Source organism: Saccostrea echinata, unplaced genomic scaffold (assembly GCF_033153115.1).
Source record: "Saccostrea echinata isolate AGI-Se365-2 ecotype Australia unplaced genomic scaffold, CSIRO_AGI_Sech_v1 ptg000015l, whole genome shotgun sequence".
NCBI classification, from domain to species: Eukaryota; Metazoa; Mollusca; class Bivalvia; order Ostreida; family Ostreidae; genus Saccostrea; species Saccostrea echinata.
Window position 1 is genome coordinate 7,313,500 of NW_026889764.1, and position 111,587 is coordinate 7,425,086.

Consider the following 111,587-nt stretch of genomic DNA (forward strand, 5'->3'; position numbering starts at 1 on the left):
AATGGCCATCCCTGAATTATCATCCATGCTAGTTTAGTTCAAATAGGGCTAATATTCACTCTAAATGTAGGTAAAATCCAGCATCCGAAGCAAGCCGGGTTGTGTTCATTTCTAGATGCATTATCAGGTAAGTTGTTATATTTCCATTCATCTGGAAAATGTAGGTCGGATTCAGTGTCTAAACTACGTTAAGAAATGTTCATCCCTAAATGCAGCATCAATGCAAGTTTGACTTATAGAAAATTGTGAAGGGGACTTGCTCCAAAAACTGAAATCCAGTCATTTATCCGGAAAATGTAGGTAAGATCCAGCATACGAAGCAATTCTGGTATATCATCCCTAGTTGCATAATCCATGCAAGTTAGGTTGAGGTAGGGATTTAAGTTATTAGGACTTGCTCCAACAACTTTAATCTAGAGTCATTCATCTAAAAATTGTTGGTAAGAACCAACATCCGAAGCAAGTATTGTAGTGTCCGTTCCTAGATGCATCATCCTGCAAATTTGGTCTAGATGGGGCTTATAATTACGTACGAATTGACTAGCTCCTAATACTTTAACTTGTTACTCATCAGGAAAATGTACGTTATACATAAATAATGTAATGTTATTTTCTGATAGAGATTCTTCTCAATCTGCACAGAAAATAAAGTCATATTAAAGAATTACAGCATTTTTACAGCCAAAATTTCTCAAAATTAATTCAAACTTGACTACAATATAATAGTACATGTAAATACATCCAACGCTAAGGCTAACTCCACGTAACCCAAGTTTTCCCCATTTACGTCACAAAACATGGGATACCAAAATGAAATATTTTTGTTCCACATTCAATGAATAACACTCTTATATTAGCTGCTGCTTTTAAAGCAGTAAAAATTGTATTTTACAGTAAAATTTTATTTTCAACGCATATAATTATACTTTACATTATATTTCAGGGTTCTCCTTGGGTTGTTTAACGTGAAGGCCCCGCCACTGTTAAATTCCTTAGTGCCACAGTTAAAAAAATCAGCGCTATGTATAAATTTATTAATCTCTAATGAACCTTCAAATTGTGTACCGTTTTCAGTAGCTAAAGTTCTAAGTTTAAACCCTTAATGTACTCTAACTAGTGCCCATTGTTTGGCTTACACAATCAATTATCTTCTAGACGTCGCTGGACTGTACGCATGAACGAAAAGAGACGAGCCATTTTTTCACACTTCCTGGTAACTGCAGATGAAAATTTTTAATACCAATTAATTGCTTAGTTAATACTATAGATAACCACGTCTCTATAATTCCATTGGCACTTCGAGTCAAACTTCGTATGTGTACCGTAATCATGTATTGATCACTTTTGATGTAATGTTGAAAAATTTAACATAGATCCATTGAAATAGTATTATATGACTCTAAACTGCTAAAGCCTTTTTTTCAATTCACAAGTTACTTCAGTCAATTGAGACAAATAATTGCAAATACATGTAGATGAAAGCGTGATTTTGTGGCTTATCTGAACTTCATCTGCCCTTAAATGAACACTGTACGTAGGTGTATAATTTATGTTTTGTAAACAAAATTATTATTATTTTTTTAAATATCAGGGTTAAACACTTAAAATGTGTTATTATCAGTGCTATTTTTTTCAGATACTATAGCTAATGTTTTTTGTATTTATAAGTATATATATGTTGGTCAGTGTGTGAGGGGGCTTCTTTCACATACACATAATTATACATGGGGTACAATTTTTGTTTACCACGATGTTTTTTTTTTATCGATATCCATTTTAATTTTTTAAATTAATTTTGTTCAGTTAGCCAAATAATTCATGACATTAATTTTTTTGTTATTTTGTGAGATTAAACTAGCAATTCAGAAAAGTTGAGAGATTTTCAATTTATTTCGATTGATTTATTTATTTCAAATGACCGCAAATATTATCACTTCGCGCAAGTCTTGCGCCACAATTAAATTTGAAATGATTGAGAACTCTGATAATTCATAATTCTTATTAAAGAATCGTACTTAAGATTAATTATTGAATAATTAATAAAGAAGAAAAAGCAATAATTTCAAAATTATATTCAATATGTTAGGTCCTTTCTTACGCTAATAAAGCCATTTCCCTACAATATGTGTTTCCGTTTTCGAGAAAAATGCACGATTTAGCAATTAGTGCAAATCCACTGTTTGCAGAAAAGAAATGAACAATCACGTTACTTCTTAAAACACTCTTTTCTCTACAGGCGCACTTGAAATATGATTTCCTTCCACATCTAGTAGTTTTTGCCCCTTTTGGTAGGAATTTCTCATATTGTATGAGCTATGAATCGGACAATCGAGCAATATTCTCTTGATAAAAATATAGGAAGTGCTCTTCTTTCTTGGACATTGATTGTAAATTGCGAGAAAGACATGCTATTTCGACGGACATGCTGCGTTTACGCAGTTTTTTGTCGATATTCACAGAATGTTGTCGGTTTTCATTCAGGATGATCTTTTCTCCTGCAGCTATGTCTTTTCCTTGTTTTAGAGAGTTCCTCTGATAAGTTAATTCTTTCTCATCCGTAAGGCTTTTAGTTTTCTTCACAAGTTGTTTGTTTTCACCAGCATTAATTTTTTTCAATTTTGATTTTTCGACAATTTTCCTCAAAGTAGACATTACAATGTTGTGGCACTTTCTCAAACCATAGAGAAATCAATGCAGGTCCATGTATTTTCAATTCATCTGAAATGGAAATAACACTTTTCTGTCTAGATAGTACCTTGTTTTTAAATGGTATGTTTGCTACTGTTCTCATCTATGATGTTCAAAAAGCGTTTTATAGACTAAGGTATCTGACCTTGATATGGAACAAACAGAAGATTACACAACACTGACCAGTTTTCTTGCACAAATTACCCACTAAATACTTTATGTGAACGTGTTTGAAAGGCATTATCATGGTATGGTAGTCAAAAACAAACAAAGAACATTTGTTTTGAATTTGTTACTTGCAATATTTATCATTTAGCATAATATTTCAGAAATGATTGTCAAATTCAGATTCAATAATATTTTGAAATACAGTTTGGAAAAACATATTTTAGAATAACTGGCATATTTCTCATTTATTCATGATAGTTTTAAATAAGAGGCACGTTTTCAAACTTTCAAGATTAAATATTTGTTAAAAGAAGTTCAGAAAATAGTATGTTTTTTCAATGTTGCAATCAACACTAATTTTGAAAATTTTATGTACATATGTACAGAAATTTGAACTCAACCCATTGTTAATTGTAGAAGTCATATTATGACGATAATGTAAAAAAAAATGAAATAAATTACAATCGTTGTAGTTTACTGGAATGTTAGATCGAGGGAAAATTCTCATTCAAACACAAATATGAAGAAAGGTCAATGACTATAAAACACATTCAATACGAGATGTACAGTGTACATGTACTTTCCTATTACCGAAGTTTAGCCTTTATGGTAACATCCACATAATTTATTTTTATATGTGATTTTTTATTCTGCTTGAGCACCTCATATCTATTTTTCCTTTCCAAAAAATATATAATTTTGTTTATTTCATTTTCTCCTCTTATTATTTACTACCCCTCCCCCATTCAAACACAATGACAGGAATTAGTACCAGAGCATATTTATTGTTTAAATATTCAATGGTCGAGTACTGACTACCTTATATCCTCGAATCCATTACTTCATGGACATTAAAAAATTGCCTATCACAGACTGGCATTGTTTAATATTTTACTGACTGTAGACTACAAAAGCCAACTAACAACTCCGTTTTATGATAAACGAGATATCTACAACTTTTCCATCGTCACTTTTCCTTATTTAAGGAAGAGTATTCTGCTTGTCCCTGCATATGGTGTTTATGTCTCCCAACTTATTCGATACTCAAGAGAACGATCAATTTTTAAAACGAGAATGACTTGTGACAAATAAGTTGATGTTACAGTTAAGTTAAGTTAATGTTCATTTAAGTTCAGCATTTTGTGTAATCTATGTCGTTATAATGAACTTGTTAGCAAATACAATCTGTCATTTTTTGATTGACATATTTCATACCAATTGTTAGGCCTCTGTTTTGTTTTTTAAATTCTCAATCTAAAAATTTAAAAAGATGTTCCGTCTACCTGATCAATGCGTAGGGCTCATGGCGGGTGTGACTGGTCGACAGGAGATGCTTTCTCCTTCTAGGCACCTCTGGAATTTCCAGGGGGGGGGGGGGGGTTATGCCCTTTTTACAGATTTGTATTGTTTATAAGGTTTTCATTTTTAGATTGACCAATGTTTGTTATCTACACCTTTTTATTGTAATAACATGATTTATCCTCATTGATTGATTGATTGATTGTATGATGTTTTACGTCCCATTCGAGAATATTTAACTCATATAGAGACGTCACCATATACCGGTGAAGATTTTCAAACTTAGACCTTTACTTGGCACTCAGGGCCATGGAGCAGTGAGGGATCTTTGTTGTGCCAACGCCTGCCGTGACACGGGACATCGGGTTTTAAGGTTTCATCCAAAGGACCCGCAACTTTCACTTCAAAGTGCCGAGCGCCTGGCGAAGGAACATTTGCTACCTATTTTTTTTATTGACTTAGGTCAGTCACGGCCTTCCGATCTACCGTCGGAGCTACCGTGACGGCTTTATCCTCATTTAAGCCAAACTAAAGTTAAATCAATATATATATATATATATATATATATATATATATATATATATATATATATATATATATATATATATATATATATATATATATATATATATATATTAGGGATGTCAAATAGGTCAATTTTTGATAATCGGTTACTCGGAAAAAGTACCCGGGTACTCGGTACATGTAAAAATGTAAACACGTGTGTTAATTTTCTTGAGCCACGTTAACCTCTGTCAAACCTCAAAGGCTGGTTTTTTTTTTTCACGTTTATAAATGTATACATATAAACACCGAGTCCAATGGGATTGATTTTTTTGGTACTAAATTTATTTATCAAATAAACACAAAAGACACAATGCATCAAAAATTACAAAATGGTTTTAATTACAGTTCTTGTTTAGGATCTATTTCATCAACGTAAGAGGAGAACAATCTTTTACGCAGGTTTGTGATGAATAAACTAGCAAAAGGGACGGGACGGACGTTGTTGGAATCGCTAGTATAAGCTGGTTGTTTCCCTCGTATAAACTTACTTCACAAACTGACTTTCAACATTTTTTTTGAATCCTCAATTATTTCTAAACATTTCTTCGCTTTTGAAGTGGGTAGCGGCATTTCTATGCATGTCAGATTTCGCTGCCAAATATTAAATAAATAATTTAAAAATGATTTGAAGATAATAGACCATACTTAATCGATGTTCACTGAAAGCAGTCATTGAAGCCATCCAAAAATTAAAGACCATAATAGGTCACTAATTACTGTATATACACAGCCACAGGCGATAAAGGGTGAATTACAGGTGTACATGACGACACGCTAATAACCGTATGCAGTTTTAAGGGAGTTTTTTTTGATAATTTTTTTTACAAAAATATGTACTTTGAAATAAGAAAAAATACACTTCCGAGTAACCGAATACCATTTTTAGTATTCGATACTCGGACGTTCGATCGAGTACCCGGTTAACCGGGTACTCGTTGACATCCCTAATATATATATATATATATATATATATATATATATATATATATATATATATATATATATATATATATATATATATATATATATATATATATATATATATATATAATGGGTTACTCGGACGATTTTCCGATCGAGTACCCGGGTACTCGGTAAGAATGTAAATAACAAATATGTTAAATTTTCTGGAGCCTAGTTAAACTCCATCGCTGTTTTTTATCACTTTTATAATGCATGTATATAAACGTCGAGTCCAACGAAAATGATTTTTGTACCAGATTTATTTCATCAAATGATCACCAAAGACATCCATAATACACCAGTAATTACAATTTGTTTACAGTTCTTGTTTAGGTAGACGATTTGATCAGTGCAAGAGGACAAACTATTACGGAAGCTTTGTAATGACAAGACTAGCAAAAAAGAAGGAACAGCTGTTGTTGGGATCGCTAGTCGTATATTATTTCATATGTTGGTTGTTTACCGGTATACGTTAAATTTATTCCGCACAACTGACTTTTAACAATTTTTAAATCTTCAGTAATTTTTAAATAATTCTTCACTTTTGAAGTAGGAAGCTGCATTTCTTTGCATTCCAATTTGCTACTGTATACTATCTAAAAATTTCAAAATGATTTAAAGATTATAGACCATATTCACGATGTTCATTGCAAAAACAAATCATTGAAGGCATAAACCAAATAGGACTAATTGTTGAAAGCTTTGTCAACGGAATCATCACATTCCTGCTAATTGACATGTGCTCAATATTTGTTTCGCTCTCTTTCTAATTCCTTTATTTTTTCTATTTTATTGAATACAAGAGTATTTTTTATTCATACATGCAAACAAGAATTATATAAATAAAGAAAATGATTTGGATTTTTACACAGAGTGGATTTTTTATTATTTTTTCTATAACAAATACCGGTATTACAGTTTTCCTTTCTGAAAGCATTTTGGGATCTGCGCCCCCTAAAAAGTAAACAATACATTATTTAAGGTAAATATTATGTTAACTGCTATTTTGGCCCAATCAAATTTTTAATTGATTTCCCTTATTTTTAAATTCGTTTAAGATAGACTGAAGAGAATGTATATATTCATATTCATATTTTCCAAACACTGATTAACTTGAGCTTGGGGTGGGGGCGAAAAAACCCTATTTTACAGTACCAAACTCGGCTCCTCTTTTATTCTCTTTTATGAATACCACTGTTGTGGGAGTGGAATTAAACAATGAAAGACCCTATTCTTTCTTAACATCGTTCTTACAATGCCACATATCACATTTAATTTAAAGAAAGGTCCATTGATAGGCATTTTGAACAAGTAATTAGGAAGTTATTGATATGGCTTCTTAATCTCGTCGCGCACATGGAAATAAGCATTTCAGGTGTATTAAATCAAAGATTTCAATAATATGTAACTGGTGTTTGAAAAATCTTTCTGTAATAACAAGTTTTTTGTCTAGTAAAAACTTCTTTATCGCATACCTAAATTGTTTTTTCTAATTGGTGTTGCCATCTTCCTCACATTTATTATTTGTTTGCATTTTGTCTAGGACTTAACGAAATCTCCAAACTGAATTTGAATTGACGTAATTGTCCATTTATTTTTATCAAGACCTGAAGATTTAGGGTTTGCAATTTTATTTCAAAATCAGTCCTTTCTTTAAAATTAAAAATATTGAGAAAACGAACAGTACTTAAGCTAAAAGTCCATTTTAACTTAACATATCGGGAGCAGAGCAAACATTGTCCTCCAAAACATCAGAGATGGGATCAGGTGCAGTATACCTATATCTCCCATTTTATATCGCTATCGAAATATGTTATGGTAAATGAAAGCAGTGCGTATATCATCCTTTAAAGAGGAAATATAGCACAGTTTTGAATAAGACAATTATTTTTGGCACAAATTTCTCCTTCTATATAAAGTTTTATAATTTAGCAAGCAGAAAAAATATTAAAATTAATTTCTGCAGGCACCTTTCCCAACAAAGACTGCAACTTTTTCAACGAGGAACAAAATCTATTTTATACCTCCATTTGAATTCAAATTTCCAGTCGTTTTCTTCTATATCATTATTTCTGTAGAGGGTTTATTTGACGTTTAAATCTGTTTTGAAAAGTAATATTATTTATAATATACAAATATATACAATATTTCTCCTATTTGAAAGCAATATACATGTAATTAAATGTTGGTCTTAATGTATTTTCCAGTCTATGTACATTTTTTTCTTCAATTTATTTTTAATTTTCACAACTTTGAAAAGCGTTCTTATTAAACAATGTTTTCAAGGATACAAAAACTACAGGTAATATGTAGATACTAACAATAACCTCAGTAATATACACATGCATAACAACCATTTTACTACTCTAAGACATTAACAATTACGATAAATGCATGGTTATTCCTTTCACTGTTAACAATATATTTGCACTTTTGCTGTTCCTTATGGTTCAGTATATTTGCTTTTCACATTCAAACAGCAATCCCTCAGTTTGCTAACACATTTCAAAAAGAATCTCATAAGCAGTTACATCATTCAGCATTACAGAGCATATTTGAAGTACAAAAACATGCCTTAAATGAATATACTGTTTGAAAAAAAAAAAAACATCACTTTTGGTCATTGCATTGAAAACGAGCGAGCAACATTAACTTGATAAAACTGAAGAAAATGTCCTACAGGCTTGGATTCTGAATCATTAGGGAAACATGCGACGTCGATTGACATGCTCCTTTTCTCATGTCTTCTTCTTATAGCTTCTATTTGTGCTCTGTTTCCATTTAGAAGTTCTATCAGTTCTCCATTATCAACGTCAATGCTTTCTTTCGGAAACCTTTTTTGACTTTGTTCGTCCTTCTCTTGCATGAAGCATTTTGTTTTCTCAGTTTGAAAATTCTTTTCATCTTTCCGAAGTTGTTTCAACTTTGCATTTTCAAAAATTTTCTGTACATTTGAACTTGTCAGATCCCCGTCTGGCGGCTGCAACACAAGGCAAGAAAACATCAAGTTTCTGTAAATATAATTAAAAAAACACTCCTCACAGCAGATTAGACTTGGTGTTCCAAAGCGTGTATGTGATGCAGATATGAGGGATTCCTTAAATAAGTCGAGGCTTCTGGCCTAGATTTCTGGAGACAATTGATTTCTACTTGATATGTCCTCCAGATTTGATCTAGATTAACCGCTAAATACTCACAGTTTTATGTCTGATTCATCAACAAAAAAATTGAATGTCTAGTTATATCATAAAATAATGTGGTGTTCCACTAACCCGTAACAGAGGTTACATGTAGCTTTACTGCCTCAGATCAATACGTTTCACTTGCGAAGTACTGAAATAAATCAAAGAATATAATTTACACTAGATTGCGAATAAAATGTATTTAAGGTATTGCACTCCTGACATGACTTATATCAAAGACTTATTGAGAGGTATATTTTAGATAATAATAATCATTATAAAAAAAATCCTGCAAATTAATGCGCGTTAATTGTTGTGTGACCTTTTTGTTTAAAAAAAAAAAAACATATTTTGGGTGCTTAAAATCCAAATAGACACAAAAAATATGTTCTTGTATCAAGCTTTTTATGACTTTAGTGCTGATCGGTTTGAAATATCGTGTAGTTTAGAATTATGAAAGAAAAAGTTAGGGCCACTGATAGAAAGTTTGAGATACTGGTCCAAATATGCAATTTTTAAGCAAAATACTATGGTATCTTGACTTCTTCAATATATCATTACTTCTTTGCAAAGTCTGTTGAGTGAATGTATTAAATTTGTTCCAAAAATATTAATTGAAACCTATATTAAATATTCCTAGCATATAATAACGAAAAAAATTCTTTGAGTAAAAATATGTAGGGCTCAAGTATCAAGATGCTAAATTTAACAAATGTGTAGAACTTAAATATCCCTCCATTACAAGAAATATCGTACCATAAATCTTTTTAATTAATGATTTTGTGAGCAGTTTTTTTTTAAATTGAATATTGTATATTTTGCATTGTTTAATTCAAATATGCTATAAAAATTAAATTCTAATAAATAGTTTTGAAGTTAAAGGTTTTATCCAAACTTTTTTGCAAAACCTGACGGGTGACATACCTTAATTTACTTGTAAGAGAGTAAATCATTTTATAGTAATTAAATATACAACACTAGTTAACCTCAAAAACATATCGTTTTGTTTGAGAAAACATGACGGATGTTTGAGAAAACATGACGGATTTTTAAAAAGCATAGTACACGTCATGTATTTAAAGTCCTTGTCTTTATTTATTGAAGCCCGCATATCGTAATCTTTAAACAAATAATACCATTTTGTACTTTAAGAATGTGTTTGGTCCAGGAATTATATACATAAGATATAAGGGGTCATATAATATATACTAACGAGACACCTGATTCCAACCAAATAACCTGTTAAGTACCTGATAATGAGACAATAACATAATGAGACTGACATTAACAACACTATCTCTATGAACGCAAAATCCATTTCATCCCTATTTGTAGAATTTCATGACTTTATAGTGATAAAATTTGATATGCAGTTGAAAATTAAGTGCTACAATTTAAAAATGCCATGTGTTCTGTTTCATTAAAAATATGCCTTGAATACATTTAAGAAGGTATAAACGATTTCACTAAGCTTTATTGTGCACTAAAAATTTCAAAAGGTTTCTAATTTGCTTAAGTATGAGTTGAATATGAGAAAGTGATAAATAAGGAAAGAATATGGCATAAAAGAGGACCTTTCTTGAAATATGACGTCATTTATGTTACATTTCTATGTTTTAACAGAAAAAGCCTCAAATTGACTTATATAAGGGGATGAAGGACACATGGTCACATGACTGGTTAACTGCGTCATATTCTCCGTTTTTATAAGTGCAAAGCGTGTAAAGCATCAGTTCTTGTATAAAGTTTTGACATTTTTTTACTTTAGTTAACCATCTATACTTATAAATTAATAAATTTTGCAAATAAACTCCGAAGCAGGTGCACTAGAGTTCTTACTTACACTTCTAAGGATACACTAGATACAAGATGTCCGTAAACTATATTTAGATTTCACTCGCATAGTAAGTATCGTACATTAAATTAAAAGTCTACTTTCATTTTCTATAAACAGCCATGAAATAGTGAAAACGTGAGTACGGTGGCGTTTCCGGTTGGCGGATCTAAGTTACTGGCAATTTTTAAGGAAACTGACAACAAGAAAACGTTTATTTATTTCATAAAACGTCATCACTGAATTATTCAATCAAAACTTGAATTAAATGATATAAATAAAATAAGCTGTGATAACCGATTAAAAGGGGAAATGTCCAAATTATTTTCGTCATTCACCGATCTTGATATTGACGGAAGCTTCTAGAACATCATATAGCATCGAGCCCGATGTTAAAAAGAAAAACGAGACGATTATAGCTGCATGAACATAAAACAAGCTTTTGTGTGAATGGTCATTGAAATAATGGTAAATCGTTGATAACACTATAAGTTGTGAATATATTTATATATCGAAAGACTGTTACATATATGTAGTAGGTTTTCCTAATAAATTTATCGGTTAAATTTGTATATATTTCTATATTTCTCACCGAGAGAATCATCGCAACTAACCCGAAGTACAAATTGTACTTCGTAATAAACTTGCTTTAAGTTGTTTACATGAAAAGAGAAAATTAATGAATAAGATTATTCAAATACAATTAAAGATGTAAAATTTTGTGCTTTAATCAATACATGTTTCATTAAAATATGCCTTGAATACATTTAAGAAGGGTTTTTTTCCTGAATACAGTCTTTTGTTTCAAATACTCGGCCTATTCATAGGGCGTTAAAAGCTAATTTTTAAACAGGTACTTGGGTCTTTATTTATATCAATATATGTATGTACCTTATTGATACGTAAAAAAAAGTAAAATACATTTTTACATATCAATAAGGTACAGTCATACATATTTATAATCCAAGACACAAGTACATGTGAATTTTTACCCCCCCCCCAAAAAAAAAAAAAAAAACAATTAGCTATTAGTAAATTGTGTATAATCGCTGCTTTTGTCCTTGTCGGAAATGAAATAAGAGCATCTGAAGTACAATATCCATAACATAGTATAACATGTTTCACAATAAACGTCAATTAATGAAATTGTTATTTTTCAAATTTTTACAAGGGGGGGTTGGGGGTTGGGGGGTTGGAGACGTACATCTACTTTATGCGGGATTTTGAACAAAGTATTTCTTCCTGCTATAAGCCTGTAGGTTGTCAGTAGAAACTACAATATATTTTCTGTCGGTAGTGGTATAAATTCAATTCCCCGCGCTTGAGCAGGATTTCATCTTGTGTTATATAAAAGAAATGAATAAAAAAATTAACATTCTTGTAAACATTAACAAATTATGAAATAGATTGTTCCACTCCTCTGTTTCCCTAAACTGCATGTCCAACAAGTCGATGACGTCACACATGATCTGTTAGTACAACAAGATCATACTCGCTGAATACAGGGGCGGTATTATTTTTTTAAAACAGGTCATAATTAGTATATGATGAAATTTTTTGAGAAACGGGGAACATAAAATTATTTTTGCGTGGCTATTGACGGAAATCCTAGGTAAATATATCTTATTTCGCTTATGTGTGACGTCATAGTTGGTTTTTCTCGTACTCGAGAAATGTAAACATGACACGTTTGTGTCATGCTTATGTCTTCTTTAACGATTTCCTGTGCAATATTGAGGTCAGCTTCACCATTCGAAATTTTTACAGTTAATCAATAATATGAAGGACTTGCATTTCAACGTAAATTTAAAAATATTGAATGATAGAATTTTTTGCAAATTAAAGTTTTTTGTTGTTTAAGTTGTCTTAAAAAGTACGTAATTTTCCCTATCTAGATGCAGTGTGATAGAAGAAACTTGCTTTTTCGAATTTTAAACCCTATTCATACTCTGAAATATTTTAAAAAATACATATCCATTTACATACTTTTTATCTATGCTTAAAAAATCCCATTATGGACAGAGTAATGGGCCCGAAAACATGGAGAATTAAAACTCCACTTAGATACTGTAGAACATAGTATTTGTCGATTAATATCTCTAAAATAAGGCAAGAAACCTAATGATATAACTGCTTTAATATATGTGTGACATGCTTAATTAGAAATATACAAAATATGAAAAAAATTGAATGACAAGTATTTTTTTCAGCTCAAGGTCCTTCTTCCCCTTAAGGGGTTGGTTCCCCTAAGAAAATAGTGTCCTCATCCGTCGCCACTTCAATTTTCAGATAAGTTGTGTTAAATTGTTTGAGAAATTACATGCCTTCAAGTCTTAGTTGGCAATTCATATAATCTATATTGTTTGAAAAACAGTTGGTGTCTTTTGCAGCCTTTTAAGAAAATACGGAAAATTGTACAAATTTATGACGTCACAATTGGTACTTAGTTGGCCATATAAGACAAAAAGATTTGTTTCATCTTATTGCATGGAATTTGAACAATTCAGAAAGTTTTAATTATAAAATCAGGAATAGATGTGTATTGAAACGATACCTTTTTCTTAAAAATTCTAAAATAAAAAATCCATTCTCATTGTCCAAAAATATTTCCTTTTTAGTTGAAACAAAGGATTATATTCGGTAATGACCTATATTTGTCCCCAAAATCAAACTTTGATGTAGAAAAAAATCTAGTATATTATGTACCTATTTTCATCCGTTATGACGTCAAGAAGTTGATTGCAAGATTGCGCTCAGTAAATTCTACACTCAAAATTAAACAAATTTTGCCCATTTAGTCCTTTATCTTGAAAATAAAGGAAAATTCAAATAGCTTGGGGCATCACAGAAACAAGCATTGACGATAATCTATAGCTACTTCTGGACTATAATAATTTTTTTCAAATAAAGTTTTCATACAATATATAAAATTGTGTATATTTTTAGAGATTTTCAAAATTTACGTTTTATGGAGAAAAATATTCTTTTTATTGTTCTTTATTGTGAATCGTGGTCTGTTTGCATTGATATTTAAAACTTTTGTTACATAAACGTTGATTTTTACGGAACAATTTTTTGACGATTGCAGAAATATCTAATAATTAAAAAAAACAACAACATCATGTTATTATTATGCCTTTGTAATTACTTGTATCATTAAAAAGCAGGTTTAAAAAGACCTTGTGATAAAATATGGATAAAATCTTTCATGATTATCCATGAAATAAACAGAAAAGGGAGATTGAGCAGAATTTGCAGTAGCAACTACATCACGCTTAAGGATAACGCTTATTTTGGATTTTACTTGGCATAAAAGGATTGCTATTATAAGTATCTGTCGTTATTAAGGAGGAGAAGGACCTTGAGCTGAAAAAGTACTTGTCATTCAATTTTTTTCATATGTTGTACATTTCTAATTAAGTATGTCCCACGTATCTTAAAGCAGTTATATCATTAGGTTTCTTACCTTATTTTGGCGATATTGATTGACAAATACTATGCTCTACAGTATCTAAGTGCAGTTTTAATTCTCCATGTTTCCGGGCTCATTACTTTGTCCATAATGGGATTTTTTAAGCATATATAAAAAATATTAAAGTGGACATGTATCTTTTAAAATATTTCAGAGTATAACTAGGGTTTAAAATTCGAAAAAGCAAGTTTTTCTATCACACTGCATCTGGATAGGGAAAATTACGCACTTTTTAAGACAACTTAAACAATAAAAAACGTAATTTACAAAAAATTCTATCATTCAATATTTTAATTTACGTTGAAATGCAAATCCCTCAAATTATTGATTAACCGTAAAAATTTCGAATGATGAAGCTGACCTCATTATTTCACAGGACATCGTTAAAGAGGACATAAGCATGACAAAAACGTGTCATGTTACTTTGGAAAAACCAACTATGACGTCACACGTAAGCTAAATAAGCGAAATAAGATATACCTACATAAGATTTCCGTCATCAGCCATGCAAAAATAATTTTTGTGTTCCCGTTTCTCTAAACATTTCATCATATACTGATTATGACCTGTTTTTACAAAATAATACCGCCCCTGTGTTTACCGAGTATGATTTGCTGTACTGACAGATCGTGTATGACGTCACCGACTTGTTGGACGCGCAGTTTAGGGAAACAGAGGAGTGGATCAATCTTTTTCATAATTTGTTAATGTTTACAAGAATGTTAACACTTTTTATTTTTCTTTTTATAAGATGGTAATTAAAGTTAAAAATTGTCAAAAAAATTATACAATAACTGATGCTTTACACGTTTTGCACTTATATAAACGGAGACTATGACGTAGTTAAACAAAGTCACGTGACCATGTGTCCTTCATCCCCTTAAATCAAAGATTGGCTTTCATGGACAAAATAACCATGTTATAAATTAGTATTACTATCAAAATTAAATTAAATTTTATTTGCTATTTGAAGAGAATATGCAAGAACAAAGGTGAAGTTAGGGCTAAATTAGAATTTTTCATTATTTTGCGAAATAGTTTTTCTTGCAGTATAAGTTTCAAAGATAAGATTCTATATGTTTGTTTTGTTTTGTGTGTGTGTGTGTGTGTGGGTGTGTGTGTGTGAGTGTGTGTGTGTGTGGATATCATTAGGCAAATATTGCGTGTTAAAGGTCATATATTAATTCGATATTTTGATAATTCGATAATTTGATAATAAACCAATGTGGCGAAAAGTATTGAAAGAATCAGTTGAAGTACAAGGTAATTATAATAGACATATCAATATCAGCCTCCCTCCCTTACCATGTTCTCCCTATGTTAAGGAGGTTGGATCCTGCCATCAAAAGTAATGAGAATTTTTTATCAAGTATATTTTTAGAATTTAGACACATAACTTAATTAAAAATCAAAACAAAAAATAGGGGTCAATGCGCTCCTTTTGGCGCTACAGAGGATTTAGTTTGAGCTTTTTGCACTGTAAATACGTCTTACACATAAATCAATTTTTAAAGTTTTTCCTCCAATATTTTTTATTCAAATAAATTATGGGAACAAACACAGCCTTAATTAATCTTGAAAAGACACATTAAAATTTGTGACAACGAAGAAATTTTCAAATTACTCCGCATGTTCAATTATTTGACCTTTTTGCAATCAAAAAATTTCATTTTTCTGGCATTAAAAATCTAACAAGCAAAAAAATAATTTGAAAGTAATGACATCTTACTGAATTTAAGAAGAATGGTTAAAAGTATCTTATACATTCAGAAAAGAAAATAAAAAGTGGGGGTATGTGATGTTAATTTTTAGATATTACTAAAATAGTGCTAATTTTAAGCTTAAAATAGGGATATATTTTTTTCTTGATTTTTACAATATATTTACTATATTTATGAAATATGATGATAGAATTCATGACAGTTTATTTGAAATATAATTTAGGATCAGTATAAAACAGTTCACTGTACAAAATAACTGTGTGCAGGCTGCATGGAAAAATAGGAATCCAAACTTAACATACTTTAAATACTTCGAAAGAGAAAAAATGATAATTTTCTTCTAAAAAAAATTCCGCCACAAAATATAGTTCCTCCCTTAATGCTTTTGGAATGGAATTTAATCATGGAGTTTTAACTGAATATAGTTTAATTGGCATAGTGAAATCCAAATTTATTGTAAGAATTAAAACTTTATGCAGAATTTTTAAAATATAGGTTAAGATATAAATCTGCTCAAAAGCTCAGGAGCGAACCTCGTTAAGATCAAAAATTTGTTTTTATTATGCAATTCAGATAAATAATCATCATTATTACATATTTTGATATATTTCTCAATAAATTATATAGAGAGAATCCGGACATTTAAAGAGTCGTATCAGCCTACGCATGCGCTGCTGCGCAAAGACTTCGACCGGGCATATAAATATAGAGGTATTTACTCAATAATCATCATTTTCCTTATTTATTTTTTTTATCGACAAGTACCAGTTCTATGGTTGTCCTAAAATTCCCTTCACTGAGCTCATATCTTTTGAAGAAATTAATATATATCTATATATATTTTTGAGTGGATTAAGTGTTTTGGCTAAGAAATTACAAAGCTTCAACAGGATCACTTGAGAGTAATCCGAGTAATAAGAACTGTAGTATACCGTTCCATTCCACCTAATCTCCGACGTAAGAAAATAAAGATAAACGTCAGCGCTTTACATATTTTTGGGAAAAATACAGTCATTACCACTATCAAATTTTTTAATTCATCATAAAGATCATGGAAATGAATGTGAAACATCTTAATTGTTATATACATGAAATATATGGCATAGTACATTGGGATACATATACCCAACAAAATAATTGTTAAAAAACTATATTTTTTATTGTTATAGCACTTTCACAGGTACATGTATAGATGATAAATTTCATCTTTTTATAAAAGTTAACATCCGATTACACATACTCCGTCTTCATCATATCTACACACAAAAAATATGTTTTGTACTCTGTGAAAGTTGTTTTGAAAAAAAAAACAACAACAAAGAAACAAAAAAAGGGGGAGGGTCAGCAAAAGAAAACAATTGTTCTATTACAATTAATACAAAACGACAATTGATCAATCCAATTTTTTCCTCTGACTCAAATATGTAATAGGAAGTATATGTAACTGTATAATTACAGAGCATCACAAACATTTTGCCAATGCCTTTCATATTCCAAGGCCTTGACAGTTTACTTTTAGGTTGTTGTCCTTATTATGATCCATAAATATTTTAAAAGTATTGATGAAAATATTGCTGACCCCATACAAGACAGAAACAAAAAGAAAAATAAAAGACAACAAAAGTGTATATACAAAGTATGTGGATTGTCTGAGAAAAACATGCCTTTTTTTTTTTTTTTTTTTTTTTTTTTTTTTTTTTTTTTTTTTTTTTAAAGAGTAAAAAGTTTATACGAAAAACAATTATAATTGATATTACTAAAAAGTTGAAACTAAATATATTTAAAAAGAATGAAAATGGGCTTACTTATGTAGGAAGTACAGTATACAGAGTCTATTCTATTTGTAGAAAAATATGTGAATCCACCAAAGAAGTTGTGAATTAAAATTTGTTAACATTTTTTTTATTCTCTTTCTAGGGAATCCACTGGTGGTGTATTGTAAATCACAACCTGCCTATCTTTTTCGTTAATTAGGTTATTTATCTATATGAAACATACAGATCCCTCCATGTTATGTGACATGTTGAGAAAAAAAAACTTGCATATTGCGTACAGTTTGAGCCAATAAAAAGAATGCAACATACCATGTTAGGAAAAGCGAGCAGCAAGAATAGGAAAAAGTATGTTTCAAAAATTCCGGAAAATTATTGGTTGGTAAAAAGAAATTCGGGATACTTGAAAATCGATAAACATATATTGTACCTTTTAACCTTAGTTGACAGGTCAAAAAAATTTAGATCAAGACAAGAATTCGCTATTGAGCAGTAACTGCTCGAAAATCATAGATAACACTGGGTTTATTTTTCATGGTGTCAAACTGAAGTTAGTAAATTTAATTTACCACACTGAGATCTGCTTCTTTAATATGGAAGAATCGACGAGGTCCAATGTTGTTTCCATGCCGTCGAGACACAACCACAAGTGCGTTGTTAACTTCATTTTCAGCTATCAATTTTAGTAGTATCCTTCCCGCCCATTGTTCAGCGTCATCATTTGAACGTTTTTATGGATTATCCCATCACTGCTTGTGAAACGATAAGCATATACGTTATGACTCGCACTTGGTATGTTTTCGATACGCATGATTTCCACCAGTGATCGTTTGATATGTTTATAGGAATCGATTTTGGTGGTATGTGCCATAAACCGGTCTCCGTTGTCCTCAATTGATTTTCCTGGGTTAACGGTAATCTTTTCTGCGTCGCTGGTAATCACCTCGTCTGTCGTGGGGAGTGATCCTACTATCTCTCTATAGATTGAATTACTCTGAGTGAAAATAAGTTTGTCCACCTTCATTTTCGTCTCGATATTTCGCTCTTTGAACTTCATAAACTGTTTTCTTCATTCCCGTATCTCTTTTGGTTGTTGTTGGGCAATTCTAACGTCCGATTGCTTTTCTTTTTAACTTTAAATTTATGATCTTCATTACAAGATCCTTTTCAGCCTTAGCACATTGCACACAAATCGGTCTTGGAAACTTTCGTTGAGCAACATATTCTCCCATTCGTATTTGTAATTCATCTACTACTGTCTCCTTCATTTCCATCTCCGATACGAATATATTTCTCAGAATTTTTGCAAGGTTTTCTGGTGACTTCTCTGGCTTTTTTTCCCCTTTAGTCCACTAACAATAATGTTCCATTGATCTTGACTTGAGATCAACTACCAGGGTATTTTGCTACTTTGCGAATTTACACGGTATTCAAGACGACCTACATAATCTTTGAGTCTGTTTTTCTGATTATCCTGCAGTTCTGTCACAAGGTATATTGTGTCGATGGCTTGCTCTTGAACAGTTTCTAGTCTCTCTTGAATACCATTTTTTCCAAGATTTCTTTTGTAATTTCATCTAGGTGTCGACCTTGTCCATCGAGCCGTAACATGAAATTCACCAAATTGTCTGAATACTTGCAATGCCGTGCATAATATCCCTTAGCTGAAAAATCTTCCGTTTTCTGATTACTTTGATCAGCTTGTTCCATACACAATTCGTCTGTACTGTCCATTTTATCTAATCCTAATTTTTTGGAGATATCCGTCATTGTTAAGACAGGCAGTTTACACGTACGTTCATAAACTGAATGGGTATCACTCACCTGGTAAACGTCATTGACCTACCGAAAATACACAGCACATTTTCCGATGTTTGGTGTTATATTTCTTTCAAAAGTTGTCACATAATACGTAAAAGGTTATTATTATTAAAGTCGCTATAATTAAGGCTTTCGAGTTAAGATAGTTTCGATTTTTTATATAAAAAAAACTTTCCTCTGCTAAAAATTTTGTTCGTCCACATGTTGGGCATGCGTACCGCCTTAAAAAAACTACATTTCTTAGGATTTTCCTTCTCCAATGAGTTGCACAGCGTCAATTTGATCACGTTTTTTGTCAAATTCTTCGCAAGGTTCCCTTTTTAGTTTCGCTTTTCATACTTAGAAAAACCGCTAATGTAATTTTTATACACTAAGAACAGGGGGGGGGGGGGATTCCATGTGATCCAGAAATAAGAAATATATGACTTAAAGTCGTATCTGTAGAGTAAATAATCTGAAAGGAGTCTAGAGCGCCGCTTGTGTCAACACAGTCGCCATTTTTGACTAGTCAGATTCAAACTAGTGAATATAAAGCGTGTTAAAAATTATATACTAAGGAAAACAAATTATTTACAGATCAAATTTTTTGGAAATGTAGATTACAGTAACTATACAATATTAAACATTTCTATATCTATTCCTAAAATTCTGAGTAGCATATATAAATGTGCGAGAGTTGTTGCAAAATTCTGTTGACAAGCATAGTTTGATAAGAACCCAGTGTCATAAAGATTTTTTATTTATTTGATTAAACCAATTATATCTAAGGAATTTATCGGCATTTACTAATTTCAAAGATAAACTCTTTAAATGAAGCATTTAATTATCTGGCGCAGTACCAAAAAATTGCACTAATTTCAAAATTGTATTACTACTCAGAATTTTTAGAATATAAATAATAATGTAAAAATATTAAAAAGTTATATTAGAAGTTGATGAAAAAATTCATTCAATATGAAATTATCAAACGAAATACCACCAATACAAATATTTGATGATCGCGGGGCAAGACAAATTGCTCATCCCAACTTTGACAAGATTAAAACATTAAATTCGTATTTTTCTTCTATTTCCTCTATTGAATATCCAAATGAAACACCGCCAAACATATATTGTATGTATAATGATTCACTATCATCAAGATTATGCAATATTGTCATTGATGAACAAGAATTTTTAGATATTATTTCAGTGCTACCCGTGAACAAAGCTATTGGTCCAAATTGCATTAGTCATAAAAAGATTTTAAAAAAAAGATATACTATTTTTACTGCTGTTAAACCACTTACTATGCTTTTATGTAGGTCTTTTTCAGAAAAAAAATTTTCTCCAACTTTTTTTGAAATTAGCTCATGTTACTCATCTTTTTGAAAAGGATGATCCTTCGGTGGTTTCCGATGATAGACCTGTATCGTCATTTTCTTGTATTAGTAAAATTATGTAGAGAATAATATTTTAACATATGTTTAACTATTTTTTCTGATGACAATTCACTTTAACGATCATCATACAATGTATCAGATATTGAATCCAAATTAAGTCATGATTTACATATTTTGGAACTATGGTCAAACAAATGGCTTCTTAAATTTAATCCCTCAAAAACAATAATCGTGTTTTTCAGTAAGAAGGATATTTCTATTACATGTATTTCAAAGTTATTTTTAAAGGTGACAGACTGGAGTGTGGGGTTGATTCGATACGCAAGAGCATGCTCTACGTTGATTAATTGTATGTCGTTTAACGTCCCATTAGAGAATTTTTCACTCATATAGAAAAGTTATCGTATGCCGGTGAAGGGCTTCAAATTTAGACCACTCCTGCATGGCACCTGATCCTACCTCTGATGTCTTAGAGGTCCGTGTTTGCTCTGCTCCTATTTTGTAATGTTTAACGGAGTTTTGAGCTTGAATACTGTTCGTTATCTCCACATATTTCATACAAATTATTTGACAATTATTTGAAGTGTCTATGGATTTTTCCCGTTTACCCGTTCATGACAAAGAGCACACTGAGTGTGTAACTGGTCGACAAGGGTTGATTACTCCTCTATGGCACCTGATCCTTTTAGATTGAGGTGTTTGCTCTGTTCCCATTTTACATTCTTCCTATGGATTTTTGAGCATGAATACTGTTCGTTATCTTCATAGTACATTCCAGTCCATCGTTATTTGGATCTTTTATATCTCATAGGGCACATATCCTTAGTTGGCTAGAAATTGATGGTGTTGTAAGCAGTGCTTATAAACTCCGAAGTTTAAAATTGTTATGAAACACATCAAAATTGTATACTACATTTATCAGACCTTTGCTTGAATATACTTCATTTTTTGGGATGGTTACTATAAACAAGATGCTTAAAAGTTTTAATAAATATAACTGCCGCTAGATTTTTGTAGGACTTCCTATATTTGTGTCTAGAGAAGCAAATTATTCTGGAACTGGTTCTGAAATTCTCCAAAAAAAAAAATAAATAAATAAACGGTATATTGCAAGTATGACTACTACATGTATGTTCAAAATTCATACGGGAAGAGTATCTGACTATCTGCAAAATATTTTCCCCAATAAGCGTGAACATATTTCGACATACATTGTGTACAATACATGTAATAAACAAGTTGATATCGTTCCAAGATGCAGATTTTAATTATTTTGAAGTTCCTTCGTACCTGATGCTGCAAAAAATTATTCTAATACCAGAAGTAATCTTTTCAATCTCTTGATTATGATTGAATTAGTCACTATTGATATAAATCTGATATCATACTGTTCATAAATTTATTGACGAAACATGAAAATTCTCTCAATTGATATGCTATTTAATCACTTTACCTTTGTATCAATTATATTGATGTTTTTTTTTTTTAATTTGCATGACATTTTTTAATATATAAAAAGAGGAACAAGTAACTAATCAGAAATAAATTCTAATCTGTTTTATGTAGTCAATAAAAAATGTTCAAAACAAAACATGTTTATTCTTCTTATTTCCACAAAAAAGTGTGGCACGTGTGTTTCAGAATTGTTTGTATGTCACAAGGAAATTTGTGAGAATATTTGATTAGGTGGTATAGTTTACGTGTTAGAAAAAACGTGTTCTAATAGTTTTGTTGTGATGTAAAAGGTAAAAAGTACGGACAGTGATCGATAAACAAAAGACTAGTAAACAGGGCAAAAACACGAACCCCTGGAAACACCAGATATAAGATCAGGTGTCTAGCAGGAGTAAGTAACCCCTGTAGACCGGTCACACCCGCCATAAGCCCTATGTATTGTGACATTTTTATGTTCAATATTACTGGCAAAATCTTCTTCTTAGTAGCATTGGCAAATTTTCAGCGCATTTGCCGAGCAATGCGATTGTGATATCTAATATAATTATTAGCATTTAATCATAACTCATGCAATATATAAATGTTAGTTTGAGCTTGCTCTGCACATCTGCACAAATTGATAAAGACTTTAACAATTCTGCTTATTTCACATACGTTCTGTTTTCAAAACATTTCAAATGAATCCGATTTACCTAAGTAACAGGATGCTGATTAATTTAGTTCCTTCTAATGTTCTAAGATTGTTTGTGTCTTCAGTACGACATCTAGTATATGTTGGAGTAATACAAAGGTATGAACGTTTAAGGATATCAATAGTACCTTAATTTTTCTTATAAATAAAGATAAGGAATTCACATTGTTATTTTATTTTGATCAATCATTTTGCAAAGCATGGACTTTCAAGGAACTTTAAGAAAATTTGAAATCAGAAAATTTTACCAATATCAATAAAATCAAAACCTACAACTTTTCAACACTTTATACAATCATTCTCCATGATAAATGAAAATCTAGGCTTTTTGACATCATAGCTGTTTTTTTTTTAGTAAAAACTGAACTTTCAAATTTACTTATCTTGTCATTGGTAATTTGCAAAATCATTCTAATTGAACACTCACCGTTCACGGTAGCTCAGTCGGTAGAGCGCTCGCTTCGTGATCGGGAGGTCGTGAGTTCGAATCTCGGCCGCGACTGACCTAAGACGATAAAAAATGGGTAGCAACAGTTCCTTTGCCACCCGCTCAGCACTTTGAGGTGAAAGTTGCGGATTTTCGGATGACACCTTAAAACCCGAGGCCCCGTGTCACGGCAGGTGTTGGCATGATAAAGATCCCTCACTGCTAAATGGCATTAAAAGATGCTTGAGCTTCTGATTGAAAATATCTATGTAGTTTTTTTTAGATCTGATCTTCCAACACTCTGTCGGAATTCCCATTAGTACTGAATCCCTTAATTATTCTTATAAATAAAGAATCCGTACTGTTATTTCAGTTTGACCAATCATTCTGCAAAGCATTGGCTTTCAAAGAACTTTTAGAAAATTTGAAATCATAAAATTTTACCAATATCAATATATAACATCAAAACTACGACTTTTCTACATTTTATACAAACATTTCCAACGATAAATAAAGGGGGCTTTCTACGTCGTCACAACATGGCGTACTTCTGTTCGAAACGCCATTTTGGTCCGAAATGATCAGATTCTGTCCTGAACAAATTCACTAAATACCAATAAATTTCAAGGTATACCAAATCATGCGAGACATATGCTCGAATTGTGAAATGAAAGCGACAACGATGAACAAGATATCATTTTTTACTGGTCAGAGATCAGAGGAGCTTATGAGATAATAATGCGTCCGAAGTTCGTTTTTCTGTTTGTCTGTCTGTCAACAATTTTTTAAAATTTTACTCTTCCTAATAAATGTTTTTGTATGATTTCAAAATAACTTGGCCGGCAAGAATACAGTTATGAAATGGGTATGAGAGAAATGGTAAATCTATGATTCCTAGAGGGAAATAGTTCCTGCCGAGGGGAACCCAAAAATAGAGGAATTCAAATAAACAAGAACATGTAACTAAAATTTTGGTAAATATTTTATGCACCAAATCCGAGAAAAAATAACGTAGTTATCTAAAAAATGAATTTTTTGTAAAATTTCACAGATATTTTTTTAAAAAAAGTATTGTTTTCATTTTGCTATAATTCGATTATGATTTTGACATCGCATGTCGAAATGTTTTGACGTCATAAATACATTACTAGTAACATAACGTCAGACTCAAGATTACTTGAATGCTCCGCTCTAAGCATTTTGAATGGTTAAAAATATCAATGAATACATGTATTAATGAGGTAGTAACTCTGATTTTCCAGGGAGTAGTCCTCAGATGGGGGAAGTGGTGCCTTCTCAGGGAAATAGACTATTTTATGGTATTCATTTTATAAAAAAAAAATAGGTAAAATAAACTACACACATAATTCTTTGATTTCGATGAACGGTGTTGGCATGGTTACTAAAAAAAGAAATTTATGTGAAATTCTTTCTAAACGCTACTCCTCCAACAGTTTTGATCTGATTACAATTCAAGATGGCACACAAGTAGACGACACTACGTTTCATAATTCTGTATATGGGTTTTGATTTCGATGAACGGTATTGACATGGTTACTAGAAAAAGAAATTTCTGTGAAATACTTCCAAAATGCTTTTCCTCCCAGTTTTGGACTGATTTATTATAACTTGGCATGTATTTAGGCTACACTAAGATTCTGTATATTAGTTTTTGATTTCGATGAACGGTGTTGCCATTGTTACTAAAAATAGAGCTTTCTGTGAAATTCTCTCAAAATGCTACTCCTACAGTTTTGGTATGATTTCTGTATAACTTGTACACAATTTTAGTAGACTACACTTAGAAACATCATAATGAACGATATCAAATAATGAACGATATTGCCATGATTACTAAAAACAGAAATTTTTGTGAAATACACTAAGAAGAGTGTAGACAAGTGTATAATAATAGAAATTTCTGCGAAATACTTTCAAAATTTTAAAAACCCTACTTCTCCTTGAACTTAGTTTGATTTTTTATATAACTTGGCATGCAAGTAGACTTCACTAAGATACATAATTGTCTTTATTATTTTTTGAGTTTGATGAATGATATTGTCATGGTAACTAAGATCGAATTTCTGTAAATCGTTTGAAAGGCTACTTCCCCATAGTTTTAGTCTGATTGCAATAAATCATGCCAGAAATAGAAACAAAATCATGGATCATTATTCTATTTATTGCTGTTGCAAAGTGTTAAGTACACAAATACAATCCAGTTAAGCTACAATTCCGTCAGAGATTCTGGTTTTGTCAATAAATTCGAATGATATTATTCACAGACAACCCGCGTTGGGCAGTGGTTAGAGCGTCTGCTCTAGAGTCGCGGAGTAAGGAGTTGATCCTTACGTCGCGGGTTCGAATCCCACTGCGGGACATGAAGATCGTTCCTTCGGATGAGACCGTCGGTGAAAATGAAACTCTTCTTCTTGAAATCACCAAACCGTTAAGATAATATGTGGAATTGTGTTAACTCGAACGTTTGATCAACATTGATTATCAGTTGTTTTTGTATGGACAATGTAAAGATTGGAACAAAGTATGAATTTTGTAATACGAACTCCTTTTAAATCCGCTTTTAACCATTTACTTGTCATGATATCTGTAGCAGAGGATTATACACCCACGTTGGATGAAAACGGCGCGCAAAGCTTCCTCTATCAATACCGTGAACTCACATATATCTTTGGCTAGAAACGTTTGTGTTTGATCATCAATTCATTTGAAAAACAGTACAATATGAACTTCTTTCCATGCACTTATATGGTATGTCCTTATTAATTCTTTCTTCAATGCTTGTGCATGTTTATAAGATAATACTTTAAATATATATAAAAATCATTTCAAAGATTTTTGAGTTTACTATTTGAACGGATCTTTCCTACCAGGTTTTTTGTGATGTTTAAATTTGTTGATAGTTTTTTTTTTAATTTCATTCAATTTCTTTATTTTTGCATCATTTTAAGCCTTTGATATTATTTTCATTTTCAGATTTGGAGGAAATCCACCCAGTTCTTCTTATGAAAGTACTGTTTTAGTATTTCTTTTGTCTTTTTTTGTATATTCAAATAAAAATTATTTAGATTTCAATTACGACGTTGTTGGTTTCCATTTCAAGATTTTATAACTTTGAACTTTAAAAGAATTTTTAACCATAAGGTTTTTTTTTTTTTTTTTTTTTTTTTTTTTTTTTTTTTTTTTTTTTTTTTTTAAATAGATTTCTACATAATGAATTCAATATGTTTTTAATTTTTTTTAAAAATTAAGCTGAATACTTTGAAGCTTCATATGATTGGATATTGAGCCCATTATTAGAAGCAAAGGCATGCAACAAAAATCACTTACACTCCATGAATGAAGAGATCCGCCTTAAAATCTAGGCTTTTTGTCATCATAGCTGCTTTTTCAATAAAAATTGAATTCATACATTTACAGACCTTGTCATTGCAATTGATCATTTGTAGAATTATATTGTTAAAAAAACACTCTGCTGAACACACAAGTAGCTCTGAAGTTGATATTAAAAAGATGCTTGGGTGTATGATTGACGATATCTATGTAGTTTTTGGATTGATTGATTGTTTGTTTTTCGTCCCGTTCGAGAATTTTTCACTCATATAGAGATGTCAGCATATACCGGTGAAGGGCTTCAAATTTAGACCTTTACTCAGCACTCGGGGCCATTGAGCAGTGAGGGTTCTTTATCGTGCCAACGCCTACCATGACATGGGGACTCGGTTTTTATGGTCTCATCCGAAGGACCCGCAACTTTCATTTTAAAATGCCGAGAGCTTGGTGAAGGAACAGTTGCTACCTATTTTGTATCGACTTAGGTCAATCGCAACCATGATTCGAACACACATACTCGACCTTCCGACCACGGAGCGAGCGCTCTACCGACTGAGCTACCCTGACGGCATGTAGTTTTTGGAGATCAGGTCTTCAAACAATCTGTTGGAATTCCCATTGAGTACCAGTTTCATCCCGTTATAAGCAGACCTTTTTTGTACTCATATAAAGCAGAATTTATTCAAAAAATTCTATTTGATAAGAAGAAAACATTTGCTATGGCCTTCAACTTGCCATTTAGATATATCGACGATATATTATCAATTAACAATTATTATATGTCCTTTCATTTATATGCCTTCTCGATATATCCTATTGAACTTTAAATAAAAGATACCACAGAGTTTGACATATCTGTAAAATATTTGGATATTTTACAAGTAAAACACATTAAAGTTAACCTAGCTTACAACAAACTTAATGATAAATATGATGACTTCAACTTCTCCATTTCCCTTACTTATGTAGCAATATACCCTTATTTCCCGCATATGGGGTTTACATCTCTCAGTTGATTCGATACGCAAAGAGCATGCCCTGCATACGAACAATTTCTAAAACGAGGCAAGCTATTTACAAACAAGTTGATGAAACAAGAATATCAACAGTCTCGTTTAAAGTCATCATTTCGCAATTTCTTTGGTCGATACAATGGCCTTGTCAGCAAACACAATCCATATTAAGTCAAATGCTGAATGGCTTTTTTCACACAAATTGTTTGACCATTATTTACACACTGAACAGTCTACGAATTTTTCCGTTTTCTGATCATGACAAGGAGTAAACGGCGGCTAAGACCAGTCGACAGGGGATGCTTACTCCTCCATGGCATCTGATCCCACTTCTGACGATTTTAGAGACCCGCGTTTGCTCTGCTCCTGATTTGTATTGTATCAATGGACTTTTGAGATTGATAACTGTTCGTTATCTCCATATAAGCCCCCTCTTTTCACTTCCTTTGAACAGATTGATTGATTGTGTGTTGTTTTACGTCCCATTTGAGAATTTTTCACTCATACAGAGACGTCACTATATACCGGTGAATGGCTTTAAATTTAGACCCGTACTCGGCACTCATGTTCATTGACCAGAGAGGGTTCTTTATCGTGCCAACGCCTATCCTGACACTGGGCCTCGGTTTTTAAGGTCTCATCTGAAGGACCTGCAACTTTCAATTAAAAGTGCCTAGCGCTTGGCGAAGGAACAGTCGCTACCTATTTTTTATCGATCAGTCGAACACACGACCTTCCGATCACGGAGTGAGCTCTCTATTGACTGAGCTATCCTCTTCTAAACAGAAATAAAGAACATTGAAGCAAACGAAAGAAAATAGAGAAAATATTTTGAAAATTCAGACATAAATACGTTATTTTTTTCTTTTAAGTGTCAAAAGACAATTTTGACAATTTTTAGCAAGGGGTTAAAACATTTCTGTATGTCATGTGTATACATTTTTTCATCCTCTTTAATAAATCGAAACACTTGTTCTGTTTTCATCTAATAATTAAGTTACCTGCAAGTTCAACTTACACTGTATTGGATAGTTGCAGATTATGTTTGATTGCATGCTATATATGCAGATAAATATACAACACTGAAAAGATTTTAATTACTCATACAAGACAACATAATATGATTACATGTTAAGAAATGTAAATAACTATTTACATATGTACAATTTAACAAAAATACATCAATTGAAATTGGCATATATGAAAAATACACCAAATGAAATTAGCATATATCACATGCATTGTATAATGTGAATCATTGACACCAATCTTGAATTTTATAAATTCACCGTTAATTATTTTTAACCTTCGCATTAATTGATACACTTGATCCATGAATAAAGCCTTTAGCTTCAGATGTTAAAAAATCATATTCTTTTTTGCGATTTTAGCATTTAGAATAAAATTTCCAGTATTGAGATTTATAAAATTATGACAAACAAAAATTTTCTGCGTAAAAATTTACGGGGCAAAAATTATTCTGTAAATAAATTAAAAATGATATATGCTCTTCTTGGAACCCAAGCAATAAAAATTCCTGAGTATCATTTTTCTTTGAAACTAACACTTTAAGCATTACGCTACACAACTTTTGACATACGTAGTGGCAATAAAATCATGTTTGTGATATGACCCTTGACCGAATGTTGTGTCATGAAAGTTTATTTTTTAGGTAAAGGGGTTCTTTGCTCCATGTTATTATTAACAAAAAATGTATATTTCTACGGATACTTTGGGAATAAACTTAAACAAATGGAGTGAAGATCATGTCATAAGAAATTTGTATTTCTTCGATTCCGGAAGTCGACATGGTGGCGATGGCCGTATAATTTCTCGGCTCCGCCGACTAAGTGGATTAACAGTCGATAAATTCTGCTTTCTGACTAGAAAAAGTTGCACAACTTTCTCTTTGTGAACTGGACCATCTTTCTTGCAACTTTATTCTTGAAGGAAAGGACAAGTTTGTGATTTTTGGGTGAGTTTCCATAAAACTTTGAAATCTGAATAGTTTAACATCGCTCACGAAAATCACAACCCGTGACGCCTCAGTGAATTTCTGTGTAGATCAATGTGTTAACCATATGTAATAATACGGGCTAGTTGGTGTACTGTTATTTGTGTTTTTATGTATGAAAATTATATATACATAACAATCATGAAAATTTATGAGTAACTTAAATACGTTGGATCGCTATCTAATGAAAATGCCAGGACCTGGGCCCACCACAAGAAATTCTGCGGCGACTTTGTCCCAATCTACAGGCATGAAAACATCTAAAACACGTAAAACGACACAAAAACCATCCGATGTTGGACTAAATTCTCCAGGAGTAACACCAGGAGGAACTCCCACTAAATTCACACAAAGTGACATTTCACTACAACATCAATTAACAGAAATACAGAACGAACTTAAGCGGACGATAAAATCAGATGAACTGAACAATTTGATGAGACAATGTAACGGAACTCTTTGACAAAAATCAAGAAAAACTCGAAAAAAATTCAATGAAAAACTAGTAAAAGTAAAAGAAGAAAATCAAAGCCTTAAGTGCGATATTGATAAGCTTGTAAAAGAGAACAGGGAACTCAAGAGTGAATGCAAGGACCTCAGTGCGGCATTGAACGATATGTACAAGCAAGTGGAATCAAATGAAAACATAGGTTTTTTTTGTTTGTATGTTGTTTAACGTCCCTCTCGAGAATTTTTCACTCATATGGAGACGCCACCACTTGCCGGTGGAGAGCTGCAAATTTTGTCCTATACTCGGCACTTACGGCCATTGAGCAGTGAGGGATCTTTTTCGTGCCAGCACCTACTGCGACACGGGACCTCGGTTTATACGGTCTCATCCGAAGGACCGGTCTCCACGTCCCGCAGTGGGATTCGAACCCGCGACGTGAAAACATAGTAAAACATACATTAATGGTTGGAAACCATAATGAGCAGTATTCCAGGAAGTACAACATCAAATTCTATGGTTTATATGAAGAACAGGGAGAGAATGTCCTGGACGTCGTTAACAACGCCTTGGGTCAGAAAACTGATGTACATATTGACCCGACGGAAGTAGTTGCCATACATCGAATACCCGGTCAGGAAAAACAACCGAAACCGATCTTGATAAAAATGAGTACAGCCGAGGCAAAATCCAAAATCATGCGAAAGCGATCCGAAGTGAAAGACGAAGAAAAGGGGTGGCGGATCGCGGATGATGTAACCAGAGAAAATACAGCACTGATTGTTAAGCTGAATGAGCACCACAAAATTTCCGCCGCGTGGTATCTAATGGCTTCGTTTATGGGCAGTGCGGAAAGAAAAGAATAAAATTTGACATATTTGATGATGTTGATGAAAAAATCCGGAGAAAATAGTTTTGCGCGGACTCGGTTTCACAGTTGGTGACATGATGAACTTTCCGGTTGTGAGCGACACAGCTCAGGTGAGGAAAACAACTACCTGCAATTGTTTATTGAAATAAAGCGTTAAAACCACTTAGTGGTGGGCTAGCAGTGGACAAGGAATTTATCAAAGTTGTCTTTTTTTTTCTTTTTTGTGTGTGGATATGTGTTTTGTGTGTGTGTTGATATGTGTCGTTTTCTTTTTGTTTGCATGTATTTGTTGCGGCTGGAAGGTTATATTTGTACTCATGTATCATCCCTTTCTCACTAAATTTTTTTTTCTCTCTTCTGCATTAAACAATGAGCATTAAGATGATGTCCCTCAATTGCAGAGGGTTAGGTTTTATAGAGAAAAGAAGAGATGTATTGAACTTCCTTAAACAAAAGCAATATATTCTATTTATGTCTTACAAGATACACATTTTACTGTAAAAGATTATGAACAAATTAGAGCTTTTTGGGGATTTAACGTTTATTTTTCTCCTGGAAAATCTGATGCCAGAGGCACAGCAATACTCCTAAATAATAATTTTGAACATAATGTTAAAAGTGAATTGAGAGAAGAGGAGGGAAACTATATTATACTTGAAGTTAATGTGTGTAACAAATATGATTTTTTTTTTATTGCCTCATCACATGTCCAAGTATATAATAGTGCCAGGGTTGGGGCCCTGGGTTTACTAGGTAACATACATAATAACATATATAGTACACAATCATAATGTGACAGGACATTTTTTTCACATATACAAATATGATTTTTTACTTATTAACATATATGGTCCAAACAGGGACTGTCCAGATTTTTTTCAATCTATTTCTGACATCATTTCAAATTTTGATGGTGAATTTGTTATCACTGCTGGTGACTTTAATCTTGTTCAGGATCCAAATCTAGACTATTACAATTATAATCAAGTTAACAATAAAAAATCTAGAGATGTTGTTTTAAACATAAAGGAAGCAAACAATCTTACAGATCCCTGGAGGGTGAAATACGAGACACTACGAAGGTATACATGGTTCAAAAATAATCCAATAAAAAAAGCTAGACTAGATTTTTTCTTAATATCAAATGGATTAATGCCTTTTGTAGAAAAAGTTAATATAAGTCCCGGCTACAGATCTGACTATTCTGTTGTTGAGCTGTTCATATCTTTTTCAAATTTTGTAAAAGGGAAAGGATTTTGGAAATTTAACAATTCCTTGCTTACAGATAAGAAATATGTTGAGCTTGTAAAGGACATAATTATTATACTTAAAAAACAATATATGGCTTCTCCTTACAATCCTATTGCTATTAATGATATAGAAAATGAAATTATTTCTTTCCAAATTGATGACCAACAATTTTTTGAGCAATTACTTTTAAGCATAAGAGGGGCTACAATTAGTTACTGTTTAAGAAAGAAAAAAGAAAAGGAAAATAAAGTCAAAAAATTAGAAGAAGAAATACCTCAATTAGAAAGTAATAGAAATACTGATAATTCACCTGAAATTATAGAAAAGTTGGAACATTCAAAAAGAAAATTGGAAGATATACGAAAAGAATACATAAAAGGTCTGTTTGTGAGAACAAAAGTTAAGTGGATAGAGGAAGGGGAAAAGCCGACAAAGTATTTTTTAAGTTTGGAAAAAAGAAATTTTATAAACAAAACAGTAACCAAACTAGTTCAAAATAGTGGTAATATAATAACAGAACAATCTGAAATTTTAACAGAAATTAAACCTTTTATAAAAATCTATATGCATGTTGTGATGATAAACTAAATGATATTGACTTGAAAAGCATTTTAAATATGGAATATGTTAAAACATTAAATAAAAAATCATGGTATCAGTTAGAAGGTGTAATAACCAAAGCCGAAGCTTTAACAGCATTGAAAAACATGAAAAATGATAAAAGCCCAGGAAGTGATGGATTTACAGCTGAGTTTTACAAATATTTTTGGAAAGATATTGGACAGTTCCTTATTAGATCAATTAACTATGGATTTCAAAAGGGAGAATTATCTACCACTCAGAAACAAGGAATTATATCAATTTTACCAAAAGGAGAAAAATCGAGAGAATATTTAAAAAAATTGGCGACCAATATCATTGCTTAATGTTTCATACAAAATTGCTTCTGCATGCATTGCAAATAGAATAAAAGGTGTATTAGATTATCTTATACATGACAATCAAAAAGGTTTTCTTAAGAATAGATTTATTGGTGAAAATACACGCATAATTTATGACATACTTCACAGTGCAAAGACAAGAAATATACCAGGAATTATTTTACTTATTGATTTTGAGAAGGCTTTTGACACAGTGTCATGGAAATTTATGTACAAAACACTGAAGTTTTTTAACTTTGGACCTGATTTTATTAGATGGATACATGTATTATTTAATCAAACTCAACTATGTGTAATCCAAAATGGTATATTTTCATCATTTTTCAAAATAGGGAGGGGTTGTCGCCAAGGAGATCCTGTCTCTCCATATATATTTAACCTGTGTGTAGAGATTATGGGATACATGATTAGACAAAATGAAAATATAAAGGGAATAAAAATAGGTGAGGAAAAAATATGTTTACTTCAATATGCAGATGACACAGTAATGTTTTTAGATGGTTCAGAAAAAAGCCTAAAAAGTGCTTTAGATCTTCTTTTTCAATTTTCAAAATTTTCAGGACTTAAACCAAATATTACTAAAACAAAAGCTATATGGATAGGTTCTGAAATAAATTCCAGAAACACATTATGTAATGAAATAGGACTTCAGTGGACAGTGGAACCATTTACAGTCCTCGGCATTACATACACTGCTGATCTAAAAAATATGGAACAGCTAAATTTTGAGAAATGTTTTCAGAACATTAAAAGGGAAACAATATCATGGTCAAAAAGAAATATATCTCCATTAGGGAAAGTTACAGTAATAAAGAGTTTATTTTTATCAAAACTTAAACATTTGTTTGCTGTTCTCCCAAAGACAAACAAAAAGTGAATTAAAGATTTGGAAAAACATTTTTATAAATTTATATGGAACAATAAAACAGAAAAAATCTCAAGAAAAACAATGCAACATTCCAAAGAGAATGGTGGACTTAAAATGACCAATATTGACTGTTTTATTAAATCTTTAAAATTAATTTGGATCAGAAGATTACTATTTACAATGTCTAGTTGGATCCCACTGTTCACTGAAATAACAAAGTGTAATATTGTAAACCTGTCTCATTTTGGGCCAGTATATTCAAAAGCTAAAGCAAAGAATACACAAAATAGCTTTTGGAAAGAAGTACTGTATGTATTTTCAGAATTCTTTAGTCTTATAACATGTAACTCGAACCAAGGAGATATTTTGCTGGAACCTCTGTGGTATAATAATAAAATTATGACTCAAAATAAGTATGTTTTTTCAAGGCCATTGTATGAAAAGGGATTTATTGTAGTTGGTGATTTATTTGACAGTAATGGTAACTTTATATGCTTTGATGATCTTGTTAAAGAAAATTTTCTTTAAAAGTCCCTTTTACTATATACGAAGGCATAAAAAGGGCAATTTTGCATTCTTGGCCAAATGTTAGAAATGTTGGTATAAATTCTGTCACAAGACCCTATCAGCCAAAATTTGTGGAAATCGTCAATAAAGATAAAAAAAGGTTCTAAAACAATTTGATACATATTTGTCATTACGTCATTATATGTACGAGGGCTGTTCGAAAATTATTGAGACAAATACTTTTACTCCACAAAGGACAGAGATAAATTCATAAAAAATCGTCAACGTTTTTTAAAGAACACATAAAACAAATGTACAATATTTCTAATTGATAGGATAATTAAATAAGTTCCGGTAAAATTATAAACAAGCAAATGTCTATTGACCTGGAGCAGCATCGCTACGTCATTTTAACGTCAGGTCAGCCGATATATTCTCATTGTAAAATGATCAGGAAGCGTTCAATCTACTTTCTCTGCCATTACATTTCAAACTGTCTCTTATAATTCTTAATCGATTCTTTAAAAAATTAAAATAATAAAACGTGTGCTGTTGCTACCCCAGTGTAAAATATAAACAAAGTGTCAAATACAGGTTGACTTAGCATCGTGCAGTACCGAGTTATGCAACGCGGGTCAACGTTATTTAGTCCGTAATAGTTGATGGTCGTCCGAAGCTTTTTTTTTACTCTGGTTGAATTATTTGTAAGAAAATAATATATACCAATGAAAAAATAAACCCTTAGACATGTTTTATTGCATTGTTATTGTTTTAGCAGGTCGTTTAGTCTGGACAAGAGTTCTCAATACCGCTACACAAAATTTTAGGTATGATCGCTGCTCCGCCTTGACGTCAAAATCCGTTTTGTCGTCGTTATCAGATTGCTATACCGCGCAACTTTTTCAATGATCTCCGTTTTTCTGATCGAAATTCAAACAAACTTACACAAAATGAAGTCAAAGTTAAATTGAAAAATTATATGCATAATTTGAATTATTTTCTTTCTTACTACGGGTCCACTGGGAGTTTTAACGTTGGTGTTACATATTTTCAATATCCGATTTCGTGACTGCGCCGGGTACCCCTACCATTGACACATTAATATATCATTGAATAGATGAAATAAAATATTTTTAAAATATTTCTTGTTTTTATTACTTCTTAGAGTTTGTCAAACGTATATGCAAATTTTCACCGAAAAACGTTCATTAGAAAGAAGAATATACAAAATGTCTCAATAATTTCCGAACAACCCTCGTATATACTTCACCAAAGTGTGAATCAAAACGGGCTAAAGAACTGCAGTTACAGCAGGATTTTAATTGGAAATTAATTCATAAAAAATATTATTCAATGACAAAAGACACAAGGCATTTATGGTTTAATTTTAGAATCATACATAGGATTCTTGGTACAAATAAGAATTTGCTTGAATGAGAGAAAATAATCTATGTTCTTTATGTCAGCAAAATGTTGAATCAATTGTTCATATTTTCTTTTATTGTCCTAAAGTTAACCCATTGTGGTCTCTTTTAGAAGATTGGATATTTGAAAAAACTGGAAAAATAATAAGATTTGATGAGTGCACAGTTATACTTGGTTTTTCTAAAGAAGACACAATTATTAAGGTCTTCCGTTCCAACGGAAGACCTTCTACTGATTCTGATGGTTAAGATAATTATTCTTTTTTTAAGGTCTTCCGTAACAACGGAAGACCTTCTACTGATTCTGATGGTTAAGATTATTATTCTTTTTTTTTTCTTCTCCTTTCTAGACGCCAACTTTGAGGCCTCATATCTCGCTCATTTCTCAACGGATTTTGCTCAAATTTGCAGGGTTTATAGACGTTACAAAACTCTATCAGAATGCTGTCAAACATGTCAAAAATCCACTTCCGCTTTTGAGTTATCTCCCTTTAAATGAAAATTTAGGACTCTTTATTTCCGGATAAAGGCTCCGAGACTACAAAAGCTGGAGTAGAAATTCTACCGAATTTAAATAATAGAAGCATTGAAGTTGTGCACATCTATTTTTGTTTTTTGATTTCTGTGTTCAAAATGGCGCTAGATAGGGGTCAAAAATTAGAACGCCTAAAAGCGCGAAAATTTACACATATTTTCCTATGTATCTTTTAAACTAAAAATATTTTGTTGAGACATGTTGAATAAAAGTTGTGCACAATTTTAAGGTCTTTCATTTGGCATCTCCAAAAAGGGGCTGGTCCCTTAAATTAGGGATCTAGGGTCCTTGAAAGTTTTCGTTTTATAACTCAAAAACGGTAAATATTTCGATATAGCTGTCGCTAAAAAAGTTGTTCTTTAACATATTATTGATCTCGTGAACTTGTTATTTTGTTCGAGTCTTTTTTAATAAATGAGCTAGAAGCTTGACCCATATACAGGTAACTAGTTTCATTAGACAAGTGAAGGTGAAATCTTTATGCGCATAACTGAAATAAACTTGCTATAAATGATAAACCTATCCAAAATAAATACTAATACTACTTTAAAATAGGTTTTTACGTGTTCTGTGGTTTCACTCCAAATTATTGAGTCACACATTTTCAATACGTCTCGGGGTTCTTTTTTGTTTATAATTACGTAACCGGCCATCCCCCGATCATGCGTGACCTAGATCCAGTGATCAGTGGCCATACACTAAACAGGCATTGCCGTTCTAAATCTATTTTGCAAACTCAACTATGTACGGATAATTGTTTTTTTTTTAGTCAAATCGGATCTTTCAAATTATTTCATCTTATCTATGTTGGTCATGTTGGTGATATACTTATTAAATTATTGTGGCCGAAATTACAAGAGATCCATTGCGTGTGAACCAGCGACCTGCGTTCGTAAACAAAACATCTTTTCGTCGTTTAATGTTGAAACATACACTATATTAAATTTAAAAAAGTTAGCAAAAAATAAATCAGTCTTTAACTGCATTTAACTGCGTTTCACATATACCCGGGTTTTGTGTTTGTTTACAATTATGTAACCTAATTATGTAGCCGAGGAAGCAGCTATTAGTGCTCATATACAAAACATTGTCGTTCTATATTCATTTTGCTGACACAATGATTTACGGAAAATTATTTTTTAAATCATACCGGATCATTCAATTAGATCATTTATTCTAATCTTCATTTGATTAAATTTAAATCCAAAACATTTTATTAAGGACGTATAAAGGTCCCTGATTTCATGAATCCTAATCTTTAAACTGCATACATGTATTTAATAAACGATTTATTTCTCAATCATGTGTTATTATGTGTTTAATTTCGGAGATTCATTGCGTGTGGTTAATTCTGCAGATAATTCTAACTTGACACACAAGGTTTGTAGACAAAGAATTCAAAAGAGATATATTTTGAAAACAATAAGATGCATTGCTAAACACTTTTACATTATTTTCTTTTTAAAATGACTATCTTTATGATTACACCAACTTTTAACATGCTATGTGAAAAACTCTGTCGACTATAGTTTTGTAACTCCCGCATATGACAAGTACATGTGCTTTTTATTAAACACCCAATTTTCCATTAACGCCCACAAAATCTACCTAGTTTAAGATCGATAACATACCGCCCGACAATCATACAAAAATAAAACAATAGCTGCTGATTTGATTGACAGGCCAGCAACCTGCGCTACCTGATACTGTAGTCTGAGTTTGCATGTTTTGAAAGCAATTACACGTACCTGGTCACGCGTCAAACGCTTTCATGTACCGCTTGAAAAGTCGCTTTGTATACACTCTGGTTAAAACTTATATCTTTGTTGGTAATTATGTTTCACAAAATAATTGAGAGAAGAGAAATAAACTTTGAGTTCATTATTTTTATTTTCACTGCTGTTTTGTACACTGTACTTGTACGCGATATGTCGTCCAAGATAACTGTACAGCTTTCCGAAGAAAAAAGAACTGGCGGCTATTCGAGCCCCTTTTCGCCTTCAATGTCTTCTTCAAAACACACCTGTTTACAGAGAAGAGATCCTAATATTCAATAAAATATTTCATATTATATGTAATCTGATTTTGTATGTATAAGTATCTGAAAGGCTATATTGTGCTGAATTTTTTAAAATACATGTTTTATGTAATACATATTTTTAGCATACGATAAAATATCGCCAACACTATAAGCTTAATTATTTCTAATGTCCAGAACTGTGTAACGTAAATGCCATGCATTTAAGAAGTATGTTAACTTAATTTTATAATTTAATTACACTTGCACGCGCGGTTCAAAAAAATAAATGTACAAGGAGTACATATACATGGACTTGAATATAACAAACTTATTAGCACATCCAATGATGAAAATGAAAATAATTGATAATACACTTTTACAACTTCATTTCAATGATAAGTTATTCTTAAACTTTACTTCAAATGTCAGAAAGGCCAGCACAGCCAAACTACTGTTAATTGTCTCTGTTTTAATTACAATGTCAATCACAATAACTTTTTTCTTTAGATACCTTCATTTGTTACATGAAATCCATGCACGGCGCTACACCTGTCAATCAAAATTGTAAACTTCTGGTGCCACGGAAGCATTTCCCCTGTAGTGTAAAATATTCTTTAAGTCAATACTAATTTTACGCTTTTATAGATACAGTGTAATATTTCGAAACAACGTTTTAATTAAGGCTGAAGATGCATGCTGTGAATTTATCAAACCTGCAGTCCTAATTGACGATCCGTTCTTACATGTATATATATTATAATTAATCAGAGAGTCCAGTATTTGTGACAAATTTTGATTGAGATTTCACTTTCCCTTTAGGATAAAACGATTCATTAAATAGATTATGCATATGAGATGGATAGCTGTACTACATATAAATGTATGCTTTTCACTTTGTAGCAAGAATCTGTCATTGACAATTAAAAGTGAAGAGTTTAGGTAAAAGACTTTGACAGATGACAAGTTATTCCTTCTTAGTCACTATATAGCTTAAAGCTATATGGTCGTGCCCCCCCCCCCCCCCTGCAATTATGTTTTTATTTTATTTTATTTTATTTTATTTTTTTTGCTTAGATATCAAAAAATTTTTATTGTTTGTGCCCCGTCCCAGAAAAAAATGAAATTGCGTTCTACAGGCTTAAGTCAGAACATGATTTTCATAATGATGATACATTTATCAAAATGTTTCTACCCCTACGATTCGTAGTTGTGGTTTCGAATACCACCACGTCGCCCGCGTGGCGCAGTGGTTTGAGTGTTTGCTCTAGAGTCGCGGAGTAAGGAGTTAATCTTTACGTCGTGGGTTTGACTCCCTCTGCGGGATGTGGAGACCGGTCATTTGCATGAGACCGTATAAACCGAGGTCCCGTGTAGCAGTAGATTCTGGGACGAAAGAGATCCCTCACTGCTCAATGGCCTTGAGTGTCGAGTATAGGTCTGAATTTGCAGCCCTCCACCGGCAAGTGGTGGCGTTTCCATATGAGTGAAAAATCTCGAGAGGGACGTTAAACAACACACAAACAAACTATTCCACTACGGGACGTGGTCCTTCGGATGAGACCGTATAAACCGAGGTCCCGTGTAGCAGTAGGTGCTGGGATGAAAAAAATCCCTCACTGCTCAATGGCCTTGAGTGTCGAATTTACAGCCCTCCACCGGCAAGTGGTGGTTTTTCCATATGAGTGAAAAATCTCGACGGGGACGTTAACACACAAACAAACAAACAATTTCACTACAGAACGTGGAGTATGGTCCTTCGGATGAGGCCGTATAAACCGAGGTTCCGTTTAGCAGTAGGTGCCGGCATGAAGAAAATCCCCCACTGCTCAATGGCTTTGAGTGTCGAGTATAGGTCTGAATTTGCAGCCCTCCACTGGCAAATGCTGGCAGCTCAAGGGACGTTAAACAACAAACAGACAATCAAACAAACATTTTTGTGTCGCCTGCAGAGCAGAGCAGCACTTAGCGATCAATTTACCTGGCGTCTGTCTTGCTGTCCGTCCGTCTGTCACACCTTATATCTCGAGAAATGTAAGAGGTATGGGTTTGATAATTTGCACATATAGCTTGACACTATGGCTTTTGTATTTTTCCATGACTTCCGACCTAGATATCCTTGAACTTGACCTTTGACCTACTTTTCAAAATAACCAATAATGCCGATATACAACTTCTTTTTGATATTTATGAGGTAAGTCTATGCTATTTAGAATGTGCACTGTTTGTCATAAAATATTTTGAAAAATACCAGCGTTACAGTTCACTTGACCTTGACCTTTGACCTATTTTGTAAAATATACTGCGGAGGGTTAAATCTAACTTATGTCTTTTGAAATTACAGAGGCAGGGTTTAATAATTAACAGTTATTATACATGTTTATGATCTCATGACAATGTATTTTGACACTGTATGAAATAAAGAAACCACAAAAACTGAAATTTAAGTACTATGAAAATACAACGGGATCGGTATTCCAAAATGGATGGTGTAGACTGACAATTGCTGATATGAAAGACTGAAGCCTCTTTCGAAGGATTGTTGAAATCACGTACTTAAATAATTTATATATAATTATTTATAATAAATTTATTCAAATTTCATTAATATCCATTTTAGCTTTCAGGGGTTAAGGATTTGCATTTCTATTTGATTGTTAGATTCTATCGTAGTCTTACTATCCCTGGATTGTTTTGTTTTGTTTTGTTTTTTTGGCATGAACTATATTAAATGCCTTAGCAAATAAATAGCTGATAACTTTTAGACTTAGTTACATCTTTAATGAAGCTAAAAGCAGGCGACACATGCATTCCTGGGAACACTCTAGTTCTGTAAGAAATCAGCAAAGATAATTAAGCAGAGATTTTTGATGAATAAAATGGTTTTTTTAACCTTTTTTTTTATAACGCTGACTATATATACATGTATGGTCTGCTTTATAGAACATGATGTGATAGGGTAACGTAATGCACCTTGTACATGTACTCAAAGATGCCGACGTTTTTCAATATCGAAATTGGACATAAAACATATATACAATAAAATTTGAAACCAGCGAGTTAAAAGTAATAAATTACAATTACAAAAACGAAATGAAAAAAACATGTGTAAATTTGTCAAGTTGGAAACACTCAGAATGGGTATTGTTGGTATCATACAGACTGTGTCATGGCCTTGACTCAAGTTCAACGTCACTAAGAACAAGATGCTTTTACTGGATGTGTGGTCTGAAAGAACATGTGTTAACTTGTCAAGTCGGTAACACAGATAGGTTTGCGTCTTAACCAGAGTGTGTCATGGCTTGACGCAAGGTCATCTGGACAAGTTCTAGGTCACAAAATAGAAAGTGTACATTATTTTATTGTCTTTCTACTGGCGAAGCATTGCAAGTTGATTGTCCCTTAAAAGATTATTTATCATCTTAGAATATGGCATGACCTTGACTCAAGGTCACTGCTCCAACGGAAGACCTATTCGTTGCTCTGCAACGAGCTCGGCTCTAGTTAAGGTCTTCCGTTTCCAACGGAAGACCTTCTACTGATTGTGACGATTAAGATTATTCTTATTATTCTTTTTTTTTTTTTTTCCTAGACGCCAACTTTGACGCTTCATATCTTCCTCATTTTTAAACAGATTTTGTTCAAATTTTCAGAGCTTTTAGACTTTACAAAACACTGTCAGAATACTGTAATACAATTCGGAAATTACCTTCTGTTCACGAGTTATTCCCCTTTAATTGAATTTTGCATGCCTCCGATTTCCAGACAAAGGCTCAGAAATGGTTATAATTGGAGCACAAAACCCTTTGAAATTCAAAAGAGGAAGCATTGAAGTTGTGCACATCGGTTTTTGTTTTTTGATTTTTGCATTAAAAATGGCGCTAGAGAGGGGTCAAAAGTTAGAACGCGGAAAACAGCAAAAAATTTGACATATTTTCCTTTATATCTTGAAAACTAGAAATATTTTGTTAAGACATGTAGAACAAAAGTTGTGCATAATTGCAAGGGCTTTCATATTTTACTATTTAAAAGGAGCTGGCCCCTATGATTAGGGATCTTGGGCCCTTAAAAGTTTTTGCTTTATAACTCAAAAACGGTAAATATTTCGATCTGGATCTTGGGAACAAAATTGTTCTTTTACACCTTTTTGATCTATTGAAAATGTTGTTTTGTTCGAGTATACCATGGGTATTGCGTAATACGTATTAGAAAGCAGGCCAGGTAAACAGGTAACGTTTTTCATTCGGCAAGGAAATCAGACCTCCTCATGTGTATAACTTAAACAGACTTGCTATCAGTAATATACCCTGCGGTATTTAATGTTAATTTTCGTTTTAATAAGGTTTAAAACGTGGTTTATGGTTCACTATTAAATTATTTATTACAACTAGTCTTTCTTTTCTTCTTTTTTAAATTAGATTAATAGTGTTCAAAAGTGGAGAATATTAAATCTATCTTTCTATGTTTATTATTACAATAAACTTTGTAAGTGATTTTAAACTGTATGCATTGAATAATTCACGATCATTAGCTGTATGCATATTACGGTCTCCATGTTCAGCTTGATGTTTAGTTATGTAACCCAACGCGCGAATCCCACGCCTTTGATCGAGGTCACCAGTGTACTAGCCACCTGTGGCCATAAACAAAGCTAGTATTTGTGATCGCGTATAATGTCAATTTTGTACAAAGAGCTATTAATTTGTGGAAAGTTATGTTTTTGATTATATCGAATCAGTAAGATTACTTTACCGATCTTTTATAATCTTAATTCCAAACACTGGTGCATAAAAATCATTTTGAATTTTAATCGCTGTTTTTGTCTGTTCACGCAACAATACATTTAAAAAAAAAGTATTGCTCTATCCCGTGTTGTATTTTAATTCATTTGCAATTGTAATTGAATGGGGCTTCGGTAAATAATTGTAATTACTACGCATGCTACGCACATATTATTTTTACCATCACTCTTGTGAATGTCCATTTATTATATATAGAATTAAATAAACATTAACATAAATAAAAATTCCTTCAAATATACATGTAGTATAATTCAAGTCTTTGTAATATAGCAAACAGTTTCATCCATCTCTGCCGCTTTGTGTCTTAAGTGTTGTAGTCCAGTCCTCGTTTACATACACGTGGCCACAGAGAGCCGCGGGCACCTCGATGTTGAACAAATTATTTTTTCTACTTAACTTGTTACTGTATGCGAACAAAATGATAAACGTGTAATTATTTATAGGTTCCCATTATTTTTTCTGAAAATCAGAACACATTTATCAGCTCTCTTAAGGTTTTACGGACACATACAATGTACACGCATGCAAGTACAGAACATGCACGTTTTATAAGTGCATATGCAAGAGCGCCCCAAATATATGCATATCGAGAGTTTGAAATACAGAAAAATTCTAAATCCCGTATTTTTTTTTCATTATTTTTGCAATAAAATATCGACTACACTGAAATGATTTTATTGATTTACAGCATATATTAAAGTGAATTATAGGTCCGCTGAGTTGATCATGAGTTGTTTTTATAACGGGTAGTCCTCCTGGCCAGTCATCGTCACGGTTTGTAACATCGTAATTACACAGGTAAATGCTAAGATGTCAATCCATATATTTGCCATAAGAAATGAATTACCGGGAGATGTCTCTTTTTCTCTGATCATATATTAATTGACAGCGTTTATGAACAGCTGTTAAAACACAGGCCTTTGTAAACCGGTAAATCACAAAAAAGAAAAACCCGAGACATAAAAAACAGAAAATATAAATGTCTCTGGAAATAACATTGCCTTTAGATAACTAAAATAAATTAATGTCCGCCGATTTTTGAATTAATCCGAACATTCATTGATGTGTACCGGTATAGTGTACCTGTACAGGCAGTGTGTATATTTTTATGAAGCCTTCGTCCAAACGAACAATATAATAAATCTTGAATGAATTAACTAACCCCTTCAGTACACACACATTCACCTATACCTGAGATCTAATCAAAATCAGATCTTTTTTACGGCCCGGAATTCTGATAGTCGCTGTATTTCTAATCTGATTGACTATACACGTACCTTTAACAAATATTCTTTAATTTTCTTCGGGACCCCTGCATCACTAGTCAGGTTCTGTACCGACTGAGCTACCCAGGCCGATATCCACGACCCAAACCATTACAGTTTAAATAATAATTAATAAAACTTTTCTTAACTAATATCTTCATTTTTTTTAAAAATAAATTTTTAACTTAATTATAAGCAATCAATGCAGGTGCTCCACGTGTCAATTATTGTGATAGAGGTACTTACCACGTGACCTGATCATAATGCATTCACATTGGTCAACTCTGTGATGCATGTGTGTATTTATCAAACCTTTCAAACTCTTTCCTCTTGACACCATCTTTAAGTGTATTAAAAAGTCAAGCGACTTCCTGTCAATTTTGAATATCGCCACCGCACGTGTATTTTGAACTTTGATTACCAATTTCATTATTTTCATCAATAATAAATATCCTTTTATTCTGTCATTTTCGGAATTTTAAAAACTAAACTTCACACAAAAAATCACGGACTTCTTGTTAAGTTATAATGCAAACAAACGACTGAAACATCTTGAACACAAGAAGGGTTGGTGAGGTGCATAACTACATGTATAAAATTAAAAAAAAGCAAAGGCGGATCCAGGGCCGGCGCGCCGGGCGCACGCCCCCCCCCCTTTCCGTTCATTATCCTTAAATCAAGGAAAAAACAACTCTTATTTGTAAGAATTTGTCAACTTCTGGGGGCTTCGCCCCTGGATCCCCACCAGGGCTTTGTTATAGACCCTCTGGGGGCTTCATTGCAGCCCCCCCGACCCCTCCCCTGCCTTCTACTTTGCCCCCCCCCCCCCCGCTATGAAATTCCTGGATCTGCCACTGCAAGGGGCGTAATAAACAAGAATAATATAACTTTGAAGGGATGTGATCATCGGTATTGGTACTTTTACCTATGATATATACACAAAGACCTCTAGATCTACACGACAGAAATAAAGCTTGAGCGGCAGCTCTGCTTTAAAACATGTATCTATTTTTCGGTACGATCATAGAAAATTATAAGTATTTAGCAAATCCTTGCTACAAAGCACAAACACCATAATATTAAACTTGACATGTAACTGAAATTATTCTATCAATAATCCACGAACATACATTGAAAGGATTATAAATATCTGTAGAAATTAAAAAGCAATTTGGAATTTAAAAAAAAAAAAACTGTCGGGAGTTTCTTATTGCTGCTATTGCATTGAACATGCCATTTGATTGACAATCTCTCTATATATGTAATATAGAATTTTTTGTATTATTTTCATTTTTTATCCTAATAATTAAATATTACTGATTATTTCTATTTTTATCATTATTTTGTACTACACGTATGTGTTTGTGGTTTAAGTGCAAAGTTAGGCTGTAGATTATAAAACTATAACATATGCCAGGACAGACATTTCTACATGTTACTTTTCAAGGACATAGCATCGTTTTTGAAAAGGGGAGGGGGGGGGGCAGCCAGAGAAAAAAATTAACTTACCTGAAAAGACTTCACAAGCAAAACCAAAATAGGAAAATAGCTCAGAATCCTATTTCCTGGCGGAAAGGGGTGGGGACAACGGGACTATACTGCAACAAAAAGTCGGGGCCAACGGGACTTTCAATGAACATTACTAAAGTAAAAAATTAGGTCTGAAAAAAGGGGGAGGCTGATGCAACGTGCCTGCTCTTATAGCTCATGCTTTATTTGATCTGCAATATCATAAGTTTACTTGATTGAATATCTCGGAGTCTCTCTTATCCTTTCTACAGCCTTTTAGTTTGACCAACTATGCAAAATTTAGCCTTTTGAACAGTTGGCGTTAGGGCTTTCATACTTCACATCCGAAATTCTTTGTGACAAGACCTTTTCTTTGGAATAAATATTTTTGACCTTGTGACGTTCACCTTGGAGTTTGACCCACTTTTTAAAAAATCTAACCTTGGCAATACCTTTTGAACGGTTGGGACTAGTGTTTTCACATTCACAGGTGTATTCCTTGTGAAAACGCTGTTCATTGGATATCAACAATTTTTACTATTTGACCTTGACCTTGGAGTTTGACGTACTTTAAAAAAAATAAAAGTTTTGACTTTTCACCTTTGACCTTAGAGTTTGACCTAACTTTGAAACATTTTAATCTCATTCATAACTTTTCAACGGTTGGTGTTAGGGTTTTCGTATTTTTACATGTGTGTTTCTTGTGACAAGACCCTCCCTTGAGTACCGACAGTTTTGACTTTTGTCCTTGATCTTGGGGTTTGACCTACTTTTGAAAAAAAAAGTTGACCTTTGTCATAACTTTTGAATAATTAATGCTAGGGCTTTCATATTTCAATGTCTATTTCTTATGACAAGGCATTCCTTTGGACACCGTTAATCTATCCTTGACCTTAACATTTGACTTGAGTATAAAAAAATTAACCTTTGCCATGCTTTTCAATAGTTAGTCTTATAGCGGTTTCATATTTCACAGTTATATTCACTGAGACGAGATCTTTCTTTGGGTAACATAATTTCTTATCTCTTGACTTTGACCTTGGAGTTGGATACGGATTTGAGAAACTTAAACCTTTGCCATAAGCTGCAATACCGGGGCATCGGTGTTTCACAAACACGTCTTGTTCAATATCCAAACTGGACAAAAACATTCACAATGAATCCTTAAATCATTGTGTGGAACCTGATAAATTATTTGACTCGATCTATGGTCTGAAAGAACATGGCTAACCTTATCCAATCAATAACTCACAGATTGGGATTTTTCTTAACCAGTGTGTGTTATGGTCTTGATGAAAGGTCATTTGGATGAGTTTGGATGAGAAGCTTTAAATTCGTTACCGTCTTTTTCTAGTGAAACATTGTTGGTATCATGCAGAGTGTGACATGGCCTAAACTCAAGTTCAAGGTCACTAAGGATAAGATATTTTGACTGGATGTATGGACTGTATGAACATGAGTGAATTTGAGAAGTTAGTAATACACAGATGGGGTTTGCTCATAACCAGAGTGTGTCATGACTTTTGCAAGGTCATTTGGACAAGTTCAAGGTCACATGCATTCCTTTATCGTCTTTATACTACAGAGTGAAACATTGTTAGTTGATACCTCTTACAAGATTGATTATAACCTTATGATATGGCATGACCTTGACTCAAGGTCACTTCTTCCTGCCTGCAGCTCCAACGGAAGACCTACTCGTTGCTTGCAACGAGCTCGGCTCTAGTTTTCTTCTCCTTTCTAGACGCCAACTTTGAGACCTCATATCTCGCTCATTTCTCAACGGATTTTGCTCAAATTTGCAGAGTTTATAGACGTTACAAAACTCTATCAGAATGCTGTCAAACAGTTCAAAAAGTCACTTCCGCTTTTGAGTTATTGCCCTTTAAATGAAAATTTATTAGGCTTCATTTCCAGACAAAGGCTCCGAGACTACAAAAGCTGGAGCAGAAATTCTACCGAATTTAGATAATAGAAGGATTGAAGTTGTGCACATCGGTTTTTGTTTTTCGATTTCTGTATTCAAAATGGCGCTAATTAGGGGTCAAAATTTAGAACGCCTAAAAGAGCGAAAATTTAGACATATTTTCCTTTATATCTTTAAAACTAAACATATTTTGATAAGACATGTAGAATAAAAGTTGTGCAAAATTGCAAGGCCTTTCATTTGACACCACTAAAAAGGGGCTGGCCCCTCAAATTAGGGATCTGGAGCCCTTTAAAGTTTTTGCTTTATAACTCAAAAACGGTAAATATTTCGAAATGGCTGTCGTTAAAAAAGTTGTTCTTTAACATCTTATTGATTTCATGAAAACGTTATTTTGTTCGAGTCTTGTGTTTTAAATGCGCCAGAAGCTTGACCCATATACAGGTAACTGTTTTCATTCAGCAAGTAAACGAGAGCTCTTCATGCGTGTAACTAAAATAAACTTACTATAAATAATAAATCTGGCTACATTAGATGCTAATATTCTTTAGAATAAGGTTCTTGAAGTGTTTTGTGCTTTATTTTCAAGTTATTTTTTGACAACTTTTCGTTTTATTTCATTTTTTTCAAAGTCGAATAAACCAGTCTACTAAAAAAAGGGGAAAAAAGATAACCTTTTCTTCTTATCATATAAAAACAAACAATATACTGAGAAAATAAAACATAACTTTGAAGCATAGACTATTTACAGCCATTAAGTGTGCGCCTTTTACATTCACCTTGTGTGTTTACAATTATGTAACACCTCCCTCGATAGCGCGTGGCAAAGGAGGTCACCGGGGATCAATCGGCGTGTGTGATCCAGCGACCTAGTCATACACAAAACAAATCATAGAATGGCCATTCCAAATTCATTTTGTAAACTAAGTCATGAGTGGATAAATATGTTGAATTTTTCAGATTATTTCAGAATATCTTTGATTAAATCGCTAGTGTATTTTATTTAATATTTTATTACAGGAAAGTTGCATAGTTATTTTTATAAACAATTTATTTCTCGATATCGAGTTAATTGTCTATTTTACTCATAATAAAATTCAAAATATGTAACCTTAATTAATTCCTACTAGTAATGGAACTTTTGAAACTTAAATGTACATGTATGTTATCTAATATACGTTCTTTTGTCGACGCCCTTAAAATGTACAACTGTATATATACAAAGCGCCCCAAATATATGCATATCGAGCGTATGGAAATACAAAATCCCACATTCACACGCGCCTCCAAAATATGTAGAATGAGACATACATGCGTAACTGTATTTGAATATTACAAATTTATTAGACACCTAACCTTGAACAAATTATTTTTTTCTACTAAACTTATTATTGTATGCGAACAAAATGATAAACATGTAATTATTTATAGGTTCCCATTATTTTTTCTTGAAAATCAGAACACATTTATCAGCTCTCTTAAGGTTTTACGGATACATACAATGTACACGCATGCAAGTACAGAACATGCACGTTTTATAAGTGCATATGCAAGAGCGCCCCAAATATAAGCATATCAAGCGTTTGAAATTCAGAAAAATTCTAAATCCCAAGTCTTTTTTTCCCATTATCTTTGCAATAAAATATCGGTTAAACTGAAATGATTTTATTGATTTACAGCATATATTAAAGTTAATTATAGGTCCGCTGAGTTGATCATGAGTTGTTTTCATAACGGGTAGTCCTCCTGGCCAGTCATCGTCACGGTTTGTAACATCGTAATTACACAGGTAAATACTAAGATGTCAATCCATATATTTTCCATAAGAAATGAATTACCGGGAGATGTCTCGTTTTCTCTGATCATATATTAATTGACAGTGTTTATGAACAGCTGTTAAAACACAGGCCTTTGTAAACCGGTAAATCACAAAAAAGAAAAATCCGAGACAAAAAACAGAAAATATAAATGTCTCTGGAAATAACATTGCCTTTAGATAACTAAATTAAATTAATGTCCGCCGATTTTTGAAGTAATCTGAACATTCATTGATGTGTACCTGTACAAGCAGTGTGTATATTTTTATGAAGCCTTCGTCCAAACGAACAATATAATAAATCTTGAATGAATTAACTAACCCCTCAGTACACACACATTCGCCTACACCTGAAATCTAATCAAAATCAGATCTTTTTTACGGCCCGAAATTCTGATAGTCGCTGTATTTCTAATCTGATTGACTATACATGTACAGTACAGGCAACGCGGATCCCGTATTTCCCGCGCCCCGTCGCGGTACAAACACAACGCGGGATTTGGCCAGGTGAGACAGGTAAACCGCGTTCCCTCCGCGGGAAATTCATCACCTACCTGTCCCCGCCGCGGTTAAATCATCGATCACCTAGTATCGTAACAAACGGGAGTTATCTCCCCGAACAGGAATTTTGCGAAATTCCCTCTTTAAAAAAACAAATTAAAATCCCGCAGTGTATGTATATTTATGAAAGTATTTTCTTTTATTTCGCAAAAGGTGAAAATAATGAATGAACAAAAAAAAAAAAAAAAAAGAATTGTAAAGCAGAATATATTTAATCTTTTTTTTTTTTTTTTTTTTTTTATTTATTATTATCAATTTTGTTAAGTTATATATCAATACTAAAGCGACATCTTTTTTTAAATAGTATCAAGAAAACTATTTATAAGCTGAATCATTTGAGAGTTTAACGTGACAAATTTTAATGTCGGAAATATAAGTTCTAATAACTTCTCTTTTCAAATTATATGCGAACTGCAATGTTACATACACGTGCTAAACAATAGTCAATGCGAGTTCCGATTAACAGTTTTCAGCATTTCTATGAGGAAAAAAATATATCTATATACTGTTCATGTTTTTTTTTTTTTTTTTTTTTTTTTTTTTTTTTAACCAAATTTAGAACAATATAATTCATTTGAATAATTTCACTTTACTGTATTAATGTACAAGCATTTCCCTGAAATTGTCGAATGACCGGAAAGCTGTAATATTCGATGGTGAGTGTTTGCAGTGAGTGGGCGCGTGAACGTTATAAAAGATATCAATAAAATATAACAATATTTTTTTCCTCGATATTTACTTCTTTTGTAAACAGTGGTTTGTTTTTAATTTAAACATTTCTCCAATTACAGAAGATGGAATGTGCATGGTGATGAACTTCACAAAACAATTAAAACGGGGGGGGGGGGGGGGTTATATCACTAAAACTTATTATTCTCAATAATACTCAAGAAAAAAATCAATGCCAAGTTTACTTGAATATATTCTGTTTCTTTGTGTATTAAGTATTAGTCGCGATCATTTCCTGTGTATAGGGATTAGCAGAGCAAGAGCAGGAAACGGCATGCCCTAGGGGTTTCACAACTGTCCTAGAGTACCTGTGGTAAATTTCTCTGCATGTGCAAGGCGTTGTCTAGCCATACAACACACCAGTCCCTTCAACGTTTCATTATTTCATTATTTCTTCATTTTCAAATGTAACTACAACCATGAAAGTTACGCGAGTCAATATATACTTTTTTTTTTTACCCTGAGTGTATATTAAAAGGAAAAAGATCAATCATACTTTTAAAATAAATTAATAGAGTTTAAAACGAAATAAAATAGATCAAATCAAATTATGTTTTATTACTTTTTTTTTAATGCCGACGGGCTTGGTATTTATGTTTCTGTTTAATATATATGTACATGTACATGTGCATGTATTATGCAAGTAGAATGTAAAGTTTAAAAAAACGTACAGAATGTTACGGCACGTGCAATGTTTTTCCTTCGGTCAGTTTATTGATTTATCGAGTCCATCGATTAAAACAAAATATTCATGATATTGCTTCTGGATTATTTTTTTTTCAGTTTCAATATGTCGTTTCTGTGAACAGATAATATACTGTAGCCGATTTATCAGTTTATTGTCCAGTTGTGGACTTTGACTAATTCTACGATCAAGTTTCTGAAAAACACCGAAATAGTGACAGCCACAGACACTATTTAAGGTCTTCCGTTTAAATAGCACGATTAAAGACAAAAATATCTACCGAAACAAGATCATCGTCGCAAGCCACGGGTTTTGTGTCCCTTCTATTTCCACAAACCCGTGGCTGCCTCCTACCAAATTCTCTCGTTCTCGCGACTGAATCATTGATGATTTACCCTGACCAATGAAATCACTCTGTAGCAATTTTTGGTACGCTTAAATGGCGGCGCCCATAATGAAATCATGTTTGCTATGCGTGGCAGATTTCTTGAAAAAAAATACGATAGATCCTGAAGAACAGATGTGAGTAACGTATATTCTAAAATACTTACAAGGTTTTACATTAAAATACAGGGTTTCAAATGTAGAGGTTGTGTGAGAACGCTGAATAGCGTCACTCGTTAAGAAAGGAAATTCGAACCGAAGTTGATGTACAGCTCGTGGTTATGGTTACATCCAAATACAAGATAGACATCATTTTCATTGGTTCTGACTTGAAGCGTCAGATGTTATTCAATTGGTTGAATTATATTATTAATATTCATGAGAACGAGAGAAATTTGAAGGAGGCAGCCACGGGTTTGTGGAAATAGAATGGACACAAAACCCATGGCTTGCGACGATGAAACAAGATATAATAACATATTTTGGTGACATGTGGTAGGTACATGTATATGATATTTTAGGCCCGATATCCAAGAGGGGTCCAGTGTTAACAAATGGAAGTGACTTACCTTCTCTATTTCATAATACCACGGGTATGATTTTTTAATAAAACGTTAATTCTACGTTATTTTCATGGATTTTTCATATGGAATACATTGTAAATGTGTACTAGAAGATTAATTTATGGAAAAAGACGAATAAAAATATTCTTGGACCCCGGGGTGTATATTGGGGGGGGGGGGGGGTCCTGTCCACAAGCACCGGTCTCATCCAAAGGATCGATCTCCACGTTTTACTACTTATCCAAACTGGGCATAAAACATTCTCAATGAATTTTTTAATCATTATGCTGAACCTAACAAATTATTCCGACTCGCTGTGTGATCTGAAAAAAACATGGCTGAACTTATCCGTTCAGAAACTCACAGACTGGTATTGCTTTTAACCAGTGTGTGTTATGGCCTTGATGCAAGGTCATTTGGTCGAGTCAAGGTCACTGACAGAGAAACTGTAATTTCGCTACCGTATTTGTACTAGTGAAACATTGCTGGTATCGTGCAGAGTGTGACATGGCCTTGACTCAAGTTCAAGGTCACTAAGGATAAGATGTTTTGACTGTATGTATGGACTAAAAGAACATGACGTGTCACTGTGAACTTTTCAAGTCGGTAACATACAGATTGGGTTTTATGACGAGAGTGTGTCATGGTTTGATGCAAGGCATTTGGAATGTTCAAGGTCACGTACATTCCTTTACAGTTTTTCCTAGCGAAATATTGTAAGTTGCTTCCCCTTACAAGATTGCTTACATGTATAACTTTAGAATGTGGCATGACCTTGACTCAAGGTCACTTCTTCCTTCCGCAGCTTCAACGGAAGACCTATTCGTTGCTTTGCAACGAGCTCGCTCTAGTTAATCTTATATTGCTACTTATTAAACAGTACATTTTTCAACAAGCAAGAAAAAACCAAAATATAACTATCCAAAATATCATTAAATACTTATACATGTATGTGTATTATAAATTTGAAGAAAAATTATATAAATTTAACAATGAACTTAATGTGTATAAAAGAAGATGGATTAACTGGAACCAGATATTTGAAAACATAAACATATAGATACATTTATGTCATCTACATTATTATTTTAGTATATCTTGTGTATTCATATTTTTTTTAATATTTCATGTTTATTCCTAAAAATCTGTATGTAAGCTTTCCGACCGTGGTGTGTCTGTGTTTGTGTATGTGTATGTATGTTTGTTTATGTCTAAAGTCAATTAAAAAAAAAAAGAAAAAAAAGGAAGAAATTTGTATTATAATATGGGGATTTATCACTCTGTTCTCTTTAGTGATATACTTTTTAAAACACGCAATATTTATGAGATTTTTGAAAATTGTGGAGATTTTACATATTGTTTACGTCAATGTTTGATGAAATATGAGAGAGTTTTGTTTTAATTGAAATTTAATTTTTCACCTTCGTATTTGTCGTACCTTTTTTTTTCTCGCATCGTTCGTCCATCTTCCATGGAACATACAAAAAGAATCAGATGCATATGTATCCATGCTTTCACCCTCTATATTTTTTGTGGAATATCTATTTTTCTGCCATAAGCTGCCATTCCCAAAAATTTCAAATAGTTCTGGGTTTCAAGCACATAGTGATTTGTTAGCAGAATTTTCTGTGATTACTTGCTCATCCACATCCGCGTTGTATAAGTGATTTTAAGTTTAAAATTAATTTGATATGAACAAAAAATCTCAATGGACATTTTTTTCACCAAAATAAATTTTTCATACAATTATTTTTTTTCATGTTTCGTCCTGAGTGGTATCATGCAGATTTTTTTTTTATTTTACGTAGTAACAAATTTCCCCATGTAATTTCAAACATTGCAATGTTTCTTTTTTTTTCTTTTCTTTTTTTATTTGTGTGTTAAAATCTACTATATATGTCAACAATAACCAAACAAACTTAAATGTAGAATTTAACATTTGTCTTAAATCAGATGTTTAAAGTGCCATTATTTATTCAAGAAACACGCTATCCTCAGGTAAATTTTAAAGTGACGTTTATGTCCAGTACATTTGAGAACACCATAAATTCAAATTTACATTTGCATCTGTGGTTCATAACTATTGATTTTATATATTCCATTAGTAATTTAAATTTTTAAAAATCCCAGGTAGATGAACTTAAAAAGAAATTCCTGAGTTGAGCAAAGACAATTGCCTATAATTTTTATGGAGGATGGATAGGCATTATGAACCAAGTTATTTGTATAAGAGACCGGACGATGGCTCATGCTAAAAATGTTATTGTCCTCTTGGCAGTGCTTTTAGCTGGAGAATGTAAGTACATGTATATAATATTTTTCATTTGAATTCAATTCAATAGTTAGTGACCCCAATTTATTAATTTTTCAGTAACATTGAAATTGATATACTTATTTACCATCAATAAACATAATAAATCATAATATAGTATGATTAATATTGATTTGACTCTTTATTCTTTTGTAAAGAAAATTTAGAATGAAATGTAAATTAAATGGACTTCATTTGAGGGGAGTGGGGCACATAAATTACATTAGAACTTGGAGAAATGATTAACTTGGGTCGTTTCAAATGTGTGCACACAGGCACGTTTGTGTATGTATATGAGAGTTAAAACCATGTAATGTAAAATAAATAATTTATCATATGGTGTTAAAGGTGTTTTAGCCGCTGACCCTAAAATTATTAACGGTCCCTCCGATGTCACTGTATTTGTCGACGAAAACACACCAATAGGAACTGTAATCTATGACGTGGATGCCGAGATTGCCGATGGAAAGACACTCGAGTATAAATTCATTGGTGGAGGTCCTGGAAAATTCATAATGAATATAAATAATGGAGAACTTTCAGTATCTGGCACATTGGACTTTGAGGATGTTAATCGTTATCAATTCATTGTTCGGTACGTATATATTATTATTATTATAATTATTGATGTGAATTAAATACACTGCAATTACTTTTTTGTAACTAAGACAGAGTTTTTCCGTCATGAATGGAAAAAAAAAATATTAGTAAGCCAGCTCACAAAACGGGGATATCAGAAACAGATCTAGAAAATGTACAGAAAGTGCAGAAATCAAAAAATCAAAAAACAACAAAAATATCATTGTAATGCTTATCCAATAATAGATGCATCAAGGAAAAATGTAAATTTGTTTCAAAATTTACTTGACCCAACCACAAAACTAGTATAGTTTTGTTTTGTTTTTTTTGCCGAGTATGAGGCTTTAGGTAGATATCGCTCTATGTCTGCATATGCTTATCTGAAAATAGATGTCAGTATTAAAATTTCATCTTTCAAGCTTAATATTTTTCTGCATATAATACCACTGCTTAACAAATGTAGATTCGTTCTCAGGACCAAATTAGAAAGCTTTTTTTCTGGTATTATTGAAATAGTATGGTAATATTGTACTGCATCTTTGACAGAACTCCATTATTTTGTATCTGTTTGTATGGATTTTCTTTAAAAATATTCATATAAAACATGTCCAAGTGAATGTTTTTACTTGCTTCAAGATTTTGGAGCCTGTCTGTACAAAACTTACCTACATTTTTCGGGCGATTGAACAGAATAAGTTTTTGAAGCAAGTTGATTCCAAAGTATCAAAAATCTTACCAATATCAAACCTGCATTAATTTTGGATCTAAATATGCACACTAACTGAATATTAAGTTAATGTATACATGTGAGAATCGGGATCGGGATTCCGAAAAGAAACACACCAAAAATTCTGTGGTAAATACATGCAATACTGTCAAATTAACTGATATTAGGACAGTGGCAACATTTAAAATGTAGCAGAAAATAGAATAACTCTTAAGTATAAATGAAAAAACTGTCCATATGGCGAAAATTACCCTAAAGGATTGAGAAAACAACCAAGCAAAATTAGTACACGAACGGCAGCAAAAATGAAAAATGGCGGTTTTCATTAAAATAAGTAAAGCAGACGAAGACGTGATCATGAACTTCTTTTACTGGGACTCGGTCCTAAATACGGCATATCATTAATTCCCAGATGTGCCAAAACTTCCATCTGGAAAAAGCAGTTCATGCTGAGCTGGAAATGTAGAAAAAACCTATACAAACCAAACGCAAAAAAGGTGACCTTCAGGGTACAAGACAAAAAAAGCTTGATGAACTGTTTGAAATGTTTAGTTTACAGATATCACTATCAGTTTGGTGAAAATAAAGGAATTCAAATGCGAATGGAAGTGAAAGATGGAAGTGAGGAATTAATAGACGAAGTCCTAGTTAGATTGTCGTCTGTTAATATAAAAGGCGAAGAGATCGAGAAAAAAATCATTACTATCAATGTATATTTTTCTACCCACTTGATCACCGTTAAGGGAAACAACTACCTTCATTGGTTAGATGACGAATTTCCACACTTAAAATTTGTTGTGAAAAATATGTCGACACAAGAGAACTCTGAGACAAAACTGAATAACTTCTCGATGTATCGGCTAAATATGATGAATTCCATTCATTTTTTTGTAGTAATAAGAAAACGTTTTCAACACCAAGAATCATCTCTTCAAACACTGTCAGCTTACCAAATAACACTCAAACCATAGAATCAGGTATTTTTTCAAGGTTTAGCACCTTGGACAGAAAGATTGATGTGTTCAATAACAATCTTTTGGAGAAAATAAACAACTTGGAAGAAGTTATTTTGAGAAATAGCCAAGAGAACGAAATTAATCGTAGTGTTCTTCGATCGAGAAATAAAGAACTAGAAAATAAAAAGACTACTTACTAACAGAAATCGGAAAAATGGAAGCGAAAATCAAGGAACTCAAAACAGAAATAAGCAGGTTCAAAGAAGACAAAAAAATGAGAAAGAGCAGCAGAAGGAAAACAAAAATGAAGAGAAAGTCAATGAAATGAATGTGATGCTGGAAGAGAATACCAATGTTAAGTGTCAAATTCCAACCGCAAACAGATATGAAGCCCTTTCAACTGAGATTCAATGCACCAATCAAGATCGCACCTATCATGTGAAACACCAAAAAATAAACAAAATCTGCCTATTGAAGTCATCATGGACTCCCATGGAAAATGGTTAGACCCAAAATGGATGTACAAGAACAAAGAATTAAGAATAACAGTACTTGGTGCAGAGATAAAGAACATCAACAGGTTGGAGAGAATACTCGAAAACTTATCCGTGAAATCGCATATAATCCTCGATGTAAGGGTATCTTTGAATCTGCGAAATCGGGTATAAGCAGTGTATTCACTTTATAAAATTAAAACATTGAGATGGCACATATTGCCGAGTCAATTTTCGCCTAGAAATGAATATAACGCAAAGGTATCTGCGGTAGAGAAAGAATTTCGAAGTCTGGTTTAATGCGCACATGGCAACAAATACTCACGGAGGATAGCACGTTTCACGTTCTGCAACAAAACAAGTGATCATTCTTCTTTATATTTTGTACATGGTCATGGTAGCCTAGTGGTAGGGCGTTCGCTTTGTGATCGGGAGGCCCGGGTTCGATTCTCGTTCGCCGCGCCGCTTCAAACCTAAGACGTAAACATAGGTAGTGATTGTTCCTTCGCCAAGCGCCCGGCATTAGAAGTGAAAGTCACGGGTCTTTCGGATATGACCTTAAAAACCTAGGTCCCGTGTCACGGTAGGAGTTGGCACGATAAAGAACCCTCACTGTTCAATGGTCCTAAGTGCCGAGTATAGGTCTAAATTTGAAGCCCTTCACCGCCATACGGACACGTCTCTATATGAGTGAAAAATTCTCGAATGGGACGTTAAACAATATACAATATATTTTACACAATGTTAAAAGTATTTGCAATATCTTCAAGTTAATACCCTACACTACTGAACTACAAAATACTTAAAGTCTGGGCTCTATTATACATGTGTATATTAATAATGCCATAGCAATGCAACAAACATAAACCATTTGCAAATAATTCCATTTATATGGAAACACATTTCACACAAAATAATTTTCCATATCAACAAGCGAAGGGAAAGATTTGTCTTTCATATCTTAATATGTGTATATAATTTATGTAATATATGTATATGTGTATTAAACATTATATAATTCTATATATTATTTGTCTTCATATTTATATGTTGCTTAAAATCAAATTCATAACAAAATGTGTCAACTATTTAATGGATAAAAATTAGAACTAAAACTAGAACTAAATAACAATACAATTTTATGAATTATTTAAAACAAAAATTCAAATAAGATTACTGCGATTTTGTTGTCATACATGTATTCGCCTTATAATTGTCGCACATAAACTTGCTGGCACGCACTTTTCATGTAGTATTTCCCTCCCCCTCCCCTCGAATTTTTTCTCCAAAGATAATGTTTAATATTAAAAGGTTCATTGAAAAACATTGCCTAATTCGCCTCCCCCACTTTTTTGATGGATAGTAAAATTCCCTTATCCTAATGCATTTTATTTTTTCCCTTATCAAAAGTGTTCGAAGAACCCAATCCAACGAAATATTGTTTTCAAATCTGGACATGTTTCTCCTCTCCCGAATTTTTATCATTAATAATATTTTTTTTCAAATAGGTTTAGGAGAGGAGTCAATTATTTTGCTAGCTGAACCCCTCCCCCCCCCCACACACACACACATGTTCAAGAACGATATTACGTGTCTTAACTTGTACTAGTACAGAAACAAGGTGAAGATAACGAACAACAATCGATCTCAAAATTCTTATTAACAAGAATCCTCTGTTGACCGGTCATTCCCGCCGTGAGACTGATGTATTTTATCCACTGAAGATAGTCTTCACATACAGACATTTTCAGTAATTAAATGATAAAGAATATCATATTGCTGTCAAGGAAATGCTTAAACATTTGTCAATATTATTTAATTTTTCATAATCTAACTTTAAAATTGAAATTTCATTTGTACCCAGTATGCCTAAAAAACATCTTTGAATCATTCTTCAGCTTTATTTTTGGTTGTAAAAACTTACATGTGAAAAGACGTGCAAATAGTTTTTTCTTCATGGCAAAAAGAAAGATAAATAAAAAAATAAATAGGGAAAAAATAATACCGGTAATTTGATGCAAAATACAAAGCATTTTGAGTTTTTAGAAGTCTCAGCGTGGGGGGGGGGGGAACTCTCACCCCCCTCCCCCCCCCCCAAAAAAAAAAAATCGCTAAACTCGAAAAAAAGCTATTTTCAAGATGTGGGGTGAGATTTTGACAAGTAGAATTTTTTGTAAGGGTTAGGGCTTTAGAGAAAAATTGACAGGCAAAAAAAAATTAATTTATTTTAAGATATAATTAAAAAAATAATAATATAGGAAAAAATACACGGACTGCATAGATAAAACTCAAAAAAGGAGGGGGATCGCCTTTGAATAAAACTTTTTGGTCATATATAACTAACAGTAAACGTACATTCTCAGAAAAAAGAGTGTGAGGGCTGTGCTTATACATTATGAACAATACATGTATACATGTATATAACATGCATCTAAGTATTTATTCAAGTAAATATTTGGAATTGTAGAAAAATAGTACATATAGTGACAATTTACATAAAGTGTGTATCTTACACAGCCCCATTTTGAGGGGTCTTCCTAAGAATCATCAATGAATATCGGGTGAGAAATTAACCCCCTCCCCCAGATAAATTGAAACACAAAAACTATCACTGAATATAAGGCAATTTTTGAAATTATAGATCTTTTATTAATAACTTAATATGTATTTCCTATCGATGCATTAAACAATTTTTAGTTGTGTTCTTTCTATCAACCGCTTCTTCCACCGATGATAAAATTTGATTTTATATATGCGTGTCATAAAATCTTACATAACCCACTTGTCCATGCAAGAACTCTTTTATTTTCTGCTTTACGGATGTCCTTGTATAATTCAATATCGATAGGAAACCGTCAAAAATTGTTTCTAGCATCATCTGATTTTTAGCGGGAAAGGGACATTTTAAAGTATAAAATAAATAACACGCCGTGAGTCGTTCATTTTCTTAAAAGTTTTATCTTTGTGAATAATTTACAAAACTAGAAATAAAGTTTGGGGAATATATTAGTGGAAAATAAGTCAAGTAACATGCAATCATTTAGTTTTGGTATAATGGCATTGAAAAATAATGACGCTGTCGTGTCTTCCCTGCAATTAATGTATTACCTCCTACAGAAATATCAGATCATTGCCTTAAAACTGCAAGTATTCATATGCACACAAATGTGTTTTGTAATGAGAAATATAAAATGCGTTCTTTGAAGGGGGAAATATCATTGGTGAAGATACTATTAACAAGGAAGAAACTAAAAATCAAATACTAATGTTAGATAATTTACTTGACCAAATATATAATGATAACACATGATTCAAATGATCTTGTCGATAAACTATCAAATATTATAATTAATGCAGCTAATAAAAGTGTTCCATTTAAACCTGCAAAATTTACAAAATCACAACGAAAAAATAAACAAAGACCAAAATGGATGACTACAGATGGCCTACTCCTACGAAAAGAAGTTAGAAAATTAGGGAAGAAAGTACACAAATATCCAAACAATTGTGAACTAAAACTTGCCTTTACAAATTGTGAAAAGATTAAAATAAACGAAGAAAAAGTCTTAAATCAATTTTTTTACAATAGTATTGCAGAAGAATTTAATTCTCTTTCACCACAAAACTCCAATAAATTTTGGAATAAGATAAAAGAAAATAAATCAAAGAAAACTAATGCAGAAGCAATTGGAATTTCAGAATGCGTTGATCACTACAAATCTTTACTGAACATCCAAAATACTGATGAAGAGAGCTTGAAATACAAGTTAATGAACTAAATACTGAACCAAACCATTAGACTTTTTGTTTACTCAAGATGAAATAGAACAAAGCATGAAAAGCATGTAGCTGAAAAATGGTAAAAGTGCTGGGCCTGACTTAATTTTAAATGAGTTTATTAAAACAAACAATACTACCCTTTATCAGTTCTTACAAGACTGTTTAATATTTTACTTAAAATGGAAAAATGCCCAAAGAATGGAACCTTTCACTTATTACTTTCACTTATTGTTTAGGAAAACATTACAGGCCTTCTACAGAAACGCTTAGATAATTATCTCGAGTCAAATAACCTACTAAGCCAATATCAATCTGGATGAAGAAAGGTCATACGACCACTGACAATATATTTATACTAAAAACACTTTTAAACACATATCTTTATACAAAGTAACAGAATTTATATGTGTGCTTTGTAGATTTTTCAAAAGCATTTAATTGATACGAACTGAGTGGAGATCTGCACTTTTATACAAATTGAGTAAAAAGGGTATTGGTGGTAACTTTCTCAAACGTTTGACTGACATGTATATAAATACATACTATTCTTGTAAAAAGGACAATCAAATGAGTGAAAATTTAAAGCCAATAGAGGAGTCAAACAAGGTGATAAAATAAGTCCAACACTTAATATCTTTGTTGATGATTTTGTGAATTATTTTAAGAATGTAAGGACATATACTATGCCAATTAATCATAAGTTTTTTTTGCTGACGATCTCGTCCTTGTATCAGAATCAGAAATTGGTCTAAAAAACTGTATAGATTTTTAGGAAAATATTGTTCAGACTGAATATTGTGTGTTACAGTAATATGGGGAAAAAAACCCAGATGTTTTGTTTTCATCATGTGGATTTTATTACAATCACCAAATGATTAACATAATTAATGAATATAAATATTTGGGTGTTGTGTTCAGGTCTGATGGAAAAATGAAATTTGAAGCTGAACAACTATCAGAACGTGCTAGGAAAGCATATTATGCTATTAAATCAAATTTTCCTGGAAATATTAATTTTTGAATAAGCTGAAATTATGTTGACATTATATCAGTCAATGATAATATACAATTAATTACCCTTATGAGGTCAACATGGTAAAATAAGGACCCGAGACCTGGCCCACGAGGTGACCTGACCTGACCGAGGCCGCGTAGCGGCCGAGGTCAGGTCAGGTCAGCGAGTGGGCCAGGTCGAGGGTCCTTATTTCACCATGTTGAACTCATAAGGGGTAATCAATTGTTTTATTATACCGATATATGTTAAGGCAATTTTTGTAAGCTTAATTACTAAAATAATCAATTACAAGTATAAGACCTACGAACTATTATCAGTGTTCCATCGGGATCGGGATTCGCTAGTGAAGTTGTTTACTTTTCGGCTGCCAGTCTTGTAAGTTTTTGCACCGCCGATTTATTAAAACACTCTGTGATTGTCAGTAACATTGCATTTTTATAAATTCACAGATACCATTCCCGACTACAATGACAATCTGGTGCAGACTTTTACTGTACAAGAGAGCCGAGTCTGCGTTCGTTGAATTTGACATTGTATTGTAACGAAAGTTAATTTCAATGAAAACGATAAATGTCGCATCTAAAGGCCAATCGTGTTCCGTATCCTAAAAATACTATACATATTTTTATAACGGCAATTTTTGTAATGTACAATCATTACTGTATGCATATTTTTTTTTTAATTTGAATGGAATTTGGATTAACAGGTCATTTTTAGCGTTCATTATACCCCACGTGCAATGATTCCTAGGTCATTATGCTGTAAACGGTACTTTTTGGAGTCATTATTGAGTTTAAAAGCCTTCTAACAAGCCAATCAAATTTGAGTATTCTTAATAGAGGTATAATAATACCAATTATCACATATGGATCTAAAATATGGATAACTGACTTCAAATGTGATTTAATATCTTCAGACCAATTTCCTTTTGAAAAAAAAAAAAACAAAAAACAAAAAACAAAAAAAAAAAACAAACAGAAAACTAATATTTAAAGACATACAAATGTACTAGGGGTACATACAAAAGGCATCAAATCTTGCTGTTTTATGTGCATTTGATCGTTTTCCTTTGTACTATTAATGTTATGAATATATGTTTAAATATTATAAGAGACTCAAGGAAATGGAATGCAAACATGATTATAATAATCATTTAGTGATTTCTGCATTTAAAGAAGACAAAAAAACTTGTATCTACAATATCTTGGCAAAGAAAACTGTCTTCATTACTACAAAGATTAAATATCACTTCTTTGGATATTTCTCACACAACCTTGAAAAACAAATTACAAGAGCATTACCAAAACAAGATACATGAACAACTGAAAAATATTAGCAATTTAGACTCTTGAAAGTTTGCTTTTTATAGCAAAATTGTGATTGAAATGAATACAAATTGCAAATTATTTAAAGCTACCTTTGAAAAAAAGATATAGATCTGTATTAACAAAATTAAGGATCAGTGCCAATCCATTGTATATTGAAACGGGTAGATACTGTAAACCCCCTATTCCTAGAGAAAAACGTCTATGCTATTCATGTAAATTGTTTATTGAAGATGAAAAACACTTTGTTCTATACTGTTCAAAGTATGACCAATATAGATGTAAGTATACTGATATATTTAATGTTAACACATAAACTAGTGTTAATCTCATTAGCAAAATTGTCAATCCTACAAATTTTACAACTGCTAGAAGGATATGTTTTTTTCTTGAAAAAAGTGCTTTGACTCCAGAAAAAAAAGTCAGCAATGACTACTTAGAAATATGTGAATATACTCTACAGTAATTTGTTTACCTCACATTTTTCAATATGTAAATACATGTACTAATCGTGTTAATTTGTTTTATGTTATTATTGTTCATGACTGTATGCCAACATGGTTATTGTCAATAAAGTGAATTGAATTGAATTAAAAGATCACATTCATTGGAGGTGTTCTTTGCTTACCTATATTTTTAAACAGAAAAAAATCATTTTTTGAAAGAAGAAAAAAGATAAACGTTTTGTTTGAAAGATATTAGAATGCAAACCGAGGTAAATTGTAAATTTCATTATTTTGATTACCGGTACATCCCCCCCCCCTCCCACAAACACAAAGCAATAATAAAACAATGAACGTATTAATATATCAAGCAAATCATCCTTCCTAATATAGGTATGATAACACGGTGTGCATACATGTACTAAACTATATTTAAAAAGATGAATATCAATTGATCTGACATCTCAACATTCGTCTTTTTGCTGCTCTTTGTTTTGTACAGTTGTTGCATAATGCCATCATCACTGTTTTTCTATTCTAGTGTTACAGAGACAGGTAAAATAAATGGTCCTCTTGTGGGCTTCGTGGTCAATATTTTACCATTGAACAAATATGCGCCAGAGTTTACTCCAAAGATATTAAGAGTTAATATCAGTGAAACCTCTCCCTCGGGTAAAATTATATTTAAACAAAATTTGTAATGTCTGAAATTTATGTATTAAGACATTTATATTTAATCCCAGTATCTTTCTTTAAAATTTCTTTGCGTAATTTATTGCATGATTTTGCTTGAAATTGAAGTCAGTTTTTAAGAGTAAAATCTGATTCATTTTGGAAATCTTAAATATACTTATTATTGATTTTAGGTTTTTTCTATGAACAATAGCATGCATTTTTGCACTGTAGATTCTGTTGTTGCTGATTTGACCTGTATTGACATAGACAACGGGACCAATCCTGGATGTACTACAATATCCATATTATTTGGGGATGATACAATACCAAAATTCAAGGTTGTCAATAACCAGATATTGACAACCAGCACTCCCATAGACTATGACACCATGACGGCTAAGAACTTCCTCTATAAGCTCGTTGTCATAGCAACCGATACCCCATCAGTAGGCAACCAGAGAACAGGAACAACGACTGTTCTAGTTAACGTAGTACCTGTCAACGAGTATGATCCCTCCATCAGTGGACAACCAATCAGATATAAGGTAAAATTTCTTTACGTAAAACTTTACTTGAAAAAAGAAAAAAAAAAGAAATGTGTACATTTAGACTTTTTAGTTTCTGATTTAAATATAATACAGTAGAATCACCATTGTTCATGGGTCGTCAATGTTGGTGGATTTTCGGTCACACTTTCCAACGAATATACATCCCCACGAACAATAATTTTGTCAACCTATTGATTCAAAGAATCTACTGTTTATTTAAAATACCCTCAAAATTATAACCATGAGCCAGTAAAATTTTTGTTGCTAGCGAACATTTTAAAGAAGGAATGTTCGTGTCAAGCATGCCAACACTTTGTTTCATGAAAATCATAAAATTTCATGAACGTCTGTAAATAAATCAAGCATCTAGATGATTATTATTTTTATGAATATTTTCATGCCGCGAAATACCCGGTAAATAAAGCGGGGGCATAAAGTGTTTGTCGTGTCCGTCTTAAGTCTTTCCGTCCATCTATCTTTCTGTCACTTACACTCTCTGTTCAGCTCAAATTTAAAGAAATTTTTCAAGATATTTAAACCCCGATTAATGCATCGGTGCATACTGATAAGAGCTATTTAACTGTAGCATATTTCTTTAACCTTAATATTATTATTGGGTATCTTCTGTTAAGGTCATTTTTCAAGTAACTACTCAAAATATTTTAACAAAATTCATGTACTGAAATACATTGAAAAGATTCAACTCTAGCATAATTTTCCGACCTTGACATTTCCCGTGACATTTATCTTTATATTCTAGTTTTTTTCTTTTTTTTTTCTTTTTTTTTTTAAATTTAAAAAGTTTAAGTACAAGTCTCTGTAAGAATCGAGCAAAAGGTGAATCATGAGTGTTCTCAGAATCAGACGATTTTCAACACAAAGATTTCTCTTGCGCTATAAACCATGTATGCAAAGTGAAAAAAGTTTTGGGTCATGGTTACTATGGAAACATGGCTTAAGAAATTTCCCTATGTGTATGGACAAAAAAGTCACTAATATTTAGGGTTTGAAATTGATTGTGAATATTTAAGAATTTCTTCTTTTTTATTCTTATCGTAAAGACAAACATTTAAAGTGTTTTCACAATGCATTACATAGAAATGAAAATTTGAGATATATCTATACTAGACATTGGCAGATATGCATATTTTGTTGGTTTTTTTTTTTTTTTTTTTTTTTTTTTTTTTTTTTTTTTTTTTTTGCTGATTCAGCATTTTTGTTGATTTTGGTACTATTCAAGGCCTTATAACTCAAACTTCTGGCGTAATACAGGAGTTGTGAATATTTCGCATAAAAGCAGAGGAATGTCTCTTTTGGACTTTAAATTCAAAAAGGTGTTTTTTTTCTGAAAATTCCAATCCGTTGCCTAGCAACAAAAATGGATGTTTTGATAAATAAAAATGAAAAGTCGTACAATGTGAAAACTATCAATCTAATAAACTGTTATCTGAGAGTACAAAAACACAGTTTAAAGTAAGAAAATATATCTGAGACAATTTTGCAATCCAAGAATTATTGTAAAGATACTTATCTCCATGGCAACAGCAAATTCTCCCTAGCAACAATGCAAATAAAGTCACTTTTGGCACATATTTATGAAAAATGTAAAATATTAATCCACAATTTGGAAGCATATTGCGATTAATCAAATTTGTTTATGTAATAAATGTCTTAGCAAAGTACATTTTTGTAATTTTAACCCATTTTTATACTTTAAACCCTTGGCAACAACATTTGAGCACATAAGAACAAAAATATGTTTTGGAGAGTTAAGAGCAATTTTCTTAACTTTTTTTTTGGCACGCATGGTCACGGATTTTCATGAAACTTTACTCATTAGAATAGTTGCATATATGTTATGTTTGACAACAGAATTTTATATCAATCAAAGTTTGGTTGCTATGTGCCTTGGTTGTCATGGTAACAGACAGGATGATTTCAACAAAATTTAGATTTTTCGGATACTTTGAATCTTTATTGACCCTTCACAAGCACTTAGAAAACCAAATTGGCCATTTACCTATGAAAAAAAACCAATAAACCTTGTTGCCACTTATTATGTAAAGAAAGTTTTTGGAATATATCTCTATATAGGTGGTAACCATGGCTACACTCGGCATACATTTTATATGCAGAAAAGCGCTCAGTATTTTCTTTTTATAGGAGTTACATGACTTTACTTAATCGCCAGTGATAAAGAAACAATAAAAATAGTTTACCTTTTTTAAAGATGTTATAGCAATATTATTCTAACAATTAAGATATCGACGGCCATGATAGCAAATCATTTGTGCCATAGTTATATCCCAGCAAACAAAGATTGAGGTATATAGGAATCACTTTGTCTGTCTGTCTCTGTATTCTATTGTCTGTGCAATCATGATGGGGTCATAACTCGTAATGGAGAAAGATTGCAAGTTCATTTTTGATAAAACGATTGTTTATAATCTGAGGTTGAATTTTGACTTTGTTTAACCCAAGGTCATTTCAGCTAGTTCAAGGTCGTTGGCAGTAAATAGTGTAAAATTTGTGTCTGGTCTATAACTTTCTTATGAAGGCATATCGGATATTGATACTTCATACAGAAATTGTTTAAGACATGTAGGTGTATCATGTTCTCCATTCAATGTCAGATGATAAAGTTCAAAGTCCTTTATAGAAAAATGTATAATTCGTGTCCTGACCACATTTTTTTATGGAGAAATATTGTAAGCTCATGCTTGACAAAAAGATTTATGCCCCAATGGTATGTTCAAACCCTAACCCAAGGTCATTCCAGCAAGATTAAGGTCACTACAAGAAAAAGTTTAAAATATCTGTCCAGACCACATAACTTTGTAATGGAGAATCATTTAGAAGTTCATTTTTAGCATACCGGTAGATTGCTTGTGAACAAAGAGTGTGTCATGGTCTTGACCCATGATAATTCTAGCAAATGAAGACCACTGGCGGAAAAAAAATGTAAAATTTGTGCCTGGTCTTATTTTCTAATGGAAAGTATTGGATGTTCATACTTCATCGAAAAATTGATTATGACCTTAAAGTACGTCATGATTTTGACGTAAGGTCATTTGATCAAGTTCAAAGTCAATTTTGAAAAATGTATACATTTTGTCCTGTAAGAATGGGTATTGGCCAGAACTTTCGTATTGCGATATATTGTAATATTTTTAACTGTATTGCAATATGTATTGCAAAATTTTCAACGAAAATCAAAATGGCCTTTTCTTATTATATTAACTTCCATTTACTTGCAGAATGTACATATCTATGTTAAGTAACCAAAAAGGAAAAAAATCATATTGATTTAATTACAGTTATGCACTGAAATACACCCATACAACAGCTTCTGTCTTACTGTTTGGTTTAACTACAGACCTTTCCGACAACTTTTTTTTTAAAATTTAATGATAGATTTCTCGAGTTTAAGCAATTTGCCAGTATATCGTATTGCAATACGATATGTTTTGTCATTGTATTGCAATATACCGAAATAGCGATATTTTGCCCAGCCCTAGTGTCCTGTCTACATCTTGAAATGATTAAACATTCGAAGCCCATACCTGAAACAAATATTGCTAGTGATTCAGGTGTGTGTCTTCATACTTATTCAAAGTCATTTTTGCAAGGTCAAGGTCGCTTCCGGGAAAAGTGTCATGTTCATTTCTGGTACACAGCTCTTAATTGAAAAACATTGAACGTTCATTGTTCACAAAAATATTACATATCGTCTTTAGGTATGATGTTGCCTTGATCCAAGGTCATTCCGGCAATGTTCAATGTCACTTACGGTTAAAAGTGTAGATATATCAGGACCACTGATATTCTCCTTATTCATTTGTATCAACAGGTATATTTTTGGAATGTTAAATTGGGGACATTAATAGGCTGTTCCACATCACACTGGTGAATAAGCCAATCCATACTTTACAAAAGTTGTGTCAACATAGAAGTAAAAACATTCTAGTCAAATGACAAAGTTACAATCCAGTAAACTACAAAGCCTACTGTGAGGGTTCTATGGGTTTTCCCCAAAGATGGCGGCTAAGGGACATCAGTTTTGAAAAAGCTGGATTCAAGTGTTTGATTTATATAATAGTGTTGTGCTTTGCAATGCACTTTGCCTACATGTAAATATTAGTCAGGATTTTAATTGCTAGTGACCTTGAACTAGCTGAAATGACCTTGGGTAAAGTCAAGATACACCCTCAGATTATTAACGATTTTTCTATCAAGAATGAACTTGTAAAGTTTCCATATTACAAATCATTACAAAGTTATGACCCGGACATGGATTGCACTTACAAAAGGACACAAAGACAGACAGACAGACAGGTGATTCCTTTATAACCCATATCTTTGTTTGCTGGGTAATAACAAATTGTAGTACAATGCTCTGCTTGGCATCATTGTTAGAATAATATTACTAAAACCATTTTTTTTACAAGGTCAAGTATTTTCATTTTTTTATCACTGGCGATTGAGTTGAGTCATGTAATTCCTATAAAAAGAAAATGTTGTTGCCATGGGTTAAAAGTATAAAAATGGGTTAAAATTACAAAAATGTACTTTGCTAAGACATTTATTACATAAACAAATTTGATTAATCGCAATATGCTACCAGATTGTGGATTAATATTTTACAATTGTTCATAAATATGTGACGAAATTGACTTTATTTGCATTGTTGCTAGGGAAAATTTGCTGTTACCATGGAGATAAGTATCTTTACAATATTTCTTGGTTTGCAAAATTGTCTCAGATATATTTTCTTACTTTAAACTGTGTTTTTGTACTCTCAGATAACAGTTTATTAGATTAATAGTTTTTTTTTCCATTGTACGACTTTTCATTTTTATTTATCAAAACATCTATTTTTGTTGCTAGACAACGGATTGGAATTTTCAAAAAACAAACCTTTTTGAATTTAAAGTCCAAAAGAGACATTCCTCTGCTTTTATGCGAAATATTCACAACTCCTGTATTACGCCAGAAGTTTGAGTTATAAGGCCTTGAAAAGTACCAAAATCAACAAAAATGCTGAATCAGCCAAAACAAAAAACAAAAAAAAAAAAACAAACAAACAAACAAACAAAACATGCATATCTACCCATGTCTAGTACAGATATATCTCGAATTTTTATTTCTATGTAATGCATTGTGAAAATACTTTAAATGTTTGTCTTTACGATAAGAATAAAAAAGAAGAAATTCTTAAATATTCACAATCAATTTCAAGCCCTAAAGATTAGTGATTTTTTTGTCCATACACATAGGGAAATTTCTTAAGCCATGTTTCCATAGTATCCATGACCCAAAACTTTTTTCACTTTGCATACATGGTTTATAGCGCAAGAGAAATCTTTGTGTTGAAAATCATCTGATTCTGAGAACACTCATGATTCACTTTCAAACCTACTTTGCCTGAATCTTACAGAGACTTTCACTTAAATGTAATTATTCCAGATATTTTTAACTAAATTCATACACTTTAACATACTGGTAGGAGCTATCCAACTGTTTCATATTTTTCTGAACATGACCTAGACCTAACTAATACTGATTTTGCTTTTAGTAAAATTTAGAACAAAATGTTAATATTTTCATCAAATTTCATAAACTTATACACATTGGTGGTAACTATTCAACTATTCAAGGATAAAATATACACGTTGGTACTAGATTATGTCTAGAATTAAGAAATGAAAGGTAGTTGATTGACCAATGCTGGACAGTGGAGAAATACATCCTCAACCATGCGCAGAAAATCTTGCGCCGTAAATAGCACTTTATTTGCATTAAAGGATCTGTAGCGTTATGGTCAAAGACTAAAATGTAAAACCATAACGCTACAGTTCTGCAGCTAAGTTTTCTGACCTTGATCTTCTCTATAAGTTTTTTAACCAACCTTTTGTTATTTTGCATTATCTTATTTATAAACAAACTGTTCAAAATATTTTGATCAAGCTAAAAACAAAGATAAAAATTGGTAAGAGCAATTCAGCTGTACATGTATGATTATACTTTGATCTTGACCTTTCCTATGACTTTGACCTCACCGTTCCTCATTTTGCATCTATTTAAGTGTCAAGAAAACTGCTCAAGATATTATCAAACGTTGTATACTGACACGAATTGGTGAGAGTAATTTTGAAAAAGTGTGTCAAAAATTCTTTGATCTTTATTTCCCTTATATCCTCAATTTTCACATTTTCCCTCACCTCTGCTCTTTTTATCTTGTTTAATTTAAAAAAAAGGATTACTTAAGAAGATTTCATACATTGATATATCTCTGTAAAAACAGTTTTACCATACATGCATAAATTTGCTAAATATGACATAATGAACTTGAAATAATAAAATTTAATATTACATTTGATGAATCGATCACAGGCCAAAGAAGTAAAGAACATTTTTTACTGTTGAAATACAAATGTACCTTGGGCGGGGCATTGATGTCCTATGAACATATTTCTAGTTTTTTCAAACTGAAAGGCTTGAATGTTGCTTGAATTCAATTAGATTTCTGAAAGTACTCAAGTAGGAACAGAGGTCCTTTCCATGACTGCCACAGACAATGACGCAGGGACCCACGGAGAGCTGACGTACCAGATCACAGGTACGGCTTCCTACCTGATTGAATCAATTTAAATGGAGTTAGAGACATGCACAAAAATATATTAATTCTGATAAACATCACAATGCTTTGAAAATTATCTTTTTTTTTTCAGAGAAGTATATAGCCTCTTATTTTTAAAAACTTGTTTTTCTTTTTTAAACAAATAAGATTGTTTTATGTATTCAGTGACAGTCTTTAAGGTTGAATTTGTATCATTCTTTGTGCATTATCATTTAATCACCTAAATAGAAAGTTTCACGTATACTTTTCTCTCTTTTGTTCACAAAGGGTTTGTCATACAAGTGCCAGTAAGAGAGGTACACCTAAGTTTTTGTCAGTATGGTTTAAAAAAAAAAAAGAAAATCTACATGCATTAATGTATATCTTATATTTTACGCTCTGTTCTTGATAATTTATAGGTGGAAATTCTGAGGACGCATTTTTTATTCTGAAAAAGTCGGGGAAGATACACACAAAGAAAAGACTAGATTTCGAGAGAACGCCATCGTATTCTCTCACAGTAGAGGTCAAGGACGGAGGATCTCGAACTAGTACCGCGGTAGTGGATATCACGGTTACTGACGTCAACGATACCCCTCCCGTGTGTTCTCCAGACCACTATAAGAAAACTGTGGACGAGACGCTACTCATTGGAAGCACTGTTAGTTCCTCTCAAAAGTCATTTTATGTTTGAAAAAAATATCATGATAAACGTGATCAAACTTTGATTATCTCGAGAAATTCAAGTTGAAGTTTCAACGATACTATCTGTTTATTCCGTGCATTTTATTTTAAATTGTACCAGACGAGAAACTAAATTTGCATTTGTTACCAAAACGGAGTCAAAAATCTTTTGGTATTTTTAAGTTAAGTTTAAACGAATAGAATAAAGTTACATTAATTAGTTTATTTATTTATTTAATAATAATGACAATTTAAAAAAAGATAAATGGATTTTTAAAACAGAAAACTGCTATGTATCCGGAAAAGTCGTTGCTTTTGTACCTTTATAGGTCCTTACTCTTTCCTGCTCGGACGAAGATGCCGGAACAAATCTAGGTTATACAATTACCTCCGGGGAAAGCGGAGACCTCGAGATTACACCTAGCGGAGCAGTGAGAGTTAAACGTGGTAATATATCAGCTATATATCCAATCTAGGTTGTAGACATTTAAAGATATTTACCTCGATTTGTATAGAGGTTTAAGTTTCCGATCTCATATTTGAAAACTAAAATATTTTCAAAATCATATATTTTTTTTTTGTTTTTGATTTTCTACAGACCTAGGCTACGATCAGGGACTTTTCGCCTATCTTCTGAATATAGAAGTAACAGACACCCAGCATACTACGTCCGTAATTGTATTGATTAATTTAAATCCTGTTAATGAATACCCCCCTCTGTTGGCTCCACTCTCGGTGATCGTTAGTGAGGATACAATATTGGGGACAGAGATCGCATCATTGACCGCCACTGATCGGGACGCCTCTCCTAACAATGTCCTCTCATTTGAAATAGTGTCAGGTAAAATTTTAACATTTACACGATGCTAAGAATGAGTGATGAAGACAATATACCCGATAAAAAAAACAAAATGGCTGTTGTAATGTTGATTTATATACTATGGAAGCAATATAAGGGGACGTTTAAAGAAAGTATATTTTTACCGAAAATAGACCACTTGCAATTTGTCCCTCTTTTGCATTGCTTTGATAAGTGTCCTTCTTTTCTTTAATGAATTAAGGTGCCTATTTTTTTTCATTTCATTCTGAAATGTGTAGAAATCGTACAACTTTTAATAACATTTGAAAAATTTTAATTTATTATATTGATCGCGACTTTGTCATGGATATTAATTAGGCACATTATTTCATTCAAATTCTACATGTAGATAAGATGTTTATATGTTCCAGTACAAAATGCTGCAGTGGACGCCTTTTTGGTGGACAGTGTGACTGGTAAAATATATCTAACGCACTATTTAGACTTTGAGTCAATCCCTGTTTACAAGATAGTTGTGATAGTAGACGATGGTGGAACTTCAAAGGTATAATTTTTTAACGTTATTTTCAATGGGAATGTTTTATAATAGATATTAGGTCAGTTTCAACACTGTTCAAGATTGCATTTTATCCTCACATTGTGTTTTTTTTTTAAGTTAAAGTTTCGGGTGTGTTCATCATGAGTTTTGATTTTTTTTTTTTTTTTTTTTGGGGGGGGGGGGGGATATGAGTACTTTTGTACTCTGGTTGAGGCACAAATGATCTGTTGATGTTTGGATATGATGTATAAAATGTTGTATAATGAAGCTTGTTTGTTATCCTTATTCAGAGAATTTATTATTCTTATTCTAAAACATATCATTTCTATTCGATAAGTTCTTATACCTTTTGAAAGAAATACATTTATGATTCCTATTCCAATATATATCATTTATATTAAAAAACATGTGTTTCCTATTCGATTATTCTGTCATTTCTATTTGATAATACTGTCATTCCTATTCGATAATTATGTGATTTATTTGCAATAAACTTATTATTCCTATTCGAAAACATATCATTCCTATTCGAAAACAAACTATTCCTATTCGATAATCTTGCTAAGATAATCGAATAGGAATTGCATGTTTTAGAATAGGAATTATATGTTTTTCAATAGGAATAACATGTTTATCGATTATGAATTACTTTATTATCGAATAGGAATGGCAAAATTATCGAATAGGAATCACATGTTTTCAAATAAGATTAACAACAATAGGAATGATATGTTGTAGAATAAGTTACAAAAATTGTTGAATAGGAATAACAAAAAGTAAAATAATGTATATAACGTATTTAGAAATATATATTTTTTTAAAAAAATTCTCTAATGAAATCAAAATAAATGATTTATCGAAGCTTATTTATGTTTCATAACATGTTTTATGTTTAAGCTGTTATATGTTTATCTTTCAAGAACTTCAAATTACGTTTTGTATATATATCATATCCTTTTAGATATTAACTTTAGGATGTGATAAAGGGAATTTTATGCAATGGGCATTTTGATTCAACAGAAATATGATTTTATTGACAGTGGTCTGCAAGATTCACACTGTATTATCATGAAAACTCTTTATATCATTTAATGGACAAAAAGTCACTCTACCATGATCCATGTAGAATTCAATCCCTCGATCAGGGCTAAATTTGGCGGAAATATAAAATCTCTTTGAAACTCTTCTTTATTCCTTGACCTCAGCTGGGAACTTGCTTATGACTGTAAGGAGGAATCAACCCACTGCCAAAATTACTCAAGCTTTCTTGACCATAGAGGGATTCTAAGCTTATCATTTCTTGAAAAGACTTAAAATTCCTGGCGATCTAGCAGTCAAAATTTTTACCTGAAAAAAATATGAATGAAGTATCTCTCTGCCAAAATTACGAAACTCATACATGTAATCCATGGATACAGTGTTTAGGTCTCTGGCTTAGTTGATTCTATATTAGACATTCATCAAGCTTATATTTTTTCTTTATTTTTAGTGCATTACTATGTTTAACAACAAGCCTCCTTCTTTGTTTGTCTGGCTGTCTGTCATAAACTAAAATTCCTCTCCTTGACGCATTTAGTGGCAAACTGTTTTAATGCAACCACTGTTGTAACATTCTTTAAGTAACAGACTTTAGGTCTACTTCAGGGCTGTATGTAAAACCTCTAAAATATCTTAGTATATATTTTATTGTGCAATCATGTTATTACAATACAACACGACACCAAAGAAAAGAAAAACAATCTCTTCTGATCCGTGGTTTACCATATTTGTCACACACTTTGATTATAAAAAGATGGAGAATGACAAGATGTCCAATTTTCAATAATAAAAAGATTGTTCATGACCTGTTGGTCTGTCACAAGAATGATTTACTTAGACAAGGTCAAAGTCAATGAAATATCAAGCACATAAGACACATAAAACAATTAGTTATTGATAAAAGACTTAGCTTGGGTAGTAATACATGTAGCAGAGAAACGTAAGGACATATGCAACGTAGTTTGAACTTTATTGTCTTTTTCCCTAGAGTTGAAGAGTTCCAATGCTTAAGTGAACTGTGTGCTATATTTTAATGTCTATATATGCTGTTGTACATTTCCTCTAAAACAAGTTTGGATAAACAAAACATCTAGAATATATGTTTGGTAATTTTTGTATATTTTTCTTTGAATTATGCAAGAATGTTCATTGATTAAAATCTTTTCAAAACCCCTGGTAATGCATGCTGATTTTTTGTCTACGAACATATGATGACACTATAATCTTAAATTAAGAATATCTTGAAAAATTATCTGTAGGTAAGGTACGTTGCGTATGTCCTTAAACATAAGGTACTGGTGAGTTTTGTCGAGGAAAGAAAGAGAACGTAGCAATACCTTAAGTACATGTAGGCAACCATTTAGACTCAAATCATTAAGTCTGTTATCTTTTTCCAAGTTGTAATATTTTTTCTTTATTACTTTCAAACCTCCATTTGTTACCGCTCATGTGGTTAGTGTTATGTATAATTTCATACATCAATGTTAAATCATTCTTATTTTAGTTTGCAATAAAGAAAACAGATGTCCAATTAATTTGAATACTATTTTCTGTTGAGAGCACAAGTGACTATCAATAAAATGCAAAAATTGGGAAATTAATTCGAACGTTTGATAAAATTGACAATCCTTATGATCGTGTTTGCTTTACCTTTTTTAATTACAGGGAACAGGAACTGTCACAGTATCAGTAAGAAATATCAATGACAACGCCCCATACTGTCCAAAAACTGTCTTTAATATCATGGTATCAGAACTGACGGGTGCGTTGAATACAAGTTACGGAAAAATCATTTCACCATTCGTTTGTTAAAAACTCGTACAAAGAATTTGAATAAGAACATATTGTCATGCAGGAACGTACTAATTCGACGATAAAAGACCATATCCCTTGAAGGAAAACCAAACTTAATTAGTTTTTTAAAGCTATTTTTTGAAAAATTGAAGATTTGTTATATAAAAGTTAAAAATGGCCATAAATTGTATTCTTTTTTGTAGTTATATTGGTGGGTTTTGTTTGTAGGGAAAGATAGTGTGATAATTCCGGACTTTGGCTGCTCTGATCGGGATCTCGATGTTCTTTATTATTCCCTCAACCAAATTCCTAGTGACAATACCTTTGATGTAATTACGGGACAACTTAAACTTAAAGGCAATTAGATCTAACTCATTTACTTTTGTGATTTAGATACAGTTAAAAGAGTCAACTTTAAGACTATAGATAAAATTAACATTACTTGTCCAAGTTGGATACGATTTTGATCCAACTTGAGTTCAATTTTATTGTCCAGGTAAAGAGAATTATTTAAGGAAAGGGGGTAAGAAAAAAAAGGTAAATAGCAAACATATATAATGGTTGCTATCAAGAGGTTATTCTTATGTCTTTAATTTCTTAAATTTTGCATGAGGTGTTTCTTTTATTTCAGGGACCTTGGATTATGAGACAACTCCATTCTACAGTATAGAAATCAATATTGGAGATGGTAACTACATAACAAAACTTAAAGTCGCAGTGAATGTCATTAACGAAAACGAGGGGCCACCCCAATTTATAAACTCAGGTTTGTATAATAAAACATCTTTTTAAATCTCTTGCCAAGTATAATATAATATGAAATGATAAATCACAATCAAATAAATCATATAATCTTTGTTGAAGTTGTGACAAATAGCAAAATCATTTGCATAAAAAGCACTTTTTTGGTTATTTATATAGAAGAAAACAAAAACAATACTAGCATAATTCATGTAAGTCTGCAGTCGTTAATATGCATATTTTCTCCAGATATCAGAAAGTACTTCAGAGAGGATACCGATCCAGGAACTGTTATTGCCATCTTGACGGCTACAGATCCTGATAATGGTGTATTCACCTACAATTTTCGAACAACTTATCAAGGGTTTATACTGGATTCTAAAAGTGGAGAGATTATCCTGACTAAATCTTTGGACAGAGAGAAAACTTCGTCACATGAACTAAATATTGTGGCATCTGATGGAACTAGGTCATCAACTGCGACGGTGCAAATCTCTGTACTTGATGTCAATGAACGTCCTAGATTCAGCAAACCAAATTATGTGTAGGTTATAAATGTCATCCATGGATCATTATAAATTATTGACTCATTATACTATTTACTTTAAAAAGTTATTTATTCAAATAAAGTTCCTAAGTTTTATATTGATTGGTTCCTGTGCCAGATTTTGCAAGAGGTTAAAAAAAACCTTTCCTTCAGATTTCTTCAAATATTCATGGACCTAGTTATTTAAGATTTTTTCATCACATTTTTACTTAATTGTTTTAGAATTAACTTTAATTTTTCAGATTTTCCGTCGCAGAGAACACATTATCTGGACAAAGTGTGGGAAAAGCCTCTGCTATTGATGCTGATACAGGCGGGACTAATGGGTTACTCCGACACAACATACTATCAGGAAACGAAGACTTGTACTTTCAAATAGACCCGACAACTGGAGAGATCACTGTAGCCACCCCACCCGATTTTGAAAACGCCATGTCTATTGTTCTAGTAATCCAAGCTACAGATCAAGGTTTTCCTTCGACATTTGAAATCTGTACAGTCACAATAAACATTTTAGATGTCAACGACAACTCACCAGCGTTTGCATCCTCACGCATACGAAAATGGATTTCAGAAGATGCAAGCGTTGGATTATCGGTCATTCAGATTTTTGCTACAGATACTGACTCATCCTTAAATGGCAACAATAAGTTCACATTTATTTCAAACAACGCGGCCCCTTTCCAAATTGATTCTGACAGTGGCATTGTAACTGTTAGAAATTCTCTAGACAGAGAGACAACAAGCAGGTGAGTCTATTTTTCAACTTAAAATGCTTCTTTGCATCTTTTGTAACGTTAATTGTCCTGCTAAAGTTATTAATTTTCATTGTCAATATTAATATCTATGTTGAAGATACGACATGGTTATAACTGCTGTGGACAGAGGTACCCCTCCTTTGACAGGCTTCCTAACACTGGAAATTTTTCTCACTGATGTAAACGACAATGCTCCATTTTTCATAGGAACATACGACACTTCTATCCCTGAAGATGTTTTGGAAGACACTATAATATTTGTTTTCACTTCCGATGATATTGATGAGGACGGCGGTGACAATTTTAACTATACCATACTATCGGGAAATCTTTACTCTAGTTTTAAACTAGATTCTTCGAACGGACTCTTACAAGTGGCATCGAACTTAAACCGGGAATTGGTGGATAAGTTTGAATTAGTTATTCAAGTAACTGATAGTGGAATTCCATCAAGGTCAACATCTGTGACGGCAACTATCAATATTAAAGATGTCAATGATGAATATCCAGTATTTGAAATATCTTCAAACACCTTTTCAGTCAAAGAGCACACAGTGTCTCCAACAGTGTTAGCCCAGATTAAAGCTACCGATTCTGATGAGGGCTTTAATGCCAAGTTGAAGTACAGCATAGCTACTAACTGGAAAGGTGCATCAGGCATGTTTGGTATTAATGACACTTCAGGGGAAATTTATACAGTCGGTGATTTTGATCGTGAGGTGGAATCAGAGTATTTATTGTGGGTCCGTGTTCAAGATCACGGATCTCCTCCAAGGTCTGCGGAGGTAACCGTGAACATCACAATAGAAGATCTAAATGACAATACGCCAATATTTGGACAAAAAGAATACTCTGTGTATGTGTTAGAAAACCTTGATAGAGGAAGCAAAGTATTATCTACTGGAGCTGTTGATTCTGATGAAGGCTTGAATGGAGAAATAAAGTACGAACTAGATTATACTACACAGGAAGGGTTACTGGCTGACAATTTCTTCGGTGTGCGATCAACTTCCGGTGATGTTATTCTAAAACGCCGTATGGATAGAGAAACATATGATGATTTTACTTTCACTGTTATAGCAAGGGATAGTGGTTCGCCCCCTCAGTCTTCGAAAGTGAATGTGACAATATATGTCCTAGACGTCAATGATAACAGACCACAGTTCTCTCCAGATTTCTATAACTTTGAAGCATCTTTGACGGATTATTGTGATGCGTCTATAACTGTAGTCACTGCTGTAGACAGTGACCTAGGAATTAATGCTCTTGTTACCTACAGCATTCCTGATGATAATACTGAACCTTTCTTGGTCGATGATTCTGGTAAATAAGCCAATTTAAAGTAGGAAATTAGGAAATCCTTTTTTTTTTTTTTTAATTTTCTTTGTTTGATTTCATTTAATTGACACTGAAATGAAATATAAAATATATTAAATTTATTTATTTTGTAGGGAATGTCAAAGCAAATGCAGAGCTAAAAGAAGCAAAATATATAATTGAAATAATGTCCTCTGATAAAGGAGACCCTGAGATGAAGTCCTTAAAGAATGCAATAATTAGAATTGATACATTTAAAGCTGAAAACATTGTCATCACCTTTTACCTTGATATGACATTAGTGTCCTATTTATCAGTTGAAGAGGAATTGATAAATCATATACAGGAAGTGTTGAGGGCGTCTTTTCCAACAGCATATGTAAAAAGGTGGTGCGTAGAGGATAACGTTAGGTAAATTTCTTATAATTGATGACATTGAATAGCTTTAAATACTAAGTTAACCCTAAAGAAAATTCTTTAGTAAATATAACATATTACTTCAGTATCATAGTGTTTCTTTAGTTTGTCAATGAATTTCGAATTATTATGTTTCATGTTCTGTGAGTCTTATATGCGAATTCTTCATATTAAAAGGAAATCCATGTACTGGTTAACAAGTATGCTTACATATTTCCAATATTTACATCACTGGTATGGAATTTTAAAAGATATTTAGGCTCTTAATCTAAAAAGAAGTTCAAGAATAAAGATTCATATTAAATCAAAGTATTTACTAGTAATATATTCTATAAATAATACGCTATATATAGCTACAGTATTTTTTTTTTTTTACCGAATTTTAAACTTCACTTGACCCGTTATGTAACTATTGCTGTGTCATAATCGTAATTGAGATAGAGATTCTGTGAATTATTATCTCATTGTCATCAATAGCAAATTATATCTCAATGAGTTCTTAGTTGAAGTAATATGAAAAAGTATCTAGCCTTTTTTTATTCTTTTTTATTTTCATTTCAGATCGGTGCTTGTTCATGTCTATGCTGTAAAGAGTGATATTACGGAAAATGTAAACAATTTGCATAAAGATAAAAAATTCGTAACAAATGGGGAATTCATTAATCTTCTCCAACTCAATCCCAGTGAAATCCCAACAGTAACGATAAACGGTAAATACATTAAATTATGTTGGGGATATTCCACAAGTAGAATATTCAATTAAGATTACCATTCTACTCGCAACAGTTTCTTTACAATATTAATTTAAAGAATAATAAATCTTACAGAAAAATCATGGGATAAATACAGAATAGAAAAAGTTGTTCCATTTGGCGAGAAGCTCATATTCCCTACGCCTGCTAAAGTAGTAACAACAGAAGAGAAGGACGACTTGGGATTGATTCTTGGGATATTTTTTGGGCTTCTTGTGGCCCTTATAGCAGCTATCATTATTCTTTACTTAGTCTGGAGAAGAAAATTATGTCGAAAGAAAAAGTGAGCATTTATATTACATGTAATTATAATCACTGTTTTATGAATACTTTATATCTGCTAGTAAATGTAAACATGGTATATTCTTACATGTTATGAACATTACAGATACGGACCCTAAAACGTGCAACTTCGCTTTAAAAACGTTTCGATCCTTTACTTGCAAGAAGCGTAACATAAGGATCAAGAAAGGAAACGTATCGTGCAAGAGGCGTATTGTACCGTGCAGGGAACGTGCCGTAATTTGCAGAAAAGGACCGCTAAAACTTTAACATTGCCCATAACTTTTGATTGGTTGAAGCTATGTCTTTCATATTTCATATTTGTATTCCTTGTGACAAGACCTTTTTTACGTACCAACGTTAACATATTGACTTCTTGACGTTGGAGTTTGACCCACTTTTTCAAAATTTTACCAAACTTTAACCTTTGCCATCACATTGAACAGTAGATGCTAGTGCTATCATAATCCACATGTGTATTTTCTGTGAGAATACCTTTCCTTGGGTATAAATAGTTTTGACCTTGCCTTGGAGTATGACCAACTGTTAAAAAATTCACCATAACTTTCAACGGTTAGTATTAGGGCTTTCGTATTTCACAGGTATAGTATTCCTTGTGATAAGACCTTTTTCGGGTACCAGCAATTTTGATCCTTTGACCTTGACGTTGGATTTTGACCTACTATTTAAAACTTTGATCTTGGTCATAGCATTTGAATGGTTTTTGCTAGGGCTTTCATATTTCACAAGTGTATTTTATGTGACAAGACCTTCCCAGGGCACAACTAATTTTGACCATATGATCTTGACCTTGATGTTTGACATACTTCGGAGAAACTTTAACTTTCAATATAACTTTTCGACGGTTTGTGATAAGGCTTCATATTTCACAGGTGTATTCCTTGAGACAAAAATGCTGGTTACCTACATTTTACATCTCTTGACCTTGGAGTTTGACTTTCATGTAAAAAACTTTAACCTTCGCCATAAACTGCAATACGGAGGCACCAGTGTTTCAGAAACACATCTAGTTTAATTCCATGTGGAAATAGTAAGGAACTCGTGAATAAATGGAAATAATATAGATTCCGATGATCTGAAAAATTCGAATGCATGAATGTATCAATAAATTTGTTTTTTACTGATATAAAAATGATTCAAATGTATCATTGAAATTTTTCAAGGTTTGCATAACATGTTGTTTTTTATTGGAATACCATATTAATTTTATATCTGACAGAGACAGTGAAAACACAAAGAGGCCTAGAGTTCAGATTATTGAAATCAGAGGTGTAGGCAGACGAGTGTCCATTGATGAAGAAAGCGAGACAACTGATAACAAAAACCCAATCAACAAAACAACAACAACAACCGTTTCTGTTGTTACTCCCTTCCAACTATCGGGTAAATATTTGCCGCTTTTTTAATTTTCATTAGTAATGTTTATTTACATGTACTTGTTTAATTTTCATTTTTTCTTTAATAATTAATTATATAGAAATATGTTGTATATTCAATTCAATAACTTTTCATTTGCTTTGATGGAATCGTATTATGCGGACTAAATTATCACATAGCTCTTATGTAATGAAAAGCCTTTCTCACTAGATTCCAGATGCTAGCAAACATTCTGCAATATGTATGTTATTATAAGTTTTATTAGGGCCCCGCAAGAATTTGCGGGTGCCCTATAGTAATCACTCTGTCTGTCTGTCCGTCTGTCATTCTTCCGTCCACAAATTTTCTGTTTTTTTTTTTTTTCTAATAGCTTTTTTTAGGGTTGACCAATTAAATTTAAATTTGGTATGTTGGTTGAATAGGCAGTAAGACATATTTTGATACTAAGTTTGGTTCTCTATGTCATCCAGTTTGGAGCTGGGGTGGTGGGGTAGATTCCTTAACTTTATATAAGAGTGAATCGGCAAAGAGAGATAACTGCTGAGAATGTTCCTATTGTAAACTATGAAAGGCTGCAATGAGTCTCTTGGGATTAATTAACTTTTCTCTTGAAGAAAATCCAAAGCATTTATCTTTTTCTGTCACATTGAGATTAGTTAACACCTCTGTTTGCAAATGAAGTTTGTTTTGAAGTTAATATAAGGTCAATTCTGAATGATGTTTACATTCTCTGATATGTGGATTTAAATAATGTTCATATTTTATTTTGTTAAAATACACAATGAGTTATTTATGATTTTATTGAATTCTAAAAACAAGATATAGATATTAAAGATATCTTTTTATAATTATTTTATTTTTTCTTTCTTTTTTCTGCCTTGTGTAAATTCAAGAATACTATTTATTTTAACAGGTAATCAGATAATAACCTCATTCTATTATTGCTAAAAAAGTTCTTATTGTAAATTTAGAAGAGAAGGTTGAGAGAGCAGTGTAATTAATCCCCTGTGATTTTGATTATCTTGCTGGTCGCAGAAAATTTTACAGGGTTATGTTTATGTCACTTTAAGATAAATTAACACCTTTGTCTGCAACTGATGTTTGTTTTGAAGTTAAGGTCAAGCCTGGGTGATATTTGCATTCACTGAAAGCTGGCATTTTAGAAAACACATGCTTCATTCTTCTTTAAATATACATATATTTTTACTGCCTTATGTAAATACAAGGAAACTATTTACAGGTTGTTGGATATTTAGCAGTTGTTGTTGCTTATTCTTCTTTATATATTTTTGTAATCAAGTAAAATTCTCATCCCCTAATCTGCACCCTTATATTTCTACCCCTTGGCGGGGCCCTTGCTGACTGATCAGATTTCTATTTTTTTCCTCTATGTATGAATTCAAACGCAAACTTTTATATGACACCAAATTTATTAAGATTAAATGAAAATGTGGAAGATAACGAACAGTGATTTATCTCCCCCCCAAAAAATACCAACAATACAAATCTGTGAACTAGGCATAGAATAAATTTAAATTAATGTTGCTTATCTATCGGCGCAAGAGACAACCTTACATTAAAATTTATTTCTTGTACACTAATTCTTTTAGGAGAGGGATCGGGTTTATAAAAAGTTCTCTGAAGCTTATATAAATGTCATAAAATGTCAAGAACGGGAATTAAAACCATAATTCCACGGGTTTTATCATTATAGTAAATCAAAGTATCAAAGTTTTTACGTAATAAATCAAAGTTTCAGAGTTTTAACTGTAGTTAATTAAAGTTAATAAAGTTTCAAAGTTTTTACAATAGTAAATCAAAGTTCCAAAGTTTTCACTATAGTTAATCAAAGTTTTCATTATAGTAATTCAAAGTTCCAAAGTTTTTACTTTGATAATATTATAGTTAACTATAGTAAACTATTGTAAACTATAGTTTACTATATTATTTTTTGTTAGGGTAACTACGAAGAAAAACATAATCATTTCGTGTGTCAAAAAGTTTTCATTGTCGATATGGAGACAAAGAAGGAAAATTTGTTATTTTATATATTTTATGTTCATTATACATTTTAAAGAATCTAAATTTCATTTTACAGAATCCAAACTTCATGACGTTGAAAAAGTGGAGGCGTTAGGTGGACCTTTGATAAATGTTCCATCAATAGAGAAGCCAGTCTTTGATGGACCGTCCCGAGAAGTATCTGTCTTATCTTCTAGACAGGATTTCAAAAGCGTTACATTAAGTCCATCACTCCTTGGCAACACGATGTCAAATGCCTCAACACCCCTCCCTACAAAACCAGCCCTTCATAATCCAAACAGAGGGCGAGACTTTGGTGAGATTTTTTGGTTTTTCAACCGTATTTATTCATATAACTTTTATACATAGAAAGAAAACTGTTTTTTTATTTTAACTTTCAAAGCAATTCCAATTTTTGTTGGGACGATATACATATGTATATACCAAAACATTTTTATAATTGTATATTGTGTTTCTCCTGTTTTCTTTTCTTTGTCTTAATTTTGCCAATAGTGGGTTTTTTTGGCATTGTTTGCAATTCACTAGTGACGCTTTTGCATTGTTATTCCTCCTATCTAATACCTACAGATTATTAGACCATTGTTTCCATACTGAATTGGCTTCAGATTAAAACGCTTACCCAATCAAGACAAGGGATAAAAATGAATGTCACCGGTCGACAGCAAATACTTACTCATCCATAGCACCTGATTCTACTTTCGCCTCTTTGTTCTGCTCTCAATTTGTAATGTTTATTGAACGCTTGAGTACAGTTACCGTTATTTTCATATATTTTTTATATCTAATTTTTTTTATTATCAGCTGTTGAACTTCCGGTTGCACAAAAAATGAAGATAGTAGAGAATTAGTTTGATTTAGAATTCTTGAACTATTTGTTTAGGAATAATCATTTATATCTACAGCTGTATATGACAAATTGCTGCCGTCTTTAACAGTTACAGGTTGGGTTTTTGAAGAAGATCCCGAGACTCAGACCAGAAAATGGGTTCGCACACCAGATGGGGATCCGATTTTTGACGTCTCGCGTGAATAGATAGCTGAAGAGAATACTCCAGAGTTCCATTTATTAAGTTTGCGTAAATGTATTTCTTGTAATGACATATTAAACACCTGTAAAATTACGCTTAAGTGATTTGTTTTCTTTCTTATACAAATGCATACATCTAGTTATTAATATGCAAAATTTTAAATTTAGGGCATTATGGTTAAATGAACGATAGTGTCTTAAATAGTTTGTTACATGTCTATGTTCAACGTTGTTTACTTTTGAATTTCCTTCATAATTTTATACTATTTTTCAATAAATGAACCAATCGACTGGTTTTATCTAAGTAGTAAAAATATGTAAAAACATGTATGTTCATGTTAACCTAATCACATGCTATATCATTGTAAAACTGAAAGTTGGACTAAATTGTTTCATAGGCTATCCCTAACAAAAAAAAAATACCATACATGTAGTTATAGCTGAACACTTCTCGTAAAAGGAATTGTCCGACATATTTCTGGTTCATAGCCGCCATCCCGACAACCCTTATACATGTATACGCTACAGACCTCTTTATGTCGCTGTAGCAGTGTCACGAGTGTAGACGTACATCTTACATTAATTGCTGTGTTACTTGGTTGATCAAATTTTTACGCATTTTTTCCGAGCCAGGAGAAAAGTAACGTCAAATATACAAGTCAATACATTATTTTACAAACGGAAAATGCACTTAGAAACAAGGAATAAATGCATAATTATAATATATAAAATCTAAGACCACGAAAGAAATACTACACGTTGGCCACGATTTTGAAGTGTACAATCGGGTGTAACGAAATCGAAGAGTTTGTGTACCTGTGTGACGGTGTCTATTTATTATCGTTTTACAAACAGCGTGACAGTTTGCTTGATGGGGCGTGCTAAAATTTTGTGTGCTGATTATCATTTTACTCATCGATTGGATGTTTGATTTCAAGTTGAAATCAATACTAATTTGCAACTCAGAATACAATAATACTCTGACAATACTGGCTAATCACATTGAATGAAGGTTTACCAAAACCCGTTTTCTATTCTCAAAAAGCATTATGTCATATTTGTTGTGATTTGAACGGATGGAGTTTTAAATTTAAAGGATGGAATTAGTAAGGCTACTTTAATTTGCTACTGTTGTACTAGCTTTGTCTTGTCCATGTGTAATTGTTGTTTACTGCATACTAGTGAACAATCATTCAACACGATTGGTCAGTATAATCAGTGGTATTGTTGGATTCTGTTTTTCCTATGCTAAGTATTATTGATTCCATTGAAATCAAACATCCAATCGATGTGTAAAATGATAATCAGCACAAAAAGTTTTAGCACGCCCCAACAAGCAAACTGTCACGCTGTTTGTAAAACTATAATATGAGAAGTGTATAGCTTTAACTTAAGTATCAAAGTTTGTACTATCAATAGTAGATCTTAAAGGCGGGTACACACGTTAAGATTTGTATTATACTGCATGTACAAAATCATATTGTGCATACACCCTTAATACAGTGTATCATAAGATTTTTTATAAGACTCGTCCCACGGCTCCATATAGGAGTTCGTCGTTATAAAGAATGGCTCTTAAATTGGTTACATGTTGTAATGGTAACCATATTTTGCCTGGTATGTGGCAACGCACTTTGAAAAAAATTTCAAAGTGCGTTAAAATTGGGACAAAATCAATGCACTTTGAATTTTTTTTTTCAAAGTGCGTTAAATTTTGGACTAAATCAACGCACTTTGAAAAGTGCGTTAAGAGTGTACATCAACATTTTTTACCATGGAGACACTTAACGCACTTTGAAAAAATACGTATAAAACAAAAATTCTGGGCTTAGATTTTAATGATAGACAGCAATAATTTGTTATATTTCTTCCGAAAAACTTATGAATTGATCTACCCTCATCGAGAACGAGGAGAAAACAGGTAGAAAGCCCCTCAGCCCAACTCTCTATCTTTCCTACACAAATATATGTTTTAACATAGCTGGTATGACATTGATATTATTTCTCTCAATAAATTTGAGTTAACGTAAAATAATTTAATTTTGTTTGTATTCTAGCCTCTGATTGGTTAATATCCAAAAAGGAAAACAAATTATTTCTGTATAACCTGGTTTGGTATGGGGACACCCCCCCCCCCCCGACAACCCGCTGAATCATCTGTATCCATACAATCACCATACATCCTTTCATTTCCAGTCCTCGGGATTCAGGGAAAATTCCAGATTTAATAAATGTACCTTTAACTTGAAACAATAATTCGATCTTACCACATGTTAACAAACAACAAGGCTGCTAGGCCTATGTATCAGGTTTTAACTCCCCTCGCTTCCCATCACTTCCGTTACTTCCGTTACTACGGTTGTATTATTGAGCGGCAAATTTGAACTAATTAAAAGCAACGAAATTTTACACCCATAGTTATTTAATCCGCTTCGCAGATTATAAAGCGTATACTGACCCAAACCAGGTTATACTCGAATAATTTTGCCAAGAATTAGAGTCATTCCTAAAATAGATGAAAAAATTGAGATAAGCTTTCCTGAAAAAAAATTACGCACCCTGTTATATTAAAGAAGAGAGCCGCATAACCTTTATTCAAAATGTATCCACAATGATTCCTCAGAAAAAATGTATTTACATGGTAATTAAAACATGCTATTTGACATGTCTAGCGTTTTTATGATATCAAATTACAGATTTAGAAGTAATCTGATGCATAACTTTTTTTGAGAAAAAGGTATTAGTGAACGAGGTAAAAATTTCAGTCGAGTAAGTAATGTGGCTAAGGTTTATTTCCTTACTATCAAATAAATGAGTCAACCATAATTCTAAACGGAATTTAGATTGCTCCCTTTTCCCTAAGAAAAATTCGATGTTTTAAGACATCTACATGAACATCTACCGAACTTATTAGAGACTGGATAAAATTTAAAAAAGAAAAGAAAAAAAAGAAACGAAACTGTGCTATTAAACAATCATTCCTCCATTATTTCTAAGACCCATTTCCCTTTTATAACAGTTACGAGAACCTTTGGAAACAACTCCTAAAAATCTTTAAAACGTCTATATCTCAGATCTTGACATCATCACCGAAAAGTTATCCAACCAGGTTCAAATAACTATTTAATTTTGAATTTAATTTTTGAAGATTCATGAGGACATGAACTACGACGCTTCACGCCGGTACGTTAGCGCTTCATGATAAATATGCCGGCGTGAAGCGTTGTAGTTCATGTACCTCATGAATTTTCAAAAATTAAATTCATTTCTTATATTTACATTATTTTTCTGCTGAGTTGCCACAAATTACGCCATTCAACTGTCATTTTCTAAGCAAAACAGTTTGCACTATAGTTTTGACGTCAAGTACGGTATTATGACGTAACAATGGAGATATTCATGCTCATCTCATGGTAGTTCACGAGAAAATGAACAAGTTTCTAATCTGCAAAGAATCTTAAAGAAAAATACTTGGAAATGTAAATATTAAGATATTAATCATACCTAAAATTTGCAAGAATATTGACCAAGCCGTGCACATTTTTTTTTCAAAGTGCGTTAATATGGTCGATATTAACGCACTTTGAAAAGATTTTTTTTTTCGAAGTGCGTTAACGTGGTCCCAAAATTAACACACTTTGAAATTTTTTTTCAAAGTGCGTAATTTTTCAAAGTGCGTTGTAACACTGGTATGATTTTTTGGTATGAAATTCTTTAGTCAGAGTTATGAGTTTGAAGAAATTATTTGACTATGCCTTCCAGGCTCCATATAGGAGTTCGGCATTACAAATTAAAGAATGACTCTTAAATTGGTTGCACTTCCTTTGTAATACATATAATGAAATGTAAGAAAGTTTGATAAATTAAAAACATTAATAACCTGTGAAATAAATTAATCTGAAAGTGTCACGACCATAGAGAGGATATAATTATATGTAATAAAAAATGAACTTGTACTTTTGAAAAGAAAGCAGGAAAAAAAAATTCTGGTTCTGTACTTAAGGATGTTTTCTTTTTTGTGAAAAAAGAGTATTTGACACAATTAAAAGGGGGCTTCTGATTTGCTGGTAGCAAAACTCTCTTAATTTCTTCCTAGTACAATACTCAGCTCAAGTGTATTTAAGACAATGCTATTTAGCAAACATGTTCAACGCAAAGGAATTGCAAAGTGGTTACCTGATTTAATCTCTGACATTTATAAAATAAATGTACATTTTAAACACTAAGGAATCTTTGAATTGTTGCATTTAATCCTTTCATAAATTATAAAAGTTTTACATTATTAAAGTATATATTGATATTGAATCATTATAATATTTGATATTGGTCGTTCTGACTGAAATTGCGAACTTCAATTCAATGAATTTTTATTATCAACCATTCAAATATTGCGCATCAATTCAGCTCATTATTTGTTTGATTGATTTTATGCTGGTTTTCGTCACATTCGATAATTTTTCACTCATTTATGAAAATGTCATGTACTTTGTATATTTCATAGAAATAGTAATCCCTAAGTACAGATTTCTGCTCAGGAAATTCCGTACCCTCCCGTACCTAAGAACTTGATAGGAACTTAAACACTTTGGAAATACGGGACACATAATAGTGCGATATGAATTGCTTTACTTGTGACAAAACTGCGGATTTCTGCTTCGTTTAAAGGATCGTGAAATATAAACCTCGTCTCTTTTGAATCACAGAAAGTAAACAATGTTTACAATGCGAAATAAATTTGAACTAGCACTTTTTGTGACCTATTTAAGTGTTACTTTGATTCTAACAAAATCAGGAACCGAAAGTTTGGAAGTTAATGGAGTCACTATTGGGTTTAACAGGACATGTTCTGCTAATGTAAGTATTTTTAGAAAGAAGGTATGCATTTAAATAAATGGGGTAATTGTTGCATTATACAATAAACACATGTGGTACGATTTTCAAAGAAAACACTAAAAAAAACTAATGGATATTTTTATGCGATAAATTCATATAAATGATGCATCCATGCTCTATATCTAAAAAGAAATTTATTTAAATCAATGAATCTAAAAAAGGCATTTTTTAGTTCTATACTCGACCACATGTAATAGTTTTTAATGTAAGGTGGAACAACTTTTCCCCGGAAATTTACGTTTGATTAAGTATGTGAATTCAAACATAGAAACATTGATACATCAGCCAGGGCGTGGATGATTTTTGTGCATAATGAAAATTTATTTTTTACTACTAGGAGGAGAAAGGGGTGTTTGAAAAACTTTCTTGTGTTATTTTTAAGTCATATATGGCGTATTTTTTTTTATAAGTTCAGACTAACTAAAATTAAAAAGATCTTTCTATTTGTTTAAATACTTTATATAAAGATAGGACTTTCCTGTAAATTACACAATTTAAATCAATCACGTTTCAAAGATATTAGAAATTTAAAACAATAACCGATTTATTTACCGACTACGCATTTAAATAACAGACACAATTTAAAGTCAATTTAGCAATGGAAACATGAGGTTATTCAAGTTCAAAATCGGTGAAAATTTTAATTTGAACGTAAATAATCATGTTTATGTACACTCAATCTCGTATTTTTAATTTTTTAGCTCAGACACGCCATGTATAGCTTTAATAACGTTGGTGTGTATTTTAGGCAGGTTTTACTTTATAGACATGTTTTATGTATTGAATTTCCGTCCCCTTTCAAATAAAACCAATGCTTAAACATTTTGGATCCAGTTTAAAACAAATGTGGGCAGGGGGAAGATTGAAAAGGATTCTTTTTCTCTGCATTTGTTCGAAACTAGTCTTTTTTTTTTTTTTTTTTTTTTTTTTTTTTTTTTTAAGATATACAGATATTATCACAATATTTATCGTTTTATCTACACACAAATCCATGCAAAATGCCAAAATGATTTTTAAAGAACCAGGAAAACTTGTTTTCATTACATCACGTTTCAACGCTTATTTTAAACACCAGGGTGTTTTGAATAATTTCTCAAGTACCGAAACAAAATAAAAAGTTTATATTTATTCATTGGCACCCATGAACTGTTGAAAAAATGCTCTTTCTTGTTTGATAGACAATGTTTGCTTTAAGTAATTACCTACAATTAATCTAGTTATTTATTATATGAGTGCCTTCCTTTATGAAAATAATGAGTCACACAGATGAATTGAATATATTTGGATCCATGCGCTGAAATCCGATCTGTAAAACTACGTTCAAAAACTACATATGTACATGAGACTTAAATTTACATTCAGTGTCTGCTTCTCTAAGAGAACTGATCTGTTGTCGATTAAAATGAACATATTCAATAATAAATACGATGTTCTATGTGTTTGTGTGTGGGGAGGGGGGTGTATGGGTGTTTGTGTGTGTGATTTAAGTGCTATTGTATTTGTACATGTAATAAATCACTACACCCACCTACTGAATATAAAGAATGTCTTGGGTCAAATTGTTTTGTTTAACAAATTTGCATAAATAACATATATATACAAAAATAAAGTTTTCAAAGGTACAGCTTTCAATATGTGTTCATACATATTTATCGTCTAACCCCCTAATTCCGTCATTACCCTAACTCCGTCACTTTGGTCGTAAACAAATGCGATATGACTTCATATTTCACATTCTGAAAATCTGCAATTAAATATCGAAAGGTTATAACAGTCAAATTCAATATTGCATCAAAAACTTTGAACAGTTATAGATTCTATCTAGCATAAAGACCAATTATAAGCTCACATTCTGAGGTGAAGATGCAGTTACATGTATACATAAGTCCTATTGAAGCCGATGGTCGGGCGAACAAAGAATTTTTTTCATATCGTCGACTGAAAAACATGAACATCGATACATGTAACTTTAAAAGTTTGATTATTTATAAGTCGATCAATCGTCGCCCGATCATCGATCGCAGTTTGATTTTCATCTTCGACAGACATTTACGAAAACTCGAATACCTAAAAGTCGACAGCATGAACAATTTATAAAACGAGGTAAGTTATTGACAAACAAGTTGATGAAACAAGAATTAAGTCAAATACTTAAAAGTCGTCATTTCATAAGTTCTATGGTAAATACAATGACCTTGTCAGCAAATAAAATTTATCATTAAGTCAAATGCTGACTGACGTTTTTCATGCTAATTTTTAGGCCATTATTTACACACTGAATTGTCGACGGATTTTTCATTATTTCCCGGTCATGACAAGGAGCACACGGCGGGTGTGACCGGTCGGCAGGGGATGCTCAATCCTCCCTGGCACCTGATCCCACCCCTGGTGTTTTATAGGTCCGTGTTTGCTCTGCTCCGAAATTTGTATTGTTTAATGGACTTTTGAGCTTGACAACTGTTCGTTATCTCCATATACATGTATTTCATTTGACATTTAATTTACATGCCATATTGAATACGGCATAAAAAATTTTTTTTCGTCTACATTTCCACTATATGTTGGAGATAAGGTTCACGCGACATTATTATGTATACATGTAGAATAATAGAATACAGTACGTTATATTAGCTTTTTTCCTGCTGTTGATACTTTTCTTAAATTACAATTTAGTATCATTTAAAATCTCAAAAAACTATCTTTTATGTTTATAAATTTAATAAAAAGGGAAAAGAAAATGAAGTGAAAAAAATAATTGTATTTAATACATAGGCATATTGTAGAGGGCCCTGGTAACGGAGTTCGGTTCACTTGACGTAATGTACAAGGATGTTATACATATTCTATTTAGTGGTCTTATATAAATCCAATAACGCCACTTTTCAGTTCATAGTACGTTTAAACAATGTGTAAGTTCGTTACCTAGTGTAGCAAAAAAGAAACAAATTTAAAAAATAATTCAGAGACTCAGAGTAACGTGGCGTGCTTTCCGCTTATGATGACGGAGTTTGGGTACTCGGGGATATACGTACATGTGGTTTTACATGTATTTGAGTAGATAAGTAAAATTATTTTCTTATGCCCCCCCCTCCTCCGATTAAAAGATCCCAGGGGTATATTGTTTTTGTCCTGTCTGTCTGTCTGTCTGTCTGCTGTCAACTTTGACCTAGCCCATAACTATTGCGCTGTCAAGGGTAAGACTTTAATATTTGACATGAGTGTTCATTATGACAAGACCTTCCCTTGGGTACCACCATAATGACCTTTTAACCTTGACCTTGGAGTTTGACCCAGTTTTGCAAAATTTTACCAAACTTTAACGGTTACCTTGTCCATAAACTTTGAACGAATGGTGCTAAGCTTTCATACTTCACATGTGTAATTCTTGTGACAAGACCTTCCTTTAGATACCAATAACTTTGACCCTTTGACCTTGACCTTGGAGTTTAATCTACTTTTGAAAACTTTAACCTTTGCGATAATTTTTGAACAATTGGTGCTAAGGCTTTCATATTTCACATGTGTAATTCTTGTGACAAGACCTTCCTTTAGATACCAACAACTTTGAGATATTGACCTGACCTTAAAGTTTGACCTACAATTGGAAAACTTTAACCTTGGCCAAGATTTTTGAATGGTTGGTGTTAGGGCTTTCATACTTCACATATGTAATCCTTGTGACAATGCCTTTCTTTGGATACCAACGGCTTTGACCCTTTGACCTTGACCTTGGAGTTTGACCTACTTTTGGAAAACTTTAACCTTGGCCATAACATTTGAACGATTGGTGCTTCGGCTTTCATATTTCACCTGTGTATTTCTTGGGAGAAGGCCTTTCCTTTGGCACCATTAATTTTGACCATTTGACTTTGACCTTGATGTTTGACATACTTTTGAAAAAAAAAAAAACTTCAACCTTTTCCATATCTATTCAATTGTTGCTACTAGGCCTTTCATATTTCACAGGTTTATTCCTCGAGACAAGACCTTACTTTGGGTATCAACATATTTGATTTGCATTTGAGAAAGTTTAAACTTTGCTATAAGTTGCCATACGGGGGCGTCAGTGTTCCACAAACACATCTTGTTTTTAAATGATATATTTCTTTTCTTTTTTTATCTGTCATTTGTAGCATAACGTCAGCTGCTTCTTGTATTATATCAGCGGAAGTGGTAAGTATGGCAGAGAGAGAGAGAGAGAGAGAGAGAGAGAGAGATTTGATTTCTGAAATTGTAAACCCATTGAATAAAATAAATTTGAATATACAAGCAATAGAATCTTTCACCCATATTTACTGCTTCTCAAAAATTATTCTCTTTCACGCTTTAAATTGACACACACATTACAAATCTAAATACATACATGTAGCTATAGGTGTTAAATTCTGCACTAGACCAAATCCATTTTCTTCTGAGTTTACCTGAACTCGGGGTCAATAAACATAAACAATAATTTCTTAAACGTACAGATTTGAACAAAAGTTCATATCTACCATTCTATATATGCAATTTAAAACAATGATTATTTATCAATTTGCCAAAAAAGTTTCGCTTTTGCTTCGAATCTCAAATCAATATAATGAAACAAAGGTATTCCATGAGAGTATGTGTACTACAAGAAATTCAAATATTTTTCATCTTCTAAAAGTTGCTCTGCAAAAGCTGCCACAGCGTTTCCACACTTGTACAGGGTTTTCGAGGATAATAAATTCCCAGAGAAGCCAGCATCAATGGAAACCCAAGTGTTTACCAGAAAATACACCGAAAATGGGAAATATTACACAGGACTAAGAGTTACACTAATGTCACCAGTCACAGGTATGTGGGTATTTAAGTTTGTACCAAATTTATAATTTCAGACATCACAGAGTGTGACATGTTTTATTTCATATTTGGATATTTTACTAGGAAAAACACCCATTAATGGCAAACTAACAACTAATTAAAACTTTATCATTTACGTGATGACTTTCAATGACCTTGTCAGAAAAACACAATCTATCGTTAAAGTGAATGTTGACTAACGTTTTCACACAAGTTTAAAGGCCATTACTTTCACACGGATTTGTGTACAGATCTTTATGTTTATCCGGTCATTATAAGGAGCACATGGCAGGAGTGACATATAGACAGAGGATGTTTAGTCTGTGTCACCTGATCCGACCTCTGATGGTTTAAGATGTCTCCAAATTTGCAATGTTCCAATTGATTTTTGAGCTTGATTACTGTTCGGTATCTTCATATTTCATCTAATATTCAGTTATGAAAACTGCACTCTAAAGGTCAATCAGATTCCCTTGTATTGTATCATTATGTATTAATTGGTCGTTTAATTTCATGTTTGAAATATGGATATAACGAACAGTAATCAAGCTCACAAGTCCAATGAAACAATACAAATCGGAAGTAGAGCAAACGCGGATCTCTGAAAGCATCAGGGGTGGGATCAGGTGCCATGGAGGAGTGAGCACCGCTTGTCGACCGGTCATATCCGCTGTGTGCTCCTTGTCATGATCGGGAAAACGAAAAAATGTAGACAATTCAGAGTGTAAATAATAACGTAACAATTAGTATTATAACGTTAGTTAGCATTCGACTTAATGATTGATTGTTTTTTTTCTGACAAGGTCATTGTATCGACCATAGAATTTGCTAAGTGTTCACTTAAACGAGACTGTCGATATCCTTGTTTCATCAACTTGTATGTAAATGGCTTGCCTCGTTTTAGAAATTGTTCATACGTAGAGCATGATCTTGCATTTATAAAGTATGTGTTACCCGTTCACATGCGCCTTTTAACACATGGTGAGGAAATTTTATATATATGCAAATTCTGCACCTGGGTGTATTTTAGTACATGTGAAAGGGGGGGGGGGGGCTGAGCTAGATTTGCAGGTGAGTATTTTTACTGCAAGTGCGACATTTACGTCTAGTCAGACAACGTGCAAATAAATTTTTACAGATAGAGTCAGCTTTTGGCAAATTTACGGTCGTTATATTGACCTTGCAAATACAACCTATAGTTCAGTAGTATTTTGTCTAACATGTTTCATACAATTTGTTAAGTCATTGCTTTTATACAAAATACGACTAGTGAGTACCTGATCAAAACAAAGGGCTCAGGGCGGGTGTGGCCTGTCGACAGGGAATGCTTACTTCTCGGCATTTGTTCTTACCTCTTGCGTTTCCAGGGGTTCGTGTTTTGGCCTGTTCCCAATTCGATAAGTTTACTTGACTTATGAGATTCATCACTTATCGTAATCTTCAACTTATACATAACATATGAGTAAATTTACTACTGGTGAATTTTCAGATATTTGAAAGCGTAGCATCTATAGAAGTATTGAAATTGAATATAAAATATATTATCATCGATTTCATTAAAAACTTTATATTAGATTGATTGATTAATTGTATGTTGTTTTACGTCCCATTCGAGAATTTTTCACTCACATAGAGACGTCACCATATACCGATAAAAGGCTTCAAAGTTTGACCTTTACTCGGCACTCAGGGCCATTGAGCAGAGAGGGATCTTTATCGTGCCAACGCATGTCGTGACACTGGACCTCGGTTTTTAAGGTTTCATCCGAAGGACCAGCAACTTTCACTTCAAAGTGCCCAGCGCATGGCGAAGGAACAGTTGCTGCCCCCCCCCCCCCCTTTTTATCGATTTAGGTCAGTCGTGGCCGAGATTCGAACTCACGACCACCCGATCACGGAGCGAGCGCTCTACCAACTGAGCTACCGTGAACGGTCTTTATATTAGACAGAACAATGATCTTCTGTTGATTTATTGTCCAATCATAATCTCAAGTAGCATCTTAACAAGAAATGGCAATGTTCTTAGTGCATGGGAGGAACATTGAGTTGAAGAGCAACTAAAAAGCCTAAACAAGTATTTACAGAATACTTTGAAATTACCACCTTAATACTGATTTTACATACAATTTCAGTGTGCATGTAAACGCATTGAAAAAAAATTACATTTTCAAACCAAGGGTAAAATTTAAATGAAAATTTAACATCTCTAAGTAAATGAGAGCATATGAATGGGGCTAAGAAGAGACGTTTGTGTTGTTAAATACATGCTTAACAAATTTTTTTATTTGGTTTATGTATTTATTTGAACAAAATATAAAATTATTGAATAATTGATAAACATTTTCTAAATATAATGTTGATATTACTTTTTAATTGTAAAATTATAAAAACAAAACAAAACAAACAAACAAACAAAAAAAAAAAAAAAAACGCGTGGGGCAGTGGTTAAAGCATCTGCTCTAGAGTCGCGGGTTCGAATCCCACTGTGGGACGTGGAGACCGGTCCTTTTGATGATACTGTATAAACTGAGGTCCTGTGTCGCAGTAGGTGCCGAGTCAAGGTCAAAATTTGTAGCCATCCACCGGCCAGTGGTGGCGTCTCCATATGAGTGAAAAATTCTCGAGAGGGGCGTTAAATAAAACAACAAAAAAATTGAAATATTGATAATTTTCAATATCATTTTTGAATTGAAAAGAAAATAAATTGTAAAATTATTATATCATTAATCAATATTCGGTTTGAATTTTCAGGACGCTTTGATGTTTTAAAAGGTTTCAAACTTATATTCAAGTATAACACGGATTTGAAATATGGCTGTTTAATATTTGATTTATCTGCAGAAAACCTGACATACGATGATGTTGTTCAGGCAAGTTGAATATATATTTTTATGCATCAATATTTTACTCTGTCTCTAACATTATTAAAATCAAATACATTCTAAGTAGATCAGTTGCAGACAATAAATTTACAATGTAAATTACTAATATTATTGAATATTAGTGAAATTACAGAAAATCATTCTTCTGTCTTATTTCAAGCAAAAAAAAAAAAAAAAAAAAAAAAAAAAAAAAAAAAAAAAAAAACTTTAAAAAATATTGTCAAAACCATTACTGTCATATTTTCCCCAGAATTGCAGTATACCTGACTTGATAAGAAAATATTGAATTTTAATTCAGACCGGTTTTTGGAGTGAGATCTGGCCTATGGCCCCAGCAGATCCGCCCGTTGTTTTTCTGGTCAGTAGAAGCCTTCCCCCTGCACCTTCCCAGTATGACCGATACCTCAACGTAACCGAAAATGTCCAAAACGGGGAGTTTGGTGTCTGTGTTCCTAATGGGGGTTGTGGTAGGTTAAAATACCTATCTAGGTTGCTGGCATGCTCTTACAAGCAAAGTTTTAGAAAAACAAGTTTTTTTAATGTTCTGACAGTATGCTATTTTCAGATTTATAAAACTTATATAAGGTAGTTCCATGAGTATTTGAATAGCCTATCATAAGCGTATTTAACCGTATTTTCCTATTGCAAATTTAACAGGGCTTAGACACATATATTTTGAATTCAAATCCAAAATTGAAATTTATCTATTTTAGATAACGTTGTAACACCAAGTGAATGGGTAACAACAATATTTTTCAAGACGACTACAAACAGCTCAGGACCTTTCAATAACATTGAGATGAGTTTTGCTTTGGGGCCCCCGGAGTACAAATTCAATGAGTACACTGTCAGCTTACATACAGTCAACAACTCCAAACCTATTATTGCTCTCAACTTACCCAAGGAAGTAAGTCAGCCTCTGAAAGCTACTTAATTTTGAAAGTTTAAAAAGTATTCCTGGTCGATAATATATATATACTATATTAAAACTCTGAAAAAAAATGTAACTTTTTAAAATAGATACCTCATCATGTGTTTACAAGACTTTCACCTGGAAAATATGTGATTAAGGTAAGCATATTTATGGCATCATTTTTATGGTAAATTTTTTTTACTGATATTGGTTAATTGTAGGTTTATGCTTGTTATGAGGCAAACAAAACTTGTCGCTACTGATATAAAGATGTCAGGCAAATAAAGTTTTGCCTAAGAAGAAATACATATGTGCAGAAATGTTATTTCTGTTGTACCTTAAGAGTAGGAGGACTATTTCTATGACCAAAGTTTTATCTTGATCACACAGGAAATATGGAATTCGGTCAGCGTAAAGAGTTAAATTTTCATGTCTCAATCGACAAACAATAGTTCATAAACCGAAATCATATTAACAAAATTCTATTTATGAATATCAATCATCCAATATCTAATCAATCAATATCATCATAAAATTTCTTTATAAAACAAGCTGATGAAACCATTACTTTGGCACAATAGCAAGGCACAAGCACTATTTTTGACGATTAAAATTCAAAACTTTATGAAACTTGAAAATGTACAATCATGACAGATTATTCTTACAGATTTGATTTCTTTCCTGTGTATTGTTATTATTACAGACTATACCATATAATGAACACTTTAATGAAAGGAATCTATGTCTGTGTAAAACTGCATTTCAAGAATGTTCTGCCTGTACAGCGACAGAAACGAAGGAAATTACTGTGGGGCATATACATGTAAGTAATTATAGTTTCCTTTTTCTCTTAAACATTATTCTTTTTCACAATTCTATACCAGCATGTTTATAAACTGCACAAGGATATGAAGAGCATTCTGGGATAACCTAATAGATTACTTTGATTGCTATCATTGCAAACATTTCAGGACCATATGGTAATCATTTAAATATTCACTACCTGCCGTAAAATCTGTCATAAAAATGGTTACTTAAACAACTTGTACACGAAAAATTTAAAACTGCACAACTCATAAAATTTGAAAGTATCCAAAATTCTCTGGTACGTGTTGTATTGCATTCTCCTTCGATTTAATTAGGGTGAGTTAGCCATGCATCGGACACATACCTTGCTTCGGACAACTTTAAGCAATAAACTTTCATTGAACCCGAGTCTCCCCGTGTTTTTACTTGTTTCTGTCTTAAAGGTGAAGAGTTAAACTTTTTAATGATGCCGATTTTTATTGTCGTCATATATTGCATCATCAAAGGGGAGTAACCAGAATTTTACGATTATGCAATTTTTAGAGTTGTCGTTCTTTTAAATAGACGTCAACGGAACGGGTCGGACCTAGGTAAAATTTATCAATGATTGATAATTTTACCGACATTTTTCAAAAAATTTACTTCAGTGTTTGTATAATATTTTTTTGAGTTCTTTTTAACTAGTATATTTATTTCACCGTACATCGGACACAAATTAACCTTGCATCGGACACTTTCCGATGCATGGGTAATAACTTCCATTTTCATATAAAACCCAAATGACAGCTGTTTTTTACGGAAATAGAAAATAGAAACTCTAAATTTTCAGTGAAAATACAAATTATCGATATATGACGACTAGAAGTGGACTCAATTTATTTCTTTAAACTAGATGTTGATAACCCACGCGACAAAGGCGCGAGTTGCCATATTACTAGCATTGTAAAGTCTTTCCAAGGCGATGTGATGCAACTGAAATCTCTTCACATTTGTGGATCGAAATAGTCATTCAAATTTAATTAGAAGGTTAATTTTTTTCAAAAAAGATAAAAATGTTCCAATATCACTAATTTTAAAGCACCGAGATCAAGATATGATATTTTTCTGGTTTAAATATCGTATGTCCGATGCATGGTGAATATTGTCCGATCCATGGTGAATTCTGACTTATTTCGAAAAAATTGGTTTTTAATGGTATTTTCTCAATAAATAGGGCACGATTGTATCAAATATTTATATTTTAACCACATACTACACGTTAAGTTCCATTTTGATAATATTCGGTCGGTAGCGATATCGCTAGAACTTGTTGAAGTGCGAGGGTGTGCGATGCATGGTGAATTCACCCAATTTGTCCATTTCGCCTCGGAATAAAAGTGTATAAGGAAAGATCACAAAGCAAATCTGTACAGTCTATCAGATAACAGACTCAAGATACTTTATTTCAAGGCCTTGGATTCATTCTCTCCACAATAAGCAGTTCTAGGTCTATGTCACATAGTTTACTATATAAGAATGAATTTTTATTACATTAAAACTCTTACGCTTCAATTGTTTATACCGTAACAAAAAATACTATAGTTTACTATAGTTAACTATAGTTAATCAAACTTTCAAAGTTTTTACTATGGTAAATCAAAGTTCCAAAGTTTTCACTATAGTAAATCAAAGTTCCAAAGTTTTCACTATAGTAAATCAAAGTTCCAAAGTTTTTACTTTGTTACTAAAGTTAACTATAGTAAACTATGGCTAACTATAGTTTACTATAATATTTTTTTGTTAGGGTACTCTATCTGTCCGATAAGACTTTTTGTATTGTGTGTCCCTTGCAAATAGTATACTTAGTGGACAAAATTATTTATATTGGTATCAAATATAATAAAGATTAGCCTCGTCTATACTGAAACTGTTAAATTCCGATAAACTCAAGCTCATTTGTTCAATACATACGAAATCAATGAGTAGAATTTGAAATTTTGTGTTGTCCATTCAGCTTTGGCATCCTTAAGAAGTAGGCATATGTGATTAAGAGTTTGGAACACAAATTCGGTTTAGCGAATTGAAGCCTGAGTCCTATTTGATGGGCATTAAAACTAAAGAAAATTTTGTTTTTTACATTTTGACTTCTCATTTGGTCAAATTTGAAGAAATATCGAATTATGACAACGCAAATCTCGGGAGTGCCTTTGCCAATTGCTGAGATTAAAGCAACTGAATGAAATGAACAGAAAGAACCAAATTGTTTGTATCTATTGTCCGATGCGGAATTAATATAAAAAGAAAAGTGCGGGTGATACAAAACAAAGCTGGAAAGGGGGTGTGACTTTCTGATTCATAACAGACAGAAAGACGTATCGAAAGCACCTCTTGGAAGTTACAAGCAGTAATAAAATGATCATTCTTCATAATTTGTTTACAGTAGCAGAGTTGAAAACATGAAAAAGTACCAAGTACAAGCCAAATCCACTTTCTTAAATAATCATTGCAATACAACATAAATTAGTACAAATAATAAATTCATTTCCTTCCTATAAACGAAAGCAAATTCTCAGATCTACGCGTTCTTCGCAAATACAAAATAAATGAATCGGCCAAAATTGCTTTAGAATAATCATAACACGGACTTTTAGTTTTACTGAAGAACAAGTACATCGGTCGAAAAAAAAACTTTTTTCTCTTCTAATGCGGATCATTTTGAGAAAACTTTCTCTACAATTGGACTTAATTTGGAACTGTGAGTTGGTCAGGAACACAGAAATTATGTGTTGGATTACGTTCCATATTGTGCGCTAAATTTTGTGAAGATGCAAAATATCTACTCTAGACATTTCCCAATGTGCAAGTGAAGGAAAAAGACTCCAAAAAGCCTATACAAAAATATAAGCTCCACAAAGAGATGTGTCCTTGTAAGTAAGGTTTATTAATATTAGGTAATTTTTTATTACTATAATATTTTATAGATTTAAAAATGGCACAAAATGATTCGTCTTGTAAAGTTTACGATAATCTCGATAATAATGAAAGTATTTTTCTTTACAGGCTCTAGAATGGCCTTTGGAATTCATTAGCCTTTAGAAATACTCGATATCTAAAAAATAGTATGACCGTTCGAGCACTTCCTTTATTCTATATGACACTCAAGAAAAAACATTTCATTTGGATGATGATAGCTAGGTAAGAGTGTTCGAAAAAATCATTTTAATGAGAACTTTGATATTTTATTCACCTTTATGTATTATATCGTACTTACACGTAGGTCGAAATATTGGAGTAAAAGGAGACGATATCATTTTCAGCAATTAAGACAGGAGTGCCTTGAAAGACAAGTAGATTTAAATAATTAGTTCCTGAAATACGTATGACCATCAGAAGGAGTAATTAAAAAATTGTTTTAAGCAGTGACTATATTTTTTTACTATTTTGTGTTTTTAACTACATTTTGTGTTTGTGTGTGTAACTATATATATAGTGTATAGCTAGATTAGCGAAATGGCCAAGGATACTTCCGCGACGATTCGAGGTAGAAGATGCGTCTCGACCAGGTATTTTGTCAGTTATTCAGTATATTTGGCTGAGTATGCTTTACAACTTCAACTACGCTACTAAACCCTATTTATTCAAAGTTTTACATTTTGAAATTTGATGTTGAAAACAAATAACATTGAAGGTATCACACCGGTAATTTTTTTCACTATATAATTCTATATTCACTCTGACAGAAGTATTTTTGTGCACATTTTGAAGCAAAATTTTATCTTTAATAGACTAAGCCTGGCAACCAATTTTGTATCCGAACGTGGAGAGTACGAGGGGTGATCAAAAAGTTCGCGAACTGTCTCTATATTTACAAGACCACAATTCAGATCAGAATGAAATTTGGCACACGTATAGTCATACACATGTTCTATAAAAAGCAGGTGTTATGTTATGTTTTGCTTCATGTTTGTGACGTCACAATGTGAAAATTACGTCAATATGTAGGTGACTTGTGACAAAAAATGGTTGACTCAGTCGTACTCGAGCAACGAACGACTGTAAAGATTAACGTATATCTTGGAAATTCCTTTGCAGTAGCATATAATAATTTGTACAGGGTTAATGAAGACTAAAGACTTACCAGAAGTTTAATCATTAATTGGATTGATTGTTTTAGTGAAGAAAGGGAGATGGTTAAAAATTACGTTTGTTCTGTTGCCCAGTAAAAGGAAGCGGGCAAAAAGATGTGTCCTTAGTTGAGCAATTTGTTATGTTAGATCACCAAGTTACCAGGGATGGGGTAATTGAAATGAGTAATCGTAATTTACTGTATTTAAATACATTTTTTCAAAGTAACTGAAAGTATTTGTAATTGAGTTTGCTTTCAATTACAAGTAATTGAATGTATTTAAATACATTCCAAAAATGCCATGTATTTTTCAATTATTTTTCAATTACATTCCAAATACTTTATTTTTCAAGTTACATATTAAAAAGCGTGCTTTATAATGATGCATATCACTACTGTTTGGCATGAGTTTGTGTTTATATAATAATTAAATGCCTAATAATGTTTATACGGCATAAACACGCCACCCAGGGCAATAGGAAAGATCAAAGGGGGAGTTTCGATAAGGCCGTTTTTCGGCCCCTCACGAAATTTTATGAAATTTTGATATGTTGTAGAAAAACTCCATATCTTCCTAAAAATATGAAAATAATTTATGTTACGCATTTTCCGGTCACGTGATAATTGCAAATTTAAGTATACCCCCTTTCGTATATTTTTGGAGTAGACATTTTTAATAGGGGGAAAGTGGATTTTTTAACCGTAAAAATCGTAAATGAAATAGGATAGAAAAGAATAAAGACATTAATCAACCAATTTCAACAATTTTTTTTAACGGAAAATTGTATTTATTTTATGCGAATGTTTTTTTAAAGGTGCGATATTTTTCTGGTGTGTTAAATGTTACTTTCCTTTAAAAGAGGCTGAATTTAACTTATAAAAGGTAAACATATAGAAAGTTTTAACATCATAATTAATCGACAGTTTATACATAAACTTTATAATCAATATTTAACATTTTCCCAAACGAAAAATGAAAAAAAAAGATGTGTAGACATGAGATAGGTAAATGTAAAAACGTCATATACAGGTATATGCAATACCTTTCATCAATGAGTTTATACAACAGTTACTACATATTTTATAAAGATATACCTTAATATCATAAAATTGAAATTAAATAAAATGGTTTGAAATAAAAAGATTAAAAAATAGATACAACTTTATATACATACATAATTAAAAAGTTTATTTAAAAGCATCATATTGCTACGTAAGCCGGTACATTGTAGGTGCAAGGTAAGAAAATATTTAATCTGGCGGCCGCCACATAATTATTCGGCAGCCGCTAGAAAAATATATCTGGCGGCTGCCATATAACTGGCGGCGACCAGAAACTTATCTGGCGGCCGCCACATAAATAACTAGAAGCCGACAAATAAATTTCTTGCAGTGAAGACATGTAATCTAATAACACATTAATTTAAAGTTACGAGGTGAAGACCTTACAAAGTGAATTTTTGTATAAAGTGTAGACTTGAAGTGCTAATAAGGCATGAAACTGCCAGATTTGAGTACAAACAGAAGTTGCAGATGTCGTTAAAGGCAGAGATTTTAAGCACCGCCTTCAAAAATGCCTGGTATGTGTACCTCTGTCAATCAAGTGAATTAAGGTGCATCATTGGGTGCTACAATTTGATTGGCAAAAACACTATAATTTTATCTGCCAGCCGCCAGATATTTCAATGGCAGGCGCTAGAAACTTACCTGGCGGCCGCCAGATAATATATTTTTTTTTTACCAATTACCCTACCCCACCTACCGGCTTCAGTATATTGCAAAGTATTTGATAATATGAATAATATTAATTACATTCAAAAATATTTTATCATGATACGTAATATGTGAATAGCCAAATGATGGAAAAAGTCTATAATACATTGAGTGTTTCCTTTTCATTATGAAACTTAGAAGTATTTGCCTACATAGATCTGCATTATGTTTGCAGCATAACTTAGAGAATTCCAGCCAGCACTCATTTTCTCTGGCTTCCCAACTCTCCATAGCTTCATCAACTCTAGCCACTTCTAATTTAGAGAGTTTTTGAATTCATTATATATGATTTGCTAGACCAGAGCGCAGTTCAAAATACATGTGTAAACGCCAAAGATATGTGTTTAATCCTTAATCAGGCAGACATATGCGCCTTGACATCTAGACTTAAATCAGTCCACGTTCCCTATATCAACCACACGGGCATATATGGGCGCTTCTGTAGTACGTTGGAGTGTGGATTTCTATTTAGTAATACAAGGAAGTCAAAAATATAACTACGCATGATAAATAACGTTAAGGAATGGACTTGCTCTAAAACTTATTTTTTGTTCAGTCCTTCGGAAAATGTAAGAAAGATCCAGCATCTGAACCATGTCCGGTAGTGTGCTATCCTAGATGCATCATCAGTGCAAGTTTGGTCACGATAGGGCTTATAGTTACGTAAGAATGAGACCCGCTTCAAAATCTTTAAACTGCTCACTCATTATGGAAATGTAGTTCATATCCAGCATCTGAAGCAAGTGTAGTAGTGTGCATCCGTAGATGCATCATGAAGCAAGTTGGGTCAACAAGTGCTTACAGCTGTTTTGCTCCAAAAACTTAAACCTGCTTTTAAAATATTTACCTGGACATTCTATTCTTTGACTAAAAATCCAGCATCTGAAACCTGACTGGTGACAAGGAAACACGCTGGATCAGGTGACTCTGATTAATATATGGACTAGATATACTTGAAAAAAAAATCTGCTTCAAAAACGTTTACCTGGAACACCGATGCCGACGGTATTACAAAAGCTCCCCCAACTTCGAGGAGGTGAGCTAAAACTTTAAAAATGTGACGTTAACGTTATACGTTGGCGACAAAAAAGTATCGAAATGAAGATAGGATACGATAATATTTTCTCTTGTTAATAAAATCGAGAATCTTCTTTGATTTAAAAAAAATATGCAATTTTTGGCTTAGTATTCTAACACAGAGTCAGATCAAGAAACCAGGAGCTTCTAATTTTAGATATGCAAATTTTATGCAATTTTCAATTTTTGGATATGTAGTGCACACGCGACACTCATCATATTTCAAGAAAGTAGTATGCAGAGTATATCTAACTACTGAGCAAATTTAGGTGAGTGTCCCTCATGCACTTCATAATCTAAATATCGATTTATAAATGCCACCCTCTTATAATTTCCCATAAGCCTAATGTTAACCGATCTGAGGGTATATCTAAGTATGTATCAGCTATGGTGGGAATTCATCTCATATTAACTTTTGAAATATAAATAACAAAAGTTAACATATTTATCTTGAATTTTAAACTAGTTTTGAAAAAATAAATTGAAATTTAATTTTATGAAAAAAGTGGGCCACTGAGCGGCCTTATCGAAACTCCCCCTTTAATAAGTTTGCTGATTCAAAATATTCATGTATTTGTTCTTCAAATTTTTTGAAAAGAAAATCAAAGTAATTGATATGTATTTAATTACATTCTTCAAAGTAATTGAGAGTACTTTTGTTAAAATCAATGTTATGTAATTGCAAGTAATTGACAAAATTATCAATGTATTTGAAAATATTTAATTACATTTCAAAGTAATTAACCCCAAGCCTGCAAGTTACAGTTAGAAAAATAGTTGAATATCTTCACAATAATATAATTATTAAATCCCTAAAATATCGTTTACTTTAGACTTTTAACATATTAGATATGATAAAAAGAAGGCGCCCATACTTTATCCAAATTGGATAAACGACGCTCCCAAGACAGAGGACTCGGGTTATGATGGTCACCATGCTCATTCTGGGGAAGGATATCCTTATCCACCCATCCTATTGGCGAGATTTGGCAATTTTTGACAAATGGACTATTTTTGTTATAAAAATAGCTTGCATAGTAAGAAATATGAGACTCGCAAAAATCTTTCAACTTCTGTGAACAAAACGCTTCGGAGCAAGTCACGTGACCGCCTGGATCAGGTGATTCGCGCATGGGCAGAACGTTGGCAGATGTGCATTAGAATCGGAGATCTACAGGACTGTTTAAAAAAAATCATAAACAATGAAACTTAATTTTGTTTCTTTTATGGATGTAATTAAAATAGTTAGCGAACTTTTTGATCACCCCTCGTATATGCATTGCTCTTCACAACAAACAAAAAATTAATGCACAAGTCGAGACCATTATGCAATTATTACATAACAGAATTGCATTTTACCATCCTAAGAATGACAGAATTTATAGAAATTGTTAAATATTAGACTAATAATAAAATCTACATCTGGTCAATTTATGTTCCAAATAAAGCATAGCTACTCGTCTATAACCTGCTATGCAGATGTTTATCTAAAAGTGGTGTAGTAACACAGGGCAGTCCAAATGATATCAGCATCGGGGGAGGTTCTGGACAGCTCTGACACTCCATTAAACTTGCTTTGATGATAAGAAAATGGAGAAAACATTTCAGATGTAATTTATTGTTTTGATTTATATAAAGGCTTTCTTTCTAGACACAAATTAGCTATGAAATTCCAATTGAACATGCATAATTATCCTCTTTTCATTGAATTATATGTACTCGGGAATTTCAAAGGTGTTTGACGAATTTTCATGATTAATTCAAGATTACAGCTTTTTCTTTCACCAAGTTTACATAAAATTCAACATTTAAATTTTAAAATAGAAATCTTAAACATTTTTGAGATTTAACACTTTTAAATATGAAAAATTGCAACAAATTTAAAGAGACTAATATCAGCCATCCTCCATGATTGTTGGGTGTGGGTGAGTCTTCAAAAACTGCTGATAAAATTTACAAGAAGTGACATAAGAAGAACAGGACACATTATTAGCTGAATTATGGTTATTCTGCTATTTTGATTGTGTACATTCTCCAGCAAACTGAACAAAAGTCATGAATGCCAGCTGCGAAAGCATGGGAAAAGTCTGGTAAACCATAACAGGCATACCATGGTGCTAAGTGACTTTCTGTACTACATGTGTGCTACATTGTTAGGACTCGGAATGAGTGTTCATTCTCATGCTCTGAAAGTATTTATGCATTTTTTTTAAATCATAAGCTTCTAATTTTTGAAAAATTCTTAATAATTTTATTTGTACATTACTTTTATTTGACAAATTTAAATCATTTCATTATTTCTACTTCTTCACTGCAGTAATACATGCATCACTTGTGAAACTTGTTTCACGTCACATTTTATCGCAGTTGTCGCTTTTGTTGAAAACTCATTCGCAAACCAAGAATTAGTGTTTTTTTGAAAAAAAAATCGGTCTAAAGTACTTTTACAGCAAAGTCTGTAGACACTATAATTGACTGCGTTAATGTGGTCACATAGTTAAAAGTCATCTTAAATTTAAAAAAAAAAAAAAAAAAAAAAAAAAAAAAAAAAAAAAACATTTTCTAACTTTTTTCTGCATGTCAGATGTATACACCTACTTTGAAAGTCATAGCTTGAAGTTTTGAGGATAAAACATGACATTATTTGTATTTTACATAGAAATCTGTATAAATTAGTTTCAATCTACTTCTAATTTTAAAAGTATGCGCTTTTAAGAGAAAGTTCTAAAATGACATATTTTGTTGAAATATGCCTTTAAAAATTAAAACTGTCTCTAATATGGATGTAGATGATTTTACACAATCACCTTCAAGGTATCACGCCTGTAATTGTTTTCACGATATAATTCTATATAGAATAAAGCATCCTTAAAAATCAGGTATTCGAATTCATGAAAAAATATTTAGCAGGAAATGAAAAAATATTTAGCAGGAACTGTTAAAAGTTACTAGTCACATTAGCTGACACGAAAAATAGGGTACGTACACGGCATTTTCTGATTTTTTTTTTATCTGCAAACAGGAATACCCTCAAAACCACGTGTTTCCAATTTGTTTGTAAACATATTGTGTGCACCCCAGGAAGTGGCCTCCTATGTCCTGAAAGAAATAGTTCCTGTCAAAAACCTTTAATATTTTACAAAGTACATAAAATATCCTATAAGTACATTTAATATCCTAAGCACAGATACAAAAAACATAAAAAAGAGTTAGAGTAAGAATAAAATTTCTCACAATAAAAAACTTCTTTATTATGTATGGAACTACAATTGACTATGTTCATTTTGACTGGTCAATTACCGCTTTGATACCTGAAATGAATTCGGATCACCGCGAGGCATTGGAGGCTGACCGGATTCATTTCACAGTAATTTGTTTTATTTGTTTTCAACATCAAAATTCAAAATGTAAAACTGTAAATAAATAAGGTTTAGAAGCATAGTTGTAGTGCTTGATGTTTGGGTTTTCATTTTGATTTACTATTTTTTCCGTCTTTTTTAACCTTTTCTATGTCCAGGAAGGGACAGAGTGTCCCAAATATTTGACAATTCTTATTGTTCGTGTCGCTGGTCAATTTTATTAGCTCACCTGAGCCGAAGGCTCAAGTTAGCTTCTCTGACCGAAATTTGTCCGTTGTCTGTCGTAGTTGTTGTTGTCGTTGTCGTCATTCGTCGTCTTTGTCGTAAACTTTTCACATTTTCATCTTCTTCTCAAGAACCACTTAGCCAATTTCAACCAAACTTGCCATAAAGTATCCTTGGG

At 32.3% G+C, this 111,587-nt stretch overlaps 2 protein-coding genes and 1 pseudogene across 2 annotated transcripts; 2 read left to right on the forward strand and 1 right to left on the reverse strand.

Moving 5' to 3' along the window:
• Positions 1-8,305: 8,305 nt before the first annotated feature.
• LOC133188048 (uncharacterized) lies at positions 8,306-19,318 on the reverse strand (annotated as a pseudogene).
• Positions 19,319-55,164: 35,846 nt separating this feature from the next.
• Positions 55,165-86,734, forward strand: LOC133188049 (protocadherin Fat 4-like). Its single transcript, XM_061323439.1, has 21 exons — positions 55,165-55,219; positions 55,583-55,829; positions 65,095-65,225; positions 65,460-65,773; positions 72,299-72,395; positions 72,815-73,056; positions 73,409-73,526; positions 73,678-73,920; positions 74,310-74,443; positions 77,141-77,237; positions 77,498-77,626; positions 77,901-78,035; positions 78,260-78,554; positions 78,800-79,306; positions 79,413-80,638; positions 80,767-81,043; positions 81,611-81,759; positions 81,877-82,084; positions 83,324-83,487; positions 85,580-85,819; positions 86,460-86,734. Exons 1-21 carry the CDS (start codon positions 55,165-55,167, stop codon positions 86,555-86,557), a joined length of 5,106 nt encoding a protein of 1,701 aa, XP_061179423.1. The 3' UTR covers positions 86,558-86,734.
• Positions 86,735-99,446: 12,712 nt separating this feature from the next.
• Positions 99,447-107,022, forward strand: LOC133188050 (uncharacterized). Its single transcript, XM_061323440.1, has 4 exons — positions 99,447-99,617; positions 99,864-100,057; positions 100,171-100,221; positions 106,924-107,022. The coding sequence occupies exons 1-4, from the start codon at positions 99,476-99,478 to the stop codon at positions 107,020-107,022; spliced, it is 486 nt and encodes a 161-aa protein (XP_061179424.1). The 5' UTR covers positions 99,447-99,475.
• Positions 107,023-111,587: the final 4,565 nt, after the last annotated feature.

What these genes read in the sequence shown, in the direction of transcription:
- LOC133188049 (XM_061323439.1), top strand. Translation starts at nt 55,165, where the DNA reads ATGGCTCATGCTAAAAATGTTATTGTCCTCTTGGCAGTGCTTTTAGCT. An exon ending in TTCAGCAAACCAAATTATGT is followed by an intron (nt 78,555 to 78,799) that starts GTAGGTTATAAA and finishes TTAATTTTTCAG; the next exon opens with ATTTTCCGTCGCAGAGAACA. An exon ending in AAACAGAGGGCGAGACTTTG is followed by an intron (nt 85,820 to 86,459) that starts GTGAGATTTTTT and finishes CGTCTTTAACAG; the next exon opens with TTACAGGTTGGGTTTTTGAA.
- LOC133188050 (XM_061323440.1), top strand. Translation starts at nt 99,476, where the DNA reads ATGGCCCCAGCAGATCCGCCCGTTGTTTTTCTGGTCAGTAGAAGCCTT. An exon ending in TGTTCCTAATGGGGGTTGTG is followed by an intron (nt 99,618 to 99,863) that starts GTAGGTTAAAAT and finishes TATCTATTTTAG; the next exon opens with ATAACGTTGTAACACCAAGT. An exon ending in CTGGAAAATATGTGATTAAG is followed by an intron (nt 100,222 to 106,923) that starts GTAAGCATATTT and finishes TTATGTTTGCAG; the next exon opens with CATAACTTAGAGAATTCCAG.